Source organism: Eleginops maclovinus, chromosome 10 (genome assembly GCF_036324505.1).
Source record: "Eleginops maclovinus isolate JMC-PN-2008 ecotype Puerto Natales chromosome 10, JC_Emac_rtc_rv5, whole genome shotgun sequence".
NCBI lineage: Eukaryota > Metazoa > Chordata > Actinopteri > Perciformes > Eleginopidae > Eleginops > Eleginops maclovinus.
Window position 1 is genome coordinate 17,091,733 of NC_086358.1, and position 144,179 is coordinate 17,235,911.

The 144,179-nt window shown below is 40.8% G+C and overlaps 3 protein-coding genes and 1 non-coding gene across 5 annotated transcripts; 3 read left to right on the plus strand and 1 right to left on the minus strand.

Annotated features, from left to right (window-relative positions):
* Nucleotides 1-12,059: 12,059 nt before the first annotated feature.
* Nucleotides 12,060-64,548, plus strand: abcc3 (ATP-binding cassette, sub-family C (CFTR/MRP), member 3). The gene is given in 32 exon segments (XM_063892766.1): nt 12,060-12,325; nt 28,680-28,856; nt 29,415-29,540; nt 30,730-30,867; nt 34,399-34,524; nt 34,850-34,911; nt 36,771-36,902; nt 42,246-42,491; nt 44,301-44,478; nt 44,571-44,732; nt 45,946-46,038; nt 46,428-46,631; nt 48,446-48,592; nt 48,684-48,771; nt 50,321-50,387; nt 50,475-50,601; nt 51,975-52,151; nt 52,690-52,857; nt 53,226-53,409; nt 53,496-53,604; nt 53,771-53,927; nt 54,231-54,438; nt 54,843-55,153; nt 58,276-58,475; nt 59,222-59,348; nt 60,018-60,119; nt 60,702-60,848; nt 60,928-61,086; nt 61,871-62,037; nt 62,151-62,345; nt 63,721-63,770; nt 63,773-64,548. Coding segments are annotated over 32 exon segments (4,629 nt in total). The 5' UTR covers nt 12,060-12,289; the 3' UTR covers nt 63,832-64,548.
* A 10,222-nt stretch (nt 64,549-74,770) lies between these two features.
* wfikkn2b (WAP, follistatin/kazal, immunoglobulin, kunitz and netrin domain containing 2b) lies at nt 74,771-78,072 on the plus strand. The gene is made up of 2 exons (XM_063893563.1): nt 74,771-74,953; nt 75,150-78,072. The coding sequence occupies exons 1-2, from the start codon at nt 74,771-74,773 to the stop codon at nt 76,695-76,697; spliced, it is 1,731 nt and encodes a 576-aa protein (XP_063749633.1). The 3' UTR covers nt 76,698-78,072.
* A 6,926-nt stretch (nt 78,073-84,998) lies between these two features.
* On the plus strand, nt 84,999-85,071 carry trnar-ccu (transfer RNA arginine (anticodon CCU)). The gene has a single exon. It is a non-coding gene; the product is annotated as a tRNA-Arg (tRNA).
* Nucleotides 85,072-118,186: 33,115 nt separating this feature from the next.
* LOC134870473 (uncharacterized) lies at nt 118,187-128,460 on the minus strand. 2 transcript variants are annotated; one of them, XM_063892657.1, is made up of 5 exons: nt 124,015-124,212; nt 121,982-122,955; nt 121,540-121,692; nt 120,720-120,809; nt 118,187-119,944 (listed from the first exon to the last, which is right to left on the minus strand). In XM_063892657.1, exons 2-5 carry the CDS (start codon nt 122,948-122,950, stop codon nt 119,624-119,626), a joined length of 1,533 nt encoding a protein of 510 aa, XP_063748727.1. In that variant the 5' UTR covers nt 122,951-122,955; nt 124,015-124,212; the 3' UTR covers nt 118,187-119,623. The 2 variants fall into 2 exon arrangements, 1 of the variants encoding a protein (XP_063748727.1); XR_010166568.1 differs by lacking the exons at nt 120,720-120,809; nt 121,540-121,692; nt 121,982-122,955; nt 124,015-124,212 and adding an exon at nt 128,190-128,460.
* Between the last annotated feature and the right edge of the window lie 15,719 nt (nt 128,461-144,179).

Here is a 144,179-nt window from a genome sequence, read left to right on the forward strand (position 1 = left end):
TATGTCTGTGCAATCTAAAATATATAAAAAGGGAAAGAAGAAGGGCCTGGCAGGTCGTATTCACAGATACGGTGCAGGCACATATGAGTATAATACAGTTAAGAAATGTGTACAACTCGTGTAAGGTTGATGAGTCTGTGGATTGAAGCCCCATGACTATAAAGGGGGGTGTGCTAGTGGGCTGGTGCTCAGAGGTCCTGACTGGGGAGGAGGAGTTGGCTTGTTCTAAATTTGATAGTTGAACAAGGTTATGGTGTTGTGGAAAACCCTCCCTGAGGCTCCTATAGCGTCTTCCTGATGTGACAGGTATACATTTGGGGATATTACTTGCGAGAGAAGTTCATAATTTTCTTATTTAACCAGGCAGAGTAGCTCGATTTTTTAAGGACTTTGTCAAATTCCTCTGTTAAGGTGTGAGTGTGCTCAAAATAAACTCATTTTTATTTGGTGTCATCTCACTCAATCTAAAGAAAAAGTATTAAGAGCAACATTTACAGTAAAGACGGGGTAAACATTCTGCTGTCATTAAAAGAGGCAAAATGCATTACTTCTTCTATTAAAGGAATAACATCACAAACACTTCAATGATTCTTCCTGGAAGCCATTGATAGGGTTGCTCTTGGTTTTTCGCAGAGTTTAGTCTGTTTTGAAATTGTGTTTGGTCAGTATTTGAAACGATTAGGTTAGTGAGGTTAGCGTGCTAGCTTACAGCAGATCTGCAATAATATCAAAAGGAGTCGTGAACACATTGTTAAACAAGTGGATAAAACTTACATTTTAGGTACGTTTCCAGAGGAGACGGTTGGCCAACTTTAAAATACCTGAACGTTAACAAGCGCTCCGGGCCCAGCTGTGTGTGTGTGTGTCTCTTTTTAGTCTCCCCGTTTCCGCAGCGCTTTTTGACTTGCAGTGTTTCATTACACTTTTCTTATTGCTGCACATGTTGTAACGTTGGGGAAGCTGTTTCTTCATTTGCATGTGTTTTGACACATTTTGAGGAAGGTTTTTGTGCATCATTTTTGAAAGTGCCGCGCGTTTGCTACGTAAAGAATATGTAAACTGGTGGAATTCTTTTTTCGAAATGTAAACAAATCTTCAGATGCATGCCCCCTTATTTGTGTCATTGGAAAACTGTGTGTGTAAAGGGTTTGGGGGGTGGGGATTCGAGCATGAAACCTTTAACCTGAGCACACAGCTTCGTTAGCACTGGGCTATCATCTTTCTCACACTTGAACCCTCAAATTAACCCTGGACCTGTAAATGCCACAACAATGCTGGGTAATTCCTTCCTTCCTTTGTCTGTGAATTTGGAAAAAGGAAACGTTACTACTAAATCAACCTTGTCAGTTTTTATTTTTTGATCCCTGTGGAGACATAAATACCCTTGGCATCTGACCCATGCTAACTATTCAGAAGCAGCCGGTAGCAACAGGGCAGCAAATGTAGGCCAGCGCCTCCAGACAGAGACATGCATCTGTTTTAGGAAACAAGTCACATGCTGGGAGTATTTTGAAGAAGTATTGCCTATTTCTAAAGTGTTCCTGGGCCTGGAGCTTCCTGCAAGATTTTTAAATCTATAATTTTCTTCCAAAAAAGGTTAATGGGAAATAATGTTAAAGTGGCTCTTTCTGTAGCCACTAATACTTTCCTGGTTTGGCTGTGAGTGTTATTTTCTGGCGTTGCAAAATCATGACTATGGTAATTTGAATAAAAAGTAATATGTGTATTGTAAAGCTAATCTAAGGTAATGCTAATGCTAACTTTTTGAAATATGAAATTCCTTGAGGTCACATATGGCTGGAACAGCATACATATTGTAATGGCTGAAGTGTCTTTCTTCCCTCTGTATAATCTTTGGCTTATTATAAACCTCGCACATTTTAACTTGACGCTGGATGAAACGGGCAAATAATTACGCTCCCATTAATTTATTAATGCTCCCATGAGCTGAAATCAATCTAAGACTTTTTCTATGAACACAAAAGGTCTGTTAGTGAACACTACTCCTTTGCCGAGATAATCCATCCACCTCAGAGGTGTGGCATATCAAGATGGTGATTAGACAGCATGAATACTGCACAGGTGTGTCTTATGCTGGTCACAAAAAAGGCCACTCATAAAATCTGCAGTTTTATCTTGAAAAGAGACATTACTGTAGGGACAGGGGGGTCAGAACACCAGTCAGTATATGGTTTGACCACCATTTGGCTCACGCAGTGCCACATGGAGTTGATGAAGTTGTTGATTGTGGCCTGTGGATTGTTGGTCCACTCCTCATTAATGGCTGTGCGAAGTTGCTGGATATTGGCTCAATGTATCACATGTCCATTGGGTATGCAGGCCATGCAAGAACTGTGATGTTTTCAGCTTCCAGAATTGTGTACAGATCCTTGCAACAAGGGGTTTTTGCATTATCATGCTGCAACATGAGGTGGTGGTGGGGTCGGATTGGTGGCACAACAATGGGCCTAAAGATCTCGTCACAGTATCTCTGTACATTCAAAATGCCTTCAATAAAATGCACCTGTGTTCGTTGCCCATAACATACGCCAGCCCATATCATAACCCCACTGCCACCATGGGCCACTTGGTTCACAATGTTGAAATCAGCACACCGCTCACCTACATCACGCCATACACGGTGTCTGCCATCTGCCCTGTACAGTGAAAACCTCTCCAAAGTGGTTTCAAACCGATTTTTGCATCAGCTGTCCGGGTGGCTGGCCTAAGATGATTTTGCAGGTGGAATTACCAGATTGGGTGGTCCTAGGCTGGTGTGGTTCTTACACCTGGTCTGCGGTTGTGAGGCCGGTTGGATGTACTGCCAAATTATCAGATACGCCTTTGGAGACGGCTCATGGTAGAGAAATGAACAATTCACAAGCTCTGGTTGACATTCCTGCAGTCAGCATGCCGATTGCACGCTGCCTCAAAACTTGCGCCATCTGTGGCATTGTGCTGTTTGATATAACTGCAGAGTTTATTGGGACCAGCATAAGGCACACCTGTGCAATAATCATGCTGTCAAATCAGCTTCTTGATATGCCACACCTGTGAGGTGGGTGGATTATCTGAGTAAAGGAGAAGTGTGCACAAACACAGATTTGACAGAAATAGACCTTTTGTGTTCATGGAAAAAGTCTTAGATCTTTGATTCACCTCATGAAAAATGGGATAAACATATGTGTTGCGTTTATATTTTTGTTCAGTGTAAATGAATAATGAATTCCATTTAGCTGTTTCGTTTTTTTAGGGTCCAGATATTGTTCATTGTGGTTTACTGTCATTCTGTCATGGTCTTCTGGGACATTTACATGCACAACAGAGCCATTGTTTATGTGATGCAAAGTTTTCCTACTATGAATGTCAATATGTCTTCTGTGCAGACTTGTTGCCTGCAGTTTTTTTGAAAATAGTAACAGTTGGGGAAAAGGGATTAGTGTGTCCAAAACAGAGAAGAGTTTCCTACCTCAGATCCTGAACCAGTGACTTTCAGATCAGAATTAGAAACCATTTTTATGCCAAGTAGGTTTACTCATATACCTAGTAGACATTGAACACTCGATTCACATTAACACGCAGAAGGACTCCACAGTGTTGACTAGGGAGTCACACATGGTGATAGGGTCATGTGGGGCTGCAGTCTCCGGGTATTCTTCAACCTTCCTCACTGTCTTGGGAGCCTTAAGCTTCAAATGACTTTTACCAGTTCACCAACATCTCTCTTGTAGGTCGCCACAGCTGTTGGTACACAGGCAGAATAGCAGAGGTGAAAGGACACAGCCTTGAAGGGAACATGTGCTGAGGGTTTGGGAGTCTGAAACGTGTTTCCCAAGCTTCACACATTTTCCTGTCAGACAGGAAGTCTATGGGGGAGAACTTGCTCTGCAGCTGAGCCAGAATTATGGAGTCCACATCAGGTTCCTAAAGGGTTGTCATTGTGTTTATAACTAACTGCATAAATTATAATTGTTCCACTTGCTATACTTTGCATATTCTAAATGTTGGTTATGTTGTTTTAATTCCACTAAAAGCTGCTTATGGTTATAATAATGATTTTTTCCTGTGTTTAATTTTGAAAGAAAATTCCAATTGTATCGCTTTCATGCAAACATTTTGTACGTATTCCATTTAACTCTTAAGTATTTCTATTATATGTTTGCTGTTTGTTGGTTGCTTTATGGCACTAGGCACACTATAATTTCACTACTTGTGCTATGTGACAAATAAGCAGGATTTGATGTATGTATTTAGATAAAGCTGTGTATATGTAGTGTATATGAAGAATGTATGCACTTTTCACCGTATAATACGTAGTAGTAGTACTGTATTAAAACGCTTCATGTTGTTTTTGTTTATAAAGAAAACATGCCATGGACTGTTCTTCATAATAAATAAGAAAACTTCTGATTGCAAATATCCCATATATACATACATGTGAAAATAAACATGCTAGCCAGTTGCCCCATACCCTGGAACTAAAAGTCATACACCTCAGCCTCTGTTGTTTGCATTTAGTTTACTTTAAAAAAATCTTTTGTTACTTTCCCAAACTTTAGGGATGGGCAATACAGAAGGTATACAGAATGGTATGAGAACACCTTAAGAACTGCCAAATTGCAGTTCATTGCATCATAAACAAAATCTGTTGACCTTATTCATTCATCTCTCAAAGCATGTAACCAGATCTTTGAACTTTAAAACAAATGCTGAAAAGGTCCTGTACAACTGGTTTTGGGGGGAGGGAAGGAGGGGCTATACATCCCGTCTCTATCCACAGCGTATATGAATGTGTGTGTGTGTGTGTGTGTGTGTGTGTGTGTGTGTGTGTGTGTGTGTGTGTGTGTGTGTGTGTGTGTGTGTGTGTGTGTGTGTGTGTGTGTGTGTGTGTGTGTGTGTGTGTGTGTGTGTGTGTGAGGGCTATCAGTCAGCAAATCTACTACTGAAACCTTTACCTTTACCTTATTAAGCCTGGAGAACTAGCAACCACCCAGCTGTCCCTTACGTAGCCTACAGTAACTAGATTTACTTTGAGATACTTTACTGAGTATTTGAATGCTACTTTGTACTTTTACTCCACTATAATTCAAAGTTAAATTGTGTACATTTACTCCACTACATTTATATAGGACCATAAGTTACTTTGCAGATTTTGTTTAATTATGTGAAATACAACACTCAAATAAGACAATCTCCCCTGTATACAAAGTAATTCAACTTAGCTGCACATGATAACACTCTGATGCATCAATATTTATTATCACAACGTGTAATTTATATTATTCTGAAATGGGCCAAACTACAGAACGAGAACATTTGGTGCTAATTCTTATGTACTTTTACTTGAGTAACATTTTGATTGCAGGACTTTTACTTGTAACAGAGTATTACTACACTCTGGTGCTTTTACTTTTACTTATGTACAAGATAAGTTGCAACTTATTTTGTTAGATTTCTGGATATGGATCTGGATTAATACTGAGCAAAACCCAGAGGCAATGCTCTCAGTGGGGGATGAATATTCCCCCGTAAATGTCTGTTAACATTTGCCGGAAGCACACCACAAAATCTGTGATGACAGCTTCTTTTGGTAGCATGTTCCACTCTCTGATTGTTCTGGGAAAGAATGAGTATTTCAGAGTGTCACTAAAAGTTAAAGGAATTATATTTGTGGGTCATACTTCAAACAGGCTCTAGGTGCAACAAGGGCTGAGATGTTATGGACAAAGTTGAGGAAGAGGACTAACCAAGCCGATCGCCGCCTTTCACTGAATTCGACCCAGTTCAACCATCTGAGCATTTCTGTGGCACTGCTGTCCTACTTATAACATCCAAAGATGAGTCTTGCAGCTCTTCATTGTACTGTTTCCAGAGCATCCTTGTCTTTATCGGTGTAGGGATCCCAGACTGAACTTGCATTCTCTAGTTTAGAGCGTAAGGGGCCAAAAAGCTGTAACCTTTAGTTTCTGGGTACAGTGTCGTAGCATGCGGAGTAAAAAGCCGAGTGAACGATTTGCTTGTGTTGCAATTGGGCCAATATGTTGGCTGAACTTCATATTGTTGTGGATTTCTACCCCCAGATTGTTTGTGTTTGCAACACTAGAAACCAAAGCAAATTCCTTGCATGTGTAAACGTACCTGGCAATGAACTTGATTCTGATTCAGATCTGAGTACTTCTTCTGCCTTAACACAAATCTATATTGAGGCTGTAGTGACTCTAATATACATAATTCACCTCCTTCTTAAGTGTGGTTCTACACACTGTTGTTTCATGCCTGTAAGTATGACCGTTGGTTTATGCTTAAAAGTACGACTGTAAAAAGGGATCGTGGTCCCTTTAATTAATCTGTGTTTACGATGACGTGGAGCCCCATGCTTGTTGGTTTACAGGACAGCGCCATCTTGTTTTGTTATAACTTTGACTGTGTGATTAAACGAGACACGCATTCGTGTGCTCAACTTTAATGAACGTCTCCTGCGTTTCAATACGATCTCCACACTGGTGACCCTGACGTTTGTTTGCTGGACGTATCCAGAGACCCAACACGACACGACACGAAAATGACGGTGAACGCTGTTACCCTCAAACTCCCCGAATTCTGGGAATCATCTGCGTCAGCATGGTTTGCCCAGACTGAAGCGCAGTTCGCGTTGCGTGAAATCACCGTTGATACTACACGTTACTACTACGTTGTATCAGCTCTTGGAAATTCAACAGCATCCAGAGTGGTGAGCCTCCTTAAAAATCCTCCCGCAGCTGAAAAGTATGCAACACTTAAAGCCCACCTGTTGAAAACGTTTGAACTGTCAGATGCTGAGAGAGCCAGCAGGCTTTTCTCCCTTCAGGGACTGGGTGACAGCAAACCGTCTGAGCTCATGGACCGTATGCTGGATCTCCTAGGTGAGCACAGACCCGATTTTCTTTTCATGCAACTTTTTCTGCGTCAGCTGCCTTCCCAAGTCAGAGCTGCATTAGCAAACACCACAATCACTGATTGTCGGAGACTGGCTGAAGAGGCTGATAAATTTTTCCTGGCGAGTCAAGGGCACTGTGTCATGGCGGCGCTCCTTCCCGCGCACGTCGTTCCTGTGCCACAGGACGATTCTGCACTCATTGCTGCAACATCTTCTCGTCGGCAGCAGTTTTCAGGCCGGCAGCAGTCTACAGGTCGGCAGCAGTTTTCAGGCCCCCAGCAGTTTTCGGGTATGTGTTTTTACCATGAGAAGTTTGGACCGAAGGCTCTTAAATGCCGTCCTCCATGCAGTTTCGGCGGGTCGGGAAACGCCAGGGCCGGCGCTCAGTAGTGGCCATGAGCGTTGGCCGCGTAGGCAGGCTGCTTTTCATCCGTGACAGCATCTCCGGACGAAGTTTCCTGTGCGACACGGGTGCACAGAGGAGCGTCCTGCCTGCATCCCGTTTGGACATTGCGACAGACAGCCATGGCCCCCCTATGGAAGCTGCTAATGGGACCCCCATCCGCACATATGGAAAGAGATATGTTGAGTTGTGTTTCGGAGGGCATCGGTTTGGCTGGGATTTTGTTACAGCCAACATTGCTTTTCCCCTCCTTGGTGCCGATTTTTTGTGTGCACATGGACTGTTAGTGGATGTCAAGAACCGCCGTTTGATTGACGCTGTCACGTTTTGTTCATATAGGTGCACGCTCAGCGGGGCTGACTCCATACAACTGTCTAGTATGCTCTCATCCTCAGATGACTTCCAACGTCTACTGTCTGGTTTCCCGGCCCTCACTCAGCCCACTTTCTCGGCGTCTGCCGTGAAGCATGGTGTGGAGCACCATCTCGCCACTACTGGTCCTCCCGTTTACGCCCGTGCTCGGCGCCTCGACCCGACCAAGCTTGCCGTTGCAAAGGCTGAGTTTGCTAACATGGAGCGCCTGGGCATAGTCCGCCGATCCGACAGCCCGTGGGCGTCACCCCTCCACATCGTCCCCAAACCCGGTGGCGGCTGGCGCCCGTGTGGCGACTACCGGCGGCTTAATGAGGCAACAACACCTGACCGATACCCAGTCCCGAACATACAGGATTTTTCATCACACCTGGCTGGTATGGTGATTTTTTCCAAGGTTGACCTCGTCCGGGGTTATCATCAGGTGCCGGTACACTCACTGGACATTCCCAAAACAGCAGTTATCACGCCATTTGGCCTGTTTGAGTTTTTGAGAATGCCGTTCGGCCTTAAAAATGCTGCTCAATCTTTTCAACGCCTCATGGACTCTGTCCTACGAGACCTGCCTTTTCTTTTTGTGTACTTGGACGACATCCTGGTAGCAAGCACTTCCAAAGCTCAGCATCTGGCGCACCTCAGAACACTTTTTGAGCGCCTCAGCCAACATGGGCTAATTGTTAACCCCGCCAAGTGCCAATTCCGTCTCTCCACCATCGATTTCCTGGGACACAGAGTCACCAAGGATGGTGCAGTCCCTCTCCCATCTAAGGTGGAGGCGGTGACACAGTTTCCACGCCCGCTCACTGTCAAGGCCCTGCAGGAGTTCCTGGGCATGGTGAATTTTTACCACCGGTTCATTCCTCGAGCCGCCCAGTTCATGCGGCCCTTGCACGAGGCCTTGAAAGGTAAGCCCAAGCACGGTGTAGACTGGACTGAAAGCAGGGTCAAAGCTTTTGCTGACACAAAGACAGCCCTGGCGAACGCCGCCATGCTGGCACATCCTTCTCCCTCAGCCTCCATCGCCATCACCTCGGACGCCTCAGACTACGCTGTCGGTGCCGTCTACGAGCAGTGGGTAGGCGGGGCCTGGCAGCCGCTTGCTTTCTTCAGCCGTCAGTTGCGCCCCAGTGAACGGAAGTACAGCACCTTCGACCGGGAGCTGCTTGGCCTCTACCTCGCCATCAGACACTTTCGTTCCCTGCTGGAAGGGCGACACTTCACCGCTTTTGTCGACCACAAGCCGCTGACTTTCGCCATGGCCAAGGTGGCTGAGCCGTGGTCCGCCCGCCAGCAACGTCATCTGTGCTACATTTCCGAGTTCACCACGGATTTACAGCATGTTGCAGGTAAGGACAACCAGGTGGCTGACTGCCTGTCACGGGCTGTGGCAGGGGCAGTCCATCTTGGTTTGGATTACAGCCGAATGGCAGCGGACCAGACCACAGACCCAGACGTGCAACACCTTAAGAGCTCAACTACTGGGCTGATGATGGAGGATGTGGTTTTTTGGCTGTATACTGCATACTCTAAATGTGTATGTTGTGTTAATTCCCTACAAGGCTCTTATGGTTTAATATTGATTTTTCCTGTGGTATTTGAAAGATTCCATTTATCGCTTTCATGCAAACATTTGTACGTATGTCCATTCACTCCTAGTATTCTATATATGTCGTTGTTGGGCTTTATGGCACAGGCACACTAAATTTCACTGACTTGTGCATGTGACAAGAAGCAGGACTTGATGTTGTATTTAGATAAACTGGTAAATGTAGTTTAGAAATGTATGCCTTCACCGAAATCGTAGTAGTATACTGTATTAAAACGCTTCACTTGTTGTAAAAGAAAACATGCCTAGACTGTTCTTCATATAACCATAAGAGAACGGTCTGATTGCAAATCCATATTAACAACATTGAATTAAACATGCTACCTTGCCCCATACCCTGGAACTAAAAGTCATACACCTCAGCCTCTGTTGTTTGAATTTAGTTTACTTTTAAAAAATCTTTTGTTACTTTCCCAAACTTTAGGGATGGGCAATACAGAAGGTATACAGAATGGTATGAGAACACCTAAGAACTGCCAAATTGCAGTTCATTGCATCATAAACAAAATCTGTTGACCTTATTCATTCATCTCTCAAAGCATGTAACCAGATCTTTGAACTTTAAAACAAATGCTGAAAAGGTCCTGTACAACTGGTTTTGGGGGGAGGGAAGGAGGGGCTATACATCCCGTCTCTATCCACAGCGTATATGAATGTGTGTGTGTGTGTGTGTGTGTGTGTGTGAGGGCTATGAGTCAGCAAATCTACTACTGAAACCTTTACCTTTACCTTATTAAGCCTGGAGAACTAGCAACCACCCAGCTGTCCCTTCTCACACGTAGCCTACAGTAACTAGATTTACTTTGAGATACTTTACTGAGTATTTGAATCCTACTTTGTACTTTTACTCCACTATAATTCAAAGTTAAATTGTGTACTTTTACTCCACTACATTTATATAGGACCATAAGTTTACTTTGCAGATTTTGTTTAATTATGTGAAATACAACACTCAAATAAGACAATCTCCCCTGTATACAAAGTAATTCAACTTAGCTGCACATGATAACACTCTGATGCATCAATATTTATTATCACAACGTGTAATTTATATTATTCTGAAATGGGCCAAACTACAGAACGAGAACATTTGGTGCTAATTCTTATGTACTTTTACTTGAGTAACATTTTGATTGCAGGACTTTTACTTGTAACAGAGTATTACTACACTCTGGTGCTTTTACTTTTACTTATGTACAAGATAAGTTGCAACTTATTTTGTTAGATTTCTGGATATGATCTGGATTAATACTGAGCAAAACCCAGAGGCAATGCTCTCAGTGGGGGATGAATATTCCCCCGTAAATGTCTGTTAACATTTGCCGGAAGCACACCACAAAGTCTGTGATGACAGCTTCTTTTGGTAGCATGTCCACTCTCTGATTGTTTCTGGGAAAGAATGAGTATTTCAGAGTGTCACTAAAAGTTAAAGGAATTAGATTTGTGGGTCATACTTCAAACAGGCTCTAGGTGCAACAAGGGCTGAGATGTTATGGACAAAGTTGAGGAAGAGGACTAACCAAGCCGATCGCCGCCTTTCACTGAATTCGACCCAGTTCAACCATCTGAGCATTTCTGTGGCACTGCTGTCCTACTTATAACATCCAAAGATGAGTCTTGCAGCTCTTCATTGTACTGTTTCCAGAGCATCCTTGTCTTTATCGGTGTAGGGATCCCAGACTGAACTTGCATTCTCTAGTTTAGAGCGTAAGGGGCCAAAAAGCTGTAACCTTTAGTTTCTGGGTACAGTGTCGTAGCATGCGGAGTAAAAAGCCGAGTGAACGATTTGCTTGTGTTGCAATTGGGCCAATGTGTTGGCTGAACTTCATATTGTTGTGGATTTCTACCCCCAGATTGTTTGTGTTTGCAACACTAGACACCAAAGCAAATTCCTTGCATGTGTAAACGTACCTGGCAATGAACTTGATTCTGATTCAGATCTGAGTACTTCTTCTCCCTTAACACAAATCTATATGAGGCTATATTTAGCCAACTTAACGCCTTTTGCCTGGGATTGACCCTTATTTTGTTTGATTTAGCAAAAGAGGAACAGTTAAATCTGCCTGGTGTTAGCCTACGTGTAAATCAATTCCCTTAATCGTTTCAAATCTTAGCAAACATAAGTGATTTCATTATGTCGAGTCATGATGTGTACAGAGATGGAGAGAGCGAGTGAGCAACAGAGAGAACAAATGGGAAAAACCATACATTTATATATTCTTTTTTAAGGTGATGGATTTGAAACACATATATATATTTTTAACAACTCATTTTATTGTAGGGAACATTTCAGTCTCAAGAGGAAATAGACTGATTCGAAACCAAATGTTGATAATTTTTAGTAAGTATAGTATGTATGTGTTTATACACATGTATTGTTCTTTTATATTGTATTCTCTAGGATGATGAGAAGCTGAATTTTGATCCCCCTGTCTGTGTAACACAAATAGAGGAATTGACAATAAAGTTGACTTTGACTGTTGATCAAAACCAAATGTATGTAATAAATATGTTTCCTGAAATGTTATTTTTGATTATTATTTCCATTATATTTCATTCTTGAAGTAACAGTTTTACTCATGTATCTGGGTATCCCTGATGTTTGATTGACATTTAGCAGTTCTTGAATAAAAGGGGAAAAAACAAAAAACAGAGCGATGGGGGCGGGGCTTGGTAAGCTGACACCCTGCTTTGCCTTGCCTGCGCGACAGCCTCCCGGATAACTAATTCTCCCCTGGCACTGAAGGACTTTTTCTCTCCGTTTTTCAGCAGGGCGGAAGGAGCAGACGGTTTCCTGATTGCTCCACGTTGTTGCCGGGGGGGGGGGACACGGTAACCGAGGCGCCTCCACTACACATACCTGTGTTTGTGGCATGTGACAGTTAGCGAGCATCTCTTTTTTTTTTAACGCCGAGGAAAAAGGGAAGTTGTTCGGCGAAAGGGCTGTACGGGTAAAGGGTGAGCTCCCAGTTGGTCTCCCATCGAGACAGAGATGGAGCGGCTGTGCGGACCAGAGCTCCCTTTCTGGGTGAGTACCTGTCGGTCACTCGCTGCGGGTGTACGGTTTGTCACGACCGCCGTGTATGTCACAAGTTACGCTAACTCCATTGGTGTGTGCTTCACGTACTAACTGACAAGGCTGTGCAATGTTATGTCATTCTATTGTTTTATTTCCGGGCAGAAGAAGCCACTTATGGTCATAGCTTAATTTAAACAACTCACTTAATAGCATAACTGTGTTAACAAGGCTCCTAGTTAATGTCATGCTGTATTCCGCGGTGTAATAGGTCGGAAACAGCAGTTGTTTCCTATGGGACCAACACTCCGGTAGTAAACTGTCTAATAAACGTCAGCTAGCTTAATGTTGATGTTATTATAGTATTTATGATACACTTCAGACACGATATTGTCCGTAAACTTGTCTCAGGGTCAGTTCACAGTAGCTACATCCCTCAATCAATATCAAAGTGACAGCGCAGCAGAGATAACAACATCATAAAGAAGGAAGTATCTAACAGATAGCCTTTTAACACACACTCACTGGGAATATTTCTCTATGGTGATTAAGTCTCATGCAGCAGTCCCAATACACATCTTAATGGAAAATATTACAATAAATTGCTGCGTTAATATCTCAGTTTGGCGCCACAGACATCTGTGACAGTACCAAAATGAATGAGTACAACGATTAATATTCTAGGAGATGAGAAATACCATAAGCTATAGCTAATACGACAAGGTAACTCAGTATTACCACAGACAAATAAATCCCAATGTGGGTATTATGGAAGTTTTCTAATTTTTTACAACACTTTCCTTTGAAACCCGCACAGCATGCACACTGTGTGGATGGTAAAGGTAAACTGGGGTCAGGTCTATTGCCTTTTTGCCTCATAAGTAATAATGTGGGTCTTATCTTACAATCACACAAACCTTGCAAACGGCTGCGATTGTGTATTCCTACATGCTTAAATCTTACTACCTTATGTAGTGATGTCTGACATAGCTAAATTTGATCCTGAACAAACCAATTTTGAGATGTCGCCTTGTAATAGACCTCATTTATGTCTGTGTGGAAGTCTGTTTATACTTTTGATCCTTTTGTTGTGGTAAATCAGTGTTTACTGGGTTATATAGAGAAAGTATCTCAGACTCATCTGTGAATGTTATGATTCAGGTGTGAAATGTGGTCAAATATTCATTTTTTTTTTACCTTGTTACCTATTGCTTCCTTGATTTATACCATATTGCTTTGCCTTTTTTGGGGGGGGGGCGGGGGAGTTTAGATAGGCATATTCAGTAAATAAGCTACCTTTAATATCTATTGCTAATATGAAAACATGATAACACCAATATTTGTGTTGGTGCTCTACGCTGTGGTATACGATAACATCTTCGTGCCATTCAGACATACCCATGCTTGAGCTCACACTTCATTAAACTGTCATGCTATCTTAGTGAGGAAACCCCTCTATGCACAACACTCACAACTTTAGGGGCACTAGGGTTAAGACTGTGCACCTGATTTTCCTCTCGCTGGATATTATATCAAGGGCTGGCTTGTTTTTTCTGGTCATCTGAGGTGACCTGGACTAATTGATGCTGTTTACATCCACTTCAAACAAACTGGCGGTAGTTGTAATCCCCCAGGGCTCAAGAGTGCAACAATGTTCAGTGTTAGTCAGGCTAAACACGAACGCTTGGCCAAGGACATTATTTTCAATCTCATTGTTTGTAAAAGCTTGTAACCGGACCTTTATCTGTAGCTCAAACATGGTTTACGTTAGTTAAATCCATATTAATATTGTTCAACTCTTCTTTAATAGGATTTCCCAGCCATAGCCTATTCACAATCCAAATCAAAGGGGGGTTTGAACGTTCTGCTTCTCTTCTAATATGCTTATTTTCTGCCTGCTTTAGATGGAAGGTTTTCCATTTTGTACTTAACCTTCACAAGACCAAGATAAAAAACACAACTGATTCACATCCCTTTGGTTTTTTCCCTAAGCATACCCAACTTGAGACCAAAGAGGTTGCCTTGAAAATCATTAAACTATTTAATTGTGAGAAATTACACAGCATATTTAAGGTACTGTTGGTTTAAATAAATGCTGTGGTTAGTCAGTGTGACCCAGATAATGAAATAAATCAAAGTATACCAACTTCATTTTTCAGACTTAACACATCTCAGTGATGTAACCAATGATTGTGTCATTGGTTACATCATGTTCATTACCCAAACCAGCAAATACTGACATTTTTGACAATTCTACTTAGAAAATGAGTTCCACATTTAAGTTATTACACTTTTTGCAGAATAATCTCCTGTGGATCAATTATTTAACTGATCATTTCAGCTTAACACCAAGTTTTAGTTACACTAAATACAATATATACTCTTTAGATGTGCCGACAGTACGCACCATAGGTCAAGCCTCATTTCACTTAAGCTCACAGCACAGTATGTTGAATCGTTTCTTTGGTCACAACTGGAAAGAGTTTTGGTTACTACCATCAATACAATACCTGGCTTTTTAATACCTAAACAATACCACAGCAAAAACCTAAAACATCAGAAAAGTAACAATGACATAACATGGAATTTAAATTATTATTTGCCTTTCTATTCATTAATAAACACCACGGTCACCGTCATGCAGTGGAGGATGTGAAAGAAGTTGAACCAAGTGTGTTCAAACATTTAAATATCCATATGTCTTTGATAAAGATCATCTATTTACTCATACACATATTTTAACTTCCACACAGGGTTGCAAAGATAAGTGCAAGCAATACTCTATTTTGTTGAGGCGCTTCCTAAAGAGATGCTCTGAGGGAATTTAAGTTTCCCCTGGATGAGCATATAGTATTCATCGTGTATGTTGAGGGCTTTTATTGTGAAGGATACACATGGTGAGTTTGAAAGTGTTTGTGAAATATATTTCACCTTTCGATGCAATTTGGTACCGATGATGAAAATAAAGATTAGTGTGTTAGACTTTATGGTACAGGTGCCTGTTGCGGCCAAAAAGGTGTGTTGCCTTTTGAATGAGGTAAGGAAGTCGGCCATTCTGACTTTTTCCCAAGGGTTTATCACACCTTGGGCAAACACATTTAAACAGGCCATAAGGTTTGAATTGTAGCTTTATTGCTCATGATATGTAGACTGTAGAGGTGCAACCGTGAATATGTGCATAAACTCACTTCAAAGTTATTTTATTGGAGGACACACTGTCAATAGAGGGGTATGTAAGAATGCTTCGAAGAAACAGAATATAGCATCCAGTTCGCACATGCCGATCTAAAACTCATCAGCAGCCGTTCGTACAAACTATTCAATCTGTCACTAGCATCTTACTTTTTCACTCGTGTGTCGATGGATAGCGCAGCCCAACAGCTGGAGCTGACTGTTAACAGACTTTGTAAACTATATGGTATTGCATTATTCTGGAATAATTTATGTCCGTTAGGGTTAAGGTGATGTAGGATCAGGCTGCTGCTGAATGGAAAGTGAAAAAGAGGAAGCTTTTGAAGAAGTCATAACATTGAGAGACATTTGGTAGGAAAGTGTATTTCTAGTTCACAAACATTTGAGGTGTAACCAGTCACTGAAGTTGAGATGCAAAGTTATGTAAAAGCTCAACCTTTTCACATTGGGAACAAACAATGGCTGTAGGGAAACAATGGTTGATTCTTAATGAATGCAAAATTCAAATATTACGATATGATGAATGTTGTTTTCTTCTTTCCATTGATGACTCATTTGTCACTCCTTTGCCACCACATTATTTCTGTAAGTGATTCAAGATAAAAATGAAAGTCAATGGTCATTGTACAGTACAAAGCTCTTGGTAAGAAAGAAGGCTCTTACAGTAAATACACCCCGAAAATCGCCTTCCCTCTTGTTAATCCATCAAATGTTGTACCATTTAAATTCAAAGCACCCTCTAGAACTTTAGTCCGATTCCCTTTAGATTATTCTATGAAACACTTTCAGGGAATCGGAGCGACATAATGATTCCCTTAGCACTATTGTCCCCCCAGATGTATTTTCTAAGTTGTATTTGTAGCCTATATAGTGTTTAAAAATGCCGCTCTGTATCATAAATTGTATCGTATTCAGGGTTTTATCTAGAAAAATATAGTACGAATGCTGATGTTGTATATAAGATATAGATTCTCATGAGAACAAGACGCCGTATACAAAAATGGCCCCAGACATAAACAATAACACGACGAAGGAGCTCCGTAAAAACAAAGCTGTCTATGCCGTCTGACGGTCTATTTGACATAATCTTCATATTTTCTGGAGTAATTATACCTGCCAAACAGAAATTGTGTTTTTTAGCTTCACTTTAACATTTGACAAGGAACATTTTGGGATGAGGGCGCACGCCGAAAGTAAGAGGGCGCAGCGCCCCTGTTACCCGGGTTAAACAAAACCCTGATATTTAAAAAGCATGTCAGGAATGTGTTTGCTGTACTTTTAAAAATAGAACAATAGCTAACTTTCACCCTAAAACACATTTTTATTTTAGATATACTGCCCACATTCTGATACTATATAATTGGAAATATGCACTCCGGGTTTCTTTAGCTGTGCGTGGGTGGGGATACGTCAGGGAGTAGGATCAAGATCAATTGGAGATCTTCTGTGAAAGTAAAGCTGACTGACAAGCTTATGTTTGTGTAACTGGAGGACCTGCAATCCAAGCATCCAATGGCAAAGGGCCAATGAATCCATGGAGCGAATCAGTACCCAACATTTGAGAGGGAGGGTTACAGAAATACAAGGAACCAGTAACTTTTAGGATTCATTTTTGTGTAGAAATTCTATTTTATGCACAAAGAAATGTATAATGGATAACCGATTAATGTTAACCGATTACATTTTAGTTTCAAACTCTTTAAAATATCTGAAAACACACAATACACAAGGATGTTTGTTTAGTTTTTGAATTAAATCTGTAATTCTTTGATGTCACATTCTCATTATCAGGCTGATATTTAACTGCCTAGTATCTTAATTCCTCTAAATATTAGGTGACTATAGAAGGCCACTATTTCTTCAGTGCTGGCAACCACAAGCTGATGACTGTTTGGTAGCCTAGCAACCACTTTTAAAATGTATTTTTGAGCCCTGTGTACACAAAATCTGTCAGTCAATGAACCATGTATTGTTAGCTGACTTTGCATGTCCACCCAAGGCAAACGCCTCAATATGGCACGACTCACCTATCTGCCCCAGCATGCTTGTAAAAGGATCCATTTTCAAGGATAGATAGAAACAGAAACTGAACAGAAAGACTACTAACCCAGCAAAAAAATGAGGAAATGGTTGTGAAATTGGTTCATTTGAGGTCATTTATTTAGTTGCATCTCAGACCATGGAGAACTGTGAAACTAGTTCTCTCATTTTATCATGCTATAGATATCCTAGAGACTAGTGTGGGTTATTCCCCTCAGATCTGTATTGGTTTCACTAGCAAATTCCTTCTTTTTTTCAAGATATTTTTTGGGGGCTTTTTGCCTTTAATCGGATAGGACAGTGGAGAGTGACAGGAAAGTGGGAGAGAGAGTTGGGGTGGGATCCGGAAAGGACCACGGGTCGGGAATCGAACCTGGGTCGCCGGCATACGGTGCAGGTGCCCCAGCCAGTCCCGCCACGGTCGGGGCCGCAAATTCCTTCTTAATCCTAACTGTTTGTCCACTCTGAATTGGAATATCTATCCTGTAATCCACTTTCAAGGAAACCGGTGGTGTCCAGCAAACTGTGGAGAACACAGATCCATGAACAGCACTGTTAATGTTTTCCATGTCGTAAGCAAACATGGCCGGCAGCAGGTCCTATCCTCCTGCAGAGTTTACGGTCTTCTGTCTTCCTTTCATACCACTCGACAGCTTCTCAGTGTAACAGAGAACAGATGGACGGCCTGCTGCATTTTATTTCTAAATACACTCGAAAGCATAAGACAAGTCTGTCACCCCCACACCATATGCACTACTTTACACGTGTGTTGATGGTCTGTTGTCACTTTGAATTCTCTGCAAAAGCTACTGCAGATTAATATGATATAATTCCGCTCTGTAATGTCCAAGAACCTGTTTTTTTAGATCTATAATGTCTCTTCCAGCGCGCTCCTCAAAAAGAGTGATATTACAGTAGTGTTTCACTCGATGAGACTCTTACTTTTCCCTCAAATATTTTTATTAAGCAACAACAAACCTCAACACATTACACATGTACACATGTACCCTTTCCCCTTCCCCAGTCCCAAACAGACCTGACCAATATGTGCAAGGATATGACGTACAAAACAAAAAGTACGACGGTATCTCGAAGTCTAGAACAATAGACTAATATAGAATAATGGAAAAGGAAACTAAACTAAAATACATAAACACAAATGAAAGCTGCAATGTTATTAATAATAATAATAATGATAGATAGATAGATAGATAGATAGATAGATAGATAGATAGATAGGTAGGTAGGTAGGTAGGTAGGTAGGTAGGTAGGTAGGTAGGTAGGTAGGTAGGTAGGTAGGTAGGTAGATAGATAGATAGATAGATAGATAGATAGATAGATAGGTAGGTAGGTAGGTAGGTAGGTAGGTAGATAGATAGATAGATAGATAGATAGATAGATAGATAGGTAGGTAGACTTTATTGATCCCAATTTGGGAAATGTTTTCTTTGCAGCAGCATAAAACAAGGTACTGTAATTACAATAAAATAAAATAGCATTTAAAAGACAGTAAAAGATATACAATTTGGACAGAACAAGGTACAGAAAATATAGACAAAAACAGAATATAAAGCAGGATATAATATGTACAATAAGTGTCAAAGGTGTGGAATATTAAACTGAATAAATATAGAATCTACAGTATGGTTTAAGTCCAGTGATCACAGTGACGCTATGGAGCACAGAGTTATCTGTCAGCCAGAGGGGAATTGTTGTACAGAGTTATTGCAGTAGGTAATAATAAGTAAGGAGGTAATAATAAAAATGATAATAATAATAGTAAACAGTACAGTCAGAAATAGTACCCCATCATCATCATGACTCAAGCTTCTCAAATTGTTTTAGGAATGGTCACCATACCTAATTGAACTTTGGAACTATTCAAGTGTAAGACATGACATGAGGTCATTTAGCCACTGACTGTTCTTTATTTAGTTTATTGTACTAGTTTGAGTGGAAAGTACTTCTTTGCTACTGGAGTAATACATGTTACAGTGTAAAATAGTCATTTGTTTTTTTTTTTGTAATTTATTTTGTATTGACATTGGGCAGGGAACAATTACACAGTGTTTTTTCAAGACAGATAGATAAAGATAAAAATAAAAACAGTAAGAACGACGAACAATACGAACATAAGTTACTGATCAGGACTTTACAGTGAAGTCATACGTTCGTAAAAATTAAATCTGGCCTGAGAGGTTTTACGAAATCAGTCCACTTTCTCCATCATGACACAAATAGTTCCAGTTTGTGATTGACAGATGATGTTATCCTCTCCATTTTGTAAATGTCCATTGTAATATCCATCCATGCGGTTAAATTTGGGCTATCTGGTGATAACCACTTCCTTGTAAGAGCTTTTTTACTCGCCACCAGCAACAGATCTAATACATTTTTGTCTTTTTTAGTCCATTCTTGAGGTATGAGTCGAATAAACAGTCTTACTCTCCGTGGGCACATGTCATTTGAAAATATCTTGCAAGGCATTATGTGTCTCTGTCCAAAACCCCACAGGGCAGTCCCACAAAACAGGATAATGATTTGCATTTGAATTTCCACATTTTCTCCCTTCGCCTGGGGCAGGGACTCCCAAAGTGTGGTGCGCGCGAGATGAAACATGTAATGGTGGTCTGGTGTAAAAATATTACAGTGTTGTTTTTTAATTGGGATTTTTCCATAGGCTACAATAAAAAATAGGAACAATAAACATTTCCTTTGTAATCCCTTTTATTTTAAATCAAAAAACTATAATTTATTAGTTTTTAGTGAAACGTAGAAGAAGACAGCCGCTGTCTTCTTCTACGTTTCACTGTAGCCTAGGATATATGCGCACCATCTGGTTTCATTCATTCTTTCAAATATGATTAACTGGCTGAAATCAGGGAAACTGTCAAGTGGAACATCTCATGACAAAGTCTTAAGTCATGAAGGAGGAGAGGGACAAAGAGGGAGTGAGGATCTGGAGGCAACAGAGACGGAGAGAATAGGAACGAATCCGAGAGAAGAAAATGCGCGGGAGTCAGGAAATGATTGATCCTCGTTTTAATCCTCGTTATCCGTTTCTGAGCCCATGCTCTTTAATGTTGTGGATCGTTGCAATTTCTCTTTGTTGCATTATATAGAAACTTTGTTGATGTTGTTATCGTCATGCGTGTTCTGGTTATTTGCACAGGATTAAACATGAGTCTTTATATGGCGATAAAACAAAGCTTTATTGCGTTTTTTTGGGGGGTGCGTCAACCCGGTTGGGACGTAGAAGGGGGTGCGCCGCAAAAAAAGTTTGGGAACCGCTGTTCTGGGGAGTTACCACCACTTCTGAGAGGGTGTTGCCTCAGCATTTCTTAAACTTACGAAATCCAACATCAACAAGCTCACTAATTAATATGTGTTTATGTTGTTTGTTAGAATCTATATCTACCTGTCTGTATTTATGCTATTTATGTAGCTGTATGGTGTTTCCACGTTTGGGCCCCGCTGCTAAAGTGTCACAGTATCATAATGTCCTCTGAAAACAAATGCGGGTTTCCGACACACACACGCACGCGCGCGCGGACACAGAGCAGCGCCAAGCAGAGCAGAAACAGACACACATGATGCGCCCCGTGGACCGAACATCTCCTTCATAAACATAATAATTGAGCGTAATAATCTGGCAGTTTGCAGAAGTGTCTGTGGTTCAAACATAGCCGCCTGCAGTCTCTCTTTAGCTGATCTAATGAAGATAAACACAGTGAAGTGAAGGGTTAGGGTTGGGGTTAGGGGTGAGATTGTCATTGCCACTACTACACTGTAGCTGCTGTGCACATGATAATAGAAACCCTTGAAACTTGTTTTGTCGTCCCGTTGCTTAAACATATAGCTTTTCCTGGCCGAAATGTCCTTAAAATGAAGTCCGAGTGCGAAATACAAACATTACTACACATAAACATATCAGTCTGCAATGAAATGGCTGTCTCCTGTCCGAGCAAAAAACTCGTTATACCGACTTTCATTATATTTCATGTCCTGTAGGGTCTCCGTAGGTATTTTTTAAGCAAGGGTATTTATAGTTTAGGGGTTTGTTCTATATTTTAGTCTCACTGTTTTCTCCTGTGCTTCCCTGTATTCCTATTAGAGCTGTAATGTGGTACCAGTAATGCAAACTGATCACTTCCTGCTTCTTCTGCTTCACATTAATAGCTTTGCATCACTAAACCTTGGGAATGATTTTACTGTGAGGAACATTTACAGGAAATGGATTTTGTCACTCATTATTCCTATATTAGATCTAAGATCCCATTTACACTCAGTCACTCCATGCATCTCGGGGGGATGGGACAGCTTTCCTATCTCAAATTGCTAAATCAAATGCATCCAAGAAGCATTCAAGAGGGATTTAAATCCAATTATTCAAACTACCCCTGAAGGTTCTGGCTTTATCATGACTCCTTTCATTGTTTAACTATGCGATTAAGCAGTTTGGAAACACTTACGGTCTACTTTACTTATCACATCCATGGCCTCTCTCCTCTGTCCTGCCTAAATCTTATCAGGACTTTATTTGGAGACACATCACTCAAAATAACAAGATAAAATGGGGCCTAAAAGATTGCTGTTGTCGGCGGTTTGCTCTCATTTTTTGACTCTTAAAGCGACAGTAACCGTGCTGGAATCCTGACATAAGAACTGCTAAAGAGCTGACCGATACACACTGTGTAATACTTTAATGTGTTTTCTGGCAAGATGCTTTAAACATATTGCCCTCTTATGCATTCAGCAGACACAATTTCACATGATCATTAGAGCATTGTTTTCTGACCACAGACCAAAAATAGAGACAAAAAACAAAAAGGGCTGCTTCCGCTGGGCAGGTTGCTACAGGCATTGATGATAGGACAATACAGATGATTCTGGAAGTCCCTTTCGAGTAGAATTAAAGTAAACCAAAACCATAAACAAATAGAGCATTTTGAAATAATTAAAGCTAGGTAGATAGTATACAGTTTAATTTTCATTTTAATATTTGCTGGCCGTTCAGTATAGAATCAGCTGATGTTTCATGACTGAATCGAGTACACATGGTCCACATAGCCCTAATGTAAGAGATTCACTAAGCTCTTGAGTGTTTAATCCCAATAAACAACAACACAACAAGCAGCAAAGAGCGATATGAGAAATGTAGAATACAGTTTATATTGGTATACCAACACCTTTGCAATTCAACGTTTACAATACCTATTCCATACTACTGTAAAAACATTCAATCGATGTCATCATTAAATCTCCACACCCTGATTAAATGATGTAATTGCAGACAGACTAAATGCTATATCACTGTTTACATACATACATATGTGCATTCGGAAGTTAGAAGTCATGAAAAATAAACATTATTCTGTATTTTTTGTAATTTTCTCTCTAAAAACGAAGTTTCCGAAAATTCCAACTGAACACATCATTATGAAATCATAGATCATCTTTGCACAATAGTTTACAGAGTAGACACACCATAATTCATCTTTATGCACCAGGATCAACATATTTGATTGTTGACGATGTAGCTTTCAGGTAGAAAATAAGACGTGTCCCCTGGGTTTTCTCTTTCTTTTTTCAGAATGTTTCAGAATGTATTTGGAACCATTTTTGGTTTTTGTGACATCCCTAAAAGGGGTACTAGACTGATATTACATTGCATACAATTTAGTTTACTCAACATAAATAATGCTTTACCTGTAAAAATACTTTTTGAAGTCATATAATAAGTGTTTTTTTGGAATGGGTTTGAGACTTCGATTCTAAACTGGAGGAATGGGGTTTGAACTGGATGGAGGACGGACGCCTCTAAGATGCTGCATTATATGGGACTTGTAGAATCCTGTTTAAAAAATATAGCTGGAGTACCCCTTTCACTTTAACATGGTTTGTCGCCTATTCAAGCCATGTGATTAAGACCATGTGATTAAGTCCTTTGAAACTAATTTCAGGGCCTTAAATGATGGATTGATTCATGTGATTCATGCAATTGCTGCATCTCACTTGACCCCACATTGGGCAACTCTCAACATTGATTCATGCTCATTAAGCAATGATGTAACTTGTGTAAGCCATACTATAGATCCCTGTTGCTTTGAAGCCCTCCTTTGATAATAACCTGCTTCTATGCAACAATGCCACCCAGGGAGGCAACTCAGAAGGGTTGGAGATGACAGACCTGTAGGTTAACACGCTCTGCTTCATTTACTCTTAGTCCCAGACTCGCTGTTCTTTTATTGTGAGGTGTTAACAGACTGAAGTAACCTTCTTGTTTCAAGTCTCTGCTGGCACCCTGGTATCACAGTAGTGCCTAATCCTTTTCATTCACCTTTTGTTGGAGTTTCAGGTTACATTCATAGTTCCTGAAAGCCTGTGAAATGGAATAAAAGCCAACCCTTCCGCATTCAGTATGTAAAGAGCTCATAGTCATCAGTAAAAGTCAGTTTTACTTTTCAATAATGGTAATGCCTTCAACAGTTTACATATAAGGAGGAACATATTCATATCATTTAAATGTTGTGCCTCTACTACACGTTCAGAAATGGTTCTTTACTTTTCTCATACTGCCTGTACTGCAGCTGGCTAGTTCAGTTGTAATTGGTCCACGGCTTAGAAATGTCCCACCCCTTAGCCTATCACGTTCAATGTAATATAAGGCTTGGCAATTGTATTGCGTTTAAGTTCCATATATTTCATCATCGATTAGTGTGTGAATTAATATTGATTGTTAATGTGCAGTTACACAATCTTCAGAGTCAGATTGTATCGGTAAGCTTTTACACTGAAATGCCTCAGCGCTAATGTGATAACAGCCTCTCTATCAGATCAAATATATGAACAAGGGAACACATTTTGCAATAACCACATAAGCTTAGAAACCGTAGCCTTTATTTTGTCCCTTCACCCTTGGAAACAATCTCCTTTTTTATCACTTTCAGCACAAATGTTAATTTCCCCTGACAAATGTTTGAAACGTTTCTTCATTGTGTGAATATTCCTTTTAGAAGGTAAGCCGCTATAGCAGAGATTAATTAACCCATTTCTTCTGTACAGTGCCTTTGCAGCCAAGATAAGAAGAAATGTGTGAGCAAATACAACACAATGTCTGCTGTGGTTAGTTATTAAACTGGGTATTTACTCGCTGCCTTTCCCCCAGTTTGCAGTCGAGATAACTAAATGCTTTTAAATCTGACTTTTGCTTTCAGCCCTCTGTTCCATGCCGAGTGTGATAGGGATGTCTGTTACAAACGCAACACGAATGATGTGCTGTCGGCCGCTCCCCTGCCGCTCGGGTTGGCATGACGAGCAACAAAACGTTGGAATGGAGAATATATAAATGTTTGTGCTGTGGACACATTTGCAATGCAAACTCTGCAGAAGCCATTACTTCTAACACATATGGTGCAGAGGCAACAGCAGCGTGACAGTTGCCTGTTTGCAGCCAGTGCTGTGCTGATAGCTCTATCAGATATTCATCTCGATTAGTCTCTGAAACTTCAGAAAACAGGATACTCACATCAAATGTGTTGTTGTGAACAAAATACTCAAAAAGGGTTGGTCGATAAGACGGTATATAATATGCAACAGTAGAAATGTATCAACTGAGAGGATATGTGACAAACATGGAGGATGAGAGTGAAGTCCTAAATACAGGACTGGAGAAAGATAAACAAGAACGTTGTTTACATGATTAGCAGGCATTTGTTGTTTATTTGAAATGAATGAGGGACAACACCTGCAGTAAAAGTAAATGTTCCTTTTCTTTTTACTCTTAAATGCAACACTGTGTGACACTAAAGTCAGGCTGGTATTTATTTGCACCTGTTCACTGGAAAAACTGTTGCACTTGAATTTAGTTTTATCTGTCATTTGTAACTTTAGTGTTGTCCCTTTTGATGTTTTTTTAAACCGTTGTTTATTAATGTACACATCATTACCATAGTGTGATATACAATATTGGGATAAGACCAGGACAGCACATGTTTATAACTCAAAAACCTGAAGCAGTGAAACTTCTTTAGGTTTTCCTTGTAAAACAATCAGTTGAATATGAAATTGTAGACTTATGAGCGCGTCTAAGGCTAACTGCTTGACTAGCTTCATATTCTCTTTTCTATCTGTGTGTACATTGGGTTATTGCATGTATGACTTTTATTTCTATCCACACACACGGAGAAATATGTGGATTAGAAACAGTGATACCACACTTTAGGATGGGTTGGTTATATTTGATATTGGTGACTTAAACCTAGCAACATTCAGTCATTTAGTGAAAAGTTATTAGCAGAATATGTTTGTAATTTGAGAAATATGCTTAGCATATACTTCTTTAGTACACCTCACCCTAAACTGGTACACCATTTAGTCATCTTTAACCATCATTTGTTGCTTTCGATTGTACGTTTGTCCTGGTATCTAGAGGAGCTTATAGGTGATTTTTTGGCACAAAAGGTAAGGCAAGCTGTTTCTCTTTATGCTAAGCTTAATAGCTGCTGGCTGTTCTGCTCACATATTTCTAATGTTGGTCCTTGGCAAGTAAAAAAGTACATATCCCCAAAAGTTCCACTATTAACTGAAAAAAACACAACTTAAGGGACTTAGTTATTTGCAACCCTGGGTGTATGTAACGAAAAAGGCCTGATCAGGTCTGAGTGTGTATTCAAAAGTGTAAACGGCTCTGTAAGGTGTATGATAGACAAAAAACACAGAAAATATTTGCTTGTGGTCATTAAAAGAATAAGAAAAGAAACCATCAGTTTATCACGTTGTGTTTAGGGCCAGTGGGTACAGGATTCCTGAAGAAGAGACATTTAAAAGCTGCCACACACACCAACGCGAGCTATTACCGCAACACTTTCACACACCCTGAAGGGCGTGGTGGTGTCGGAGAGTTGGCCAGCAGCTGTGTTTATCTTGGTTCCGTCTATGGGTGGGCCCTGAGCTGTGTTTGTCCAGGGGAGCACGATAACCACGGCTGAGTCAGGGCTGCATCCCACTATGCTTCATGTTTACTTTACCCAACTCCTCCGGATGTCCTCTGGATCACTCAGTTATTGTTCCTCAGCAGCAATATAAATGACATCAGGGTGTGGAAAAAGTTACACATTAACACATGTTAACATTTCAGTGTCGGAATCAGACAGTTGCTCGATTTTAGAATAAAATAACATGAATAAATAATAAAATATAATATATATATATACTTTATTTATGCCAAATTAGGAAATTGTGTTGTCACAGCAGCAATGTTAGGCATTACACATGAGTTCAAAATATGTTTTAAATAATTTTTAAAAATAAATAATAATTATAATGTATGTTCATAATGTAATGAAATATATATATATATATATAATAAAATAAAATACATAAACGTAGGCATTTAAAGTGAAATGTCCAATACAAAATTTAAATACATTTAAAAAAAGTATATAAACATAATACGTTAAATTAAATATATGGTCATTGTATTGCGATACACAACATGTATATTACAATATACACAGGGTGTATTGGTATCAATAAGATGTAAATGCTGAATATAACAGTTTAGAAAATCAGATCATCACATTTAAAGTTCGTCTTACAGAAGTTCATTTCTGAATTACTTGATCAAATTCACATGGCAACTCACAAACACGTCTTCTTGATGCAGAACATCGCTTGCTGTTGCTTTAGTATTGTAGTTGAACTGAAAGAGCTAACAGTGAGCCAAGTTCAGCTTTCTGTGGTTTAGTGGTCACAACAACCCTTGGATGTGTTGCTTATCTTGATACATGTCAACAGCACTCAAAACACAGTCGTAACAATATTAGCTCATTGGATTAACACACGTCGGCTTATCTGCCTTAATTGCTTCTTCAGTTTGCATGCTGTGTCTCGTGTGTACTGAAGGCCATTGTCAAGTGCAGCCGAGAGTAGGAGAGAAATGTAGGGAGATGGGAAGAAAGAGGCACATTGAGTTTACGGGCCTGGAATTATATCATTTTGGCTTTCAGATGTGTCACTGGCATTTCTGCTGTCAACTCAATACAATGAAGGCGACTGGAGTTTAATTCTAGTGATTGTAGTGTTGAAAAATGTACAACATTTAATAGAACCTTAATCATTTTATAGTATTTATTTTTGCGCTTTACCAAGTGCTCAAAGCGCTCTACATTACATATTATATGTATTAGACATGCATACATTGAATACTCCCCACAGGAGTAGTGAATAAGTATCTTGCCCAAGGACACAGCTGCATGCTGACTGCAGTTGGGGTCAAGGTGGTTGCACCTGTGCCTCCCTGGTCCCCACATCTGATGGTCAGCACACTAAACCACTATCCCCATCTATTTCTACCCCATATTCTGCATTGTTTTTGTGGCAAAATGTGTCTCATAAGATGTTTTGAAGAGGCCGTACTATGCTTTTTGGGGGTTTTTCCTTTCCTGTAGTGTGTTATATAAGTTTTAGTGCATGTAAATGGTCTCAAACATCTTGGTTGTATCTCTTATAGCGGTTTCTGTCTTACCCCTAAACGATTGCTGATGCCTTTGCTTCTTTTAGAAGATTAAAACACATTCCTGGTTACTACATATTCCACGGTTAGAGGAATGTTGTCAAGTTGCTGTAGCTCTTACCTCTCACCGGCTTGTAAAGCTGTTAATCCTGGAATTTAAGGTTATTATGATATCGCACAGAGGTTGGCAGACCTTTCTTACATGCAAAGAAGTGGATTTCACGTCATGTTTCATTCTCCCATGACGGATGGATTAATATTCTCGCAGTATTGGAGGGAAACATGTGGTCTGATAAAGCAGTAGTAGTAGTGTTTTTGCCTGGGTGTTGGAAGTGTAGTGATACATTTTTGGAAGGTTATGTCTTATCAGAGTTTTTGCAAATCAGTGAGAAGGTCAGACATACCAGTTTGTCAGTCATACCGGTTTATAAAATTGGAAAAGTTCATCATTTAAATACTGTAGGGTAGAATAGGCACTGTAATAATATATCACCATTTGGGTATGAGGACTATAAACAGATATCCAGGATGAGCGTATTGTGGACAAACTGTGACTGAATGGTGACACTTCAGGAGACTTTAAACTAAAGTGTTGTTTCCCATATCCTGTGTCTGCAGGTAGCCAATCAGACGTTCCACACGGACCAGCCCGACCTCCCGGAATGTTTCCAGCTCTCCGTCCTTTCATGGCTGCCGTGCATCTGCCTTTGGGCCATCTGCCCCATCTACCTCTTCTATCTCAAGAAGAACAACAGAGGATACATCATGATGTCCATAATGAACAGGTTCAAAACGGTGAGAGGGGACTTCCTTGTTGTAGATTTTATCACAGTGCATGTGGCTGATCAGTCCCTCACAAGGCCCTCGACTCTAGTGCTATGAATACTATGGATCTGTGCTTCATTGAAAAGCTCTAAAACATTTGGATACTTTAAAGTTCAATGGAAATTACTATATTTCTCCTGCAACTGTGCATGATTTACAGACAAAAGAAAACTCTTGGACGCCTATCTCTCTTCAACACTCATTTCCTCATAGTTCTGTAATGTAATAATGTTGATGCAAGCAATTATTTCACTTTTATCAAACCTTTGTAATGTAGGTAATATGCCTTGAAACAATTGCAGGTGTCTACCGCTTTTTTTAACAATTAGGAGGACTTACCATGCTGTTAAATGTGTTTCTTACTCAGTAAGTGGTTGTGAATTAGCTAGGCTTACTAGCTAGTTTACCATTTTCCCCCTGTGCCATGTTGGGACAAACAAAATACAATCATTTGGCTGCTAGACTTGAGATTTCCTTGAGGGTCATTTTTGCTAACTAATAATAAATTCTCCCTTTTTGTTTTCTCAGGTGTTTGGCCTATTGTTATGGATTGTGTGTTGGACAGATCTCTTCTACACATTCCACGAGCTGCGGCAGGGACACACACAGCCACCCATCTACTTTATCACCCCGCTGGTTCTCGGCATGACCATGGTGAGGATATGTCCATCAAAAAAGAGAAGGAGGTTTTGTACGAGGATGTTTGGCTTATGATCTAATGCTTTTTTTTGTATTTCCAGAATTTTTTAATACAGAGCTCACAGTGAAATGATATAATCGAGTCAACTTGCATATTAATTGAACTGGAATATCTAACTTGAAGATGCTGATCAAGCATTTGATTGTTAGCGTTATGATTGAAGCTTCAAGCTTATCGGTTCAGCCCTATTGTTTAGTCTAAATAAAACAATTACAATTAAAAAGTACATTTTGAAAGTGAGCATGAGCCTAAAGCGGCTGTGGAGTCTAACCCTGTTTCCCAAATCCATAATACTTACTAATCCCGTACAGCATGTACTACATACCTAATGTCATAGTTTCAGCAGTTACTACACGAGAAATCCAAATATTTCACATGTTACATAACATTATGTGCAACATCAGTCATCAAAGTGTCTCTGCCAATAAAAATAAAGACCAAAAAGATGCTGCTTGATTTGCCTGGAGGTCACTACCATTTGCAATTTGTTTTATTTTTTTCTAGATTGAGCATCACCTCGATTTTCTGTGTAAACTTCAAATATAACAGCATCCTTTGATGCCACATTTAGAAATCTATAGCATTAATGTCTTTCTGGTTTGAGTACAGTTATTTATTTATCTCCCGAAGTGTGGAAATACTACTGCCACTGCAGCATTATCATTTTCTCTTGTTTTGATATTTATAGACATTTTATTGTATTCTATAAACGACTGACAATTGTTCTCTGTGTTGAAATTCAACAGACACTGGAATGGCTGCCATACATGTAGAGATAAAGATTTAAGAAACATTGGAGTGGTCTTAATTTTTTACGGAGCTGTATTAGCATGTAGTATTGTCTTGAGACGGACCATTTATCTTGTCATCGCTTCCGGTCCGTTTTAGTGTTTTTTGGTGACCCTATGTCCTAGCTGCCCAGCAGTAGCAGGGCTGAAAGCATTTATCCAGAGCCGTATACTTTAGTGAAGCCTGTCCGCAGTTCTCCTGAGAGCTATGAAGCGTGAAAGGCTGACCCAGTCAGACTGCGGTTCACCTTACATGCCCTCACTGATTACACCCTGGCTAATCTAACATTCTGCCTCTGCCCATCCATTCCTCCCCCCCCCCCCCCCCCCCCCCCCCCCCACCGTCCTCTCTCAGCTCTTGGCCACGTTTCTGATCCAGTTTGAGAGGTTACGCGGTGTCCAGTCCTCAGGGGTCCTCTTTATCTTCTGGTTCCTGTGTGTGCTATGTGCCATCGTGCCTTTCCGCTCCAAGATCCTCCAAGCCTCCAGCCAGGTGAGAGCGGCTCTCAAATGTCTTTTACACACTGAAAAAACTGAAGCGCTGACTATAATTACATGTGTTATGTCAACAAATTGAGGTAAGTTGAAAGCAATAATGTAAAGTTGAAATATTAGGAGGAACTCAATATTATTGCTTTCAAATAACCCAATACAGTTATGTGACATTTGTTTACATCATACATTTGATTAAAGCCAACGCTTCAGTTTTTAGAGTCAACGTCCATCATCCTCGTCCTCATCCCCAATTCTCTTGTCCTTACTCTGGTAGTTGTTTTCCATTTTCCTTCCTCCTCTGCCTCCTCAGTGCTCTTGACGTTTGAGACTGCCTCTTCTGTCAGCTCCGTCTCCCACCCCCCCCCCTCCACGTTGTCTCAGGAGCTTACAGTGAGTGGATGCTTTGAGAGGGGTCAGCCCAGGGCACCACTAAGCGCAGAGGGAATAGTAGGCCTGTTGTTCCTACCATACTTATCTCACCTCTAGGGCTGTTAGCTGCAGTGCACTGCAGACAAATCCCACAGGCGACAAGATAAGACAGTGTACAACAATAACAACAACAACAACAACAACAACATGCCAAATATAATTCGGCCCCAACACATTATTTTTGGTGCAAACCACTGATCCAGGTAATTACTTGGCTAGGTGTTGGGCATTTTGGCAGAACTGTAGAGCTCTGAGCTGCTGGAAATACAACACTCCTCTAATCAGTGACCTATTAAACATTTCAGTACCACTTTCTATAATGCTACATAATGAGTTATAATCTGCTTATAGCGCTGTAAATGGACTGCATTAATATAGCTCCTCTCTAGTTTTAGCATCCAGTCCACACTATACAACACTAACCAGCATTCACGTTGACTTTAATCGAATGTGTTGTCAACCAATGTCACGTAATTGTATTAAGTTAGTTGAAAACAATAATATGAAGTTTAGGTTCATCTTAATCAAATGTATTATGTCACAAATTACAAATAATTGAAAATATTAAGTTCAACTCAATATTATTGATTTCAAATAGTCTAATACATTAATGTGTAATTTGTGTGAATGTGTGTGTGTGAATGAATTCTCTGAAAAAACAGCGACGTGGACTTTAGGTGAATGTATTATGTCAACAAATTACACATAAATGTATTAGATTAGTTGAAATCAATACTATTAACTTGAACTTAATATTTTCAATTATTTGTAATTTGTTGACAATACATTTGATTAAGATGAACCTAAACTTCATTTTATTGCTTTCAGCTGTCATTTGTTGACATAAGACATTTACCTAAAGTCAAGAACCAAATAAGATGTGGACATATTCATGTTTCTTTCAGTGAGATTCTGATTTATGGGAAAAGCCACCTACAATTGTTTTGGTAGCCTCAAAATAACAGTAAAAAGTATTCAATAAATATCCATTAAACCAGAAAAGTCTCTGAGAAACGTCAGCCTGATGAACACTGTAAGTATTTGTTTCTGCAAGAATAATTCCCACCTGTGTGTGGGCGGAACATCTTTTATATCAGTTAAGAGTTGACTCCACCTATCCAGCCTGACTGTCTAAGTGCAAAAAAGGTGTGTTCAATTGCTGTCACTGAGTTCCTCACATGATGGATGTTTTTCGGTATTTCTTTTCCCTTCCTTAATGACACAAATTCTTCCAACCAAAAGAAACACATTTTATTCATATTTAAAAGTCTCTACTTAGAATGGCTGCTTTAAAAGTAACACAAACCCAGGACCGACATGTAGCGGTTGCCATGTGTTAGAGGCCAGCCCAGGCTACAGCAGACCTGTGCTGCTATAATCACGTTGATCCAGAAAATTTGCCCATGAACAAATATGAACGAGGGATTTTTCACTGTCTAACTGGGACATCTATTTATAATCATCTGATTTAGCTGTTTGGGAAACAAGTATGTGGCTTCCCTCTGTGTCTTTCTGTGTTGGGAATATTGTGTGAACCCAAATCAATGGATGCAAGTTGAACTCTAGTTTATTTGCAACACTTAGCGATTATTTGAAACGCATCAATAGAAAAATCCCTGTTCGTTGTTACAAATGCAAGCTTTGTTGTCTCAAGAATGTAATACATATATAGTCGATATTAGTGTTGCATACATACAATTATACAATACAATTTGGTACCAAAGTTCATGTTAGCCACAGGACAATCAGGGCAAAATGTTGTGTCTAACCCATGAGTTTATGACCAAATACCTGTAAAATGAATATCATAACCATCAGCTTCAATTGTACTTTGTTTATATAACCATGTGTTTGTGGCTTTTTAGATTTTTACCATATTGTCGTGCTAAACTAAGGTGCTTGAATTACATCTGCTAAACATCAGCACTAACATTGCCCTTGTGAGAAGGTTAGCATGCTAAGCATTTAGCTGAAAGAGGCCGGTTATGCCTTTCATTTTTTTTCATTCGAAATGCCTTTTTTTGTCTGTCTTGAAAAGGCTCTAGGATTGGCATTGTGGGCTTGTCCACCAGTTAGGTTCAGACTTAAATATGTCAACTCCTAGTAGATGGACTGCCATGACATTTTGTACAAGCTTTGATGGTTCCTAAAGAAAGAACTTGTCTTGAGAATTTGGTGCTCGTCTGTTGCCACAATGATGGTGCAGCTGTGGTTTTGAGTGAAATATTTTGAAGATTGTTGGGAATATCAAGGTTCAAGCTTCAAGGGTTTTTATTATCATGTGCACAGTTGCTACAGTGTAGTAATGGCAATGAAAATCTCGGCCCTGAGCTCCTCCAACAATGCAACATATTATATATAGGAGAAAAGACAAACTACTAATAATAAAAAACAATGGAACAGAGTAGTTTAAATCAGAGTAAATAGACTTATGTTATGTTGCTGGACCGGTCTATCAGTAGTGCAGATGAAGTGTATACATGTCAGAAAAATAAATAAACACAATAAGCTAAATTATGCATGGAATGTTGAAAATGATCAAGTAGATGCAGGATTCTATGTACATGTCAATACAATTAAATATTCAATCACAAAATGTAAGATAAAGATCAAATATTGTACAGTGAAATCCAATTAAATACCGTCTGATCTACTAAAACATATTAAGATAATAGTGAGATGCAACAAGTTCCTCACAGGATTTATAAAAACAACTTTCCTTATCTTCTAACTTGTAATTTAGTGCCATCATCAGATCAAAATTGTCCATCCAAAACTTAGAAAGTAGTCTCACTTTCGACCGAATACCCACAGAAAATGGCAACAGTCTCACCGTCATTAGCTGTACTTGCATTGCGTTCAACTGGTATGTGGGTGTGGTTTCTGTGAGAATATTGGCATACTGACATTTAGCTCAAAGCACTGATTTGTCCTAGCACATCATCACAACTCTTGGTTTTATTACAAGTATATTTGATGCTAATGTCATGGTCTTTCCTTTCATTTCATATAGTTGGGAAATCAACCATGTCAGCACATTATACCCATGCCCATTTTCCTACCATCTCATCTCTTGGTATGTCTTTTTTTTACATTTCAGAGCGAAGTCAACGACAAGCTGCGATTCACTACATTCTACTTCTACTTCGCCCTTGTGGTCTGTGAGCTGATCCTCTGCTGCTTCAATGAGAAACCTCCTCTCTTCTCCGATGTCGTCACGGACCCTGTGAGTTATGCATCCTTCTGAAGAGTCCACTCTGAGCCCATGAAGTGTGTGTGTGTGTGTGGTGCGTGCGTGCGTGCGTGCGTGCGTGCGTGCGTGCGTGCGTTACATGCAAGGACATCTTCAATTCCTGCTTGTATGTTCACGGTCCTGAGTTGCTGGAAGTCTGAGTGTGTGCCTCGGGGCCACTGTGTACTTTTTAAAGAAGGTCACACACTCATTCACACACACAAAACACCCTTGTTGATGGATGCCCATAGAAGTGTGTTAACTGTATCCTGGTTTTACTCCTGACTTGTTTTTCTGAACATTTTCCTTTTTTTTTCAGAATCCCTGCCCTGAAGCCACAGCAGGTTTTCTCTCCACCATGACGTTCTGGTGGTTCACAAGGTGGGTTCACTGGTGTCTGCCTTCCACTGCATCGCCCATAGACAAACACTCTGTTGTACATATTGGGATTAATAATACATTTTATTGTTCAATCTAAGTTTTAAATGTTACTTCCGATAAAGTCAAGTTGCTTGAAGTCACTATAAAACAACAAATTAAAGGCTGATGCTGTGCTTAACACACTATTCACACAAAGTAACCTACTTCTCCTTTTATTAAGCTTACTGTAACTATGCTACCAACCTAGTGGCTAAATCGCTAGGCTAGGTTGCTAATTTGGATTATTTCTCAAAGTAGAGTCAACGTTAGCAATGTTTGCTAGCTCCTTTTAGCGTAAGCAAAGAACATGTCAGTCAGTCAGTTTTTTTTTTTTTTGTCAGTTTGATGTTCTATCTTTCCCTGAGGAACATCTTTAAAATCAAAAGCAAACAAGCTAGCATAGTTAGCTGGCTAGGTAGCCTTGTTGAGCTAAATCGGTAAGGTGTTTCTTATTGTTTAAAACATCAATAGGAGGTAATTGGTTCCTTTGTTAGCACGTCTTTAGCTTGCTTGTCTGGGATCATGTGATTATTTGAAGGGCCGTAGTCAGGGGGGGTTTAAAGGGTAAAAACATTATCCAGCCCAAGGCCCAGACGAAGTCCATGCAGAGATCCGTGGTGATGATTCATTATTATGAACATCAATTCAAGGTTGAAATTGCAGGAGAAGAACTAGTGACATTAGCTGATAGTAGCTGGTTTTGCAGCACAGTTTGATTTAATAGAGGTTACATTGTGTCGCTTCAAGCGCTCTTCAGTCAAAATTGATTCAAACGTAATCTAGTAAATGTTATTTTGGTCAATTAACTCTGAATAAAAATGAAGGGGATCTTTTCAAATCAATATAAAACGGATATAAGGGAATTAAGAGCTGTTTCACTTATTTACGTGGTGACTTATGGCAACACCTCTGTCACGGAAAGGGATTTCATGTTTAAAAAATCAAATCATTTGGTAAGAGTTGATGATACTAAGTTGAGTTTGAAAGATTTCTTTAAATAAAATGGATTCATATATTTTTTACTCCATTTATTCATGTCTTTTTTTAACAATTTGGTACAATAGTTTTTTATAGATCACAGTATTGTTTTTTTCTCAATGTTAATTTCGGTATTATAAGTCTTGATCATTACTGTTAACAAGGGAGACCTGTTTTGAGATTGTCTCACACCAACTGATCTCTTATTATCTGCTTTCATTATTTTTAACAGCAAGATATTGCTTTTTTTCTTACTGAAGTAAAGCATCTTCTTTCTGTTTTTTCTGGAAGCCAGTCTCTCCTCTTACCGGAAAATGCATCAAGGCAATTTCCGGTGAAATCTGATCCCCCAGTACATAATAATGATTAGCAAATCTAGGAAACTCAATTAAGGGGTCTTTATGGGGACCATTCCTACTGAGTCAGTATCTTAGAGTTTAGTTTTAGAATGACATTTTGCTCATGTAATGAAACACACAACAAGGGACATGAGAAAACCCTCTGACAGAGATTCAAAAGCAGTGAGACAGGTGGAGACTAACAAACCTATACTGTCTCCTTCACATTTAATTGTGAGGGTTGAATTGTTGAATGTATCAGATTAAATTAAACTGCTCTCTCTCTCTCTCTCTCTCTCTCTCTCTCTCTCTCTCTCTCTCTCTCTCTCTCTCTCTCTCTCTCTCTCTCTCTCTCTCTCTCTCCAATTCGATTAAAAAGCCATAGCCATGATGACATACATCTTTGCCAAAGCGTTGTACTTCTTCCTGCCTGTTCCTATGCCATGCTGTGAGCACTCAGTCTGTACTTTGCTAACATGGCTCTCTCTGTCTCTCTCTCTCTAGTATGGCTATTAAGGGCTACAAAGTGCCTCTGGAGAGCAAAGACCTGTGGTCTCTGAACCAGCGCGACACCTCCAAGGTGACGGTGCCCAAACTCCTCAACAACTGGGAGGAGGAGCTGGCGAAAGCCAAGAGGTATGTTTTATAAAAGAAGAAGAAGTTAATGTATGAAAAACACAGCTTTACTTTACCGTCAGTGTGTTGAACATATGTTTGATGCCAAAGAGAAAGCAGGCTACAGAGAGAGATCAGGTTAAAGACGAAAGACCTGCCTATGACTTCAAAATGCAACGTGGCGCAGTAATCACATTTATCCACTACATTTTTTTAACCAAGCTGTCCAATTATAAGTGATGACCTTCGAGAGCTTTCCTTTGGTTTCGTTTAAAACAACTGAAGCATCTACATTAATTTATTTCAGTTTTAGCTTCATCTCTCTGCATTCCTGCCACAATATACTTCCAGCGTCAATGGTCATCATCCCGAAACTCATCGGTTTCTACTTGAAATATAGATCTTTAAAAACAAAAAACAATTTCATAGTTTGATTGAATTGGTAATTCCCTAAAACAGCTGCTCCTGTACCAGGAGATTTACCTAACAGGAGGAAATAGTGCATTTATTGAGTTGTTCTCATGGTAACAAGGTGGTTTATAGCTGCAAGTTTTAGACAAATTGGAGGTCTATAGCACAAAGGAATATGATGTATCAGGCTTTGATACACACACTTTTATTACACTGGGTTATTTGTTGGTTTTTGACAAAAAGAGAAATATAGAATCCTTTAAGACATAAATACACAAGAAATCCAGTTACTCAAGGGTTATTCTCGTGTGTCATGGTATTTGGTTTTAATGACGTTTCAAGCTAATGCAGTCCACTTGAAATTTAGAAAGTGTATATAAACTTCCTAAATGTAACTTCAGAAATGTGGTTTTATACTAACTGGAAGTGAATTCTAATTTACTGGGTGAAAAGTTGAAAGTGTGATGTTTGCACTTTTTGGGAGAAGTGAAACCATGAGCATGTTATAAAACCATGATCAAGAAAAGCGTTGAACAAAAGTTTTACCAAAAAAAAGGCATTCACAACAAACAGAAGTAGTACTTACACAAAAAAAAGGAAACAAAAAACACAAACATTAAAAAAGACACAAATGAAAGAAGAGAGAAGAAAGTCTTTTGTGGTATTTTATCATTTTAACTGGTTTGAATGTTTTAGGAAGTGTCCGGCCAAGCTGGTAAGAGGAAGAGGCGACTGGGTTTTATTAAAGGGGATTATTTTGTCTTTGAAAGTTGAAGAAAGCTGTTCCAGGTTTGCATGATCTGTTAAATGATTGAGCTAATGGTGGATGGATACTTTAGTTCTGTTTTTCCATCTGATTAAAGTAGTTTTCTATGCTGTATTAAATCTGTCTCCCATCTCTGTAAAACAAGCTGCAGAATATGATAACGGGACTTCAGCTCTATCGATTAGTGCATCAATAGGAAAATTGAGTTAAGGAAATTTTAATGCAGTTTAATATCGTATAAAAGCTAATATTTTCAACCAGGGTGGGAATTTCACGGCGGCCATGACAGTCATGGCCTTCATTGCCCCTCGGTCTGGCCGTGATGCCCCGAAGATAATTGTACGTCCTACGGCCACCATGGCCGTTGTGCCCTGTTACTGTTAAAATCTCAAAGTTGCTTTAAAAGGGTCAGAGCGGTGGTCTGGGCTCTGGACTGCATTAGTCCTTGTAGCTTGGAGTGGTTGCGCGCACCTCACATGTCATCATCGCATCATTCAATCATCACTGCAGCGTCTCGCTATAAGAATACAAGGAGGCCTCGTGTCTCTTTCTGTCCGTGAGTTTATTCACTTCTGAGACAGGTTAGTGTCGTCCGTAACCACGGCAAAACAACAAAGAAGAACGTTAATTATCACCCGCACACACATATATACCGTTAGCTCTCCCATAGCATTCCCCCGTCTCTCTCTCTCTCTCTCTATGAACCTCCCTTCTCCTCACCCAGTGGCGTTTTTATATGTACAAAACTGGTGGGGCACGAACAACTTCGATATATAAAGGCTTTTTGTACCTTAATACATGGAGTAGAGAGCGCTATCACAAAGCCAAACTTAACAACAACAACAACCGTGATGCCTCAGCATGAAAACACCAGACTGTAGGAAAACACAGACACTCGTCACCGTGGTTACAATAGCAATCGATCTATCAATACATAAACTATACTTCCGCTCACCAAAGCTCCAGTACACTGTCAACTTCTTTCATGTTCTGTTTGTATTATTTACCGCTGGTGATGTAGTCTAAGCCCTCTCGTCTCCTCTGCATAACTACACTTTTCACACACACACTTGCAGTCAATCAGCTCTGACTTATGAGATGATGTTTCCGTGGGGCTGCGAGCGCTTTGCTCCTCTTATGATTTGTTTTTTGCCGCACACATTGAATGAAAAACTACTCTATTTAATGCGCAGTGTAGTAAAAAAGTCATTTGTTTTCCATGTCATTCATGTGTTTTTATTTTCAGAAAGTGAAGTTGTTTATTTGTAAGCGCCAAATCCTAATTGTTCCCTAAATGGCCTTTGTGCCCTTGCATGTGGCCTTTGTGCCCTAAAAAAATGTGTGGCACAAAAGGCCAAATGGCTTTGCCCCTAAAATGACGAAATTCCAAGCCTGGTTTCAACTGACAAATAAGGAATTTAAAGATGTCACCTTAGACTTTGACATTTAAGCAAAACATGACTAGTCAAGAACACTGCAGCCCTACAACATGGTGCTGCTCCAGTGTTTAATTCTGTTCACACACACACTCTGCAAGTCTGATGAGCCCTGACCTCCTCCAGGCTGCTTCCCTTCTCGTGCTCTGGTTTTCCTGTCGCAGTTCCTTTGTGCTTTCTCACTGAGAACAACCTGTAAACCGATATGGAAAAGCTTGATTCAGCATTTTTTACACGTCGCCTGGAACCTGTTTTGAATGAACTGAATTCCTTCGCAGTTGTCCTGTTGAACTATTAGTTCACTGCTGGAATCCGACTCCGGCATTGAACTATTAGTTCACTGCTGGAATCCGACTCCGGCATTGAACTATTAGTTCACTGCTGGAATCCGACTCCGGCGCTCTGAGCTGGTATTAGAATAGATTTTTTTAGTAGCTTAGAAGAACATTCCTTTCATTGTAAACGTGGAGCATTGCTTGAAGAACATCTCCTGAGCGTTATGCACATTTCTAAGGATGAGAAATGCACCTTTATTTGTATCACAGCTCATCTTACTGCTCGCTATTGCAATAATCCAGTGTTTTACCCAAAAACACATCATACCAATAAAATATGGAATGTGTTATTGTGATTCTTAGGAGCTTAAACAGTTAAACATTAATCTATAATAATAGAATAGAATCGGAGGATGAAACCCTCTTTATTAGTCACATACATGCACACAGCAGAGCACACACAGTGAAATTGGTCCTCTGCATTTAACCCATCCTAGTACTAGGAGCAGTGGGCAGCTATTGTGCAGCGCCCGGGGAGCAATGGGGAGGGGGGATTGGAGGTGTCCGGCGCCTTGCTCAAGGGCACCACAGCAGGGCCTAGGAGGTGAACTGGGACCTCTCCACTTTCCATATTTCAAGTCTGTTCGGGGACTTGAACCGGCAACCCTAAGATTCCCAGTCCAAGCCCCTACTGTCTGAGCCACTGCTGGACATTATTATTAATAATAATAATAATAATAATAATAATAATAATAAGTCTTTTTTTTTTTTAAATGTATTGTATTATATAAACTACTGAACATTTTTCTCTGTGTTTGAATTCAACACACACTGAACTGGCTCTGCCATACATGTAGAGATAAAGATTTAAGAAACATTTTGAGTGGTCTCTTAATTTTCTCTGGAGCTGTATCAGAAACAGGTTTATTGATTTTATTTACATATATATATATATATATATATATATATATATATATATATATATATATATATATATGATAAAACAGATGTTATTGCAGTCATAGTGTAATTTATTCACAACTTAAATGGGTTTATTATTAAACCACCTCCTGACTGTGACGGGGTTCTCTCTTAACCCTCCACAAATATTGGTGTAGTCGAAAAATTGAGCTCAGATGCTTTATTTACAAAGTAAAAGAAAAACATATACCGGTTTGAAAAACAATGTTGACTAATAATTAAACCAAGTTGTCTAATAATGTCCATGTCCAGACTCCCCTTCAGTCCCAAGACAGGCCCTTATATACACACATAGCCCCTCCCAGTAGGCTTGTCACTCAATTAGTCAATCATTTCAACAGAATAGGGCATTATCTATTTGTTGACTTTCTTCTAGATCATAACATATATGCCATATTTTCATATTCTAACCTCCTAAATAAACAGGTTAATTATCACTGAGACTCAAATCAAACATCATTATTAAACTTAAAACAAAGAATAATTGCATGCATCGTTAAATCATATTTAGACAACGGAAGTGATGCGCCTCCGTCTTTTCAAAATACTCCCTCGTTGGGGAGACGGCGAAAACCGCCGCTCGCCACCTGTCCTTGTAAGTAGCGAATAGTGGGAATGTATGTTTATATAAGTGTAGACGAATAAGCATGCACTCATGGTCGCGCTACAGAAACTGGAGGAAAAAGGGATGTTGAGTGGAGTTGCAGCCATGATTTACTGTATAATGAAAGGGAGCAGGAATGTGTGTGTGTGTGTGTGTGTGTGTGTGTGTGTGTGTGTGTGTGTGTGTGTGTGTGTGTGTGTGTGTGTGTGTGTGTGTGTGTGTGTGTGTGTGTGTGTGTGTGTGTGTGTGTGTGTGTGTGTGTGTGTGTGTGTGTGTGTGTGTGTGTGTGTGTGTGTGTGTGTGTGTGTGTGTGTGTGTGTGTGTGTGTGCAGCTTCATCTTTTTACGCAGATTAAATGTATCTGTTCCTCTCCTTTATACCAAATCACTTATGCTCATTTTCAGGTTCATATTTGTAGTATGTTTGTCTATTACATGAATGTTCAGAAATGTCTTTATTTTTCTCAAACTGAGAACTTTGGGATTTTGGCCATTGATATGCACAAAGACCTACAGTGTATAACTCACTACAGGGAAAGGAAAACCCCCAAAGCACGATTGGGCCTCTTGAGTATACTCTATGTTGCATTTTTGAAGGACCCTGGGATATGCAAAACATGTCCTATATGGGTTAGGGTTTGCAAATCTAGCCATGAGTCAAATGTCTCAAACCCTAGTTTCACCTCACTATTGCAGTGAAATATATCATTGATTTCAATATTCTTCTTAAATCCTCTAAGAGTCTTTGAAAGGCCTTATTTGATGTTGTATGCTGTTGTAATATTATTGGTATTGTATACTACTGTTTCCTTTTACACATGAAACACCCTTTACTTGGCCAATCAAGCTGATTATCATTCTGAAACACTCAACCAAATTCCTTATCCTCCAGTGAACAGAACCTGTCCAGTCAGGCGGTGTACTCCAAGCCCCCACCGTCCACCACAAACCACACCGGAGCGGGAGGAGGAAGCAGCCCCGAGGAAATAGAGGTGCTGCTGTCCAGTAAGAAGGCGTCTCCCAGACAGCCCTCCTTCCTGCGGGCCCTCATCAAAGCCTTCGGGCCCTACTTCCTGATCGGGTCTGCCTTCAAGTTACTGCAGGATATCATCACCTTCGTCAACCCTCAGTTGCTCAGGTCTGTTAACACGCCATATTTGCAAACCTGGAACACCAACTGGCTACCTTTGCTCCGTTGTTCAGCGTAGATCTTTGAATAACATGTTTGTTTTTGCATCCTGGTTTGTTTTTCCCTAAGGTATGGTAGTCCTTATGTAAATAGTGTATCTTATTTCCTCTTATGATATACTAGGATGGACATGTTGTGAGAGCATCTGTCCTGTGAAAGCTATAACTTTACATAAAAAGGAGATATGGATCAGTTTTATAACCACATCATTTCCCTGTACGCAGTTTGTTACGTTCATGTTTTGACTACAGATGTGTGTGAGCTGCTTTTCTTTACATAAGTTATTTTGATATCATACCGGGGTAATTTTAGTAGGCTAGTACAGAAGACCACACTGTTGTTTAATGACATGGGACTGCTGTTCTTCTGAGGGCTCAGGATTTGCTGTGCTGCTTTATATTAGATTTATTCTGGCTATTTGAAATGTGTTTCATGTACATCATTGACACAGAAGAAACAAACACATGGAAAAAAACATAATAGTGAAAGAGAAGTTTAGCAACCTGCCATTACCAACTAATAGAATGAAAATAATACTGATTTGGCTCCATGGTCTGGTCAACATGTGAAGAATGACTAAATGTAGACATGTTAGGGAGTGTTTAAGGCTTAGGTTTTTGTTATCAATTAAATGCAATCAGAAGCAATGTGTTTTCCTTGGTGTCCTGCCAACAAAAGCCAAAATCTAATCTCTAACACTAATAGAATACAGATTATAGAAGACATTTTGCACTTCCTGACTGTCATTTCTGTGTTGTCAGCAGGAGTAACATTAGGCCGGAGCATAAGCCACAGTATTAGATATTAGCCTTGCAAGTCTTACACACACAAACAAAAACAATTGTTTGAAATGGGTGCTTTTTGCATAGAAAACGCTGCTGCATATTAAATCAAGGGATCCCTAAACTAACAGCCAGACACCAGATGTTTTTTAGAGATTTTTTGACTGTTGGGGAGCCATCATTTCTCTCTGTGACCCTCTAAAGTCAGTCAGCTTGGTAAGTGTGTCTCTGCTCCGCAGCACATAAATGTCTTACCTTGTTTTGTCATGTAAATATCAAATGATAGAAAGAAATGTTTAGTTAAATGTGTCAGGGCAATAAGAGGATTGTGTCACTTGGTGATCTTAATTTGATCAAAACAATCCATATTGTCATTACGGCCGTTATCAAGCAGGATAAATGTATTTATTTACTACACATGAAGTTTCTTTTCACATTTAGAAAGATTGCAAGGAATCCTTTATAAAAAATGGAATTGTTGGATATTTGAAAGGTTTGTGTTTGTTGCAATATAAGATGTAAATGAACCAGTAGCACCTCCCCCACTTTCGACACAGAGACCCCTCCCCACATAAGAAATCCCAATTTAACAACTGGTTGTCAGGACATTTATCATTTATCAACTGTTTCTTGCTAGCAGACGTGTCATACCAACAAAATACAAAGCATGTTTGTTGGAACAAGCCATGGGTTAATTTAAGGATTACTTCATAACACTGTCTCCTGCGGCCTGCTGCTTAAAGACTGAACTCAATATAATACCAGAGTTTACATAAACTCCAACCAATAGATGGTGTGTTTATGCTACCTCATGCTAACATGTTGCTGCTAAGAAGCTGTGTCTATTCAGAGACCATGAGGACAGAGGCATTGCATAAGAAGCAAACTATGTGCCATTATCAGCACAGCTCATTCCAGATATGTAACGTTTTTACTGTTTAATCTTAAAGAATGTCCCTCCTCTTCACTCTTATAGGATGCTGATCTCATTCACCAAACAGAAGGACGCTCCTGATTGGTGGGGCTACTCGCTGGCCTTCCTCATGTTCTTCACGGCCTTCTTGCAGACGCTCATCCTCCACCGGCACTTTCAGTACTGTTTCGTCACCGGCATGAATGTACGCACAGCTGTCATAGGAGCCATCTACAGGAAGGTATGCAGAGATGTTCACATTTTATTTTCTAGACGGGGCTTCACCAAAAACACATGAAACAACTTCACTTCTCTCCTATTATTGATCTGCAGTCGCTGGTGATCACTAACGCCGCCAAGCGCTCCTCCACGGTGGGAGAGGTGGTCAACCTGATGTCGGTGGACGCGCAGAGGTTCATGGACCTCACCACCTTCCTCAACATGTTGTGGTCTGCTCCTATTCAGATCATGCTGGCCCTTTATTTCCTCTGGCAGGTATGTGAACAAACGATGCATCAGATTGCTATGCTAGGCATTTCCCTCCATATGTTGTTTGCATGATCCTTTTTTTATGGGACACAGTGGACTTCAGCTTTGTCTCTAGGAGTGGATATTTCACCATGCTTCAGTTCCTAGGCCACTTAGTCGGATTAGACATGTATATAATTGAGATCAGAACCAGGATATCTTAATTCGTCCCACAGACGGGAAATGTACAGTGTTAGAGCAGGTAAAGAGCCAAAAGCTTAGTATGAATTAAGAACTGTGTAAGCAGTTATAATGATTATGACTCCAAACATCTCAGTTCTGACTCATGTTCCAATAAAGTTGAACCTTTTATAAAGACCCAATGTACTCAAATGATAAAATACGTAAACACACAGTGGAAAACATTGTACCTACCAGGACTGCACGATGTCTTCCAAACAACAAACCATGGATTACCCCTGAAATAAGAGCTCTACTCGGAGACAAAAGAGGGCCTTTAGATCAGGCAACAGAGAGGAGCTCAGGATAGTGCAGAGGGAGCTGAAGTGGAAGATCAGAGAGGGGAATAAGAGCTACAGGAAGAGGATGGAAGAACCTTATTGAAATACATTTGAAATATCTGAATACAAATGAGAAGTCAAAAAAACAAAGAAAAAGGTTCATTTGTACGTAAATTACATCCTCAAGGTGATTCTCATGCAGGATTCATCTCATTTCATTCCACTCCACATTAAATGCTATAATACTGCGTCCTTAGTGAATAAAAGAACACTGACATGGTGATCTTGCATTACCATGGACTGTTTACATTTTATTTCCCCTTAACTTCTGTTGGTGTTTACTTCCTGTCTCATTCTGTTGATTTCTCTGATGTCCAGCGCTCTGTCTTTTAACCTCTTTCCTCGTTTTTCTTTTATTTACTGGCAACAGTTCAGCTGTATTCCATTAGTATGGTGTTTTCTGAAGGATGGAAATCTAATGTTTGTTGTCCACAGCTGACTTTTAAGTAACGGGACATCTTTCTGCTGTGTGAGATGACTGCACATAGTCCCTTGATCCTCCTTATCAGTGGTCTGTTCTCCTTAGTAGTGGTCCGTTAGCAAAAATGAACAACCTCCCAAATGTGCAAATTGTATAAAGAAGTGTGAAAGAGCCTCTTACTGTTGTCTTGGTTCTGAATAATGTTTGCAGTAATGTATTGTCTCTACTTCATTAACAGAACCTCGGCCCCTCCGTGCTGGCGGGGGTTGCTGTGATGGTCATGCTGATCCCGTTAAACGCTGTCATCGCCATGAAGACACGAGCCTACCAGGTATGAGCAGAAATGGGATTTGGCAAAAATGTTATTGTTGACTTTAGACCTTGGAACCAATAAATCAGTGATATTAACACATTACGTGATTCATTATTCAAAGGATATTAGGTTGCTAGCATTTATTTATTTTTGCATTAGAAATAAATAAAAGCTCTAGTAAATACCAAGAGCTACTTAAACAAATATTTCATCTGTATTTATTTTAAGAAATGAAATGGTTAAATGACATACAAGACACAACAGGATACTGATAAAGCTAGAGTAAATAAATACACATAAAATATCCACAAATCAGAAAAAAAGAATAAGGAAAAAGAAAAATGTGTCATGTCCTTGAAAACCTTGAAACCTTGTCTTCATCTTCCCCTCCTCTCCCTCTCTCCCAGGTGGAGCAGATGCAGTACAAAGATGCTCGTATCAAGCTGATGAACGAGATCCTGAACGGCATCAAAGTGCTGAAGCTGTACGCCTGGGAGAACTCTTTCAAAGACAAGGTCCTGGAAATCCGTCAGAAGGAGCTCAACTTGCTGCGGAAGACAGCCTACCTGGGAGCGCTGTCCACCATGGCCTGGACCAGCGCCCCGTTCCTGGTAGGCTCTGCTCAGATCTCTGGAAGCTGGCTTTGTGAATCTTAATGATCATGAATTAAGCGTAGGGAGCGGAATTCAGTTGTTTCCTTTTTTATCAGATTCCTTGTTAAAGAGCGCCTCTGTGACTTCTGATTGTTGCACATGCATAGTGACGTTAAAGATAAACAAAAAATGGTGCTTATAAAGAAGGACCCTTCTTATTTTCTCCTGATAATGCTGCATAGCAAAATAACAAATCTTTGATAACAGCAAAAGGACGTGGCTAGATAACTTGGCTAAAAGAGTCAGCTAACATTTACTGAGGTAAAATGTATGTTTTAGAGAAACCCAAATAATTACAGTTGGTAGAGAAGACTGATACTGTGCTCGCTACATCGTTACACACCATTATGGCCTACTCCACTCAGCAACTTGATTCAGCTCAAGATTTTCGGGCGTTGGAAGGCCTTTTTTTATAATGTCCATCTTTTCACTGAGTGGTCGTCTTGAAAAGGGTACTAACAACAATTCCGCAACAACATCACCCTCACCTGTTGCCATTTCGACGTAAAACAAAAAACCACAGAAACTCACTACGTGAATTGCTACTTAGCTAGATCCTCTGTCTGGAGCCAGTGAACTAACAGGTCTTCTAGAATACCCTGGAACCGTGGCCCTTGGCTACAAATCAATATATGATTGGTTGATTTAATTGTCCATCCAAACATACGCTCTCATTCAGTTTGAGGGCCAGGGCATTCTGTCAAGGATATATCATATTCTGGGTGAAGGATATCTTCCCAGAGACCTAGAAAAATATCTGATTGGTTGCATTTTATTTCTAACACAAAACCACTCAAATGCGTAGTGCATGGACCGGGAAAGACAAACAAATCAACGTAACACTGAAATATTACAGATCAACAACACAGATACGATTCTCATTTATTTGTTTTATTTACATTTTGTTACATTTTATTTGTATAATTAATTCAATTTGTGTATTTGTTTTTATCTGAGGGTAATACCTTCAATGCCCTTAAGGTTCACCACTGGTATCTACAGTATATATTTGAACCAGATGAAGGATACTAATCACCGGATGTCTGAAAATTAGCAAACATTAGCCGTTAGCTTGTAACCCCTTCTTCTTGCATCTACCAGAAAATCTCGTAAAATGAAAAGGATTCATTCAGTGTTTCGATCACTTTGTCCATTTCTTTTGCAGAGGAGATCTCTGTGGGTGACTTTGAAAAACCTCTTAACAAATAACGATGAAGGACTCCTAAATGCGAGAAGCTGGTGTTTAAATCTATATTTAAATATCTGGCTACAGTTGCATGTGAGACTAAATGCAGAGTAATTGTGGTGAAACTGTTGTCATGTTCAGTTTGAACATCTTGGAACTTCTAGTAACATTTACACAACCTGAGCAGCGTGCAGCAAGGAAGGTAGAATCATCTTACAGCTGACCTCCTCTCAACCTGACACCAGAGGCGCCGTGAGAATCATTGACTGCAGAGAGGCTGCACGCGCTCGACTGCACACGCCATAGCAACATTACACACCACTTTTCACCAGCTGATGGCTTGCTCACCCAACCAGATCCTTATGATTATATGAAACACTTCACGTTCAGCTGAGAAATGTATTTACGTATTCCATAAATATACAGCCAGTGTGTATCCGTGTTTCTAAATGTTGTGAATACCCGCAGCTGTTGATAGTGAGGTCATTGCTGAGTCACCGGTTGGATGAGATTAACGTGTGAGTGTGTGTAGCATCACAGCACTGCTACAGTTAATGATGGGTCTGTTTACCCATGTGTTTTGCAGGTTGCTTTGACAACGTTTGCCGTGTACGTTTCTATTGACGAGAACAACATCCTGGATGCGGAGAAGGCCTTTGTGTCACTCTCGCTCTTCAACATCCTCAGGTTCCCTCTCAACATGCTTCCCCAGGTCATCAGCAGCATAGTGCAGGTGGGAACTTTTTCCTTTTTTTCAATTAATTGTGTTTACTTATCTTTTTTTTGGAGAGTGTGATTTCATTTCCTGTGTGTTTGTCATGCAGGCCAGTGTCTCACTGAAGCGAATACAAGCTTTCCTGAGTCATGATGAGCTGGACCCAAATTCAGTAGACAGGAAGAACACAGCCGCAGGTGATTAAACACTGCTCCTCCTCCTGTCCTTTCATTGACCTTAAATCAACATGTGGTTTCTGTTTTCCCTTCCTTGCCATACTTTGATTATATTTGTACATCCGATGTCATTGCTCATGCTTCTAACTGACAGAAGACCTTTAGAAAATGTGTCTTGTCATTACCCGTCATCTATTGTCTGAACTCAAAAGCCTCTTAAGATTCAAGGATTTTCTCAAAGACACTGCTTCCCACGCATACCTTTCACACAGTGAGCCTGAAGAGCTTTTGGATGTCTAACACTTAAAAAATGCCTTTCAGTCTCTTGTACTGCCCACGGGTGGAAAGTAATTACAATTAAAGATAGTACACGCTTCTAATTCTTTACATTTCAGAAGCAAATATCGTTTTTTACTCCTCTACATTTATTTTCACACAGTTACTTTTGTAAATCTAAACACATGCTATGCGTTATACAGGCAAGGCAAGTTTATTTATACAGCACCTTTCAACACAAGGCAAGTCAAAGTGCTTTACAAAAAGGAAAGACATTTAGAGCATTTAGAAATAGTGCAACACAAACATATTATACAATGGCATTTAAAAACCGTCATTTAAAAGCAAAGATAAGGAAATAAACACAACAGGTATAATATACATGAATACAAGTTAGGTATAGGTTTTTGTGCATGTAAATGGTCTGCAAAGGCTACAATACCAGAATTCCCTCCAGAGGGAGTTTCTCTCCAACACACTCCCAGTGACATCACTATGTAACACTTGCGCTTCTTTTGGCTAGTGCTCCGACACATTGTAGATGATAGGCCGAGGGGCGGGAAATCTCTCACAACAGAGCCGGCCAGCTAACCAATCACAGCAGACTGGGCTCTGGTTTCAGACAGAGGGTGAAAAGAGGTGCTGCAGCACAGGCAGTATGAGAAACATAAAGAGCTTTTTGAACATTAAAGCATGGAGACATGTCCCAGTATAGACACTCAATACTAATATGAACCTGAAAATGAACAGAATATGTCCTCTATAAAGTAGCAGATAAATATCCTCACCCTCATCATTGTTAATAAAAACATTTCAAATAGTGTGTGTGTTTGTGTCATACAGCATGACTGTAAATGCAACATGGCAGATGTAATCAGATTTTTAAAATATATCAGCTGCTGTTTACTCGGTGTAAATATTCACAACGTTAAGAACAAATATCGTACATTTCCCAGCAGACCATCTAGTGGTTACAAATTTCCAAATTAGCATTTCGAATATCTCCAAAAACTTTTGATACTGTGCCTATTTTTATTCTAAAACGTGTTATTGTGCCGACTGAGTACTTAAACTATATTCAAATGCTCACACTTTTTCTTCATTTACTAAACTATAATTTTGAATTCAGGACTTTTACTTGTTATGGAGTATTTTAAGATCATAGTATTTGTACTTTTACTTAAGTAAAGGATGCCAGTACTTCTTCATCACTGGTCCTGTCTGAATAAATCAAGCTGACATCAATTCCAAAAGATACTGACAAAATATGAACCATTTTCTTCTTCCTCCACAGACTTTGCAGTGACAGTAGTCAATGGGAAGTTCAGCTGGGCTAAAGAGGACCCTCCTGTCCTGCACAAGTATGTGTTGAATATCCTCTACATTTCTGCACGTGTCATGTTTCTGTGTCGACCTGTGGCTCACTCCTGTGAATGTGCTCTGTGTAGCATCAACGTGATGGTGCCTCAGGGTTCCCTGCTGGCGGTGGTGGGCCATGTCGGCTGTGGGAAGTCCTCCCTGATCTCTGCCCTGCTGGGGGAGGTGGAGAAACTGGAGGGAGAGGTCTCCATCCGGGTAAGACTTAGTTCATGTTCTAAATAAACAAAACAAGCTTAGTTTACTTTCTTTATTTCCTTCCTCCCTTAAAGCTGCTCTGATTAGTTTATATGTTAACAATAGATCATTCCATATTTTTTCAGATCATTTTATAGTGTGTATTCTTTAGTTCTTTACTCTAGATATACACAGCAGCGGATAAAAATAAGAGAGCAGTTTCTTTTGTTTTATTATTTCTTTTGTGTGAAATTATTATTTTTATTTTTTATTGTATTCTATAAACTACTCACTGGAACACTGGAATAGCTGCCATACATGTAGATAGAGATTTAAGAAATATTTGGAGTGTTCTCTTAATTTTTCCGGAGCTGTATATTACTGATACATACATTAAATATTTCCCATTATTTCATATTTTTCTTTTATTTTTAATACTTTTTACTCATGTGTAATTCCTGTTAAAATACTGCAAAAAAAATCTGAATTTGGGATGATCAAAGTATATCTCATTTTGTCTAATCTAAAGTGGTGAAACAATGTATGATTATTATTTGACTCAACTGAGCTCTATAGAGCATTTGAGCATTATTCACACCACCCTCAGATTCATTTCTCAATTTCTTATTAAAATGTCTTTTTTAATGATGTTTTATTCCGTACATGTCATGTGAGAGTGACCCGCTCTTTTATGCATTGGCACCATGTGTACACATTCACAACAGATTGAATAAAGAGGGGAATCTATCAGTCACTTTATTAATAAAGCACTGTTTGCACAACTAACCATACACATGGTTCAGAAGGTTCAGTAAAATGCAGATTGCTTCACAAGTCATTGCAAATGTTATGAACAAAACAAACTAAAGGAAAAATTAGGCAAAAAATGTCAAGACAAAATGTAAAAATCAGTAAAAGTGCAAAACCTTTACAGAAAAAGAACTGTACTACTACTACTACTACTGCTGCTACAAGTAGTACAAACTTATCATAGTTATTTTTATGTAATTTTTTTAGAACAGCTGTTTAACAATAAGTAAGTCTAAGTTTGTCAGTTCATCATATGAAACTCTAACCAGCAGCGATTAGCTTAGCATACATTCTGGAAGCCGGGGGGGGGGGGAGTCTTGCTTGTTTGTTTTAATTTATGGCTCAGATAAATCCCCAAAAGCTCATTATGTTATTTATTAAGCTTAAGGGCTCTTGGATACTTTTGAAAGTGAGGAATTGAAATAATACAACTTGTCTCTAGTCGTACAGTTTAACATTATCTCTAAAACAAATCATTATGCAGTACTTTAAAAGATTAGTACACTTTAGATATTGCTTATTCTTGGGACAAACCCATGCTAAAGGATGCTAACTACCAGTGTGTGGGCCTCTGCTCTCCTCAGGGCTCAGTAGCATACGTCCCGCAGCAGGCCTGGATCCAGAACGCCACGCTACGGGACAACATCCTGTTCGGGAAAGACTACAATGAGCCCAAGTACCGCTGCGTTCTGGAAGCCTGTGCCTTAACTCCTGACCTGGAAGTGCTTCCTGGAGGGGATATGACGGAGATAGGCGAGAAGGTACAAAGAGAAAGACACTCTCATTTTCCATCCTCTTACTAAAACACACAATCATTTTCCATTCTCTGAGTGAAAGACACTCATTTTCCATTCTCTGACTGAAAGACACTCATTTTCCATTCTCTGACTGAAAAACACTCTTTGCTCCTGTCATCTGGTGTCAGCTTTGGTCATGGTTTCCGATGTTTCAGACATTAAAGAGAAAAACCTTTGGAAATCGACAAGTCATGCACTGGTGAAGGAAAACGGAGACTGGTTACATCCTTAACAAGTCTCCGTCTGACTAGTGTAAAGTATCAAGATCACATTTAGATGTTTTATTTTTTTATTAACTGATTTATAGAATATTTTGTTATCAAAAACCTTTTTCAAAATTCTTCCTGAAACATTTTTGGCTCTAATATGTAATCTAACAATAACTTTGTATTAGTATCCATTTGTTAATGAGTCCAGTTTTGCTTCGGATAATGCTTTGCTTGCATTTTTAAACATAGCAATTTTTTAAAATCCTGTAATAAATCCTGTCTGTGTCCTGCAGGGCATCAACCTGTCGGGGGGGCAGAGGCAGAGGGTGAGTCTGGCCCGGGCTCTGTACAGCGACACTGACGTCTACCTGCTAGACGACCCGCTGTCTGCTGTGGACGCACACGTAGCCAAACACATCTTTGACAACCTCATCGGTCCAGAGGGGGTGCTGAAGGGCAAGGTGGGGGAGCCTTACCAGGTTTATCTTTCCATTAGTTAGTGATAAAAAATAAAGAATTGCCATCTTAAAGTGTCCTGAGGCTGAAATCACTCAACTGTGCATTACTAAATCTCTTATTAAACGTTACATTTGGAGCATTAATCATTAATATCTTCATTAATACTTACACAACACTGAATAGATTCTCATCAGTTTTATTGTCTGCAATTATTACGCTACTTTTAGGTTATTTTTTATTCTATTTTGTTTAATTCTATCTTTGAATTTGTTCTCCTATTAAAAAAAAAATGTGCCGATGCTTGTCTGTAGTTTTGTGATATATATATTTTATTAAATTACAATGTTCTTTCATTTCTTCTTGACTCCAGACACGTGTTCTAGTGACACACGGCATCAGCTTCCTGCCCCAGGTGGATAACATCGTGGTGATGGTGGAGGGCCAGGTGTCGGAGATGGGCTCCTATCAGGAGCTGCTCAAACAGAACGGGGCCTTCGCAGAGTTTCTCAGGAACTACTCCCTGGAGGACATCTTGGAGGAGGAAGAGGCCGCTGGTAGACCTTCACTTCCTCATGTGTTTTACCTCATTTTTCATATGTTCTGCTTGAGCTGTATAACATACTGATGCATTGCTTTACAGATGAAATCATTGAGGATGAGGAACTGTTCCCTGACGATGCCCTTAGCAACCACACAGACATGGTGGATAATGAGCCGGTGGTCAATGAAGCCAAGCGGAATTTCATAAGGTAGAGTAAAGATGTCTCAAGACTATTGTTTCCTTCCTTCTGCCTTTTCTCTCATAAAAACTTTAATGAATCATTTTATTATGGAATGCTCTAATAGTGCAGTTTTTAAATTTGGCTTCTTCCAATGAAATGCAATACATGGAAATAATCATTTGTCCCTTTACAGGCAGATCAGCATCATATCAACAGAGGGAGATAACCCAAGGTGCCGCTCAGTGAGGAGACACACCACAAGCCAGAGGAAACACGCGGACCATCAAGAGAAGAAGAAACCGAACGAGCTGCAGAAACTCATCCATGCAGAGAAGGCGGAAACAGGCAGAGTCAGTCTTTAATTGTCCATTTTTTTTATTCTCAGCTGTACAGTTTGCCGTCTGTGGATTTTCCGAGGCCTCTATTTTTTGTTTTTCACTTTCAAATTAGCTAACAGAATACAGTGCCTCAGTTTGCCCCAAAAAATGTGAATCAATACTATCATAAATGCTCACATGCGAGTTTAGCTGCAGAGACACACAACCGAAAAATACGACGTCTAATGTAATAAATGAACGTATAATTGTAATTTTGATACCCTTGTCCTGAGAGCTGTGAGTGCTGACCTTTCCTGATCTCTGTCCCTCTGACAGGTGAAAACAAAGGTGTTCCTGGAGTACGCCAAGGCGGTGGGCATCCTGCTGTCGGTATTCATCTGCTTCCTGTACGGCTGCCAAAACGCGGCAGCCATTGGAGCGAACATCTGGCTCAGCGACTGGACCAACGACGCCTTAACCAATCACACTCAAGATAATATTCACAAGAGGGTCGGGGTGTACGCAGCTCTGGGCATTGCACAAGGTAAGAATCTCTCAATCAGTTCAAGTCTAGCTCTTGTTTATGCATTTATTGGTTTATAATACCAATGTTTTATTTTGCAAAGTGGTGCACATTGTGTTTTCAGCTACATCATGGTGCTCAAATATTTTTTACCTGACAAAAAAAAGGTGCTCCACCCACACAGTCTCTTGTTGCAGACTTTGTTGAATAAAGTGTGTGTACTTTCTTTTCTCAAAGTTTTTCTTCAAGAAACCAACTGGAGAGACGTTCAGAAAGAGCACATTTGATTGGTGTATTGATTTAACGCTGTTTCTTTTACAGCAAACTGTTGATGGCCTGATAGTATATGCTAGTAACACACTAACACCTTCGTCTCCAACATATCTTTCTTCCACTCCTACTCCTCTGATCCACCCCCATCACAGGTCTCCTGGTCATGCTCTCTTCCTTCACACTAGCCATGGGGAACATCGGCGCAGCCAGGAAGCTGCACTTTAACCTGCTCGACAACAAATTTCACACACCCCAGTCTTTCTATGACACCACGCCTTTAGGACGCATCATCAACCGCTTCTCCAAGGACATCTTCGTCATAGACGAGGCTCTCCCATCCACCGTGCTCATGTTCCTGGGCACCTTCTTCGTTTCTGTCTCCACCATGATAGTTATCATTTCCAGCACACCCATCTTTGCCACCGTCATAGGGCCCCTGGCTATCATATATATCTTTGTCCAGGTACTTTGGGAAAATGTTGCTCATGTGCCGGATGATCGACCCTCTTTTCTCCTCTTTTCTTTGTTAATGTCCCTTCCTGGGATGGCATGCCGCATGCATGTTGGAGCAGCAGCTTTAATTAATTTTCAGTTTCAGCTTCTACATAGCCTGTGGTGTTGTCCGTGACGAACCTGCTTCCACACCCTTCCACACACTCAAACTGATATGCACACACAGGTTGAGCAATTCTGCCCAACCCCAATCTGCACACAATGTACTGAAGCACCTATATAATACAAAATGATTACTCTTTCATTATCTATACCCTCCCTCTAGTGGTGCACTAGTGTAAATACAACTGGATCAACTTTTGGCTTTATATTATAGGCCAGTGTGTCTGCATGTGTTTTAAGGTGTTAGTGGGTTAAAGAATTGATTGCTTTCATGGAATATTGGAGCATTTCTGAAGTTGTTTGAAATAGCAAAAGGGTAGATGACTGGTTAAATTAAAGGCAGTCTGAAGAGTATCTCTGGATAAATATGGAGGATTCCATTCATTTTACCCATTGTAACTGTATGTTAATATTATACATCTAGATATTTAGGGTCGAGGTTAAGATTCATTCTAAATCTAATTCATAAAACAGCAGAGATGGACAATAATACACAATAATAATACATTTAAACATTTGAACTTCCAGAACATTGGTGATCCTCATGTTACCTCACATAGTACATTTCATGCAGTTAAGTTATTAAGATTTAAGGAGCACTGGTATTAGGTAAGAGGATGTATGGAATCAGTATCAGGAGAGGAAAAGTTGGATTGATTCAGGACAAACATATGATAAGAACCAAGTGCAAATAATGAGAGATACTAAACTCGATGTTTGTGGCCACAGGAAGTCACAACTGATTAGGTGTGTACATATCGAATGAGATAGAAGGTAATTTACTGGTACCAATGTTTGTTCTACGACTTGATTTGTACTGACAGCCCTCCCGTACCGTGTACTTTTAGGGAACTGTGCTGGCACACCACCATTTTTTCAAGAAGTGTTTTCTGTTTGTCCGGAGCACACATTGTCATTAGACATCAGGTCCTACTCTATTTAACGCAGGTGTTGTTGTGTTGTCAAACTTGACCCCCCTCCCCCTCCCCTCCCCCTTCTCTCAGGTGTGTTGGTGTTGGTTAACTTCCTGTTGGGTCGGGGCTTCGGTATGCTGCGGGCAGCCAAGCTCACACACATCAACCTGCTTCAGGGGGTCCTGCGCGCTCCGCAGGGCTTCTTCGAGAGCACCCCCACTGGGCGGTTACTAAACCGCTTCAGCAAAGACGTGGATGCTATAGACACATACATTCCTGAAAATATTGACATATGGATGCGCACTTTCTGGTATACTTCGACTGTGCTGCTCATATGCTCTGCCCTCACCCCAATGTTCCTCCTAGTCATAGTCCCGTTAACGGTGTTCTATTGGTGGGTTCAGGTAAATAGGACGTCCGCTAACTCATTAATACAACATGCATGTCTGAGAGTGTGTGTGCATGGGGTTGAAGTGGTTGTAGTGCTGTAGGTGCAGTGTAGTTTGGTGTCTGTTAGTCCAGTAGGCACAGCAGGCTGGGGTCTTCATGGCTCAGGGGCCTGTCTGTAGTCAGAACCACCACCTGGTACAGATAAATACTGGGGGCATAATGCAACTCCAGTTTATTATACATGCATTCTCACAGTCAGGGCTGCTCTTGAGGCAGATATAATCTCACTAGTTGTGCTGTATGTGTAGATTTATCTCACTAACACAGTTGATACAATGTCCATTTAAACTCAGCTTGTCTACTGAACATTTTTGACCCTACAAAGGTATTGAGGTTTTGCCATATAGTTGTAGTAACTTCTGCCCACTAAGGATAATGAGGTTATTCTTGCCACAGGAGCAGCTGTGTCTGTCAGGTCTAGTGGTGCCTGTGTAGGCGGTGTGACTTGTGGTAGATAGAAAAAAGTGGCTGTTAATGGTGTTGTGTGTAGAGTTAAGGACTGCTGTATTGGTTTTAAATTTGTTTCAGTATTTCTAACAAATAATAAGGGCAATTTCAAGTCATCCATTACTCATTTTACTATTGATCTTGTTGATCGTCTTTGTGGGTCAGTCATATGTCTGCTACTACATCAGCTTAAAGGGGCACTTATTTTACACATTGTGTTAAGTTTACTTTTCTGAAGTGGCACTAATCAGCCTGGGAAAACAGATGTGTTATGTTTTCTGAAGGGCTCTGGGGAGACTTTTTTGTTTTGAAAGAGGTGGCTTTAGACCTTTGGAGCTTGACTCTTGCAAAAAAAAATATCTCAGCTTCTGCTGCTTTGGTCTTTAAACTTGTGAGCTAAAGCGTTGGAGTATCCTTTCAACCCCTCTCGATTCAGATCATATAATACTAACTGTTTTGCTAACCAGATTATCTTTAAATTAAGGAATAATGTATCACTCAATCAGTGGCACATAAAGTCAGTCCATCTTAAAAGCATGACACAAATCGATGAGAAAATGATACCGAAATTAAGAATTCATGGGGTGTTTTAGTGCACGTGTACACTAACTGAATTAACCTTCAAATAGCTCAAATCCGCTACACTATCACAATCTCATACATTTCTTTGTCTCTGTCATGACATCCTGCATGGTCTATGTCTTTGTGGAATCATGTGTCTCCAAACTTAGTTTCTGTTTGAATGATTCATTTCCAAATTCTACATATGATAGTCCAACTAATCATACCAATAGCGGCACGATAAATGGATCATTTAAAAATATGTGTGATGAACAAAACACCTGCAGTAGAACACATATTATTGACTATTATGCACTGAAGGATTTCTTCTTTCTATACTGACTATTTGCTAACATGATTGCTCTGTTTACATGCGGTTTAAAGTGATTGTAGGTAATATGCATGTAGACTGGATTAGTAAATAAACACTGCGGGTGTTTTGTTTGCACAGGCCTCTCAATTACTCTGCATGTGTGAGTGTGTGTGTGTGTGTGGACTTGTCTGTGTGCATCATATTTGTTTTTGAAAATCTGAGCATGTTGGACTTCCTGTTCAGTGGTAATGTTGTGTTTGTTTCTCTCCCCCTCCACCCCTGTAGAGATTTTACGTTGCCACGTCCCGACAGCTAAAGCGCCTGGAGTCAGTCAGCCGCTCACCCATATACTCCCATTTCTCTGAGACCGTCACCGGCACTAGTGTAATCCGAGCCTATGGCAGAAACTCTGCATTTGTTCTCATGAGTGATATGAAAGTGGATGAGAATCAAAGGAGTTACTACCCGGGTATAGTTTCCAACAGGTAAGTGGCTATTTCAGCTCAGCAGAACAGAAGCTGTGTCCGACTAAAGAAAAAATGAGGGTTAACTACATAGTATCTTTAAAAAAAGGGAGTTTACAAAGTGCTTTAACAGACAAATCAGGATAAAAAGCGATTAATAAAAGAAAGTCCAAAAAAAGAAGAGACATTTAATGTAAAATGAACACATTAAGAAGAAGAAGACAATAAATAGTGAGAGAAGAAAAATAAATATTACATAGATGAAAGTACAGTATTGTTTTATCCGAGGAAACCTGCTGTTTACAGCAACTATGTCGTAAAAAACGTCACTTTATGGGAGGCTCTGCTTCCCTTACCTGTTACCTGAGTGTAGCTCATACTAAATAAATACTACATCAATTAAAACAGAGGATGGGATTTTTATTTCATTTAGTGTTCTATTTTCTTTGAGTATGAGTATGAGCTGGATGATATACTCTACAATCAGTATTGAACAGAAGCAACCATTAGCTCATATGTGCTACCAGAGGAATACATGTGGCAATCCATTTTTCTTAAGTGGTCATATGTATCCACTTCATTAAAAAATAATTAGGTTACTTGTTTTAATGATAGTCAAGATGTCAGTATTCATTAAGGTTCACATTGTGCTTGTAAATTTCACTGAAGATTTCTGTTTTTCATCAAAACATAAACCTAGAAATCCTAATTTAATTTTCAACCAGATGTTCAAAATGCATTTTAAAAATACATATTGTGTCATACAGGTGGCTGGGGGTGCGTATAGAGTTCATTGGGAACTGCATCGTTCTGTTTGCTGCTCTGTTTGCCGTGATTGGAAAGAAGAATCTGAGCCCAGGCCTCGTGGGTCTGTCAGTGTCCTACGCTCTGCAGGTACAATTAACTGCTCTAACAAAATCCACAGCATTTAACTTTTTGTAATAAGTAATGTAAAACAGCAGCTGGGGTTGGTTTTGTGTAAAAGTCTTAACAAAGATAGCTAATGTTGCCCATCTATAAGTGGTGATTTATAGAACCATTTATCTACTATCATTATTTCTAGCCATTTTAACCGTTTATCCTCCTTTTATCTTTTTCACCATGTATCTTCTTTTTAGCTACTCATCTTTCATGGTGGCTAGCTATTTAAACCTTCATTCTTCGATTTCCTTTAGCTGTTTTGAAATGTAGCTTTTTCACCATTCATTTACTTTTAGCTAACTATTTGAGCTGAGGTTAATTAGTTAATTCCTGAATAATTTAACAATGTTTCTACAATTTATTATTTTAAGTTATTTTAACATTCCTCTTAATGATACACATCCTTAATGGTTAGCTAGCCATTTCAACCGTTAGCTATTCTGACCATTTATCCACCACATATAGCTTATATAATGTACTTTTAGCTAACTATTTTAGCTAACTGTTTCTGCTAAGGTTATCCACCTTTAATTTGTACTTAACCAAATAAACCATGTATCTACTATTATTATTTTTTCTAGATAGTTTAACTATTAATCCACCACTTTAACCATTTAACACTTTGGTCTAACTCTGTTGTAGGTGACCATGTCTTTGAACTGGATGGTGCGGATGACTTCAGATCTGGAGAACAACATAGTAGCAGTGGAGAGAGTAAAGGAATACTCTGAGACAAAGACAGAGGTGTGTGTGTGTGTGTGTGTGTGTGTGTGTGTGTGTGAGATCAGCTGTAGAAGCCGTGCGGTCGAGTATGACATTGTTGGAGGAGACCACCTCGGCTGTCCTCTTCTGTCGCTTTCTAGTATTCCACATGAGTTGACTTGTGCATGTGTTTGCTTGCAGCTGTAAAATTGTGTTGGCTTTGTGCTGCAGTTAAAAAGGAGGAATTTAACCACATTCCAAAAACCTGTCCTGCTGCCAAGTCATGTTCTCAAAGAACACAAAACCTATAAACTATAACCAGATCCAGAAATGTTAGATTACCTGCTGCCAACAATGGCCCCTCTGTTATACAAGACAAACAGGGCACGAGCACTGTACACAGTGTACTTTCTCAGCAGCCATCACAGTGTGTGCCCCATCTATATCTGCTATAGTTGTGATTGAAAGCTTTTGTTTGGAGCATCCAGTGTGTCTCAGAGGGGAAATAAATGTTTGGCAGCTCTGACTGACACACAGTGAAGAAGTGATTTTAAGTTCTGCTAAAAGGCTGATGAGTTGTTCAGAAAGTTTTCCTGGTCAGAAATGCTGCTCTTCTGTTCACAGGCCCCCTGGGAGATTGAGGACAAGAAGCCCCCAGCTGATTGGCCCATGAAGGGGAACGTGGAGTTCCACGACTACAGCGTCCGGTACAGAGAGGGACTGGACCTCGTCCTAAAGAACCTCACACTGAGCGTGAAAGGAGGAGAGAAGGTGGGGAGGGTTTGGTGTGGCCATCAATAAGCAATAATGGGTCAACAAGGTCCACTAATGTGTGAGTGTTTTTCCACAGATTGGTATCGTGGGTCGTACAGGAGCTGGAAAGTCCTCCATGACACTCTGCCTGTTCCGACTGCTGGAATCTGCAGGAGGAGAGATCACCATCGACGACGTGAAGATTTCAGAGATTGGCCTGCACGACCTGAGGTCCAAGCTCACTATCATTCCACAGGTACACACATTTGCACTCCTCACAATATGTCAGAGAAAATTGAAATATTAAGCATAGTAAAGACATGTTTTGACTTGGTGCCTCTGGTAGCTGAAGGGACATAGCGGATGAATAAAACAATTATGGGTGAATTAAAGGAATACTTTTGCTCTATCGGGCACTTACACTGGTTGGCATTCTCTCACAGAACCTTTGCGTTCCAAGACTTTAGCATTATATCACAACACTTTTTATTTAAGGATCCCTATGAAAGCTCCAGGTGAAAAATAGGACTACTGGCATTGGATTTGTTGAATTTATTTTTTTGAGACAAAAATGTGCAAGCTAGTGCATCCATCCTCCTCGCTAGGAGATAACTTTGCTGAGAGAAGTGCCATTGGAATCAAACCTGCTGTTAGGACCTGTAACGATTCAGTCAGAAACACAACATCTGCTAACCCGGCAAAGTAGTTGGAGCAGTCTGGGACCAGACCCACCGCGCCAGCTTTAGCTCTAGCTTAAGCGCTGGTTCTTGGGTACCTACTGTATATGAAAATGATATCTGTCTTCTCATCAGAAAAGCAAAACTATTCCTTGAAGTGTTGGTCAGACAAAACTATTCCTTTTTAAGACTTCATCTTGTACTCAGGGAGTTACGGATGAGCATAATTAACTTTTTCCTAAGTAATGTGTAAAATGTAGAAGGAAATTGTTTGTGCTGTTGGTTTGTACTGACTGCTGAATAGTAGGGACTCAAACTACTACTATCCCACCAAACCCAAAATCTATAATATCTCTCTTGTAGGAGCCTGTGCTGTTTGCAGGCACACTGAAGATGAACCTGGACCCCTTTGAGAAGTACAGTGATGAAGAGCTGTGGACGGCTTTGGAACATTCTCACCTACACAAGTTTGTGAGCAACCAGCCGGCCAAACTGGAGCTGGAGTGCTCCGAGGGAGGAGAGAACCTCAGGTCTGTTCAAAGGGAGGGAGATACTGCAGCTCTTAATGCATGGTTGTTATTAGACAAACTGAATATTCTCTGTAGCGCTGTGTTTCACATGCTGTCTGCTCTTGTGTGTTCAGTGTGGGCCAGAGGCAGCTGCTGTGTTTGGCTCGGGCTCTCCTGAGGAAGACGAGGATCCTCATCCTGGATGAAGCGACAGCTGCTATCGACCTGGAGACAGATGATCTCATCCAGTCCACCATCAGGACTCAGTTTGAGGACTGCACCGTCTTCACCATCGCTCATAGGCTCAACACAATCATGGATTACACAAGGTTCAACATCTATAAATACTTAACATTTTAAACATTGAAGTAAACCTTTAATCTAATGCATCCATCAAAAGCTAAACGTAGTAAACACAGAACAAAGAGATTCTTAGTGATCCTAAAAAAGTATTCTGGGTTATGAAGGGCACACAAACATTGAGTATCTCTCCGGTGCTCACTGTGTGTATTCTTCAGGTCAAACCAACACGCAAGTTGCATTTTCTAACATTTTAAATAGCAAGCATATTTTTTCAGTATCTTGTAACCTGCATATCTGACACACTGCAACATTTCTTGGCATGTTACGGCTAACCCGGATCAGTGGGATAATGTGAACCCACTGGCAGTAATGACATGTGTAACAAATATGATATAACCAAGCTAAACTAAAATCTTTATATTCCGTGTTGGTTTGCTTTTAGAAAATCTAGAAAAGTAAATGCTTACTAACCGTAGGAATCCTATATTATTGACTTCATCTTATCTTATCTCAGGGTGAGGAAATCTCATCCAAGACGTCGACAAGTAGTCAGTAGAAACAACAGTGCAAAACAATTTCCTCACTTGGCAAAGAAACAATGAATCACAACAAAGATGGAGAAAAATATCAGGCACTTAACATTAAGACAGATGAGTAAGTAATGCTGGTAACATCCGTAAACAAATAAAAAAAAATATTATTATTATTGTTTTACACTGAAGGACACTGCTGACTCCAGAGATTAACAAATAGTGTAAGCAGTCTTAGCCGCAGGCAGCGTCCAACGCCACATCGATATATCAAAAAGAAAATAACTTCATTGACAAATAATACTAATCATACTTCTTAGAAAAGTGATATGTTTTCACAGGAACCGTTCATCTGTATTGTTTTCCTATCTTACAATAGTTTTTTGTAATACAGCCCCAGGTGCCAAATATTGTGCAACCATCTGGGTTCTTTCCAGTCATGACAATTATTTATTTAATAGACAACCTTAATCTGCATAATAACAAGGCAGTACTTTCGCAATGTGTATATGAATGTATATTAGGGCCGTCAAATAATGCGTTATTGGTTCATTTCAAGTGCATTAAAAACCAATATGCAAATTAATGCATATATAATATTATATAATGATTATGTTAATGGTTTGCTGTACCAATGTTACTGTGTATAGCTACCTGAGACATAACAACACCTATTATTGATAAGTAACCCCTCTGCTGCATGTTTGCCCATTAATTTGCCACATTGTGTAAAAATGTGTATAATTCGCATTTTAAACTAAGTGAACCTTTTACCGGCCTGCTGGCAATATTGTGGTCATGCCCATAATCCAAACTCTGAAAAGTATCCAGGTTTTGTAAATGTCTCATGCTCTCCTCTTTCTTTTTGCAGAGTGCTGGTGTTGGACAAGGGACAGATAGCAGAGTTTGACACTCCAGCAAACCTCTGTCACGGAAAGGAATCTTCTACGGCATGGCTAAAGACGCAGGCCTGACGCAGTAGAACTGCTTTTTGTCCCCATTTTTACAAACCATGGTTGAGGATGAGCTCAGTCCAGTGTGACTTTGCATTTCAGACCTGGCAGTAGAGCTGAAGAGTACCTGTATCGTGCACTTGGTATTTGTTTTCAGGGCACTCACTGCTGGTTTTGAATGAAGCCTCCTCTGCAGACTTGGATCAATTAGCCATTGCAAACAGTTGTGGTGTTTTCTAAACCCGCATCAGAAGAATGTACATATTCTGTGATTGTCTTAAGTTTCTTGCACTGAATGTGGCAAAGAAATGTCCATTTGGAATCTCATAAGGAAAAAACAAGCCATATATGGAAATACTAGTTGATCCAAGCCTGCTTTTTAGTGCCTTCTGCTAGTGGGATAAAGAAAGCAAGTGAATGTGTACTTCTTTTAATCGGCTGTCCGCTGTAAAATAAACAACAACAAAGAAAGGAGGAACTTTTTTAATTTTTATTTTTTTCTACAAAGAAAAATATTGTGCCACTGTTACTTTCTTCAAAAACAACAACACACCTTTTGTGATAAACCCACTTATTTTTGTACTGTACCATTATTTAAGCTACTTTTTAAAGAATTGATTAATCTTAGAGAAGTTGGCTCAGTTTAATATGTGATTCTTTTGTGAACCAAATCTATTAAAACTTGAACTCTGTACCACCAAAATATGAAAGATGATAATGCCTTTATTAAAAAAGAGGAAGAACAAGTTGTGTGTGCTGTCTTGGTGTGGAACTCAGGGTCATCAAACATATTGCAGATTAATGGTGGAAAGCACATTACCACAGAGAAGTGGACACTCCAAAAACTGAAAATTATAATGCGATAAGGGATAGGAATGTGATTACATCGACAGAATGTCGACCATCTTTGGAGGATGATACCATCGACTGCAACCTATTCACTTAAAGAGAAATGGATACAGCATTGGAGATGGGTCCCCATTCATTCCAACAAAAGTATATCAGTGGCGCATGTAGCCAAAATGGCCGTATCTGGGTCCATAGATAGGGCTATAAAAGTGTTTGTACTGGGTAGTTGATTTAGTTATTTTTAAAGAAGTATCCGCTGATTTACAGACATCTCTTTCCAAATGTAAGGCAAATAAAAGGGGGTACTATTTTTTGGATCCTGAGTGACGTCACGGACTGACACAGAAGTTGTAGTACCACCGTTTGGCCACTACGAAAGTATGCTTAAACGTCCGGTACACTTTCCGGGGGCTTGAAATAGTAGTAGTCACCTGGATGTAACTCCAGTTCTATGAGTATGTGCGGAGCCCTCTAACAGGCTTCGCTATTGGTTTACCCTCTCAAGGCTCCGCCTCAGCACCTGAGAGAATTTGACTGTACTCTCCGCCCAATCAATGGGTAGCATCCACCCCTAAAAGACCCCAGTAACTGCATTGCTCGTCTCCATTTTTTACTCAGCAACTTGAGAACAGGACTTCTTTCCTGCGATTTTCGTTTCACCATCCGGTGTCGCAGTTTTTTCACAATTTTTCATCATGGATGCTCACAAGGTCTGTTCCACCTGTGCATCACCCATGTTGGCGCTCGAACCCCATGGAGTGTGCTTTCTCTGCCTGGGAGCGCGACATCTGGACGAGGCCAGGTCCTGCGCCTCCTGCCTTAGGTTCCCCCGGGAGGAGCGCAAGCGAAGGCTAAGCTACGGCGAGACGACCCGCGTTGGCGGACTTCGACGAGGACGACGACCTGTGCGTCTATGAGGAGGAAGACCCGGCCTTTTCAGGGACAACGAGCCACCCGCGGACCACTGCTACCCCCTCGACGACCTGCCGGCCCCCTTTGCCTCGGCCACTTCACGGTAGGCCGACGCGCCCAGATGCGGGGTAGGCTGCGCCCTCGTGTGGTCACCCCCATGATGGCGCCCATCTTTGATTATGCGCAGCGGGAGTGGACCTACCCGCTGAGCGCCAAACCCCCGGCGGTGGCGTACGGACCGTTACCCCACGGTCGAAGGCTGGGAGTGGGACAAGGGAGTCCCTCCCATCGGAGTTGAGGTTAGGGTCTGCCTTGTCCCCTCGGCCTCCCTCTGGCCGGGCCAAGGTCGGCCGTCGCTTCCGCCCGAGAGGGATAGGGTGACGGCCGGCTTCTTTGACAGTTGCTACGCCAGCACCGCCGCAAATTTCCGTCTCGTAAACGGTCGTCCCCTTTCAGAACGGTCGTTGCCATTTTGATTGGTCGATGCCATATCCGAGCGACCGATCTTGAATTCCGAATGCTTGTGGAATGTTCGTGAAGTTTTCGTAACTTCTCGGAATTCTTAGAATTATGGGTAATCACATTTCTCGAAGAAGACAATCAACATGCAGAATTAATCTGTATGTAAATCCCTGACACTTTAATCAGGCAGCATATCAAGGTGACATGTAGGTGACAAGTGTTAGATGCAGTTCCTATTGTCTGCTATGCTGGGCGAGCGTCTGCTGTCTTTCTAAGACGCAAAAGACATGAAAATAAAAGCCGGGTGTTGGTGGAGTAGGGAGTCAGTCAGTCAGAGTCTGACAGAGAGAACAGAACAAAACATTCTTAATATTCATCCAGTCAAGCACAACAACAGAACACCAGAAACCAAGGAGGTTTTATCTTAGCCTCCTTGCACAAACCCAAAAATCATGTTACACCCCGAGCTGAAGAAGAGCCCGGGTATAACGTACTACTACTAGTATTAGGACAGACACCTGTGGCTGGGCCTGTCCTCCCTGAAGGAGAGCGAGCGGTGTCTCCTCCTCAACGCCCCGCTCTCCACCAACTCGCTATTCGGGCCTAATATCCAGGAGATCAGTGGCGGTGCGTCAATAGTGGGCGCTTGGGCGCCGCCCACCCTGATTTTTTTAGTTAAAAAACGTTATATATACAACATAATTGAAATAAGAAATGTACCGTGTTTATGGGTTAAATGTGTATGGGAGACCACTGTCAAGAACCGCTAAAATGTGTCCGGACATAATATATTGCCATTCGCCTTTTCTGAGAATAGGCAGGTCGGCTACCGTCCGTGGGCGCCGATAACATGGGAGTCTATAGGAGAGCTTATACTTTTCTCAGTCATTTTAGCAAGGATAGCTTTTCATTGGGGGATGAAACTTAGATCTGTGGGCGCAAATCTTTGCGCCCACAGCCAATGGCATTGTTTCTTAGTTCAATGTGACATTCTTAGATACGCGATTGGACTATTTCGGCGAATCAGCATCGTTATCATTCCCTAACCACAAGCGTAAAGAGCAGCACCGTAGCTAGCTGAAACTTAGATTGAGTGAATATGGCGACATCGATGGCTGAGAACTCCGTGCAAGCTCTACTTAAAACACCGTTTCATCGACTATCAGATGTCGAAAAGAAGAAATTGAAAGACTTGGGACCCGAGCGTCCGGATTTAAACATTCAACAGACGACCACTGATCGCGGGAGAACCTACACTCGGACTTTCTCCTCAAACTTGTATGCTAAGCGGAATTGGTTAGCTGGTTGTACAGTGAGCAATGCCTTTTTTTGTTTCCCTTGTCTGTTATTTCAAAGTCCTGGGACTGAAACACTTTGGACTACAACCGGGATGAAGGATCTAAAGCACTTCACACAAAAATGTAAGAAGCACGAATGTGGCCGCAGCCACCTAACCAACTGTCTTAAGCTAAACCTCTAAAAAGTGCTATTTAAACCGTGCCGCCCAACTGCGCCCCCCCAAAAAAAATGTTCACCAGCCGCCACTGCAGGAGATGACTTCCAACCTGGAATCCACCCGGAAGGCTTCGGAGCAGCTGGCCTCTCATCTCCGTCCCCAGCAGCCTCCCCCTCGCCAGCGGCCCCCGCCGCAGCAGGTCACCCCTTTCCAGCACTATCTGGCGGTTCCGTCGCCCGGCCGCTCACTCACTGTTACGTGGAGTGGGTGCGGCTATGCGGCCCGCTCCCAGCTTGGTTAAATAGCACGTTACGGAGGGGCTATGCCCTGCAGTTCTGCCGCCAGCCCCCGCCTTTCAGCGGCGTAATTCAGACCTCTCACTCCATCCCCGCCGAGAGGGCGGCTTTGGAGTTGGTAGAGGAGCGATATCGAGAGTTCCCCACACGGAGGAGCGGTCGGGGTTTTTCTCCCTATACTTCCTGGTGCCCAATAAGTCGGGGGGCACGAGACCAATATTGGGCCTGCGCGTATTGAATGGCTACATCGCACGGAGACCTTTCTGCATGTTGACGGTCAGACAGCTATTGGAATGCATCCAGCAGGGCGATTGGATGACATCCATAGATTTGCCCGGCGCATATTTCCACGTTCCCATTCTACCCTGTCACAGGAAGTATCTGCGGTTTGTGGTGGGAGGTCAGAGCTATGAGTAGGCTACTGTCGGCTCCCCTTCGGTTACTCGCTAGTTCCATGGACGTTCTCCAAGTGTGTGGAGATAGCGATGGCACCTCTCAGAGAGAGAGGGGTGAGAATCCTGACCATCGACGACTGGTTGATTCTCGCCGCGTTCAGACGTGAGGCGGAAGCCCACAGTGCTGGTCATCCAGCACATCACACGGCTGGGCTTCGCCATCAATTCCAGGAAGAGTGCACTGCAGCCGACTCAGCAGATGTCTTACCTGGGACTTATTCTGGACTCCCACGCTATGTCTGCATGACCGTATGACCGTCAGAGCGGCGCGTGGAGGCAATATTACAGCTGACCCAACGCATAGGGTCCATGGCCTCAGTGTCAGCGGCAGGGGTGTAGTGGGCGTTGGACGCGGGGGTACGCCGTCCACCCACTTCTCCCGACGTGATATATAAAAAAATAATAAATATAAAATAGCTTAGGCTACAACTAAACATTTTTTTTTTAAAAATAGCTTACAACTCAAATGTAAATCCGGAGATATTGGCAATGGTGAGAACAACCTACATAGGCTACATAAGACATCCCCAGTATCTGTCCGTGACCTATATTGGCTACGACATGAACATAACATGAACATTCGATAATCGTCATCAACCTGACACTTAAAACAAGACAAAAAAAAAACAACGAGAACGTGGATGTGATGAAGCTGAATATATGTATGGCTTTTTGGGTGGGAGTGTGTGTGTGTGTGTGTGTGTGTGTGTGTGTGTGTGTGTGTGTGTGTGTGTGTGTGTGTGTGTGTGTGTGTGTGTGTTTGGGGGGTGACGTCACAAATAGCGTACCCTCACTTAAAAAATCCCCACTACACCACTGGTCAGCGGGATGTGTCATTTCACTTCTCGGGATGATGTCAGCAGCCCACCCGGTACGTCTGGGACTGCTGCATGAGAAACCTTCAGCGTTGGTTTGCAAGACTCCGGTTACACCCGAGCCGAGACGAACAACGCAGGCTTCACGTCCCCGCAATAGCGCGGAGGGACGTGCGGCTGGGCTGCGTCACACACAACGTCCATGTCTTCACGGCCGCGTCTTTAATCGGGTGGGGTACTACACAGAAGTTGTACCACCGTTTGGCCACTACGAAAATGTGCTTAAACGTCCGGTACACTTTCCGGTGGCTTGAACTGAACCTGTACGGCAAGCATTATATCTTATTTGTTTTCAATTAAGTTACGATGGAGATGTAGCATGGATTGCAAGTGCTGTAAAGGATACAAATATATGACATTTTGAACTTGTAGACATGTGCTTTTTCCGTGAACGCTGTCCTCCAAAGATGGCCGTGCCGCCACAGAATGCACCGCAGTTCACGTTTCCGAAGAAAAGAAAGATGCATTTATCAAAATACGTCATTTCCATTTTATAAGGTACACCTAGTAAACCCAGTGCTGTTTTATTTGAAAGCAACTCTAGTAAAAGTCTTTGCTTGGTGTGTACAGTATGTGCAAAGATATAACAATCAAAAAGAATTTGCAGCTGAGAGCGTCATAATTCCACTCATCCACTAGAGTGCGCTCACAGCCCATCAGGGGTCCACTAGAAGAACGTCAGTCTCCAGTCTGAACTATTACATTCTATGGTACACTTGTGGACCTCACTAATGAAGTTAGCAGAACGTTTTTACCCCTAAATTCGCATTTTGTCTTACACCACACAGAAAAAGCACCATGGTAGGACTAAGAAGAGTAGTTCACCTCAGATCTGGGGTAAGATGTCTCCTGCCCCAACCACACACACACACACACACACACACACACACACACACACACTGTGGCTTGCTGTAATACAGAGAAGCTGTGGTTAGCATTTCTCAATGTTCCTCCAATTACTGATGGCGTACTGTTTGTCTGTGAAACCTGCCAAAACTAACGGATGCTGATAACCCGGGATGAATGGGTGCTCGCTGCCAGGATTCTCAGTAATTTACCTACCCTTGGGCACAGCTACAGGAAATGGCATGGAGGTTCGTCTTTGGCCGTATGATGGCTTGCTCTTTCGGTTTCTGCTGCAGGCACTTTATCCAGAAGTGGAAGGTTGAAAACAACTTCAGCAAAGTTCAGACAAAGCATGAAGCTTTCTTGCCTGAATGCTGCTCAATGTTTGTCTGTCGATACCAACCTGACAGGTCTCCTGGATATTCTTTTGTTATATTTACACTAGCCATTAATGTTAAAAAAGGATAAAGGGAAAGGCTAGTTCAACTTCCTTGGAAATACACAAACTAGCTTTCTTGCTAAGAAGCCAAAATCACTCTTACGCCTGTACACTAAATAAAGCTAAAGCTATCAACTTGTGATTTTAGCTTGGCATAAAGACTGAAAACAGTGAAACGACTAGCCTGCTTCTAGCCTAAGGTAACAAGATAGATGGAGTGCGCAACTTTTGTCCCCCCACATCCACTTGCAGTTTGAGTAGCTACTATGTGAGACAGAGCACACTTAGAGGGCAACAGCTAGCAATATTGCACGGGAAATATTTCTAAGTGGACGTTCTAGATCAATTAAAAAGTAACTTGGCGTATTGGGTTTGGATTAAAAAACTAATGGTGGAACTTAAAGTTAAAAGCTCACCTGCAGGCATACATAAGCCAGGAAAGTCTGAACCGACTCTAAATAGCATACAAATAGGCCTTGCGACTTTGGGCTTGGTAAGGCATTTTGTGAAATGCTTAAATAACGGCCGTTCATTCATGTCTGCACTCAAGTTCAAACAGGTTTTTTGTTTTGTTTGTTAAATCCTTTTTGTGTTACATTTGGTAAGATCATGGTTACTTACATGTCTTCCTACTGCCGCTAGCTGTAATTTCAAATGGTAGCATTTCAATTCTTCTCGTCTAAACTCAATGAACTAGCATATTTGAAAGTTTGAAAATAAAAAGTTCCGTTCTTTAACCATCATTTGATCTTGCCATCATTTAAATGAGGTTTCTTATGCGTTAGGCCTAGATAAGAAAACGTACAAATGAAGTGATTGTCTCATTTGTTGTAAGGCGTACCACATCAGAAAAGATAATATTACATCTTATATTTTTTAACAATTGAGAACATTTGAGTACAAGACAAAATTATTAAAAGTTGAAGGACTTAATTGGATGTTGTAGGAAATATAGTACCTATTGTCTTTATTGCCAAGAAGTATATGAGAAGATTTATACAACTCTGATGTCTATCAAGCTACAGACAGCTAACACGGTACATCCCATTCGTTAAATCTGCTTTCAGTCTTAATGCTAAGCTAACTGGCTGTCTGCTGTAGTTTGGTATTTATCTGATGGTTTTGATCTTCTCATTTAACTTGTGACAAGAAAATATTCAAGTCTATACCACTACATTTCTAACAATTCGTTTTTCTTTTAGTGTTTTATCATCTGACATTCTGTAAAGATGTAAAACAGTCCTTGTAGGGATTTTCCACCTCTTTGTGTTTTGAGACTATTTGTAGTGATTATGCATCTTTTCTTTTTTGTATCTCTGTGATTGTATGTATGTATTATATATATAAAGTATGTCTTGTGTAGTGTCTCTTTGAGGTAATTTTGCATCTATTCCTGGTCTGAATGTGCTTCCCTGACACTTTGTGTGCATGGGTCTGTTGGCCTGATTAGTTATATATTTGGTATATAAGCTGGTACAGTAAGCTCATTATCCAGCAATAAAGATATACTTTTGGAGCTGTTTTGATTGTCCTACCAGAAACTTGCAATTCACACCTTATACTTTGTCTGAATGAACTGGTGTGGGCTTTTATTCTCCAAATTGCATAAGAATCTAGTCGAATCTAGTATGAAAGTTTCTCTAGGCTGTTATTTTTTTTGAAGCTCGAATCCTCAAATAACCTCACGTCTGAGTGCGTGCCTTTGGACAATTTTGTGCTTTTAAGGGTTCCTATTATTTTATTGACGCTTTCCTGAGGGAAGAAATAATTTCTTACATATTTGTAGCCACGAGATGTATCCATCTTCACTGCGTTTTACCAGTTTATTCATCTCTCTTCCTTACAAAGACTTTGTGCATGACAGCTGTGAGGTGAGCCAGTTTCTTCCTGTGTGGAGATTTGACCGTGTGACACATTTATATTTTAATTAAACCCTACAAATGAATCTTATGAAATGTTTATATATTAATAAGGACTTTTGTTAGCTGGATAGTTCAGGGAAAGACCAGAAGAATGTTGGGTTTTGTAAATCACAGGAAAGACCCGGCCACACTGTAAATAGCTGTTGAAATAAGCTGATATTGTTAATCATACATGTGTGCAGTTGTTTGTCATTGGCAGGGAAAAAGAGCAAACGCAATCCTTCTTACAGGATTGAGACTGGAAGCTCTGCAGGCTTCAGATAAACAGGTTTATTTATATGCTGGTCATGCACACAAACAGAAATCACCATCGAGAACAAACATTGTCCCGCACAAACACTGCATGAGCACAAATCCACAGCCCGCTGTTATTGCACTGGAAGGCAGACTAATAGCTCCTCTGTCCTCAACTGAACTGTGGAGGCAACCCAAGGAAGAGGTTTACACAGGAAAGGAATTATAATTACACCTTCATTCATTAAATGCTCTGCCTCCGCACACGCCCCCCTTTGGAGACCATCACCAGATCTTAACGTTTTTTTAACTGGTATTGTCCTCACCTCACCTCTGCTGGCCTACCAGACACATTTGAAAAGGGTTGTACTCAAAGTTGTGTTTGCTATTTTAAGTCCACAATGAAGCCAGTTGGTAAATTCAAACTTGAGAGTGTTTTATAATGCTTCAAGTAGGTTTTGTCAATGCAATGCTGTCTGCAGGTCTGTCCAGACTTACAGGAATTTGTGTTTCTTGAGATTACTGTAAATCCATGCAAAGTGGTTGTCTTGACATAAATAATCCTGTTTACAAAGACATGCTTTGTAGAAAGTGGAGCATGTGTATAGGCTACTGTATGGTTTACATACGCGGCTGAAAGTTGGTTAAGAATGGAAGTGCTTGTGCAGCAGCAGTCACGTACTGTAGCACTCGTCACATGTTTAGACAGGAAACACTCCATAACAATGTATTAAATGCAAGGTTATAAATATGTGTTTGCAATATATCAATTCACAAAAGTGTATTTATAATGAGGTGTTATTGATTTAAGACTTTAAGACTTGAAGAGTAGCAACATGGATGACCCACACACTACACCTACAGTTATTGGAGTGTTACAGGACTCATCAACATGTTATCTCTAAATGTGTCGGTATTTTCAACTGTTTTCTTCTAAATGCATGCAGTTAGATTGAATTAAATTCTATTTATGATTGCCACTAAACTATTTAAGGTAATGAACTGACTGAGGAGTATATTTTTTATTTATTTGAAATGATTTCACTTTATATTATTTTGTTAAACCTGTGCTTTTGTTGTTGTGGATCAGAGTTCAAAAAGCAATCCTCACTTAATTGTTTCTCAGAAATCCTCAGTTTGTGAGATGTATTATAGTTGTAAGATGAGTTTTACAAAACATAATAATGTGCAGGAAAAATTCACAAAAAAATATGTTCCACTGTTTGCTGAACATATCATCTTATGTTTGGTTTGGGATAGAAAGTACAACTATTGACAAAAAAGGTATTTCCTTTTGTGTCAAATAGAAGAGATCAAATTTAGACTGAATACTTGGCATATCTGGTTAAATGAACAAACCTCTAAAACGGATTTTGTTGTTCCAAAAAAAAAAAAGACTTAGAAATGTTTGCCTTGATATTAAAATGCAGTGTACTTATGATTCTTGTTTTTAAGTTCTTATTTTGATGGTTGAATGCAATTTGCTTTGGATAATGTGTTTAATAATTTATATTCTAATTCATCTTAATCGTTCTGATTGAAAACAGGATTTACTTTTTCAAGGCTTTTATAAAACGGGCAAATAATGACAAACAAATTAATATTAAAACTAAAGTACCCTGAATGTGTCCACCTACAGCGTCATTTACACAACTACTACTCAAATGATAAAACTCATGCTTGGTCCTTTCGTCTGCTTACTCCTAGAATCACGGTTTGATATTTCCTCCGTTTTAGTTCGTTCGATTAATCGTTTAATAATTGCCTGTGTATACTTTTTAAGCAATAGTTTGCCTGCGATTCTCTTCTCTCCGTGCGTGTTTACGCACCGTGCGCTCCGGCTCCGCTGGAGCACGCAAAGGGTTAAACGGGGTTACCAGCAATCCTTTTAACAGGCAGGTGCCCCGCCAGCCCCAGCCCAAAGCTCACCACTGAAAAGCTTCTTCCATCATCTCAGGAACATTTCATATCTGTCATGATGCGAGTCATGTTAGCAGGGATGGCTGCAGATCGTTAGCATAAAAAGAGCGTCTCCAAACCGGATCAGCTGACACACACCGTGCTGCCTCACAGACTCACACACGTGTGATGCGCTACTGACTTCTGCCGTCAGTAGCAACTTACTTTTATATTCAAAGACGTGGAGATTGCTTACTGCTGGATCACAGAAATCTCTAACTGAAAACACTTCATCGCTGACCGATCCTTGTTCCGCTCTGGAGATGTGGTGGATGCTGTTTCCACGCTGGATCTGGTTCCTGGTGTGTGTGTCAGTGTGGTGTGTCAATGTCGGTGTTCTGCCGCATATCACCTACTCACACCCGGGGATCTGCCCCAATGACATGAACCCCAACCTGTGGGTGGATGCCATGAGCACATGCACCCGAGAATGTGAATCTGATCAGGTAAAGACATTAAAGTTACATTTTAGAATGAACTATTCCGTTAGTATTTTACAAGTAATTTAAAAATTCTGTTAATTTCTGCTCTCAACTCTAATGAATATAAGTTTTTGTTTTTTTTAATGTTTTTTTAATGTATCATTGTTAAAATATTTTCCAAATACTTTCCTTCCTCTCCAACTCTCTTCTCCTCCTACAGGAGTGTGAATCCTTTGAAAAGTGTTGCCAGAATGTTTGTGGGAACAGGAGTTGTGTGGCAGCCCGTTATCTGGACGGGAAGAAAGGCCCCATGGGAATGCCCAAGGAGGCCACCTGCACCAGCTTCATGTGCACCCAGCAGGGCTCTGAGTGTGACATCTGGGACGGCCAGCCGGTGTGCAAGTGCCGGGACCGCTGCGAGAGGGAGCCGCACTTCACCTGCGCGTCTGACGGCATGACCTACTACAACAAGTGCTACATGGACGCAGAGGCGTGCTCCAAGGGCATCAGCCTAGCCGTCGTCACCTGCCGCTTCCACCTCACCTGGCCCAACACCAGCCCCTCGCTGCCACAGGCCACAACTCTGCGCCCCACCACTGCTCCTCTTCAAGCGACCATCCCCCCTCCCACCGTGCCTCAGACGCCCGTGGTGGTCAACAGCCCAGTTCACCAGACTGTCAGTCTGGGCGACACAGCCAGCTTCCTGTGCGACGTGACAGGCCGCCCCCGACCTGAGATCAGCTGGGAGAAGCAGCTGCCGGAGGGGCTGGAGAGAGTTACCATGAGGCCGAATCATGTGCGCAGGAACATGGTGGTCACCAACATCGGGCAGCTGGTCATCTACAACACGCAGCCGCAGGATTCAGGCGTCTACATCTGCACCGCCCAGAACCCCTCTGGATCTGTGAAGGTCAGCCATCCGCTCTCTGTCTTGCCCTTAGAGGCACCCAAGACCCCCCACCCCAGGAACGTGACCCGCTGCCTGCCTGAAGAGTGTCTGAAACCGCCTGATAACCCTGAGGATTGTGGGAGCGAGATGGAGAGAGTCAGCTGGTACTACGAGTCCAAGACCAACAACTGCTTCTCCTTCACCCACTGCCACAGCAGCAGCAGCCCGCAGCCCAGGAAGATGTTGGACACATACGAGGAGTGCATGCAGTGCTGCGGCCCCGAGCTGTCAGGTCCGTGCGGCCTCCCCAGTCTGCAGGGCCCCTGCAAGGCCTACGAGCCCCGCTGGGCATACAGCAGCACCCTGCTGCAGTGCCAGTCCTTCATCTACGGCGGCTGTGAAGGCAACAACAACAACTTTGAATCCAAAGAAGCCTGCGAGGAGATGTGCCCGTACCCGAAAAACCACCACTGCAAGGCCTGCAAGCCGCGAGGCAAGATGGTGACGAGCTTTTGCCGCAGTGACTTCGTCATCCTGGGACGCATGACAGAACTGACGGAGGAGAAGGACTCGGGCCATGCCCTTGTGACCGTGGAGGAAATCCTAAAAGACGACAAGATGGGTCTCCGATTCTTTGGCAAGGAGCCTCTGGAAGTGACCTTCCTCAACATGGACTGGAATTGCCCTTGCCCGAACATCACGGGTGCTGCCGCTGAAGGGCAGGTCATCATCATGGGCAACGCCAACGACGGCATGGCTGTGCTTCAGCCGGAGAGCTACGTGGGCGCTTCAAGCCCGCGACGTGTACGGAAGTTGAGGGAGGTCATCTCCAAGAACACGTGTGACATTCTCAAAGCGATCACCAACAGCCCGCAGTAGGGTCAGGATTAGGGACATGAAGGTTAGACTGCGACATCCTGATCCCTACGGGACATTCATGCAGTAATGTTGAAAAGGACCAGGGTAAGGCAAGGCAAGTTTATTTATACAGCACCTTTCAACACAAGGCAATTCAAAGTGCTTTACAAAAATGAAAGACATAAGGGGCATTAAGAAACAGTGCAGCAGAAAACACATTATAAAATGGCATTTAAAAAGAGCAAAGATAATAAAATAAACATAACAGGTATAAAATACATGAATAAAGGAACAATGCAGTGTGAGATATCTACTATAATTCTACTTCATCTTCTCAGTTTCCAGAGGTGTTGTCAGAGCTGACGTCTGTCCTCTCCAGATAAAATAACCTGTTCTGTTTTACTGCTAGTCTTTTTGCTCCAACCTGATCCCATGGTACTTTTAAGTTTCCCTGAAACTATTCCTCTTTCACTTTAGTTAAGTTTACCTTGTCTTTCTAGGACTTTTTAGGATTCCTCCGCAAACCAAGGTGATGAAACCAAAATGTATTGCCTGTACCTTTTAAGTTTCCCTGAAACTATAACATAAAACATGAGTAACACAGGTTTACATAACATGAATAAAAGTTATAATGCAGAATAAAAGTTATAGTGCCATGTTAGATAAGAACAGTTCAATTAAAGGCAGTGGCAAAAAGAAATGTTTTAGCCTGGATTTTAAAGCAGTAAGAGTAGCAGCAGACCTGCAGGGTTCTGGGAGTTTGTTCCAGATATTTGGAGCATAATAACTGAACGCTGCTTCTCCTAGGGTAGCAAGAGTTCCTCATTTCGGAGACCCTTGTCGCATGATTCTGTGAGTCTCATATGTGGTCAGTTTGCTGCCGAGCTTTTGTTATGTCCTTGGTATTGTTGATTGAATTACCATGTACAGTGTATAAACACAAGAAACATCCATCACGATCCTCTCGCCTCCTGAATCCCCCAGACTCAGATGTCCTCGATGCCCTCTCCTGCCTCCTGCAGAAATGGACGTTGCAGACTTGCATTGAAGCAAAAAACAGACCAGTTGAGTTTGATCTTATGTACATAATTTAGGTGCCACAACTCTTTTGATTCTTTCATTCGCTAACTCTTACTTCACACATGTACCCATTATTTCTTAGTGTTTAAATGTTGTTAAATGCATCCATAAACCTGTCCAGGGGTTAGCACATACAGTGCAACAAGGTAGATTTGGATCATCCAAAGTTGTAATATATTTTATTAACCATTTTACCGCCTTTCCTGAGTCATTTATTTTTTTATCTTGCTTTTACTTTTTGGCTATTTATTATCATGTAACCTTTTGTCTTGTTTTTGTATCACATTCTCTCTGAAACGGAAATGTGTATAATTTTGCAAAGAAAATAAAGTTTGTGATGTTCCATCAGTCTCCTTTTCCTAATCTTTGATAACATCAATACAAGACTAATTTATATTTTGAGAAGTTAAGGCTTGTCGGACAGGGAACACCAAATTAATTGAATTGTTAGTTTGCTTTCGGGGGCCGGGGAGCTGCTGTGTACCTGTGTGGTTCCTCTGACAGGCTGTGATAAAAGAGATTTGGGAATAGCAGATCCCCAGCCCACCCTCCCCCCACCCCATGCTCAAAAACAGAGCCCATCCATTCTACAGACCCCTGTGGCATTGTAAAAACTTCACCCTATTTTGCTTTGCCTCCATGAGCCGCTCTAATTGGGTAAGGAGCCCAGGCAGTAAACCTCAGGTCCAATCCCTTACGAGTTATGTGTTTCATGCCGTGCCAGCAGGCGTCTCTGGGTTACTGGGAACAGGCCTTGGTGGGCTTTCGACGAGGGTGTTCCACTTCCCAGATGAGATTCTGTTTCTCCCATCCAGAGCGGAGGGAGGCAGCAGCAACCCTGTACGGTGGTCCTTTACTGGCAAAAGCAGCAGGGAGCGGGGAGCTGCACTTCAGCAGCTGTTGAGGCTTTGCAGCAGAGAAACATCACATCCACAGCACCTTGGATCACATCGGAGAGCAAAACAAACACAGTTTACATCCACCACACAAACCTGTCAACGCTTATTTGATACACTGCTTATTCAAAATCACACACTTCTTGCAAAACAGTTAACAGGAAAACAATATTTCTAGAATTATGTTCCTGCGAAAATGCTGCATATAAAATAAAATAAATAAGATTATATAAGAATTACTTTATTGATCCCAGACTGGGAAATTGTTGTGTTGCAGCTGCATATTACAATAAACGTCATTGCACATAGTAGAAAATAAAATTAAAATAAACAATTCTTAAGTATCAACATCTCAAAGAAGAAATACAAATCAAAAATAATAATAAAATGCACACATAAAAGTAGTATATCTGTATATCTGTGTGCTGATTGGTCCAGCAGTGGCTCAGTCAGTAATGACTGGGAGTCCTAGGGTACCCGTTCAAGTCCCCATACAGATCTAAATATGGAGTATGGACTGCTACTTGGAGAGGACCTTGGGCCCTGCCGTGGTGCCCTTGAGCAAGTCACCGGACCCCCCCCCATAAAAAATCCAACTACTGGATAGAGAGAGTACCAGAAGTCCACAGTTATTACTCACATATTCCCTATTCTGAGGTAGTAAGTCAACTTCTAAACTGACTGCCCCATAATTTACTCAAAAATGTAATAAAATGTTTCATAAATTTGTCAAATAGAATGGTTGGGGGATGTGGTAGGAGTTTGAATTGTATATATTGAAATTGCAAACATACCAAAGATGAAACTCAAATACAGTAAAAATTGAAGAAAATAAATTAAAACTTATATAATGTAATGTCTATTTATTCTCTATTGTTTGGGTATTCAGAATGTACTTGATATTTGTACCTCTTCAGCCTCTTAATGAAATGATCTTGTCTTGTTGGTTAAACTGATCAACACAAAGACCCCTGTATTTGATTTGTGGTCTTACTTTTTAATTCCTTCAATTATCCTGTTCAAATTGTGCAACAAATGTCCCCAGCTGGATTCAAACCTGGGACGTTTAGGCTCCTGGTTTAAACCCATTTTGCAACACTAAGAGATCAGCCACTTAGGCTGGGAATCAATGATTGAGGGTCTCCAAAACCACAGGCTTGTACTTATTAAATATTATTTGATAATACATTTTTGGTACATCTGTGCCCTTTATTGTCCCTCTGATGTAGCTTGGATTGAATCCAACTGGAGAACATTACAGCATCACAGGAGCAGCATCCAGTTCAGCTGAGGGAACTAGTTCACCTATCAAACTAAAACCCCTGAAAACAACCACGAATGCCATCAATTATTTTTCTCCTCCTCTGATGTTATGTCCATTAATAAAACACCTCTAACCACTTCAATGCGTAGTCCGGGGTCTACAAAAACACAATTTACCATCAATTAAAATTCAGCATATTCGAAACATGTGTGATCCTTATTTTTCCAGCACTTTTATGCTTTTTTAATTTGAGTTGGGCTCAGTAAAAAGGTACATGAGTTATGCTTTGATATGCTGTGCAGCATTTCTGCTCACATTTTCTTTTCCTTTCTTTTCTGATGGGGTCAACGCGTTCACAAGCTCAGTTCACACAAGGCAGGAGCAGTGGTGGTCCATGCGAGGCTCGGATGTAGATCTGCGGCAGGTAGAGAGGACACAGCAGGCAGCAGAGTGGGATGCTCCTCTCTGTGTGTGTTTCTCTGTGCAGCCTCCGTGGTGTGTATGCAGGGATGGGACAGCACCTGTGGAACGCATCAGCTAACCGGGTGGTTTAAGACCTTTGATTCATGACCTGCATCTGTTATGGCCATATCATTCTGAATGTCTATTGAAAAGATACAGTAGCCACTCACACGCAGCAAGTGCAGGTGAGCAGGATCTCAGGGCAGTATATCATCCCGGGGCAGCAGCAGCAGCTGGAAGCTTTGATGCTTGGTGGTAGCTGCTCCACTCCGGACAGGGAGATGAACGAGAAAAGCCAACAATCAAATTGAGGGGCTTCACCACTAAATGCTGCTGTGGCAAAGTGTCAAAAGACCATAAGCAAGCTACACTCCTAAGCTCACAGAACACATACATATGTAAATATATTTATTCATGCATTTACTTGTTTATTTTATTACTTACCTATTAACTATGCATAGTGACACATCAACAAATGTCACATAACTGTATGATGCTAGTTTAAAAGCAGTAATATTAAGTTGAACCTAGTAAATTAATATTATTGCTTTCAACTATCCTAAAACAGTTTTGTGAAATCTGTTGACGGTTAATTGAACTCAGTGTAGTTTTTTTTTTCTCAACATATTTCAAATCACTTTATTTAGGTTCATTGAAAGCAATAATATTAAGTTTAAATAGGTTGAACTTAATATTATTGCTTTCCACTAACTTGATACAGTTAAGTGACATATGTTGACATAATGCATTTAATCAAAGTCATTGTTTCCGTGGTTTATCAATCTCAATTCTCATTTTTAGTCACATCTATAATGCTTTATGACTGATGATGTAATGGATCAAGTGTTGCATTAGCGAGCATGTGAGTTTACCAACATACTGATTTAGTATGAATTCCCACATATTGTACTATAGTTTTGATCTAAATAGAAAGTGTATTTTTATATTGAGTAACCTTAACTATTTCCCATTTAAACAATGTTTGCCCCTGTCCCTGAAAGCAACATCGCTCTGTATCAGACCAGCTTGTGTGAGCCACAGCTTCCTCTGCTGTCGGCTGAAGCTTGTCTGCATAAGTGTCAGCTAGACTCTAGACTGGTGTTATGGACTATCCAATACCCTTTAGGAGCGAAGATATTCTATCTTCTATGTTGGAAAATGTCAGAAATATCCTCAATAATGTTTAATTATTTATCATGTGCACTATATCAAGATAGTAATCTGTTTGTAAAAAGTTGCACACAGACAAAGTTAACAACTAAACGTAGTGAAGCATTAATCAGCTCAATAGCTCAGCTGCAGAAGAGATAAACAGGACTCCAGAGAAGTGCAGGAGTTGCTCCTGCTGGATGTGCAAGCTGACATGTTTCCCTTAGCACATCCCATTTCAGGTGCCTCAAAATGATCAAACACTAAACAAAAGCGAGAGCTTTAATGCAACTGAAGACTGAAGATGTGTCAGGAATCATTCAATGACTTTATCAATTTATCTTCCATGGTATGAGGAATTCTTGAAAAAATTATTAGAATCAAAAGCAGAGAAAAGTTCTAGCATCCAAACTGTTTATGCAGTAATATATAAAAAGTCAGATTTAAGCGAATATGAATGAGTTTAGGAAGTCATCAGCACACAACTAAATACATGGACCTGGATCATCCTGTACACGTTGTGAGAACTATAATGAAATATAACTATGATGTACCCTGATTACTCTCCCTTGCTTTTGGATTACCTCAGTTTCAAATGCAAATAAATAAAAGAGAAAAATAAGATGTGTTTTACTTAAGTGTATAATGTAACAGTTCAAATGCAAAAATGTCTTGCAAATACTGCAAATATACAGGTTTGGGGATTCCAGATTAAACCATATTGTGGGCCTACAGGTGATTAATACTTTTATCAATCCACGTAAAAAAAGAATAATGTAACAATAATGTGATTACGTCTTGTTTTATGTAAATGTAAGGGAATACAGTTACCTCTTTTGTACCCCGATGACATCCCATTACAAGTACTCTGTTACTCCCTTCAGCCTGTTTATAATGATGTGACCTTACCTTTACCCTCATTATAATGCGCAGGACTGTTTGTGCACAAATGGCCTTTTAACAAAACAGTTCCATTAATGGCTTGACCCCATCAACCCACATTAAAAAGGTTACTGCCTAACTGACTGGGATTTCACACTGCTTCCTATTGCATGCTGGGATGTGCTCATGCCTCTTGTGACCCCTTATAAACCCAAGCATGCAAAATCCCAACAAAATGACATCACTGAGGACCTGACATGGACTCATCACACAAACACCGTCACCAAAACAGCTCGGCAGCGGCTCTTCTTCCTCCGGAGTTTGCAGAGGTTCTACATGGACTCCAGGATACTCTGCAACTTCTACAGATGCACCTTATAGAGGGACCACTGGCCATACAACTATTAAACACCTGAGCACTATTCTAATTTCTATTGTTGTTTTTATATGATTTTTCAATGTATTGTAAATTGCACTGTTGAGGAACCTGCGATCTAACTTTTCCATACATAACATAATTACACCGTAGTTTGGTATATGTTATAAAAACCAAACCTTTGAATCTTGTACTGTGGCTCATATTCCTGGATCATGTGACCGGGTGCAGATGCAGTAAGCCTTACACTCCACTAGAGGGCAGCACAGTCATACATAATGAGTCACACATCCACACTGAACACAGCGTCCTTTCACTGTACTTCCTTTCTGTTACGGTTAACTATCTGTCCTGTCATGCTGCATTAAGACCACTTTTAAATCCAATTTGTCAGAACTTTATTACCCGCAATGCAGGAACAAGTTCAGGAAACGTAGTGCTGCTGCTGTTGATGAGTTTACCGTCCTCTGGTGGAAAAGGGCAGTTATGTAAGGCTCAGATAATTGAGCGTGCAATGAAGACTCTGAAGGGAGCAGTTCAGATGTTCTGCAGGCCTCAGTCTCCCAGCCTGAGGTGTAACAAGTACTCAGATCTTGTACTTGAGTAAAAGTAGAAGTACTAGAGTGTAGTACTAGAATACTCTGTGACAAGTTAAAGTCCCGCATTCAAAATGTTACTCAAGTACAAAAGTACAAAAGTATTGTCATTAAATATACTTAAAGTACCAAAATTAAAGTACTCGTTATGCAGATTGCCTATTTAAGCGCCATATATTTTAAATGATTGTATTAGAATAGATTAGATAAGGTTAAATGTACTGATTTTTGTTGAGAATGCATTGCATATGAATTAATATAATATCACATTTAAATTTATTAAAATAGAAATTAAACAATCAGTTAATTTCAGAATTATAATTTCTGTGTCTGATAATTATTTATGCATTATGTGTTCATCACATGGAAAAGTGAGGTTTATTTGAATTCATTTATTGGTATTATAGCCTATAATTATATATGGTAATGTATTTTTCGGTGATCTATATTTTGTGTTAATAATTTAAAACTGCAAAGTAAATAAATGTCATAAGAAGCACAACATTAGCCTACAAAATTAAGTAAAGTACAATTATAAAGCAACATAATGTAAAGTACCTACATTCTTTACTGAGAAAAGCTACCTAGTTACTTTCCATCACTAGGTTACTCTTTTTACAACCTTACACTGTGTACCAGTAACTGAGCCGTAGACATGTCGCTTGTACTGTACTCAAACGACTGGGACAACACACACACAAACCATTCACACTCAGCAAGTTTCAGCGCCCAGCGAAACAGTGACTAACTGCTGGAAAACGAGGGGAGAAGCTGCATCCTCCCTTCATTTATTTTTCCTGTCAGATGCCCGAGTGACACCTTCAGAAGCAGTTTACAGGGCCCTGATTGACTGCTCCTGAATATTTCATGGGTGCCAGTTTTTCATGCATAAAGTGATCCCCTGCTGACTGTGAGTTATGGTAATCCTCAGAACGGTAAATATCAGCAAAGATTACACAACAGCGGAGTGCGTTTCACATTAAACATTTAACTCGGAGCAGAATGTTTATGAGCTTGATTACTGCAGGTATCAGAGGGGGCGGTGTGTGTGTTACACAGGGGATGTAAACAGAGAAAGGGCATGTGGTTGTGTGTGTGCAGGAGGCTGAGGTCAAGGGTATCAGCACAGTAAGTTGTTGCTTTATCTGGGAATACACAGGCAACGCTATTAACTGAAGGTAGAGGAGAACACTTAGCTGGAATTAGCCTAAATTTAATATGATTCAACCCATTGAATCCAGGCTGAGGATGCATTGTCCTGTGTGTGCATGTGTGTGTCTGTCCACTGATATGTTTGCATACTACTGGATATATTGAAGCATTCTATATTAATTATAAAAGAGGCCCTATAATGCTTTTTGGGGGTTTCCGTCTCCTGTAGTGTGTAATATAGGTTTTGGTGCACATAAATGGTCTGCAAAGGCTAAAATCTCAAAGTTTGTCCCAGAAGGAGTTTCTCTCCCGAAAAAACATTGCGCTTATATAAAAAACAAACTGTATTATGTTGGTTTTTGGAAAATTTTGATATACTACACTATGTCGTTATTTAGCATTATTTCTGTTTTTTTATTTCAACATAAATGATATTTTTCCAGAGTATAAAACCAGATCTTCTATGCCCCAGTGGCCTAATGGATAAGGCACTGGCCTCCTAAGCCAGGGATTGTGGGTTCAAGTCCCATCTGGGGTGCATTCTCAGTGTATGGTAACTGTGTTTGCTGATCAGAGATTTAAAATAAAACCATGTTAAGGGTAATGAGGTGACAAACATAAGCATGTTTATGTGTCTCTCTGCATGGAGGGACATATTACAAATCAAATATTACACATGTTGTCATCCTAAAACTTGGCACATAATGCACCATGTTGATGTTTTCTGATATTGTCTATCATATGTTGTTTTTCAGAAGAAAAAAATGGTGGCATATTTTCGACATACTATACTTACTATGTCATACATACTACATCAGGCTGTGCAGCACAGACATTATGAAAAAAATAAAGACCTTTATGAACATAACACAGTAGAGACCCTAAATCCAAATATGAACCTGAAAATGAAGGACAAAAAGAAGTCACTTATAAATCCATACAGCTCCACATTTTTCTTGAATTTCAATCTCTACATGTATGGCAGCCAGTCCAGTGTCTGTTGAATTCCAACAGAGAGAAATGTTGTCAGTAGTTTATAGAATAAAATAAATAAATAATGCATTGAACTCAAAGACATACCTATAAATAGTAAAACCAGAGAAACTGATCATGCTGAAGTGGTCTCTTAGCTTTTCCAGAGCTGTGTATATGATTATATGATGGTATGTTTATCAACCGCTCCAGGTTGCAGTGATTCACAGTTTTAAAAAATAAAATGTTATTAACCATTTCTTACCGCCATACTACTGACTTATTTTACCCCAACTTTATTATTGGAAACTAAAACCTGCTTCCATACTGGGACAGTGTTACTGTTTATATTGTACCTTGGGAAAACACATGGGAATAGGAAATATAACTATCCAGGTCTCTTTTAACTGAACAATGTCATGTGCATCATGTTATTCACACTTCCCCAAACAATTCAGTCTTATACTGTATATGTTTTAGATATCTTTGAAAAATCTCATTTAAAATGTGGTCGCACTTTGCACATCTGTAATGACTGGCCTGATGTTGAATGACAATATAAAGTCATACATTCTAAAATGCTTAATAAAACTGAAGCAATATGAAATAAAATAACTCAAAGAGTGAGGAAGAGAAATCTTATTTTGTTATACCTTCAAAAACATTTTTTAATGAGCTCTTATCCTCTTTCTGACAAATGCTTTCCTCACATGTTTTCTTTTAATGCTGAGTTCTCCCTCTCCCCAACAGAAACTGTACCCGGGAGACATTAAAAGAAAACATTGTTTGCTTGTTCCCAATGTTAGCAGTGAGTGTGTGTTGAGGGGAGTCGGGAGAGCTGAGTGTGTGAGTGCCGGCCCACTCCTTCATAGTGTTTTATTTTTGGAGCAACACACAAGCTGCTCAGGAATAGAACAGCAGTGGAGTGGAATGGTCTCTGTCCGTCTCCCCTTCACTCCCCCCACCCCCCCAGACAGGGAGCGAACTGCAGTTGCCTGACTGTGTCTGCTCTAATCACTCACACTGGCTCCCACAGCCTCCATGACCTGAATCCATCCCATCCTCCCTTATGCAATGCCTTCATCACACACAGAAACAGGGAGGCTGCTGTTCTAAATCTCCACTGCTCTGTTTCTGTTGCATATATTATGCAATCTGCTTTAGTAATTTAATCAGTGTGCTGGCAGTGTGTGTGTGTGTGTGTGTGTGTGTGTGTGTGTGTGTGTGTGTGTGTGTGTGTGTGTGTGTTAGCCATCCATGCATGGTTCATCAGGGACCTTACACACTCTGTCTTCAGAAGTGTAAACATCCGCGTCATAAGGAGATTGCTTTAGATCTGAATGGAGGTTACGCTCCGCTAAACTCAAACAAACGTTCGGTTTTTGGAACATCAGAGCTGATCCACCTCGAACTAAATCTGTGTGACATAATATCTGATGCAAGTTGGTGGCAACTGCATAAAGAAAAGGTTACATCAGGTTGTTTCCACCTCTGATCTAGGATGCCAGAGGTGGAAAGCATTGTATTCTGTTCCAAATAACTATATGCGTTTTATACTGCCTTGTATTTCACTGTGTTCGACTACATTTCATTAACAAAACATTTACAGCTTCAAATAATACTTTTGAACTAGAGTGCATTTACTTTATTGCTGTACATGTTAGATACACTGCTGATTTAGATAACATGTGGTCAGGTAAAATTTGATCCGTTGTTAAAGATGAATCTTCACCTCCGTATATTACATGGATAAAATGACACGCCCTCCACTACAACTCAAAAGAATAGCACAATAATGTGACAACAAACCTAGAGCTGAAATGATTATTCAATTATTATGTTGACAGAAAATAAATGTTCAACACTTGTGATCATCAATTAAGTCAATGATTGGGATTAACTGACAAACATTCGTTGTTCTTTAAACTGGTCATATGCCAGAATAAATTGTGAATAAATAAAAAGTTTGGGTTAAGTACTGTTGATCAGCCAAAATATGCAAATTAAAGATATCACCTTGGGCTGTGGCATTAATCTATATTACCAAAAACATAGATGTGTTAAAAATAAAGTGAATTAGATACATACGTTGGCTATATTTCCCTATGGTTTCTTCTGTGTCCCCACCTAAATCTGAACATTATGTTTTTATTTAGACTTTAAACTGTTGCAAACAACTTTGGTATACCTCACATAGTTACTTGGTATAGGTATGAGCAAACAGTTGCTCAAACATACAACCAGCCGAAAAGGAGTTACATTAGTGTCCATGTCCACCTTACACATGTAAGATCAACCTAGCTTCTTACTGCAGCTGTAAATGGTTTCGGAAAAAACAAAACAACTAGCTAAAAGAAGCTAAAGCTCAGTAATGCTAAAGGAATCTCAAGAGTTGGATTATAATCATGGTCACACCTTCATCACTGTTTGTGATGACACATGTTGGCACAGTTTTTGTTTCAAATGAATTCCTTCACACTGTTTTGCTTACTGCTGTTATATTTGATGCAGCTCCAGAACAGAATAAAGTTATCTTAACAGACCTTTACATTTAAAACCAAATCTAGATTGGCCCGGTTGTAAATAGCATTGCTGACTATTGAGACCTGGGTGCATGTTGTTGCCCTTCTGGTTACACCCGGTGTATAGAGCTGCATCGACTTTGGCAAACTTGTCAAATAGCATTGTTAGCTATGGACACTGGGGTGCAAATAGCATCCATCTTATTTTATCACTTACATTTTTTAAATGGAATACAAATAGTTATACCTTACAATCTAGTGTAAATAGAGTCTTGCAAAACTACATTTTTTACTCAATTTTTATACAACAAATTGCTAAAAAGACAATCCTCCTGTGTAACAATTCATTTTCCTGTCTTACAATTGGAAAATGAAGTATGACACAGTGCTGTTTTATCCAAAACATAACTCGGATGGTGTCTCTAGCTGCAGGCTGTAAAATCTCTCCGCCGTGTTGGTGGAGAACTTCATTAATTCCTAAATGGTGTCGATCTCAGCTGAGTCCTCGTCCTCTCTTTGCCCCATTGTTTGCAGCCTCTGAATAATTTGCTCATGTTAAAGCAGAGCAAAGCTCTTAAACCCAGATTTCCCCCGCTCATCTGTCTATTCCCCCTTTCCCTTCTTCTCTATCCAACCGTTCCTCGTTCTGTATCAGTGTCTCTCTACCTGCCTGATCCAGGGGAGTTATCCAGAAGAAAACTAAGAAATCTATTTTAACAAGTAATTTAATCTTGTATTTACGCTTCAAATGTCATGCCAGTTCAACTGGAAACAACTGAACTAGTCTCACACAAACCCTCATTCTTGATGCAATATTCCTTTAAATCAACTTTCATTTTTGATAAACGATGGGCCTTAATCTGTCTGGCTGGTTCCAAAATACAGACACTTGCTTGTGCCTTCATACTGTATCTAAGTACTACCAAAGCTATTATAAGGATAACCTTCAGCAGGTAAGTCATAATGTATATTTATGGTTTTCGGTGAAACGGGAAAAATAAAAGGCATTTTTCTTGAAACTCGATCGAAAGATCAAGTTAGGGCAAATGAGAAACCCATTACATTTTGACCCAAATCCTAAATTCTTCCAAAACACAAATTATGTTTTACTGTTGTTCACATTGCGAAAGGACATTTTGCGTATTCTTGTTGTGTTGGAATATCTGAAAAATGAGTTCCATCTGGGAAAATTCAAATGACTACAACAACAACAAGTCAGACATATACTATAATTCAAAGGTGTTCATCACTCTGAACTTTAAAAAGAACACATTTTCTTTTTGCTGGCCATGTTTTATCCAAATTATGACTAACCAGCAAAATGACTTCCCAATTTGGGAAATGTTGACACCCAAAAAGCACATGAAGGCACCATATAACAAAGTCCTGCCTCTCTGAAGTCTTTACATTTTTAAATTTGCTCAGGTAATATTTGGATGTTTTTATTTCAAAACAGTGTTCAAAGGTACAATGGAAATAATTTCTAAGTTGTACATTGTAAACACATATTTTATTGGCCTCTGATCCCCGGCTCTAAGACTTTTGCGTTGCTTTCCAGCGGGAGAAGGCCAAACCTAGATCCCCTTTCATTTTGGAAATGGATTTGCATTTCTCGTTGATGTGTCCGGCAGTGGGTCGTACGTGATGATTCAGAGGGATTATTTGTGTATATGTTTTTTTTTATTCTAAGTTATTAAATCCAGTGTGGGGGAAATATTAGTAAAAATACAATATAACGTTCAGATATATGTTTTTATGTGTGTTAAATCACCTAAAGCTAAGAGTTGTTTTTGGTTGCAATCTGCAACCTCGCTACTGTATGCAACTAAATCCTATAACCTGGTTCTTAGACGAATGACAAGCAAATGTGTTGGCTGGAATTGTTGGTTGCATTACCGGATTTGACCAATAGGATATATTGAAAGCAAGGCCGACACAGACCTACCACACCCACCGGACCTCCCTGGGAACAATACTTACTTTGTTGATGATGAATGAAGAACAACTGTTGTTGAAAGCAGAAAGGTACTCAGGACAAAGAACCAAAATCCCTGTGATTAATGCTTAGCTCAACACGTGTTGCCTAAATAAAAAGATATCAAGGATTACCACTTCACAGTTGACGTGTGTGTGAGTGTGTGTACATGTGTGTCATGGTGTATTCTAGTGGTTTTGTTTTGTCTTTATGTCACCGGGGCCAGATTGCATGCCTGGCAGAAGATGCAGTGTTCACCTCACATGACAAAACCCTCTGCTCTACTACTGTAAGCTTCCAGAGGACACGTGAAACGGTAGGTAGGGATGAAAGGCGAGGAGAAAGGAGGAGAGTGTGGAGCCTGTTCTGGACGAGGGGAGGAGGGAGCTGTACAGAAACAACTGAGAGACCATGAAAGGACTCGGGTCAAGTGTTAGGCTGGAGGAGAGGGAAGAAGTGAGCAAGACAGGAAGTCTAGGGCACTGGAGGGGTATCAGTAGCGGCATGTCATGGGGGTTGGGGGTAAAGTAAGGTCACAGGGGTAGATCATGTTAGGGCTGGGGACAGATAATAGGTGGGGGGGGGGGGTGATGGGAGATGTCCACAGAGATCATAGCTGCAAGCAGACTCCGACATTTGGACACGTCCCAGGAAAACTGCCTGGGTACATCGTGTTCACTCTGCCACTTGGCTCCCTCCATCAAACAGACTCTCTCACACACACACACACACACACACACACACACACACACACACACACACACACACACACACACACACACACACACACACACACACACACACACACACACACACACACACACCAACCCTCCCACACACACACACACACACACACACACACACACACACACACACACACACACACACACACACACACACACACACACACACACACACACACACACACACACACACGCACACACACTCCCACATTCAAATTTGTTGCCAAGACATATTGACACAAATAACAGGCTATAAGCACAGAAAACAATCTGTTAAGACACACACACACACACACACACACACACACACACACACACACACACACACACACACACACACACACACACACACACACACACACACACACACACACACACACACACACACACACACACAAATCAGGAACAAAATCCATAGCAGATTCCAAATTGAGCAAATACTTCTTAAACTAATCCTGTAGTTAGTCATAAACATCACAAGTTAGGAAGGTAAAGCAACTGATTATAGTTTAGCACCGTGGGAAACACTCCATTGTTCCTTAAAGTAAAAGAAGCATACGGAACATTGCTATTTCATCAGGCCTACAGTCAGGGACATACGACATACATGCAAGTGGACAAATAAAAGAAGGGATAACAGTAGCTCAGAGTAAAACCAAGCCTGTGTCACATTTTAACCGCGCTGAGATTTGAATGTCAATGTCTTTCCAAATCATTCATAAGCAAATAAATACATCTTGGATGTTTTCATATCTCATATTACGAGCATTAATGATAGTTTGGAGAATTATTTTAACTGCTGGGCCGAGGACTCAATAAAAAAAACTTGAGTTTAGTCAAAACTAGCAGTTAGCCCGGCTTCCAATGAGATGCCTGCACATGTAAGAGGCGCCATGAACTACATCCTCCCAAATGAGGAAACTGTTGAATTAAATCCTTTCTAAGCCACATTCTACAAAAAGAACACTACGTCCTTCATGAAGGGAGGTTTTATTTCAGTACTGTTGTTGTAGACTGCACTGGTTTTAGCTAGGTGTCCCTCACAGTACTTGGGAACCTCATGGGGAAAGGAAATCTGGTCTGGCTGATTAGTGGCCCACTGGTCCCTTTCCCCAGGGCCAAACTAGGCAGTTAATCCGGCCCAAAAGTAAGGAAAAAACTCTATACTAGTGGTGATGTGATGAAGGGAAGTGCAGGAGTAAAGAGATGAAAAGGCTCCTCTCTGTCAGATTCAGTTGTCAGCCGTGGCCCGAGCTGATGCCCGCGGCAGCTCTTCTCCTCCCCAACGGCTGGAGTCATCGCCCCCCCGGAGCCTCAGGAGCCGCCTGATGAAACTTAAATGAGTTTGTCCAAAAAGACTCCATTAGAGATGTTTGCAGTGACACAGCACACTGGAATGGGAAAGCCTCTGGAGCAACAGCTCTGAGTGAACTCACCGAGGAGTGGGACTGCGGCTCCACAGACAGATTTATTCCAGCGCGGCCGCTCTGCATGAATACAGATGGAGACAATGTTAACACAAGGTGAGATGACTCACTGCCTTTTCATGTTTCTCATCTTGTCTTCTCAAGGTTTTGGGCTCGTCTCCAGAGAAGCTGTCAATATGAGTTTTTTTTTTTTCAATCAAGCTAACCTCTGCCCAAACTCACAAAGTCTCGACTCTCTGTATAATGTGCATTCATTCCTTCCAGCTGCTCTACAGCTGGTGCTAATGAATCAGTAGTCATTCAGGCTTTGGTACAATATCTTCTTGTCTGTGCATGTTGGGAGGTGACATGATGTTATTCCTGATGACTGTAACTATGATATATCAGTCATTAAAGGGGTCTCTTCCCTCCAAAAATATATTTGATTTCCCCCTCAACTGAAGCCATGCAGATGGTTTTGGTTATATATTTTTCAAACACTATGTTTATAAATTTTTCAACAACGAAATAGTATTATATGAAACTGTCCAAATTACCTTTTAAAATGGTCCGATCCACTAAGATAAGAAATATTTGGGACATTGTTTAGATGAAATACAGCGCCACTACCCCCACGTACACACAGCATGGGAACCCAGTATATACCAGTATTTCAGCTACACTACTTTGCTCAACCAAATCCAAACATGTTTCCTAACCTTTTTGGAAGTGTCTTGCTTAACCCTAACCTTAAGTATATGTTACCTTTTCCATATAGCGAGACAACATTTCATAATAAACTGACCAATATTAGGCCTGTTCATACTGTCATGCTGGCAACGAGCTAGTGTTCTCCTTGCAACAAGCATATACTGTATTTATGAGTACATTGTTCTTTATATGAGCATTGGTTGGGGGCAGCACACTGCTTGATACGTTATACGGGATAGCTCTTTCCAAAAAAATGTTCACACTCCCATAGACAATAAAACTCCAGGTCTGAATTGAAGGTTACATGAATTATATCTCAACAGCAAAATAACAGAATCAATGTCCTGGTTACTCTCAGAGTTCCTTCTGTACAGTCTTCCATGTGGTGCAGGGCTATGATAGCAACCTGCTTTTGAATCTCACCATCTGGAACGGGAATAAATGCTTTTGTTTTGAGCCTTTTCATCCAAACGTGGTGTTCAGGGACTAGGACAGATCGGCAACAAATTGTGAAACAGGGTGTTGTTCACCTGTTCTACTGTTGATTCACTGTGTTTCTGTGCACCCTTTATCCTGTTGGTAAAAGTGGTTCTACCCCTGCCAAACTCTCCAACGTTTCAGTTAGTTTATGTGTTATGATGGCTCCTCTGGGAACAAGCACTTTTAGAATGTCTCTCCTCAAAGGCATTTGTGTTGTTGCACACAAAAAGTCGAAGAAGTAGTTGTGTGAATACCAATGTAAGCTTGTTAGAGAAACACAAACACTGTCTTTAACTTCTTCTTTTAATCATTTAACACTTTGCTTTATGCTAATAGAGGCCTATCATCCACTGTTCATTATTGTGCGCACCACAAACACAATTACAGTTACTTTTTATTGTATTATGGTGGAGGCAGAATCTGAATTTGAATACCGTTTCTTAGTCCAACAGAAGGGACATTTCTTAAAGTTGTAAGGAGCCAAAGACAGCTTAATATCACTTACGAAAAAATACATCCGATGTTTGCTGCAATTTAGTTGTTAGCGTCAGTTTGAATGGTAGTGCATCTTGTTTCTCTCTTTACCTGTTATATACTGAACACACACACATACACACAGGCTTTTAGTTGACCACGATGACTCAGCCCCAGCCCTTTATCCTCTGCTATATTACGTCTGTGAGTGTGTGTGTAAGAGGGCATCTGGTCCATGATAACATTCACAACTGGGAACAGTTCCTGCTGTGCACAATGTGTAAACCGTGTGACGTCAAAGCATACCCGTCAGAGCGGGGGGGGGGCACTGGTTATTTTCACAGGGGATGCTCTCCACTGCTGTTTCTAATTATTCAAGTAACAGAGTATTTACATGATCCATTGTGAAGTTAAGTTTAAGAGGACATGTGTTAATTTTCATGTTTATGTTTGTGTTTTGTGCCATGTTTACGTGCTTTAATGTGGGTTAGGTGTTAGGGTTGGGGTTAGGGTTAGGTAGGGGCGTGGTGTTGGAGAGAAACTGCCACTGGAGGGAGCTTTGGGAGCCCTTGCATACCATTTACATGCACAAAGCAGTTTGGACTCTGCCAGATCCAGATTTGGGCCTGCTGTCTGACTTAGTTAGAAGCAATAAGAAAGGATTGCCATGATTGTAGTCAACAACAGTACCCAGTATGAATAGGAAACGGGGATCTGAAGCTGACGGCAGAAGCCCAGTAGCAGAAAATACATTCCACCATTTCTTGTTAAACACCTTTCCAGCTTATTAGACTGTTGTTTTACACAGACTCTGCACAGCTCTGAACAATAGAGGCCTCTGCATCTACTTCCCCCTCCTGCTGCGTTCCAGCGCCTACGCTCATTATTTCTCCGATGCTAGGCGGTAATTAGATGGCCGTTTCTCCAAATCAGCACGCTGGCTCCTTTTAAATGTGACCAAAATACATTGATGTTGCCACCCTTGATCCCTCTCGCAGCGTGATGATTGTGTGAGGGTTTAGTAGAACTGCAGGAGAGGACATTATGTTTTTTTTGTTAAAGACCTGTTAATCAGCTCTTTTTTCAGCTGTAAACCTGTTGACCAAGTAAGTGAGGTTCTTTTGAGAGACAGCTACTGTATCAACACATTGTGATCTGCACTGCCTTGTGACTCTTACTGCATTGTGATATCATTACTGCTGCACTCATCACTCTATCAAGTAAAATGCCAACACAGAGAGCTAAAGTTTCACTGCAGCACTCACTGTACTGTAGGTGGGTGTGTGGCAGAGATGTGTACCCGAGTTAAACCTGGACTTACTTCAACTCAAATCACTGTTCTGATTAGTGTGAATTGACCCAACAGAGTATAAATGGCTTGACACATGAGTATGAAGTCAAAGATGTGTGACTACAGACTAGATGATCTGTCTTTTCATTTTCTGTTATAGTTGTACAAATATTACATATCAAAAACATTCAGCGTTGTCATGTTGGTATATTAGTTTGGGTGTAGGTCCCTTGTTATACAAGGGCATGCTTGGAACACAACGTTATGATTGGATAACCTCCCTGTCAGTGAAACTCATTGTCATGCTAATGTCAGCTAATGTTAGCCTGATAACAAATTATATCACTAATCAACCCTAATCACCAGAACACAATGTTGGCTCATTTTTATTTTATTTATTACAAGGAGTACAAGGGTCCCACTCGCACTGAGAGAGTAGCAATATGATTGGCTGATGCACAGCAAAGTGCACATGCTGGACTGTTTGGTAAACCATGTCCTGGATGTAGGAAGAACATGGTCCCTTCACAGCATTTTAAGCCAGTACCAGTGTCTTACTGAAGGTTAGATCAATTGGCCACAAACATCAGTATTAGAAAATTACTAATACCCTAGAGTCTAAGGTATTAGTTCTGGGGCCTAGACTATGTCTTTAAAAAGATTGGATTCTCGTAGAGTGACTTATCCTGTGGCAGCTAAAGATTAGACTTGACATTAACTCTGACTTTCCCAAGAAAAAATGACTTGGGACACACAGTACTTGAGACTTGGACCTAATAACTTGAAACACTTTTCTGGTATGTGGATTCAAACCATTTAACATACTGTTATTAGGGTTTTAATTCAAGAGATCAATAACGTGCTTTGTAATGCCACACACTTTTCTCAAACACACAGAAGATATGAGCCTCTATTTGGACATATTATTGTTTGTGATTAATTTTCAATTTACTTCCAAGCATCAGACCAAACTATATTTTTCTCCAACTTAACTTCCTCCTACTGCTACTCTCAAGGCACAGCCACCTTGTTACATTATAATGTATAAGATAACTCACCACAGACACACTCTATACTCACTATGTTTCTCTTTCAAGTGGATTATGCAATAAGAAATGAATACGTTAAAATGAGCAGAACCGAAGGAATAATAAGCTTCCTGAAGCTTCAGAAAATTGGACAAATCCTTATAGGATTTATCATCAACAGACCGGATGTTATTGTTCTTTCTGTCAAGATGATTTTGGCAATATTTCTCACTGTCTGTCAATGGAACAAAGCCATGTTTTTGCATGCGTCAACTGTGGGCTGTACAGTCATGATGGACATCTTATATAATGTTTAAACAGCAAGTGTTACATCAATCGGAGGTGGAAAGATTGGACAAACGCTGCTATACAATCCAGTGTAATGCATAAAATGTATGTATTTTCCATACATTTGTGAAAATGTATTCACTGTTAATGTTTTTAGTTTGCACATTCATGTGTCATTCTTCTGCCTCAGTGTATGGATTGTCTATATAAATAATTTTGACCAGCTGTCACAAATCCAACTGGGTCTTTTTTCTCAAACTAATCACATATGTTTCATTATTTGTTAATATTTGTTTATATATGTTATTATTATAATTCGGTTCACTGCACATTTGTCTAGACAAATGTAAACTGCGTCTAAAAGTGTTTAATGGATATTTTGTTGCGGTTTACTGAAGCTGATACATGTTAATTACAACAACTGCCTACACTGTAAAATATCTCACTCCAGAACCACATTCCCCATAGCTTTAGGAAACGATGTTAGCGTCTTTTAGCTCGTTGTTTTGGAACGTCCCGATCTGCATTTATCAACCACCTTTCCAGCCAAAGTAGGCAGTGGCTTCCAGCTGAAAAATATCTAATAACCCTACTCCACAGTATCCACTTAGCTTTAGGAAACATTTTTAGCATCTTTTAGCACAGTGGTTTGCAACTGGGGGTACAGGGACCCCTACTTATTTGAGGGGATTGCAGGGGGTACGTAGAATGGTTATGGATTGCAATATATTTCCACACAAAAAAAACATTTTAAATCACTTTTCTAAACCTGGTGTCCCGCCCCCAGAACTATCAAAGCTTATGAAAGACAATCAATCTCAAGTGTCTCATTAGAAGCTTGAATCTTAAGATGTTCCAACTGCTAGAAGTGAGTGTTAATATCATTATTTTTTCACTCACAATGTGTAAATGTCAAGTTTAAATGCGTTTGTATTAAGGGGGAGTTATACAAGTGATTTTCACTTAAGGAGCAGTTGGGTTAAATATGATTACAAACGGTTTAACACAAGAAGAACTGTAAGGGAATCTTCACAGCTGAGTAATTAGAATTGCAACCAGCTCAAGGGGTACAGGAGACAAAAAATGTTAGGATCCACTGCAGATTGTTTTGGTTTGTGCCATTGTGCATTTATTACCCATCTTTCAAACATCCTGCTGAAAATATCCAATAAAAAAAACGTTCTGCCTACCCTTAAACAGCAGGATAAGTTAATGAAAAGCTGGTGAACAGCTTGTAGCAAAATAAAATATAACTTGAATCATTGATCGCGTGACAGCTAGTAGCAGCGTCCCTTCAGCCAAGAAATCCAAAAGTGCCTTGATACTTTCATCGATGGGAGAAGCTCTTTTCTCATGCTCTCCTCAACCGAGTCAGATCTTCAGGAGGAACAGTGTGTGCTTGGAATACCTTAGTACATTCAGTATGCATGAGGAAGAGTGGCAATGCCCCTGGTCACTGCCAGTCAAGCACTCCTTTTAACAATATTGTAGCATGTGTTTGCTTCTGTTACAAGCAGAGGAATGCAGACAGAGAAGTGTTGATGAGAAACAGGCCAAGGGGACATGTGTTTATGACCGAGCAAGAGAGCGCCCATTAGAGATTAATGAGTGGAGATGAGCTAGGTTAACAGCAGAAAGTGAAGCACCATGACTGCAAATAAATCTGGCAAAGCACAAAATCAACACTATCATTCAGCTGTGAAAGTGAAACAGCCCCCGTCATAAAAAACCTCCACCGTCTTGATTCAAAGCTGAACTAGGTGACTTTTTTTATGCACGAGGATTCAAATGACAGCAAACCTTAAGTCCTGCATCATGACATCAGCGATTCACTGCCTGAGTAGTTTTGCTGTTTACTCTGCGGATTCAGATCTTTCCTGTGATGAGTTTATAAAATGAGGCTGCATTGTTAAAGATCGAACCAGTAGGAAGGTGATGGCTACTGCTAAGCATATTTGGTCATTTGAAAAGGATTTTTTCATTTTCTTTGAAGTCAGAGCTGCACCACCAATTGAAAATCTGCTAAAAGATAGTAGGGCAACCCTTTGATCAGCCAACTACATTGTGTCTAACCCCAGTCATGTCCTGAACATTGAATCAGGGATACAGACTCCCAGGGTTTAACAAGGTAAGACTGAAAGCTGAAAGCTCAATCCTCAAATGAATGCAGAGTTAAATCTCAGATGAAATTGTCTTGCACATATTGTCTTCAGTGATTGTAATGTTAAGTTAAAGAGGACATATGATGCTAATTTTCAGGTTCATATTTGAATCAATTGGGACATGTCTCCAAGCTTTAATGTTCAAAACGCTCTTTATTTTTCTCATACTGTGCTGCAGCACCTCTTTTCACCCTCTGTCTGAAACCAGAGCCCAGTCGGCTGGCTGGCTCTGTTATGATTGGTAAATCACTTAGAAATGTCCCGCCCCTTAGCATAGTTATGTCACTATGTTACAGAAGTTAACAAAGGAGTCCGATGGAGGCGTTTCAGGCTGGGGTGTTGGTGTGGGAGAGAAACTCCCTCTGGAAGGAACACAGGAATTTTAGCATTTGCAGACCATTTACATGCACAAAAACCTATAGAACACACTACAGGAAAGAGAAACCCCCAAAAGCATAAAAGCCCCCCTCTAAAAGTCTGTTTACTTGTATCTGGTCTTCATATATCTACTTTTTAATGTTGCAAAAGGAGCTGATGCAAGAAAGTTGTCCGACTTCATCTGACAACAAAGTATTATGGTATTGTATGTGTGAGAAGTGTCCGTACTCAGCCGCAGAATGGCATTTCGGTGAATAAAAAGTACATTATCCCAGTCAGGGCTGAAGGTATGCTCTTCTCTGTTGCAGTGTCACTTTGTAATTTAAGGTGTTGTGACATTAAAATCTCACTCACTGCCGCTTTGACTTCCTCTCCTTTGTGTTCGTGCCACTCTCCGTTTCCTTTGCCTCTCGTCTACCGCTCGCTCAATCACCTCGTCACTCCATTCTTCCGCTGCCCGTCAGCGTCACTTGCTACCGTGGGAAGAACAATGCTGACATCACACTCATAATGCAATTCCATCACCACGCAGCAGGGAGAGCTGCTTTTTCAGCAACCACTCAGAAGCAACGGGTCATTCAAGCCTGCACATCTGTCCTAAGAGTGTGTGACTGCAGTGGCGCGTGTATATGCTCGTAAGCACGTATGCATGTTTATGTCTGATACAATTACCCCGGAAGATATTGAGAGAGGGAGAGGGAGAGTAATAAAGGGTCACAGAGAGGGAGAGAGAAAAACTGCAGTAACCCAAGGGCAGTTTGCTGCTCAAGTGGAGGGATCACACACACACACACACACACACACACACACACACACACACACACACACACACACACACACACACACACACACACACACACACACACACACACACACACACACACACACACACACACACACACACACACACACACACACACACACACACACACACACACACACACACACACACACACACACACACACACACACACACACACACACACACACACACACACACACACACACACACACACACACACACACACACACACACACACACACACACACACACACACACACACACACACACACACACACACACACACACAAAGCCCAAAGCCCAAAGCCCAAAGCCAACAGCTCCACTGACTATCCAAGGTTAGCAGTGGCGCATTAAAACATATGTTTCTCATAAGGGACTTTCTCGCTGTGCAGTAATGCTACAGGCTCTCAGATGCTGTGTCACTTTGAAATATTGCACCAGCATGCACTTTCACTAAAAGCACACTGAAGCTAATTTCAATTCCCAAATACAGGGCTGTTTTGAATGTCCACATGCACAAGAGATGAAATGGAAAAACTGTAGGCAACTTTTGCCTGCCTGCCATGCAGCCCCTGAGACGCTGAAACAGAAAACAGTCTATCTGTCCTGCTCTCCCTGCTTCACCCAAACAGAATAGGAAACAGAGGGAGAGGACTGGAGCTGAATCCCAATATTCCTCCTGAGCCCTCTCCTTCTGTGCTGAGGTGCAGGCCCTCAATGCTTCAGACTAATCCGACATGTTCCTTAGTTGTCCCAGACTGAAATATCTACAATAACAAATCGAATAAATGGCCATGAAATTTGGATCAGAGACTCATGTCCTCCGCATCAAAGTCACAAAGATGAATGACTTTTCTTCTAATTCAAGATCATCAAGTCAAATGTCAATTCATCCAATACCTAAGTCATGACCAAAGAGCAACAAAAATAAAAACATTCAGTTCACCCTCAGCAGTACTTGCTAATTAGCAAACATTAGCATGCCTGCTAACAAGCAGATCTGAGATGGGAAAATGTATGACAATACTACTTATGTGCAATATATACAGAGTATTGTAAATAGCTGTGCAATTCATTCTACCACCTTCTTTACCTTCACCTGGCTGCTAAACTGTTACTGGATGTGTGTTTTGTATATTGTGTAATTTCTAGTTTTTTGTATCTTTCATATCAATACTTTATTTTATGCATTCTTCTTGAGCTGAATTAAGCTGTCTTTGGCTCTTTGCTGTAACTTTTGTAAATGTCCCCTCTATGGGACTAATACAGTTATTCTGAATCTGATAACACTATGCCTGCTTAAAATGAACAGTGTTATGGTGTGCATGTTAGCATCACTCTAGCTTGTAGCCTAAAGCACCTTCTTGCTAACGGACACAGTGCATGGCTGTGGCATGTATTTTGGTTTTTAATTCCGCTTTTTTCTTATACAAGAACATACTGAATCCATAAACCAATCCAAGAGTCACACATCACTTCTGTAGGTTCAGGTCACTACACTTTGCCCTGACATCACCAGCAGGATTCTGGGCTCTCTGATCAGGGATTGTTATTTTTGCACATTTTAAGGAAAGATGCAGGCACAGTCCAGGTTGTTTCAGCAAAAGTTTACTTGGTAATTGATATCTTTTGCTCACAACTCTAAATACGTTTATTAGACATCAAATAGATTCACTATATCATGTTTTAGGGAAAACTGCACACACACATACTAATGCCCTTGGGGTGAAATGACTTTTGGAGGAGACGGCTCTGTTTTGCAATCTCCTTAAATGAGCGCTATAATTATTACAAATCAATACTCTCAGCTGCTTTTAGGGCAAGTGGTGGGGGGTGGTCTTTTTTGTGGTAAGACTGAAATGAGCTGTGGGACTCTGCCCAGCACAGCCTGAAAATAAGATTTATGGAAAGGCTGTGTTCACAGCTGATTTGAGGTAATTGTCTCCCAGCTAAGCAAGAATCCCATTCTGCTAAATGAGCCAATGATCAAATTAGAATTAATTTATTGGCTGGCAAGCTCACAAAATATCTTCACTGCAGAGACTGTTTCTACATCTTTTCTGGGTTTTTAAGGGAAATGATAAAAAGGATTAAAACAGCTGTTAAAATGATCACCAGTTCTACAATTATTCTTTCAAGCAGGAACTAAATACCAAATAATGCCTACCAATATTACTGCCATAATGGGTGTGGTGGTTGTGGTATGGGTGTGTTATGAATATTACACTGTTGAGGCGCTTGTGACACCCAAATGGCAAACAACTCTGTTCCCTTTTTTTATTTGGTCTAGACACACACTGAGCTGTCAGTTAAAAATAAATGGCAATAAAAGCAAGCAGGATATCTCACACCGTATAGAAGGACACTGTATTATAATTCTGTAATATTGTACATTTCATGGAGTCCTACTGTATACCAAAACCCCTCTAACGATCTTAAATGACATGTTTAATTCTAACTTGGTGTACTTACTTAAGTACTTAAATGTGCTACTTAAGTTATCGAATATTTTAAATGAAATGAAATTAAAGAAGAAAGTTTAATGTTTGTTTAGGAATTATAAGGGTTCATTTTATCAGCCCTCTGGATGAATGCTATACTGACCACTCACACAGATCATTATTTTTAATACGCTTGCATAGTTATGGCCTTGTAAATAGGCTACAGTTAAGGCACTTTTTTATACACCTGTATAATGAAATAAACTACACATCTAGACTGACAATATTTAATCCCCTTTAGTTCAGTTTACAACGATAAATGTTGATAAATGCAGATTTGACTCATAATCCTTTGTAAATCTTGAAATAATGGGTCTTTGATTTTTGACAGTGGAAGATAAAAACAGCTGCTGATTTTTAGCCATTGATAACGGATTTTTTATGGGCTGCAATGGCATACTTTATTGGCTTTTGCAAGCTAACTAATTCAGCTATCACTAACTCTATGCATCTCTCAGGCTTAAGACATCTTAAATATGAACTAGATGACCACACAGCCATATCTTCATCAGTTGATGATCCACCAAGAACTTAAAGAAACAACTGTTTCTTCTATGGCGGGGGAAGAACAATCTGTCCCATTCAGATTCATTATTAATAATAGTATGAATATACCCATTTTCAATGTTTTTGTCAGATGTAATGCTATCTGGGTCAGATAAGCTGTTGTCACTATACTGTTCATTCAAATTCAACAGAGCTGCTTATGTTTCCATTAGCACTGTTACTGTCTTCCACACAGTGCTGAAAAAAGCTTCATTAACAGGGTTTAAATGTAAACCTGTTACCATACCAACCAACAAAGTTATGTAATGATGTATTCATGGGGAATGGAGACCGCACAGTTAGTACTCTGTTCTAATGATTGCTCCGATATGGCTGATAAACACACGGTTTAATCCATAGGTCTTCAACAGGGGGGAGATGATGCCTAAGGGGCCATCTGAGATAGTTTTACAATGTTTTTGATTTGTATTTAAATATGTTTAATACAAATGAGAAGATAAATGGGCTCAACCTATTCCTTTGCAAACACTGATGATAGCATAACTGTTATACATGAATCCTCGTGCAATCAGAAGAGCTAGCTAACCTATGCTAAATCTTTATTTGGCAACTATCAATAATGCAAAATACTGTAGTTATTTATGGCTTTGTATTATAATTTTGATAGCACATTACTGTTTGCACCATACAAAGGTATATTGATACAACTCAATTATATACATAAATGTATTAATCCAATTGATCTGTCAACCTCTTTGAATGAAGAATACACTAACTCTCTAGCCCCATCCACACCACTCCAACCATTCCATTTGGAAAATCCAAAGCCTAACGGCCTGTGCCTTACCAAGTTTCAATCACGTAGACATTAAGGGTTAAGCTAATGGTAAATTGCCCTTTAATTTTTGCAAACTGATGTGTGAAGGAATTTACAGGTGTTTTCAGAGACATGCTTAAGTGACCAGTACATGTAGCTCACCATTAATACTGTGTGTGTCTGTTTCACTGAGAAATAGAGTCCAATAAATATGTAATTTGTGACAGAAAGGTGTGTGACATTACTAGAGATTAATAAGGGATGATGTTATGTACAGGCTTATGGGCATTTCACAGACGTCAGTTTTCAATGGCTCATTACAGCAGCTCCTGTTTATGCTAGGTTAAATGTTATGTTGTAAAAACAAACTGAAAAGAGACATTTCCTCTTCCTTCCTTTTGATTTCTCAGACTTATGAGAGGTTTCCTGCACTCCAACAGCACAAAAAACGTTGGCCGTTATTATTTCTCAAGTACAGGTGTGGTGCAGGCATACGATGACATGGCAGTCTCAGGTCTGTGTGTGTGTTTGTTTGTTGGGAGTGTACTGTACTCTATGTCTGAGTGTCCTCTGTCTTTGTGCGAGTACACTCAAGATGAATGACCTTTACAGTTGCTGTGTGTGGAGATAAAGACAACAAAAGGGTAGAGTGAAGAGGTCAGGCAAGGCCAGCATATTGGATATTAGAGTACGGAGGGGGGTGCAGGAGGTGGACAATTCTCCGCTTTGTTGTCTAGTCTGGTGTGAGGCCACACACACAACACAAAGTGAAAATATACTCCTTTTCCTTTTAGTGCGAAAAGCTAAATTGCTGTGCAGGGGAATTGACTTTTATTTATAAAAGATCCACATCTGAGATTAGAGGGTTTCCTTATAAACACAGCTTAATTAAAACTGGACTGAATGTGTTTTTATAGGACATTCGAGCATTGGAAACTCTTCTTAACTGCTTAAATTTGCTGATCCAACCATCCGCCCGTATAGAAAGAGTCTTATGTATTAGGCGTAGGCACCAATGTAAATGTAGCATAAGGGTGAATATGAGCTTGAGAGGACGCTTACATTTAGAAAAGTGTTCACACATTCACGTGTCCGTCCTGGTGGTGTGCAGACTGACTGGAGTTGTCATCAACACCCACTGGAGGACAAAATTAGCTTTCAAGTCCTTGACATGCATCAGTGGCTTCACACTCTCACATGCAACACACATGCCCGCATGCCTTTACCTCTGCCCGTTTGTTTCTTTGTGTGCATGGTTGTGTTTGTGGAGAATAGCTATCAACAAAGCATCAATAAAATATTAAAGATGTAGTCTTCCTTCAAAAAGGTTCCAATTTAGCCGTATGCTCAATTTGGTCCAACAACATTATCAAAGTCTAGAAGAGCCACACCACTCGTTTTTAAAAATGTTTATCCTTATTCAAGTTAGCGTATAAATCCAAACCAGTGTGCACTCATGCCTTATCCAGACTTAATATTTGAGTTCACACTTGTGAAGCTTAGCATTAGCTTAGCATAAAGACAGAAAACGAAGGAACACATAGCTTAGCCCATTTCACTTTCATTGTCAAACCAACGTTTCTGCCTCAGCCGAACATAAACATATTTTGGGATCTTTTGAGTTTTTTTGTTTAATTACAAATGTTTATGCTCACAGTATCCTTGTGATTTGCATGTGACAGTTCGGGGACTCTTGAACAGTGCCACATCGTTGTTTTTAAAAAGGGATCGTCTTAGTTAATTGGTCTGCTGTAAAAAAGCCTTACTAGAAAACCTACTTGATAATTTTTGTGTTTATCAACCACTACTTGCACAGTAATCTTGAGGCTTGATGACTGATATTGTCTGTGTTGAATAAAACCTTTTTAAAGGATACATTTATCTAGCAATCCAGAAACCTCATTTCCAGCAGTACCCAAAAGTAAGGGTTTTACTTATAAAACGCTAACAATTTGATTTCAAAGAACCTACTACTGTCTTAATTTTCTTTTGAAAGACTATAAATGAAAATCATGTGTCCAAAAATACTAAAACAAATTTCAAATCAACAAATCTCAGCAAAAAATACCTTGACTTTTACTTTGATGAAGACAATTACGGTCAGGATTCTTTTAAAAAGTCTGTTCATTTTAAGTGACTTCAAAGACAACGCCAGTAATTAGCACAAATCATTGGACAATCTCATGACAATTTCTTCAATGTAAATATGGCCTCAGAGACACTTAGCTTGTTTTCATTAAAAACACTTATGTTCCCCCGCTGTGCCAGAACGTCTCCTTCCAGTCGTATTGCGTCTTTGCCCTTCCAGCCCGGGTTATTTTCTGCACTGGGTCAGCTGATGGGGCAGCTGGATTGCTGGCTATTTCCCCTCATCATGTGATGGGTAAGAGGTGTCATGGGTGCTGTTCCAAGGCCCAGACTGACTGACAAGCAGAGTGACGTTAGAGAGGCAGGGGACCTCGCCAGATCTATTAATAGGTCAGTGCTCAAAGTGAATGTTTGTGGGGTCATGACTGTAGGAAGGTGTTTGTCCAGTGTTTGTAATGTGGTTGCAGTGAAAATGCCTGCCTTTTAAAAGCTAGAATGAAACATAAAACTGAAGAAAATAATAGAAATGTTTTTCCGAACAAAAAAAGTTCCAGGGAACAGCACATTCACACACCAACGGAAAAAACACACATTTACCTGCACACCGCGTAACAATATATTAATATCATTTCGTGCTAAAAGGTCATTTCAGAAAACTTCAGTAGCCACTATATGCTACTCTGTTTTCCTCTAGTTACACGTGTATGAATGCAGAACTCACTTCAGTAATGTACGAGGATCCTCCAGAAGGGGAGCTGCTGTCTGTTGTGTCTCCGAGAGCAGATCAGAGGAGGTGAAGGAGAGGCAACACATCTGAAGCTCACTCAAGTAACTTTAATTGAGCCGCCAATTGTCCATAAACCCAACTCTAGTTTCCTTTCTGCTGATACCATGCTGAAATTCAAAAAATATATATAGTTAATTTTCAGAAACAGGATAATAGCAACCAACAATTGTTAATGCTGACAGTATTCAGAGACGTCTCATTTACCTCAAAAGTAAACTCTATCTGCTTTGCTAAGGATAAGGATGTGTCACTGAATACACTGCATATGGTGTAACATTAAAATGAAGCTATCACTTGTTTGCCAAAAGTTATGTTTCCCACAGGCCTTGTAGGCTGGAGTGGGTTGCCCTCCGACCCCTCTGTTCGGGCAAAGGTGCCCTGAAAGAAGATGTTGTGCATTTTGATGTTAAAGCATCGATCTGGATTGCTGAGTCAGGAGAATTAGGGGGCTGGATCTATAAATGACTTTGAGCTATTGTTACATTTTCTTTGATCGAGAAAAGAATATAATCATACAATGGGCAGTCACACAATCATTGTGATGAGGGTCTCTCAAAAGGCACTGTTGTTCTTTTGGGGAAACCTGGCTGAACACTGACGGGCAGTAGAACTACATCTGCTGTGGGTTGCGTTGTTGTGACCTACCCTGTTTGGAAATTGGATAATGGAATTGTCATGACTATTCAGCACTATGACTCATGAGCAACATCTTCTGGTTACTGCATACGCGCTAACATTATGGCACAGGCAGGAATACATTCATGTCCATTGCTCACATGTCTGTGTATTCATCTTGCAGTCACATGTCTCCAATGGACGCACACAAGAGGAAACACAGACGGCTTAATTTGTGTGTTTTTCGAGTGAACCCTGGGCTTTCTAGCACCTGCTGTGTTTCATATTCAGTGAGTACTCTTATCAGCTGCGTGGTCGCCTAACCAGCGAAAACAAACATGAGAATAGAACATCTATTTACAACCCAAGCCCCGCCGTCCAATTAATCACCAGGCGGCTAACAGGCCTACTAAATTTAAAAAGAGCAACAGCTGCCACAGCAAGTACAGAGCGAGAGCGAGAGAAGGAAGCAGAGACGTGTTAAGAAGTGTATTAAAGATGGACTGAATAATAAAAGCAGAGGAGCACAAGCAGACAGACACAACGCTGACACTTTGGCGACCTTTAACCTCACATGAATTCATCAACAACATGACCATTTATTTTTGGACCCTGGCAGATACGCAGGGGCGTGTGATGTGTGATGTACTACACCTCCAGGAGAATTGGACACAGTGTCTTTTAAAGGCATTGCTCTGCACTGGGCAAACACACACAGAGCCCCTGGGGCTGGCATCGACTAAGCCCTCAGGGTACAAACTAATTTGCTCACAATCTAACACAGTAACTCCCTCTGCACTCCTCTAAACAACTATTTAAATACTCACCTTGCTGCAGGGCACCACTGAGATATAATGAGATCTCTCTGTGGATGGGTGCGTGTGTGTGTGTGTGTGTGTGTGTGTGTGCATGCACCTTCAAGCATGGTTGCAAAAATGCACATGTGTATTTGCTTATCGCTATTGGTGCAATCTGCCTGTGAGCTCAGGACTTTTAGAAATGAATCCTTAATCTCCTCTAATGCATTTCCTATGCAGATGTTTATGTTATGTCATTATGCCACTTCCGGCCCGCCTACACAATTAGAGTGGCCCACTTCACGATCCCAAACATTTTTTTAAAATTGTGTTTTCCCGATTATAAAATTTTAATTTACTATTTATAGTAGTAGCTAATTTTCACCCCCTCACACAATGGTATATTCCGACGTGACTTTGCTCGTGATCAAACGTCAAGTGCGCAGCGCGCGTGGCCGAGACGAGCTAACGGAACAAAGCTAGACAGCAAAATGTCGAAACTGTTGGGGAAACGGAAAATAGATTCAGAGTGCAGAGTTTTTAAACAGCGGTGGACAGATGACCATTTTTTTGTCCAGTGCAAGGAAAAGGCAGTTTGTCTAATCTGCAAAGAAACAGTGGCGGTGTTCAAAGAATTGAATATTCGCCGACACTATGAAACCCGCCACGGAGAGCAGTATGCTAGCTTGCTGGGCCAAGTGAGGAGAGACAAGGTGAAGACGCTAAAAAGTGGATTAGCTGCCCAGCAGAGTACAATGTTACGCCAAACACAGATGAACCTGTCATCCGTTCGGGCCAGCTTCAAGGTAGCTAAATTGATTGCAAGCGGTGGAAAGTCGTTCAGTGATGGGGAGTTTGTCAAGAAGTGTTTGAACGCTGTCGTGGAGGAGGTGTGTCCGGACAAAAAAGATGCCCTGAACGCGGTGAGTCTGTCCGCATCTACAGTCACCAGGCGAATTGAGGAAATGGGGCATAATGTACATGTCCAGCTCAAAGAGAAAGCTAAATATTTTGAGTGTTTTGCATTGGCAATGGACGAGAGCAATGACGTGCAGGACACAGCACAACTGCTGATTTTTATTCGGGGAGTTAATTCATTTTTCAAGTGTCCGAGGAGCTGGCAGCTCTACAAAGTCTCACGAGTACTACGACAGGAGAGGATATTTTTTGTAAAGTACGCCAAACGATGGAAGAGTTGGATTTAGACTGGTCCAAGCTGGCTAGCATCACAACGGTGCTCCGAGTATGGTTGGTGCGTCGAGGGGGGTAGTGGGGCGCATAAAAAGCGAAATGGAGGGACGAGGTCTCACCCCCCCACTACAAGTCCACTGCCTGATTCACCAGCAAGCACTGTGCTGCAAAATTTTGAAGTGGGAATCTGTGATGAAGGTGGTTGTGTCCTGCATAAACTTCATCAGAGCAAACGGACTTAAACACAGGCAGTTCCAAGCTTTTCTATCCGAGCTGGAGTCTGCCCATGGAGACGTGCTTTACCACACTGAAGTCCGATGGTTAAGCCGGGGCAGAGTTTTGAAGCGTTTTTACGAGCTGCTACAAAAAATCAACGCCTTTCTCCTGACAAAGGGAAAAACTGTCCCAGAGCTGATTGACACAGAATGGAAATGGGACCTCGCCTTCTTAACAGATGTGACAGAAATTTTAAACGGCCTCAATGTACAGCTCCAAGGCAAGGGGACATTAATCTTTGACATGTATTCCCATGTCAAAGCATTTGAGGTTAAACTGGCGCTGCTTGTTGGACAAAACAAGATTTCACCCATCTACCTGCTACTCGAAGCCTCTCAGCTGAGAAACCAGTGGTCCCATTCCCAACCAAGAAGTGCAAGGATGCACTGGAAACGCTGAGGGCGGAGTTCAGTGTGCGGTTCCGTGAGCTACATTTCCACGCTAAAGAAATTCGCATATTCCAGAAATCTTTTGCTGCCGACATAACTGACACCCTGCCTTCTCTTCAGTTTGAACTGGCTGAGTTGCAGACCTGTGATGTGCTGAAAGACACATTCAACTCCAACTGTCTCATAGACTTCTATGCTTCCCTCCCAAACGAGACCTACCCCAACATAAGAAAGCACGCACTGAAGATGTCCACAGTTTTTGGGAGCACATATATCTGTGAGCAAGCTTTTTCACGCATGAAGCTGATAAAAAATCCGATGAGATCAAGACTCTCAGATCAACACCTGCATCAGTCTCTGAGACTGGCTGTAACTGGGATAGAACCTGACATCAATCTCCTCACCAGTCAGAAGCAAGCCCACAGCTCACACTGATATGTAAGCCTGCTGATTACAATAACTATGCATTTATATTATGAATTTATACATACTATACTATGTCAGTATAGTAATGCTCTTTTTATAGGCAACATGTTTCTTGAACAGTGATTTCACAGACAAAATGAACAGGTGGTGCCAAGGCCAAGCAAAGGGCAGCTGCAACAAATGATCATTATATTTCCACAATAATACTGGTTGTCACTTTGGTCCATATTATTTCCTGTTATAGACTGACCCCGGCCCCCCATCACAGAAAGGAAAGTTGATGTGGCCCCCACCGATAAAAGTTTGGGGACCCCTATGTTATGTGATTGTGAGTAAAGTGAGGGCATGGGGATTTAGTTCCTTGTGATTGAGGGACCTAGGCTTCATATAGAACTAATAATAATGAGAATACATTTACTTATGATTACAACACATTTTTAATGAAGGAACTGTGTTACCCACCTCGAAAGAAATCAACAACTTCACAAAATGTATTATTATTTTTAGAAACATGTTATTTTTTATTTATTCATTACTTTTTTTCCTTCCTGATTAGTTACCATTATTCAATTATTTATTCATCTTTTATTTTTTCCGGTTTTAATTTCTTTGTTAATCCTGTTAAGCTTTATTTATTTCTGTTTATATCTTTTGTTTTTCATACACTGATGGTTAAATGAATGAAGTTTAAACCGCATCTCATACTCTTTGTTTATGATGTAATACTGCAAAACGCTGGTGCCATGTTGTTGGAATTGAATCCATTTGTCATCACAAGAAGCCTGATATGGATCGTCTATGTTGGAATTGATATTATGTTGTTTATTCTCTCCTACCCGGGAGAGGTGTCCTTCCTCAGTTTCTCTCCCTGAGCTTTCATCCATTTCTTCCCCGTTAGTTGCTGGCTATATTTTGAAGAGTTTTTCCTAGCCGAATGCAAAGGTTTTAGAACAGATGGCGTTCGTAAAGCCCCATGAGACACATTAGTAAGTTATGATATTGAGCTATATAAATGAAATGTGATGGATTTGATTAAGTCATTTTAACTCCTCCATATTTTTCCACAAACTAAGTTTGTACATGTATTGGTGACAGATTATTGAAATGACCCTTACGCACGTTTGCTAAAGCAAATAAGGACATAATCTGTGTCTTATTTTATTGTGGCTTTGCATAAACAGACTTTTGATTGCCAATTTCAAGCAATGGGATGATAAAAAGATGTGAGTATTTCAACAGAATCGGATTTATGCGTCACTCTATAAAACATGGTGGGACCACTCGATAAAAATGATTCCCTTTAGTCGTCATTGTATTCCTTTTGCTTTATGCTGTGACAAGTTTGTGCTATATACACAACTGTATTTTTATAATTGTGTGCTTTTTACTTAAATGTTGCTTTGGCAACACAGACCTATTTGTTGGTCATCCCAAAGAAGCAAATTAAATTGAGTTTCCCATGGATCATTAGTGGGGACACACATGAGTGCAAGTCTGTGTATATGCATACAGTATGGCTGTGTGAAGAAGTACTATAAACATTACAACATTACTGCCTTCAAACTGGTATCTCCAATGGTTGTTAAATCCATTGCACTAACTTTGCTTTACAAGACACCAAGGCAACACTTACAGAAGCAAACTCCTGTGACTTCATGGATTCGAAAATCAACGTCATTAGCGTAAGGACCTTTTACGACCTAAATGCAGCACACTGGATAGCAGGAAACAGTTAATAATGAAGTGTAATACCAAAATCCACAGGTACAGAGCGATGTAATCTATGCAGGAAAGATTATTGTCAAATGTGAGTGTCAGATAGAGAGCAAGCAGGAGACAGGTGGAGGCCATGTGGTGTATCAGGGAGCCGGTAAATAGAAGACACAGGCAAACATGAACCAGGCTGCAAAAACAAATGGTAGGTTTACCGGGACACAGGCGAGTTAGACAGGTCAGGTACAGGCAGGATGGGCAACAGAGAATCAGTCTGGGAAAGAGTGCTGGAAGTCTTTCATGAAGTATAGAACAAGCTGGCAGTGAGTGACTGCGCCAGAGAGTGTTATATACTGGCTTGATTAACAATGAGAAGCAGCTGGGAGCCCAGGTGGGCTGATGAGGTGGGATGCCAGGTCAGGGAAAGAAGCAGACTGTGACATATATTTTACACAGTCATTTTGAGTGTCTTTTGAGCTGAGGGCACAGGGTCTCCAAGAATACAAACAAAGCAGTAAGGGTATATGGAAAAAGGAAAAATAAATATTAATAAAAGAGAAAAGAAGAGAAAAGAAGAGAAAAGAAGAGAAAAGAAGAGAGAAGAAGAGAAAGAGGAAAAACAGGAGTAGAGCGGTGATGGATATGACCTGTGGCTGTCTCTCAGTGTGTTTACTGCTGCTGCCCTGGGCTTACTGTCCTGGTAAAAGCAAATTCCTCCCCAGGACACTGTGTCCTCATCCTTGAGTGAGAAATAATTTGCATAATCCTTGTTAATGCACTCCCTGTAAAGATCCCTGGTAATCATCACTGTAGGTATCAGTTTTTTATTGGATTTCCCTCAGTAAGTCATGGATCAATGGCACAGAGAGGTAAACAAACCTTATGTCATTTTACATACATGTAATGATAATGTAAACGGAAGCCATTGTTGGAACAAGCTGATAAGTAGCTCTGCAGGCTGTCGAGGGATGGTGAGGTGTGAGTGGAAACACTGACCCTATCAACCTGAGCCAGCAAGCCCAGTGTCTGTTGACCTCCTCATCTCTGGTTACCCTGTGTTCACTTGAAACCGGCTGTCAGTCAATGCACAACGAGAACACACACATGCATGATCCCCATACGTCCCACTGGTGAGGAGGCGGCTCTCATTCATTCCCCTCGGACTGTAACCTCAACCTCTGTCACATCCGCCTTCCTCCAAAAACAAGAGATCGGCTTACATTTTGTTTTTCTTGCCCATATCATTCTTAACACAGCTCTATATGACCTTCACAGGCTGGATAAGCAGGAAGAGATATTGTGATATGAGCTCATGGACGTGCTCAAATAATGTGCAATATTTACATTTTAGGATTGAGGCTGGCAATGTTCCTGAGAGCAACTGCAATATATGAACAGATAGAGCGCCAGGGCTTTAGGTCAACACCACTTTTACAAGCTTACTCAGCGGTTGGTAGACTCATACATTATAGTGTAGTTTATAAAGTAGCTTTCATTGAGTTTTATCTCACTTCATATGTATACATATCCTTAATAAAGAGTTAACTGATACAAATGCTGATGATAATGTAAGGCTAAGCAATAAAAGATGATTTTTACTTTTCTTAAAAGTACTTTAGTACCGGATGTTAAGGGTTGCTGTTAGGAAGCTTAAATATGTAGGTTTTACTGGGCTCTGACTCTGGATTAGATTAGATATACTTTATTGATCGCAATTGGGAAACACTTTTGTTGCAGTTGCATGTAAAAAAGGCATTACACAAGAATAGAAAATTAACATTAAACAGTAAATAGGTGCATATTAACTATATGAAATAGAGTAAAAGTACACTGTACAAACATCTACAGAAGTGAGAGGAGTTTTTTCTACGATAGAAAAACATACTGAAGAAACTATAAACATATAATATATACATGACAAAGCGTGCAATAGAGGTGAAGTTTAGATTAAAATGTGAACGCAGCAAGGTACATTGTGAGTACAATATGTACAGTTTCACTACATATTATAGTGTTACATGTTTGTGGGTTTTCAAAACATTAATCGTAGAAAAGCTAAAAATGTATCATTTTAAATGCCAAATGATATTACATTAGAACTGAGTTCACAGCCGTTATGGATTGGTGCCAAAAGCTGTGGCACGGTTCGCATTACATTCAGGCATTCACTGACTGGCTCTGACTGAAAGACAACGTTTTCCATGCACTAAAACACACAATACTAGTATTACTATAATGTTAATGCAACTAGTACACGTTAACTGGTATCTAACAGGATACAGGTAAATACTTGTGTATAGTGTATAGGAACGATGTTAGTCATGTCATGTGATTGGATCAGATCAAAGGTCAGAGTTTTTCCTTACTGAGGATAAATAATTAGGCTGCTTCCCAATCAGCTTTTAAGTCTTTTATTGAAGAATCGATGTACATATGGATTATTTTTACAAATCCTGATAATTATCGGGGTAGTATTAGTGTCCAATTTAGTTATTGATGCATTAAGTTTAATTAAACTGGAAATGTGATGGATGAGCAACTAATGCTTTTATAACACGGTTACATATGCCAGGCATGCTTTACTTGTGTTGTTGTTTTCCTTCCTGCTCTTTTCTCTTCTCCCCCTCTCTTCACTGCAGCTAATCAGCAGCTGATCAGTACCTGCTGGTGCACCTGAGACTGATGGCTGATTAGATCCCCTCACCCTCAGCTGGCCTATCAGCAGGCAGGGCTGGTCATAAAGGAAGCAGCCAGGAAGCTTTCAGTCTCTCTGACCTGGGCCTGCTGCTGACACCATAGCCTGCATGATCCGTTTGTTAGTCACTGATTCTAGAGAGAATCTTGTTTCTGTTTACTGTGAATGTGTGTGTAGTGGGAGGTGGAGGTGTTAGGTAAGTTTGGGGTACCCTCTACATTTCATCACGTAGTTAAAACCTGTTAGACACACTAGGTTAGTGGATTGTTGCCACCCCTGTATTTTGCGTTGTTCCATCCTTAGTAGTGCAGAGAGTGAGTGTTTTTGTTTGAGTTTTTGTTTCTAAGGATAGATTTAGAGATAGGCCTTGTTTTTTTTTTTTTGTTTGGCACAATCTCCCTCGTCTCCTCCTCCTCACTTAAAGAACGTTTGTGGCAATATTCTGTTTTAAAAGGAATACACCTTTTTGTTAACTTTCACTTTTATAAAGGGGCAACAGGCTAAAGACAAACCACAAGCAGGTTCATGTTGCTACATTACATTATAAGACTGGAATTGGATGAAAACAAAACATTCACTTCAAATGATTGTAATTAAAAATCTGAATGAGTCCAATTTAAAAGCTCCATCAGTACATCAACTTTCAACATCATTATTTAGTGGTGTACAATCCAAATATAAATCTTACATAATGCAGCTTGAACATAAAGATAATAAATCACACAGTGTGAGGAGTGAGCAATGGCATTTGAGAAGAAACTGTTAGCTTGTAACACTTGACAAAGCGTTGGCAGAGTGAACACACCTCTTGATAGTGCGTTAGCCGTAAGTATTGAAGTGTGTGAGTAGTTTACCCCAGGCTGAGCTCAGCAGAAGGATTGAATTAGGAGCAGGGAGAGGCTGAGTGGGGCTAATTGGGAGCGACGGGGCCTGGTCAGTGTATTAGGACACAACTGACCGGAGCAGCTCAGGTCAGCCTCACAACCAATCTACCTTACTCACAGTATAGAACATTTCACTGTAGCAGGGTAGCTGATGTTGTAGTTATACCCCTTCTCAACGAGGGACTTTCAGGAACGGGTCGGAGCATGAGACAAACTGTTTTTTAGTGTTTTCTCTGCTGCAAAAATTGGTTCAACTGGGACACCAAGTGTTTGCCTGGCCAGGAACCAAGATCCAAGAGCCATATCAGAGGATAACATCAGAAGCTGAGGCAGGATTTACGTGGGCAACAACAGTTCACAGTGAATACGACAGAGATACAAAGTTATTGAAGGAGTGGTACTTGCAATTTAACTTGGCTTTGTAAGTGGGCAAACTTTGACCGGCATTTTTGTTGTTGTAATGTACATGTCATGCCCCTAGGAAGAGCGACAGACGTTGAAGCAAATGTTTGTAGTGGCCAAACAGTGGTACTACAACCTCTGTGTCCGTCCATGACTTCATTGTGCCCAAAAATACTTTTTCGTATTGACTTACATCAGCCGATATATATTTTGGGGATAAATCAAATACCCTGTACGAACACACAACCCTTACTTAAATTATGAGGTCCTTATAGTTGTAAAATGCGCTGAAAGTTAAATTCAGAGTTATTTAACTGTGAATTGGTGGCTGTAGCTGTCGCTGAAAAGGTGTGCCAATTTATTTGTTGCATTAATATTTTTGTATATTATTGTCATGCAATATTTTTGGTTTAAGGTAGTTTTATGTTCTTATTCTTTCTCTATTTCATATATAATTAGGTTAAATGTGAATTAATAATTTGATGCGTAATAATGACGTAATGACGTGCACAGGAAGTCTTGTGATAAACGTAATAAGTTGTTGGGAAGACGTGCTTTCAGTCTTTTGGACCTGCGCTGCTCATGGAGCAAGATGTGTGCAACAGTGTGTCCGTAAAGCCTTAGCAGCTCCTGATTTTCCGGTCAGAAGGCGCACACGGTATGAAAACTGTTTTTTCTGTACATTTTATGTTTAAATAGTCTGTAAGATTTCATATTTAAGTTTCATGAAGGCCACATGGATATTCACGGACTGTAAAAGATATTGGCCTAAGATATTCATTTGTTTGGAAGATGACGATGTTAAGACTGTTATATTTATTTCATTTCAGTTTTTCACGGTGTTTGGTGTTGGTGTTTGGTGTACTTTGTGTCTGAAGACATTAAATATCCTTGGAAAAAATAAACATCACTCTCATTAAGCATCAGTCGATGCGTGGTTTAATTCTGACCAGAAGAAGAGCGTCAGGGGCAGCTACAGTGAAAAACGTCTTCTCCGAGGGGAGTGAAAAACATATCCTTCGAGGGAAGTGAAACTGTCTGCATAAAGTGAAGAATACGTCGAGGAGAGGTGTCTCGACCGAGTGAAACGCAGCATACACCCGACAAGAGCGTGCTCCTGCAGAAACTTCGAGGTGCAGCGTCCGATGGATGGAGGAAGATTTTGCATGGTGACTGCGAGACCGTCGATGGAAGGAGGACAGCGTAAACACCCGCGAGAGGGAACAACAGCCGTCGGAACAACAGCCGAGGTGCATCAGCTTTCCTGTGAAACTCCGAGGGCCTGCGTCTCCAGAGCGTTGGCTTGACGTGGTAGGCCAGCGCGTGGACCTGCCTACTCACACTGGCATCTGTTCAGCGAGGCTGCGCGAGCTGCAAACCAGCGCGGGAAAAGGGCACAGCGCAAGAAGACGGTGCACAGGGACAATTCAGCTGACGAGTAGGGGAGACCGCGTATGATTGTAACACTTTTTTTCTTCAGCACCTAAAACTACCTTTTTTTTAAGCTACATGTCTGAAACGTTTAGGTAAAGTACCCACAGTTGTCTACTACAACTGGCAACAATTTCAATTTCTATAACTATATCACAGACTTTGTGAGATGATGAAAAATACAAGGTGGTCCTTTGTTACAACCTACCCACTACTGGGGTAGGTTGTAACACATACTGGGGTAAGTTGTAACAGGTAGACAAAATGCACAAAAACTAAGGGTACTCCAAGTGATATGCCACAACAACAGTTTTATTTCAAATGAATGGCAGGCAACAATACAATGTGTGTGAATATTGGCAGTGTATGTGCATATTGTGTGTGTTTGTGCATGCATTCTTCAGAGCCATATGGCATTCTTAATCAGTCACAATTGTGACACGAACAAACAAATTAAATGTTTTATCTTAAGTCACAAGGGTGACAACAACAAAGAAATGAAAGACATTCTAAAGTCAAAATAGTGACCACAACAAAGAAATGAAAGACATTCTTAAGTCACACACTGTAAAAAAAAATTTGTTGACTCAACTTAAAAATAGGTGTAACCTGGTTGCCTTCAAATTTGAAGTTGTATGGAATTGAAGCATGAAGTTGGTACAAAAAGGCAACCAGTTCGCTCAGCTAAAGGTTGCAAGTTCGGTGAACTAATGACAGGTCAGGTGAACTGATGTTTGTTTTCCAGACAACTACCATGCGTTGTATGAACAAATGGTCTTGTGGACTGGACTCCAATCTCAATCAATCCAACTTCTAATTGTGTGTTGTATGGACAAATTCTCTTGTGGACCCGACTGTAATCTCAATCAATCCAACTTCTAATTGTGTGTTGTATGGACAAATTCTCTTGTGGACCCGACTGTAATCTCGATCAGTCCAACTTCTAATCGTGTGTTGTATTAACAAATGGTTATGTGGACTCCACTGTAATCTACATCAGTCCAACTTCTAATTAGGCATTGTCTTAACAAGTGGTTATGTGGACTCCACTGTAGTCTACATCAGTCCAACATGTTTATACAGTCAGCTTGACTCAAGTTTTGCATTTATCCAGACTTCAATCTGTTAGCTCTATGAGCATATCAAGTAAGTTACCTTGGTTGCCTTCAAAATTGAAGTTCTTCCAACTTCTTTTTAGGTGTACAGTGTAAAATTACATAAGACTCACTCATATGAGATGAATAACAACCAACATTTATTTCACACTTTTACTGTAAACTTTCACTGTACAAGACACTTGGTTGTGTAGGACAAACAGTGGCAAAAATAAAACATATTTTCTGAAAACAATATACCATAAAGGTGCTGAAGATACACTAGCAATTCTTAAATATAGCGCATGTACAGTACTATACATGTCTACAAGAGGCAATAAAACAGTAATTTCTTAAGCCACGTCTGCATCAGCGTTTGCCGACCAATCAAAAGATTAAGTGCATGTACAGTATATCTACAAAAGGTGATCAAAACAACATGGCAACCTCCAAAGCCATTTGAACCAGTTGCGACCCTCATCTCTCAAACACAAAAGTATCTTTGGCATTAGTGGGTAAAGGTGATGACTTTTTGAGCAATGCTTTTGAGAAACAATACTGCAAAATGTTATTTGGGCGGTTTATCAATACAGGACCTTGATAAGGAGAACTTGAATCAGCAGTGGACAATCATGTTGCCAGGCAACATTGCTCAAAAAGTTGACCAGTGCATCATCACTTGGGGTATGACAAAACATTTAACACAAGTCACTGTTACTGTTTGTGCATGACTGATCAGAGTTCGCCTGTCTCTCTACATCTATCTGAGTGTCTGGCCGTCAGTCCATCTGTGAGTGTGTCTGAGTGTCTCTAGTCTAGTGTAGTGTGTGTGTGTGTGTGTGTGTGTGTGTGTGTGTGTGTGTGTGTAAGCCAACATGTTTAAGTCAGTCGCAATTAAGCATAAGTTGGTAGTCACATCTATCTGAGACATTAAAAGAAAACAAAAACGTAAGCCTCACTATTACTGCTGCTGTGTTCACGTCTGTCAACGTCTGCCAACCAGTGTGAGTGATGTCAGTATATCTTTTGGTTCACTTACCCAAACTACCATACACATCCAGTTTATGTACAAAATACACATCTACAAGGGCCAGAAAAACCAACATAGAAAATTCCAGTCATTTGAACAGAGTTGCTACCCTCACCTTTCAAACTTAAAAGTATAAGCAACTAAACCACTTAAAGGAGAGAAAACGGCATACAACTGAGAACATACAACTCCACTCAAAGATGCGTGTGCAATCACAAGTGTGTGGACATGAGCCTGTTCCGGACACCATTAACTCTTGAGGAGCAAGACTCTGCGCCAATCTTCATTACCACCTTTTGTATGATCTCGAACATGTATCTGAGTCCTTTTGGGTAGTGGATGTTGAGACCATAAAGCAAACCCATCAGCAACGAAAACGCGTGAGGCACATCTTTCAGGTTTCGGAGAATGACATCCTCCTCCAGTGCAAGTGCAACATTGATCACCTCCTTGGGGACAGGGCGCTGTGCATTCTCTGTAAGGATGAGGATTCCCACGTGCATTCCCTTGACAGCTTCACTCTCCTCATTTGGCTGGTGACAGAGCAAAGCAATTGGAATAACATAGCCAATCAGCATTAATTCCTCAAGCAATGGAAATTCAAGATGCATAAGGATATACAAGATGCATTTCAATATATAAATATCTGATGAAAAACAATTGTTAAAGGTGCACTGTGTAGAATGTGACCAGAATGGATACTGCAACTATGCTGCTCTTTGAAACTGTGCTGCATGTTGCCAAATTTAACCTTTTCATGAATATATACTAAATAATAAACCAATATTTACTAGTTTAACCAAAGTACAGTAAGGTTTGCAGCTGAAAATGCCTATTTTTGGAAATTCAAAATGGCGGACCACGGAGAAGATCCCCTTTTTCATGTATGAAAAGTGCAATTTCCCCAGTCATAATGAATACTTAGAATTTGGTGGTGGTGGTAAGTATTCATGAAAAAGGTAACATTTGTGAATGGGCAGCGTAAATTCTGGAAATAAACTACTAAAAATCTTACGCGGTGCACCTTTAAGGAAGAAGGGAATACTAAGTGTGCGAATGTTTTTCCTTGTAAATCTTGTAGGCCTACCTTTGCACCAACCTGCATCAACAAAAGAGTGGTAAGCCTTCGCTACTTTACGTAGCATTTTGAAGTTATACCTAAAACCTTGTCAAAATCAAATGCTTGCCATTTTTCAACTGGTTTTAAGATTTCACTCAGGAGTGTACAATTAATACATTCTATAACTACGGGTCATTGCTTTGGATGAAAAAAAGACTTAAATCAGCAAGTGATAATTCCTCACTTACTTTACAGATTTTGAAGAACTGGGAAGGGTCCTCCTTCAGAAAATGGGGCAGGGCAAGGAGAACAACTGCTCTCTTCTGTTGATTCGAGTTCTGTACAAAAGAGAAATACAAACCAGAAAGGAAATCAGTACTACACAAGCAACTACCTTTTGAAAGTGTGGAGTCAACTTGAATTTTGATAGTTTCTATTGAAATACACAAGTCAAATAGCAAATATATTGCAAAAGGAGGGTAGTTTAGGCAACATGTCGGATTAAAAGAGACAATGTCATGTGTTTTAATTTTAGACAGGTGACCACGATTTGTAATACAATGTCTACCTAGTAGGACTTTCTGGATAAACTGTAGAAGAGAAATCAAAACCCAAATAAAAGCCAAAAGGTGCTGCTACAAAGTAATAAATGTAGATCTACTAGGAAAAGAGCTGCTTAACTTACTGTACTTTGGTCAGACCAGTAAATTAGTTTATTTAGCTAATACTCATGGAAAGATCACATTTGGGAATGGGCAGCTACAATGAGCAGCATAGTTGTAATACATACTCTGAATTCAATCCAACATACTTTAAGTTTATTACATACATTTTTCCCTTTTAAAGGCTTCAGTTGCTTTTCATTAATATTTACTAGGTAAAATAAATATGTACTGGTCTGATTAAATTATAGTAGGCTTTGCAGCCAATATGTTTTTACTTATATTTCAAAAAGGCAGGTATGGAGAATAATCCACCTTAAATGACAACACAAGTCTGTTGAATGAACAGACTTGGTCTAGAAAGACGGACAGTCAACAGGCCTTCTTCCAGGAACTGATTACTTACGTCCTCATCCAGAGAGTTGAGGAAAGCCGGAAGTTCCTTCACAGACTGCCTCTGTCTGTAAAGACGCAGGAATTTCGGGACCATCTCATCCAGGCCGCCAAAAAATGATTGCTGCAGGTTCTTTGAGACAATCCGTCTGAATTCTGCTTCAATCTGCAGTAATGCCAAGAACAGACAAAGACAAGAGAGCCCAAGTTATGACTTTTCTAGCAGTTTCCACGACCACGACAGACCTAAGCACTGATCTCTTGTAAGTACAGGGCGAAGATGTTTAATCTATTCGTAGTCAGTATATTTGAGAATAGATAAGTGCTTCAGTGCCATGGGCCCTACAAGAAGGGACTTTACGTTGGTGCTCAATATTAACATACCTTATTAACAAAGGATGAATGTACTACAATATCACTTTAATAATAATACATTAAGAAAATATGGCACCTACCTGGCGCTCTGTGAAAAACGCTGGCCATCTGGTTTTGACATCTTTGACCAAAGGCTCCTCCTTGATGACTTCCACCCTCCTCAGTGAAAAGGTGTTGTCCATCAGGGCGTCGACTTTCTTCCAGTCGACGTTCTTTTTCTTCATTTCACTCTGTAAATCGTTTCTGTCTTGTTCAAGCAGTCCCATGGTTCTATTCTGAGGGTGACCTGGCAGAAAATTCACCTCGGACCTCATGGCTTTCTTTGGTCTCCTGGAATCCCCCGACGCTGACCTTTTGTGCACAGAAAGCTCCACTGAACCAGCAATGCGCAACTGCTGCCTGAAATTCCCCATTTTGTAAAATATGCTGTATTTCCAGGCAAACCACCCACATGGTGAGCCAGGTTCTTTTAAGCAAGGAAATTTTCCCACCAAAGCTTTTGCAACAACGACACACTCTTCAACGGAAGGGTGGGTCTTAATTTCAAACAGCGCCTCTGCCAATGTATCAAGTATGTCACTAGACATAGATCTAGACACTTCCAAAAGAGAGCCATCTCTGAAATATGCCTCATTGCCACGCTGGAGTCTCAACTCTGTGTCTGTTGGGAACTTTGGAATGATGAAAGGGTCTGGTAGATATCCACTGCGTTTGGGAGTTGATTCTCCAGAGGAGGTTGATGGCAAGCTAGCTGTGTCGAGTGTGGAATCAGACAGCAGATCATCATTCGAGGTGTCCAGATCATTTGAGGACTCTGGGACTTGCTTCTGGAAAACCTTCAAGGTAGTCAGCTCTTCTGTCAAATCAGACATGGATGTCAAATTGCAAAATTCATTGCCAAAGCTTGGGTCTTCAAACTGCACAATCAGCGTTCCATCAAAACGAAGTTCTCTCTTCAGTATGTCGATGAATGCATCAAGCGTGTCTGGAAGGCTTTCAATGTGGAGTCTTCTAATGTCATCTGGTGCAATGATCACACGAAACCGCATAGTTCCTAGTCATGACAGAGAGAATACATAAAAAGACCAAATTAAGCATGCATGCAGGATGTGCACCAACCGGCACAAAATATTTAGATCAGTTAAAGAAAACTGCAAGAATTTGCACGTTACACATTTCCATTTTAACAAAGTTATAGGCATAGTTTTAAAAAAGCAAAAAGTAGTAACAGGGACAAGAGACCAAATTTGAGAAAACAATTAACTGAAATAGGCCGTTAACCATCTGAACAAAAGTGCCTAGTGTTTTGGCATTCCCTTTATTTTTGAGATGCCCATTTAACCATGGGTTCTTCCGGGTGTAATGCTGACCAACTTTGAAATACTTCGCTCTTAGGACTGAAAGTAACAGTCCACTGTGTTTCCAAAATAGTGCTATTCTCTGACTTAATGAGTTCATCCCTGCAAAGTATTATACAAAAATAAATAAAGGAATGCCAAAACACAACAACGTAACCTCAAGTCAATCACACTTCTGTGATATCAGCCCATACAATTAGGAACCCATGCCTACTGTTGTGCAAATTTAACAATGCGTAGAAAGTAGAGGAAATGGCCAAAGGATGACCCAAAAATCACTCCCAAAATTGACACGTCTCCTGGCATGGCCTCCATGTTCTGGACACCATGATGGACACAGCAAACCTTTTTGCCACAGCACACATTGATGTTTAAGCCTGGGTGAACAGCACTACCTAAGAAACTGCAGTTAGGTGATTGACACCCCCTCATAGTACCTGTAGGGGTACACTGAGAAGTCACACGTAGCCCATCGACATCCCCAGCAGAATAACTATTTTAGGGTGGGCCTTAATTACCTCCAAATTCTACCCATTGCTCATTAAATTTGCACAACAGTAGGCAATTTGATTCACAATCAATGTTGCTTTCTAACTGGACAAGTTCATATGACAGATTGACTTGGGGAGGCGTTGCGTTGTTTTGGCATTAGCAATGTAATGTTAACAGAAGGCAGACAACACATTGTGTGTGAATATCAAAAGATCAATAGTTTGGAATATCTGTATATTAAAGGAAACTCACTGAATACTTACCTCACTGAAGTAGAAAAGCCTTTGGAGAAACGTAATTCCGTCCTCTGATGGTATATAATGACAATGGAGTGTAATCATTCAGGTCCTGAGGGTCTACAATGGAGACGTTTAAGGGCTCATTCTTGCACAGTTCATAACATCTGAGGTGATCAATATACCAGGCTGTGAAATGTTCAACAATGAATGACACTTTCTGTGACACCACCAATATTTTGACAATTTTGGCAAAGTTAGGAAGTCCACATGTATGTCCAAAAGATACAACCATGCCCTCAGAATATTTAGTGCCATGCACAATCACACTTGAAGTTAAACCAACAGACTTCACACCAGAGTGTTTCTGTTGAATGGCAGTCCTGACAGAAAATTCCAAAAGTTCTGGAGAAATATTTGTGACATTCACCACTTCCAATTCAGGCTTGAAAACACTTGGCATTCGAAGATTGTAAGCAAGGAGAAGCTGGTGGTGTGTGGATAAAGTGAGCAAAATGTTCTTGAAATTGTTCACATCTCGCACAACTTTCTTGAAATAACCATGCTTGGCTTCAAACCTAATTGTCCAAAAGTCAACTAAAGGGCCAAAGCACCTCACAAGGTGAACATAATGTTCTATAAAATGGTGTTTTGGTTTGATTCTATAGTCAGGAAAAACCTCCCGGAGGAGGCTCCTATGGTGAGATATTTTAGACTCCAAAAAGCACAAAGATTCTTCTGAGAATTTGGGGCTACATACTATCTCAACAATGTCTTTCAACTCCAAGACAATGCCCCATACCTTGTTATGATCAGGGATTAAATGGCCGATTATGAGTGGTAGCAACCGCAGCAGAGTCCAGTTCTCGTGGCCGTTTCCCCCTATGGTCCCTTTGACAAGAGAAGCCTTTGTTATTTTGTGAGGTTTGTTTAGTTTGTCCACAAATCTGTAAGGGTATGTCCTAATGGCATTGTTCAAATCTTCCAAAGTGAAAAACTTGCATGAAATGAAATATTTGAAACAAAGTGCTAGCTCCTCTCTGACTATCCCTTCAAATAAATCATGAAGGATATCTGGAGGAAATCCTTTTGCAGTTTGAAAATATTGTAATCGGTCTAATGGACAGGCTCTCTTTACACCATCAACAATTTTCAAATGCTCACTTTGTTTCAATGTAGACAGACAGTCATCAATTGACTCCTGGGTTCTGAGAGCAAACTTTCCACTTTTCACTGGATGAACTAGTACATCCTTACGATCAGCTAAACAAAACCTGCAGATCTTGCCTTCACTGAAAGACTCCTTAAAGCCAGCAAGCGAATGTGCCCCAAGATTGTCTGCGGAAACATAAACAATTGTGCCAGTGACACTTGCCCCTAGTCTCTGAACAAAAAGCCCATCGCGCTCAAGAATCTCAATATCTTTGATCAGAGGCTCTAGAATTCTCTCATATCCAAAAGATATTATGTCTTTCCTATGACACAAAGTCGCAAGATAGATGGATGACAGAGAGGACCTGTACTGAAAAGGTAAATTAACAATCACCCAATAGATGCCACAAATCTTGTATTCGTTTTTGGCAGTAGCTAAAGGGTCACAGGGCTCAAAATCGTCTATGAACAACCCAATAGCAATGTGAAATTCTTCACCAGAGAGCAATTCATTCTGTTTTCTGTTCAAACTGTCATAAAATGACCTATACTGGTTTGCATGTGACCTTGAGCTATGGTGCTGTAGAACTTTATCAAGTACATCATCTCGATTCAGTAATTCAGAGAGAACACGCAAAACTGGAATATACACAAAAGATCTCCGTCTAGCAGCATCTAGTACATACTCAACTGGTTCAATTAACGTGAAATGTTCTTTGTAGAATGTAGCCCTCTTGTAAGTTGTGCCAAGTTCATGTCCTCTAGAGAGGCATCTGAAAGGGTTTTCTTTCCTAACAATATCAGACACCTGAGCAAGCAAAGAGGCATCACAATTACAGTTATGGAGTTCTAAAATTGGTCTGATTGATCTCAGCGTCAAGTTTTGCGATGAAAGGCTTATTTGATAAAGTTCATCAACTATTTCTTGTATTGCAGATTTAGAAACATGCAAAACTGTCTGCATTCGAATGAATAAAGAAGCGAGACTGTACTTAATACTTTCCTCAATATTCTCTCCATCATACTCATATTCACCATCAGAGCTTGGGCCTGCCTCAACATCATCCCCTAAAGGTGCATGGTCAGCAACAGCATGGCTCTCAATTCCAAAAACAATAATATGGGGTCTTACATCATCTACACTAGGAGCATGATGATACCTGCTCTTGTGAGCTTTGAACGTGCTGAAGACATTTGACTTGAAAGTGCACTGCTTGAAAGGACAATTCACAGTTTCCTTGTTTTTAACATGCTTCCCTAAATGAACAAAGTAGTTTTTTACGTTGAAAGGTTCACAGAAATCACAGAGTTCACATTTCAGTTTCGCATTTACAGGCTCAGAGTCAATTTGTCGAGCATGCTGGGCAACCAAATGTCTCTTTAGGGCAACTTGGGTCTTGAGGGTGCAGGGACAGTCTTTGTATATGCAGGGAAAGGGACAGGTGGTTCCATTGAATCCATGCGTTACCTTATAATGCCGAATTACTGTTCGTTGATTTCCTGAGGAAAAACTACAAAACTTGCAGGTCCACCGCATCAATCAGGGGATTGAATGAATCTTCCACGAACAGTTTCTGAAAAACAAGACAAAACAATGTTTGGCTTCTGGTACAAACTAGGCTGCATTCCTGCAGAAAAAAAGCTTGCCTTTTCTTCCAGAGGTTAGGATAGTAAGCCTATAGAGAATCCGGGTCATCACTTTACTTATACAATTTGGAAAGTATATTGGTATTATGTGAAATAAGAGGTAGCCTAAATGTGATATTTATATACACAGTCCAAAATTTTATGATTTATGATTTTGCAAAGTTATATATCCAATTCCCTTCAATGAAAAGATTAGCTCAACAAACCCATTGAAAAGTTTTGGGCTGAAAGTTCAGTTGACGTCAAAAATGAAATGGAGTCAACAAAAGGGGAAAATAATTTTTTACAGTGTATACGCGCCTAAAAAAAACGCTAAATACGCGACCCCCGGCGCTTAAAAGGGGGTCAGATGCGCCATCCCATAGGAAACAATGCTTTTGCACGCGTCACGTTTTTAGAGACGGATTCTGTGTGAATTTACCCTAAGGTAAATCCACGCTAGACGCATGCATAAGGTAAATGCACGTTGCACGCATGCATAAGGTAAATGCAAGTTGCACGCATGCATAAGGTAAACGCACGATGCATGCATGGGGAGCTGTGTTTTCTAACGGCACACTACAGGCGCGCCAAGCACGATGCACGCATGCATGGGGAAATTGTGTTTTCTAACGGCACACCATCCCATAGGAAACAATGCTTTTGCTCGCGTCACGTTTTAAGAGACGGATCCTGCGTGATTTTACCCTTTGCATGCATACTTAACCATGTCAGAAATTCTAAAGAAAACACAATTTGCCCATGCATACGTGCATCGAACAAACTTCATCAGAGGTAGTTACACTCTCGAGAAAAATCATGCTGGCCGTCAAAGCTAGCACACGACCTAACCTCAACTTCTCAGAACATGTTAACGTTGCTTGCTACACTTCCTAAACCTATGTCACTCAGCGAACATTGAGAACAGTGCAATCCCTAATAAGGTGTACTCTTTGTTCATACTTTTACCGTTCACATTTCACGATATAGCCATTACATATAGGCCTATGGGTAGTTTTTAAAGTGAGTCTGTCTCATCCTGACCTAGCCGGTCGCTTGCTAGGCTAGTCAACCAACTGGCTATTCGCATAACTTAATTGGCGGCAAGTTCAGAATTTCTCCACATAATTATTATATAGCTAGTAATAGTCTTGTTCATGTAAAACGTGCAATGTTCGTTCTTTTCACTGCTTAGGCCTACTTGTTTTTTTACAAATTACGTCTATGACAAATAAACTCTTGAAATTTTGAATCTTTTCCCGCGATTCATATAGCCAATTCTACTACTAGCTATCACTTAAGATTTTGAAACTAAGAGCTAAGTACCGTATGTTTGAATGGTCAGTTCACAGTATTTCGCTTAGTTAAGACAAAAGTCAATCTTTACTAAAATATCTGACGGTAAAAAAGTTAGGTTTACTTACAGTCGGCTCTCTTCTCATCCGCTTGGTCCTTCAATGAAGAGACGGTTGACGGTTGACGTTGACTAAGTTAGCGTGGTCTGCGCGTGTGCAAGATGACGTAACGTGTTGAACCAGAGGGTGAACTTCAACTTAAATTTGAGATGACAAGAATAACTCAGTTGTGCCAACTGTGGATTAGAATTTCAGAGCAAAAACACAGATATTTGTGTTATCTCAACAAAAGTAATGAAAACTTTTGAGTTGAAAGTTCACTTGACTCAAAAACAGAAGTTGAGACAACAAAAAGGGAAAATATTTTTTTACAGTGCAATGGTAACAAGGGCAAACAAATTAAATGCACTGTTAATCAGAATCGCAATGCTGGCAAATGAAATTGGGCATGCCTGGAGTGCATGCCTGATGGGCCCAAACGGTACATAAAATACACTTGACCCACACCTCTTTGGATTTTGAGTTTGTAAATGGCTCCATACAGATGACACAAAAATCCTCTTCTTCAGAAGAGGAGTCATCAGCCTTCACCCTTTTCTTGGCAGGTTTTTTTGCCTTCTTGTTTTTGCTTTTCTCACTCCCCAAGATATTTTTCCTGATGTTTTTTCCTTTTCGATGCTCCTCCTCTTCCAATGCCAGCTTCACTGGTGTGTCAGTGAGGATTTCCGAGCGCCTCTTCTTCCTACCCCTACCTGTCTCTTTCCTTGGGCCTGCTTTTGGAAATGGCCTAATGAGTAATGGACTGAACGACTGACCTGCGATGGACCCTGAGGTGCTTGGCATCTCATCGGAATGCAGGTGGATAGTATGAGTAGCTGGAGAGGACCCTGGAGGCAGGTGAGCTGGAGAGGACCCTGGAGGCAGGTGAGCTGGAGAGGACCCTGGAGGCAGGTGAGCTGGAGAGGAGCCGGGCGGCAGGTGAGCTGGAGAGGAGTTCTGTTGAAGAGCCCCAGATGGATCAGGGCGATCTGTGACTTGAGAAGGTGCAAAGTCACAGTCTTGAAAAATGTTACAATTGTAAGGCCATATGCCTGTGCACTGGAAGCCCGCCTGTATGTTCTTCTGTGTTGCGGCAATTGGAAGAGCGATCCTCACGATGCCTGGGATGTCATAAATGCTCATACTTTTCCCTGGATTCCCCCTCATCCAGTCATCGCTCGCCGAATTCACCATCCTTTTAAACGGACCAAACACACTGCGATCGAGTGGTTGTAGTTTATGGCTGTAATGAGGTGGGAATGTAAGTAGTACAATTCCCTGGCCTTTGCAGAAATCCACAGCTCTCACAGAGATGTGAGAGGAGTGGTTATCAAACAGGAGCAACACCTTTCTTTCTGGACAAACCTTTGTGTGCTTCACAAAGTGAGCGAGGAACAATAAAAAATCCTCTTCCTGCATCCAGCCTGATGAATTAGCACTTCCTGCACTCCCCAATGGCCCGCCCTGAACAAAGTGATCTTTGAAATTCTTACGAGGGAACACAAAGAATGGGGGAATGGTATTCCCCAGAGCTTGCACAGCATATGCCACTGTCACAAGTGTGCCCCTCTCCCCTGACGTCATGGCACCAACCTGCTTCATACCCCGGCGTGCTACTACTCGGGATGGTGCCTGGACCGTTGTCACACCGGTTTCATCGACATTCCAAATATCACTTCCATCAAACCCATTTTTAGCAATCACCTCCCCCAGTCGATCGAAGAAGAGTGCAACATTAGTGCGATTGAAACTGGTGGCCCTTGAAAGGCTAGTTGCCTGTGGACTCCTCAGTGAAAGTGCTTCATGAACGAGCTGAACCAATCAGGCCCTGCCATATTCTTCTCATCCCAGGTTTGTGGATGCTTTAAGTTAAATTCCACCGCAAGTTGATAGGCAAACTTTCTGACCTAAAAGAAATCATAACACAATGTCATTTTTTTGGAAATTGTCTAAATATATGTGTTGGTATTTATTCGACTTTTACCTGATTTTAAATATTGCATTCATCATTCACAAACATGAAGTTGGGCTTGCATGAAAGGTCCAATACAAATTAAGAAGTGTTGAATCTTGCCTTTTCTACCCTAGTCTCAAAACACTTATCCATCATGCTCACCTCACGTGGAGTTAGCCCAAAATATATATCAGCTGCCTGGGTAATATATGCGGACAAAGTCTCCTCCTGCTCCCTGTTGAAGACCTGGTTAGGACTGACGTATCCTACACGAGGAAGGTCCATCGATCCCTGGTCTTTCAAAGCTTTATATTTCCGCCAATATCTGCCTAAGGTGACATGGCAGATCCCATGGGATTTTGCCACTGCCCTGACTGACTTTCCTCTCTGAACTTCCTCTGCTGCTCTTTTTAAAAGACTGGCATCGACTCCACGCTTTGTTTTCCTGACCCAAGTTCTAGGCATTCTGTAGAATTATTAAAATCACAAAAATGTTCTTAGTTGTATGTAAGGGGATGGTTGTAACACTTTTGAAACACACGTTTCAACCTACCCCGCCACTGTCACCCATTGTTTAGCTAGCTGTATCAGCATGGTGCTACGAAATTAGCAGGAGGTTGATACACCATTCTTTACTAGAGAAACTATAGTTTAACTTGATATGACTCATACAACATTACCTACAACGGTAGAAGTACTAAACACAAAATTATCTTGTTATTTTTTTTTACTTTCTTACCTCAGAAGGAGCTTCCGCCCATCACACCGGCCTCAGTGATTAAAGCACTGGAGACTGACTTTCTTGACACAAACCCAAAAGAAAAGACAATATCACAGGAAGACATTCAATTTCTACACATGTTGAATGACAAGGTCAGGCACAACGACGCTGGACATCTGGAGATGCCACTACCATTTAGGGCGCGTCCTCAGTTGCCAAACAATAGGCAGCTTGCTACAGGGCGCCTGAAACATTTAAAAAGAAAAATGGAGAAGAATCCTAAATACAAAGAGGATTACATCAAGTTCATGGACTGTGTGTTTAAAGATGGGGATGCAGAAGAAGCAAGTGTGGACCCCAAAGAAGGCAGCACATGGTACATTCCGCACCATGGGGTGTATCATCCCAGGAAGCCTGAAAAGATTAGGGTCGTATTTGACTGCTCCGCCAAATTTGAAGGCACTTCCTTGAACGACCATCTGCTCACAGGCCCAGACTTAACGAACACTCTGACTGGAGTCCTGTGCAGATTTCGCCAATACAAGATTGCAATCAACTGCGATGTGGAAAAAATGTTTCATCGTTTCCACGTCAGCCCAGAGGATCGTGAATACCTGCGATTCCTTTGGTGGGACAATGGAAATACAGAAAGCGACCCTAAGGAGTACCACATGCGTGTTCACATATTCGGCGCTGCATCATCGCCGGGATGTGCTAACTATGGCATGAAACACCTTGCCACTGAATATGAGGAAGACTTACCACTGGCAGCGACCTTCCTTCGCAAGAATTTTTATGTGGACGATGGGCTGGTCAGCGTCACGTCTGTTGAAATGGCCATCCAGCTTGTCAGTGAAGCGCGACAGATCTGCAGCAGGGTACAGCTGCGTTTACACAAATTCGTCTCCAACAACAGAGAAGTTTTGGATGCAATACCAGAGAGTGAACGTGCCAGTGCTGTCCAAGATGTAGACCTGAATTACAGTGAGCTTCCGACACAGAGTGTACTTGGCATAAGATGGAACATTGAGCTGGATACATTTGCATTCAATGTCGTCCTCACAGAAAAGGCAGCCACACGGAGGGGAACAGTAGCCAGTGTTTACGACCCACTGGGATTTCTAGCTCCCTACCTCTTGAACGGTAAAAGAGTGCTGCAAGAGATGTGCAGACAGGGCGTGGGATGGGATGAACCCATTCCCCCTGAACTGAAGCCAAAATGGGAAGCATGGCTCCAAGACTTACAGAGTCTTCAAAAAATTGAAATTCCAAGATGCTTCATCCCTGAAACCCTCGGCACAGTCAGAAAAATTTAGCTGCATCATTTCTCAGATGCCAGCACTAATGGCTATGGCCAATGCTCATACATTAGAGTTGTTGCAGATGAGAAAGTGCACTGTGCATTAGTCATGGGTAAGGCCAGAGTGGCACCCATAAGGGTTACCAGCATTCCCCGCCTTGAGCTCACAGCAGCAACAGTCTCTGCTGCTGTTAGTAACACCCTCAGAGAAGAGCTGGAGCTGGAAATAGATCGAGAGTTTTTCTGGACCGATTCACAGGTAGTGCTCGGTTACATAAAAAACGAAGCCAGACGCTTCCATGTATTTGTAGCCAACCGCGTTCAGAAGATAAGAGACACAACTGATCCTAGTCAATGGTTCTATGTTGAGACGGGTAAGAATCCAGCAGACCATGCGTCACGGGGCCTCAAGGTGGCAGAGCTGCTAGACTCAAGTTGGCTGAGAGGACCAGATTTCTTGTGGCAACAAGAACTTGTCACAGACCAAAGAACACCAGAACTTCTTGTGGGCGACCCTGAGGTGAAGGTCTTGAGAACTGACGTGGTTGAACAAGAAAACTTCCTGAAAAGAATCTCAAGGTTCTCAGATTGGAACACAGCTCTCAACGTGACTGTGCGAATCCAAAGACTGGCACATAAAGACAGAACCGGTCCCATCAGTGTTGAGGAACGAAGAAAAGCTGGTCTTGTGCTAGTCAGAGCAGCACAGAGAGAGGCCTTTGAAGAAGAACTCAAATGGTTCAGCCAAGGGTCATCAATATTGCCAAAGACTCACAAGATGCATCAACTTGATCCAATATTTCAAGATGGATTGCTCAGGGTAGGAGGCAGACTAAGAATGTCTTCTGCATCCCTGGAGTTGAAGCATCCAGTGATCTTACCTAGGGAAGGCATTGTCACCCAGCTCATTCTTGACCACTGTCACAAGAAGACGCAGCACCAAGGCCGAGGTCAGACGTTGAATGAGCTCAGAGCCAATGGTTATTGGATATTAGGTGCTAGCAAGATAGTGGCCAAGCATATCAAATACTGTGTCACTTGCAGAAAGGTGCGTGGTTCGGCAGAGCAACAACGTATGGCGGACCTACCCAGTGACCGAGTCGATCCCTCGCCTCCGTTTTCATACACAGGGATTGATTGCTTCGGCCCTTTTTATACCAAACAGGGTCGTAAAGAATTCAAGGGATACGGTCTATTGATTACCTGCTTGAGCTCCAGAGCCATCCACATAGAAATGTTGGAGGATCTCTCAACAGACGCGTTCTTGAATGCTTTGAGGTGCTTCATAGCTCTTAGAGGAGCAGTAAGACAGATCCGCTCTGATCAGGGGACCAATTTCCTTGGAGCTAAGAACGAATTGAAGAAGGGTCTGAAGGATCTAGACAAAGAGAGGAGGATGATGGTCTGGTGCGCAAGGTTAAAATCCAGATAGCACAAAGTAAATTAGGAAAGCGAGGTGAACGCTTAACTCAACCAACCTTTCTAGAAAGACCAGTTCAAAAACTAGTAGTACTAGTTGAACATTATTAGACAAGTATCAAAAAGCACTTTAAGCATGCTGATCTTTAGTGTTTAAGATCTTACACAAGAATAAGTGGGAAAGTGGTTTTCTTATCTTAGGGAAAATTCCAAGATTTAATTCCAAGTTTCAAAAATGAGTAACATAAATCTCTGGATTTTGGTGGCAGTGTAGCTGTCGCTGAAAAGGTGTGCCAATTTATTTGTTGCATTAATATTTTTGTATATTATTGTCATGCAATATTTTTGGTTTAAGGTAGTTTTATGTTCTTATTCTTTCTCTATTTCATATATAATTAGGTTAAATGTGAATTAATAATTTGATGCGTAATAATGACGTAATGACGTGCACAGGAAGTCTTGTGATAAACGTAATAAGTAGTTGGGAAGACGTGCTTTCAGTCTTTTGGACCTGCGCTGCTCATGGAGCAAGATGTGTGCAACAGTGTGTCCGTAAAGCCTTAGCAGCTCCTGATTTTCCGGTCAGAAGGCGCACACGGTATGAAAACTGTTTTTTCTGTACATTTTATGTTTAAATAGTCTGTAAGATTTCATATTTAAGTTAGATATTCATTTGTTTGGAAGATGACGATGTTAAGACTGTTATATTTATTTCATTTCAGTTTTTCACGGTGTTTGGTGTTGGTGTTTGGTGTACTTTGTGTCTGAAGACATTAAATATCCTTGGAAAAAATAAACATCACTCTCATTAAGCATCAGTCGATGCGTGGTTTAATTCTGACCAGAAGAAGAGCGTCAGGGGCAGCTACAGTGGCCGTGGTGATTTAAATTGCAAAAGCGCATGCAGGAAGATGGAGGAGGTAAAACCATCACAAACACAGCACAGACTTTGGACAGAACTTGTATTAATAAAAAAGCGGTAGCCATTGTCACTGTTTTGTCCTCCAGCTACTTCTGCATACTTTCACATTGACACATAATTTAAACTTAAAAGCTCCTCCAGGACTGTGCATTCATTCACTGATTGTTGATATCTTTCATTACTCCATTTTTTGTACCTTTTCAGGCATATTAATGGAAGTAGTATTCAAACTTTATCGTTCTCCAACCAATACACATTTTATCTTACTGCTTTGTTAACTACTTCTACTAATTGAACAGGACTGCTAGTTCAACCACAATACTTCATTGGTTTCAGAGCTTTAAAGGGGACCTTCCACTAAAAAAAGTTTTTCCCTGTTGTTTTTGACGTAAGATAGGTCAATATGAGTTTGTGAGCTATGCTAGGTTTGAAAACTATGGAACTTGTCTGCTGTATGCAACAGCCAATGAAAGAAAATAGGCGGAAGATATGGCCAATCTGAAGTCTCCGTCAGTGTTACGTGCCTAAGCCTAATTATTATTCATGGCTCCACCCACTTGGTTTGTAACCGCCCATAGAATTTTTTACAGAACCAGGCAGAACGAAATCCGGTGACTAGCAGACCCGCTTTCCAGACGCAGATGATTTGTGGAGCTGTTGTGGGAGTTGAGCCGCAAGCACACTGATTGCCTCGGCAAAGCAGCAAGCTAACGCTATCAACGCTACGCTACCAAGCTTTCAGGCTGTATGCACACTAACTTTACCTGAACTGTGCAGAAATACGGAGATGGTTTTTCATCACAACACGTTAACCTCTTAAGCCCAGACGCAGCAACTTGTAAGAAACAGCGTCTCAAGCAGGGGCGTCTCTGCATTAGGGGCCGGGCCCCTGCATTAGGGGCCGGGCCCCACCACTAGTGGCCGCTGTGGCGCAGTTCACGACATGATCAATAATTCGATTTCCACTAACAAGTAATATTATGTATTTTATTTCGTAACTAACATTATTGCGTGTTTATTACATGATATGACATAATATGACAATGGTAGCGCCAGTGGTGGGCCGTCAGGGCCAGCAAGGCCTTCTCTGCTGGCCTAAACATCATCAGAATTTAAAATAAATTTTGATATATTTTTTCCACAAATACGTATTCAATTATTCCCCATAGTCTATTCTCTTCATTTTATAGCGTTCGTCTTGGCTGCGCTGCTTCCAGCCTCAGAACGAGATTTGGAGGGCTGGCCTTTATGTTAGAGCTTTTATCCAATCATATTTCAGCCATAATGTGTTGCTAGGGTCAAAGAAATCTGCCCTTAGGCCTTCAGAATCAACAGTGCGGGCGGCTGTAGCTTAAAGTGAACGCAAACAAAACGGTGGCGTTAACCAATCAGATTTCGAGGTGGCGACAACGGGCCAGCTAGCAGGCGTACGCTAACGTTAGCACGTGCACATCTTCTGATTGGATACGCACTATTGAGAGGCAGAGCTAGGCAGTAGGCAGAGCCATACAGTCTATGGGCAAAGCTAGCAAACAGAACTAGAACTTGAGCGAGCTAATTTGTGTAGATTTCTACAAGCTATTTTTTTCAACCCACAATGGCTGAAGGAGAAGAGATCAATTTGGTCGAAGATATAATTACAACGCCATTTTCAAAACGAACTTTTCAAGTAAAGCTACACATCTTGAAAAGGGAACGACCAACTCCAACGCTAGCGAGCCTAGCACAGCAGGGAAACTACGAGTGGTACCCCTGGCTCACAGCCTCGGAGAGGCACTGCAAATTGTACTGCCGGGAATGCCTGGTATTTGCAACTGATCGATTTGGTGTTTGGAGCCACACTAAATTTGCAAACTTGAGTTGTCTAACCAAGGCGGCAACGAGACACCAAAGCACAGCTGGGCACTTGGAAGCACTGGTGCTTTTGAAAACCTTTGGGGACACCCGAGTGGATCTACAGCTCAACGAACAAGTGCGCAGGGAAACGGAGCTCCACAACGAAAAGGTGAACAAAAATAGGGAAATATTGAAAGACTAATTGATTGTGTCCTGTTTTTGGGTAAACAGGAACTTTCATTTAGGGGACACGATGAAAGCGCCGAGTCCAGAAACAGAGGAAACTACGTGGAGCTTCTTTCTTTTCTTGCTGAGAACAACACAGATTTGCATTACCACCTGTACACAAACAACATGTTTACTGGGACGTCAGGCAAAATACAAAACGACCTGATTTATGCTATTGCTGAAGTGATGGGAGAAGAGATCAAAATGAAGATTAAAAAAGCACCCTTTGTCGCTGTTATGGTGGACGAGACGTCAGATGTGGGTAATGTAGCACAGCTGGCACTTGTTCTGCGTTATGTGACAGACACAGGTGTCAAGGAGCGGTTTGTCAGATAATCTGATTAATTAAGTTAACTGTAAATGCTGATGTATTGATTATAAATGCTTCGGAAATATTAATATAACTCTGTTGTACTTGACTATGTTAAGGTGATGCAATGCCCAGTTATACTGCGTTTCTGTCTAAATGTATAGTTTCTAGAGCCATGGCGTCATAATGATGGTATTAAGAGGTGGAATAATTCAGGTAGGACTGTGTAGGACATCACTGAAGGCCTAGGTGTGAAATGCACGGCCCGCCACTGGGTAGCGCTAACTGTCTGGTACATTCCAAGTCGCTTCCTGTATGTGTTGAGTAATGGTCGCGCTTCTCCTAGCAGTCTTCCTCAACGGGCAAGGGGCTGGCCCCTCAGCCCGTTTAACCAGGTTAGCAGTCAAAAACACAGTGCGCTGGCTCAACGCGATTTCAATGATGAGCGGTGGGGCACAACGGTTTTGGCCCCATAGCCAATGAAAAATAATAGAAGGACATACGTCACATTAACATCCACCGTTGATGCAGAGTTCTGTACAGTTAGACCAATCAGAGTTATTTGTTTGATGCATTTTTATTTGAATTTTGAACGAACCAATAGTAATTTGTTAATTCCCTTTGCCCGTGACAGTCAGACATTTTGTCAGTGCAAGTTTCTGTTCTGAAGCAGCAGGTGCCATTTTGTTCTTTGCTATTGAGTCAGACCTTTATAGTTGTATATTACTTACATTTCTTTTTTTGTGAGTTAGTTGAGTAATGTTAGTGAGTAGCTGAATGACCTAATCTTAGCAAACACTGCTCAACTTTACGGCTTGTTCGTCTATCTAGGCGGCGCACGTTCTTCTCCCCAATTGTCTTTCTCTCTCCTTCTTCGCTCTCCTCAAACTCCGCAGCTCCACACTTTTCTTCTACTCTCTTAATTCCCACCCTGTCTTTCTACCCATCCTGTCCAGCTAACTAGGGCAACATTTTTACTTCATGCTATCTGCACTAACCACATATCATATGAAGTCTGAGATTCCACGGATTCCATTGGTATAAGTCTCATCACTGTATGAACAAAACTCACTGAACTAGCAGCCAAGAAAGAGCAAGAAAACTGCTTCCCTTCACAGATCCATAGCTCTGAACAGTCTTTGCTGTTTGAGATCAAAAGTTGTGTTCAAGGTCATACAAACGCTGCTGAAGGTCATACAAACGCTGCTGAAGGTCATACAAACACTGCTGGAGGTCAATCGATGTCTCTGTGTCACTTTGAAATGATTACTGATAATCTGTGATTATTTGTAATAAATACGGCGCAACATAGACTGTATATAGATGGGCGCAACAAGCGAAAACATTTTTTCAGTTTTTTTAGGGGCGGGACATTTGACAAATCTCTAAGCGGTTGACCAATCACAACAGAGTCGCCAGCTAACCAATCAGATCAGAGTGCGCTTCTGCAAAGGTGGGGGCATGGGCTCTTCAGAGCGTTTTCAGACGGAGTGAAAAGTGGTCATTTATGTCCAGGCAGTGTGAGGAAAATAAAGCACTTTTTCAACATTGAAGCATGAAAACATGTCATAGTGGAGCAACAAAATACATATATGGACCTGAAAAGTAGCATGATAGGGGACCTTTTAACTATTTTAAAATCCAGCAGTAAACGCACTTTTCTTCAGAAAGTCTTTCCTTATTTCGAGATTTGCCTGTTACCAAGTATTTGACACAAGATAGAATAGAATCGGAGGATGAAACCCTCTTTATTATTCACATACAGTGGGGCAAAAAAGTATTTAGTCAGCCACCAATTGTGCAAGTTCTCCCATTTAAAAAGATGAGAGAGGCCTGTAATTTTTATCATAGGTATACCTCAACTATGAGAGACAGAATGAGAAAAAAAAAATCCAGAAAATCACATTGTAGGATTTTTAAAGAATTAATTTCAAATTATTGTGGAAAATAAGTATTTGGTCAATAACAAAAGTTCATCTCAATACTTTGTTATATACCCTTTGTTGGCAATGACAGAGGTCAAACGTTTTCTGTAAGTCTTCACAAGGTTTTCACACACTGTTGCTGGTATTTTGGCCCATTCCTCCATGCAGATCTCCTCTAAAGCAGTGATGTTTTGGGGCTGTCGCTGGGCAACACGGACTTTCAACTCCCTCCAAAGATTTTCTATGGGGTTGAGATCTGGAGACTGGCTAGGCCACTCCAGGACCTTGAAATGCTTCTTACGAAGCCACTCCTTCGTTGCCCTGGCGGTGTGTTTGGGATCATTGTCATGCTGAAAGACCCAGCCACGCTTCATCTTCAGTGCCCTTGCTGATGGAAGGAGGTTTTCACTCAAAATCTCACGATACATGGCCCCATTCATTCTTTCATTTACACGGATCAGTCGTCCTGGTCCCTTTGCAGAAAAACAGCCCCAAAGCATGATGTTTCCACCCCCATGCTTCACAGTAGGTATGGTGTTCTTTGGATGCAACTCTGCATTCTTTCTCCTCCAAACACAACGAGTTGAGTTTTTACCAAAAAGTTCTATTTTGGTTTCATCTGACCATATGACATTCTCCCAATCCTCTTCTGGATCATCCAAATGCCCTCTAGCAAACTTCAGACGGGCCTGGACATGTACTGGCTTAAGCAGGGGGACACGTCTGGAACTGCAGGATTTAAGTCCCTGGCGGCGTAGTGTGTTACTGATGGTAGCCTCTGTTTCTTTGGTCCCAGCTCTCTGCAGGTCATTCACTAGGTCCCCCCGTGTGGTTCTGGGATTTTTGCTCACCGTTCTTGTGATCATTTTGACCCCACGGGGTGAGATCTTGCGTGGAGCCCCAGATCGAGGGAGATTAGCAGTGGTCTTGTATGTCTTCCATTTTCTAATAATTGCTCCCACAGTTGATTTCTTCACACCAAGCTGCTTACCTATTGCAGATTCAGTTTTCCCAGCCTGGTGCAGGTCTACAATTTTGTCTCTGGTCTCCTTTGACAGCTCTTTGGTCTTGGCCATAGTGGAGTTTGGAGTATGACTGTTTGAGGTTGTGGACAGGTGTCTTTTATACTGATAACGAGTTCAAAAAGGTGCCATTAATACAGGTAACGAGTGGAGGACAGAGGAGCCTCTTAAAGAAGAAGTTACAGGTCTGTGAGAGCCAGAAATCTTGCTTGTTTGTAGGTGACCAAATACTTATTTTACAGAGGAATTTACAAATTAATTCATTAAAAATCCTACAATGTGATTTCCTGGATTTTTTTTCTCATTTTGTCTCTCATAGTTGAAGTGTACCTCAACTCTCACAGGCCTCTCTCATCTTTTTAAATGGGAGAACTTGCACAATTGGTGGCTGACTAAATACTTTTTTGCCCCACTGTACATGCACAAAGCAGAGCACACACAGTGAAATTGGTCCTCTGCATTTAACCCATCCTAGTACTAGGAGCAGTGGGCAGCTATTGTGCAGCGCCCGGGGAGCAATGGGGAGGGGGGATTGGAGGTGTCCGGTGCCTTGCTCAAGGGCACCACAGCAGGGTCTAGGAGGTGAACTGGGAGGTGAACAAGAGGGTAAAGCCGGATATTCATTGTTTTCACACATGACATTTTGTCCATTAAGTAAGTCATTTATCCATTTAAGGTCAGGCTGCTGAACTGGCCCCACAGGACCTGCAGACCCTGTTAGCTCACTCCATAAAACTGTGAATTGAGCCAAGAATAACCCCAAACACAGACAGACAGATTATAATCAGATTATTCACTACATAAAGATACCGTTTCTAGGGGAAATGTTTATCTCAAAGTACAAGACGGCTAAAACTACCATCTTGATTTGTATTTTTACATTATCATAGCACCAGATGCAGTAGAGGGGACTTGTTGTTGAAGTCTGTCTGTATTTAGTTTTACAGTATCTTTATGTGCTGAATAATCTGACAACATAATGGTTTGTTCACATCTCTTATATTTAGCATCTATTTCCTACATTTGACCATGCTCACTACCTGTTAACTCCTTTGCTCCGATGGCTACACTTAGAATGCAAATGTGCTGCTGTTCAGTGTGAGAAAGCGGAAGCTGAATGTGATCATTAATTGCAAGCCACAATGCTTCCATAAGGAGAGGGCATGGCTGTGCATAAAGAACCTCAGTACACAATGGGCTAAACATCTCTCACAATGAAAGCCTGTCAAGGGAGGGGAGTAGCCTCTACTGTAATGTGCAACATGAAAAATTTGGCAACAAGTAACATTGTGAGGAAAAAGAAGGAGAGGAAGAAGGGGAGACTTTGACCTGGAGAAGGGAAAGTGGGTACTCTAGTGTATAAATCATCCAGGTAGAAGGGCAGCTATTTACTCACTGAAATAGAATGTTGCAGAGATGAAATATGTTTGTAGGCCGACGAAGAAGTTAGCATCACAAGAACTCCCCTTTACTGAGAGCAATTGGGTTTTTTTAATTAGATTTTGGAGAAAATATAATCTGTAGCAAACACACATTAACGTTACTTTCTTTCTTTATTCAGCATTTTATTCTCCACATATTAAACACTCTTTTCTAATATTCCAAACATAAATGCAGCTGCCAGAAGTAAATAGCTAACGTTAGTCATCAAGGTCATGATGACATTTAGTAGTCTCATGCATAGACTGTATATATAATGTAGCTACTACGAATGAGCTAGCTGTTAAAGACATGTAAAAGATTCATACATTCAGCAATAAGTATTTTATATTGTGGGAAAAAAATGACAAGTATTGTTTTCAGAAACGAACCAAAAACTCATTAAAAAAAACATTGAGGAGGGAGCATGGCGGTGCTAAAAATGTTAGCTCATTTCCTGGTTTAGGATTCACTCCTGCACCACTCTAGACAAGGCCAGAGACAGACAGCAGAAGGAGCTTCAATTCCTGAAGCAAGAAGGGAAGGTGATGCAAACAGTCCTCTCTCTTACCACAAATGGGATTGAAACACTGACCCAAGAGAGAGGAGCTCTCCTCCATGAGTCGCAGCCCTCAGAGCATGAGAGTTTGGAGTCAGCATGTAAACAAATCATTCCCTGGCTAACGGGTTGAGGTTCAATTAGATGCACTGCCTAGCCAACGGACTAGAATTCAATTATGTAAAGAACGAGTTACGGTTGAAGGATGGAAATAAACAAGGTGCTCTGATGTTTTATTCATCCCACACCCCAAAATACCTCCGCATTTAAAAGCAGCAGCAGCAGTCCGCTTTAGCTTCAGTCTGGAGTCTTTTTTGCAGTGTGCATGTTGCATGTTAAAGACTTTTAATGAGAGGGGTTGCAATTTTCATATTTGTAAGATTGGTGTCATTTTAATTACCCTACCGGAAGAAGCTAATAGAGATAACAGTTAGACAAAAGTGAATGCATTATCACGTACGCATTTATTGTCCTATATGGAAAACATACTGATGTCAGTAGAGTGTTGATGCAATGTGGGGATTCTTAACAGTAACTAAACAAATAAATACATGGTTTAGAAAACACTACAAAAACTCTAAGATTTCAGTTTTGTTTGTGACAAAATTACTACATTTTCTGTGACTGCTTCACTTTAAAAGCCACGCCATGTTTTGCTAGTTTAATCATTTCAATGTGAAGGAGCAATACCAGAATAATGAGGCAGATGCATTTGAGTCCATTCCAAACAACAACAAACAATTTGCATTTTGCACTGTTTCAATAATTTAATTGTATCCGTGGCATCACGGCGACTGATGTAAGAACAAATAATACAGTATGAAACTATTACATAAAATGTGTCACATTAAACCAGGAAAGTACTCTCAATAGGGTGCACATCTCCTCCAGAGGAATTATATCTCACTCAATTCCCCTCCCTGCTCCCCAACAGTTATAATGGGGATGAGGATAACAGGAACTTATTGGTTCCGTATCGTGCCTAACTTTAGTGGATCAAAACATACCAAGGATTGAATTAATCTGCAGATCCTCTGGTTCAAACAAGAAAAAACCTTTCAAAGAATGTCAGTTTTTAAATCATTACAAAAGGTAAAAATGTGGCCTGCAACCAACTAGGTAAGGCTTGTCTTAGGCTTTTGCTACTGAAGCAGTTGATCACTTGAGACCCATATCGACCATAAAGAGGCAGAGAAGTGGACAGTCAATAGCTGTACAAAACACTCAATAATCAGCTTTTCAAGAATTGTAATCACCGCAACTATGGCTAAGGTCCTTCAACACGCTGTCATACGGTACATGTTTACCAAATTGTCAATAAGATTAGAGTAGACAATTACAAACACACACATGTATGCACACACACACACTTTAGCAAAAAACATTTTGGTTACGCCTTGTGGAAAACATTACACCGCTCAGCCATAAAGTTATGCCCACTGACAGGTGAAGGGAAGAACAGTGACTATGTTTTTACAATGGCCCCTGTCAGTGGGGGGGATATGTTAGGCATCAAGTGAACACTTTGTCTTCAAAGTTGATGTGTTGGAGCAGGAAAAATCAGCAAGCGTAAGGATGTGAGCGACTTTGACAAGGGCCAAATTGTGATGGACGCCTGGGTCAGAGCATCTCCAAAACTGCGGCTCTTGTTGGTTGTTCCCAGTCTGCAGTGGTCAGTACCTACCAAAAGTGGTCTAAGGAAGGAAAACCAGTGAACCGACGACAGGGTCATGGGCGGTCAAGGCTCACTGATGCGCATAGGGAGCGAAGGCTGGCCCGTGTGGTCCGATCCAACAGAAGAGCTACTGAAGCTGAAAGTTCTGAAACTGTTAATTATGGTTCTGTTAGAAAGGTGTCAGAACACACAGAGCTTTACAGTTTGTTGCGTATGGGGCTGCATAGCAGCAGACCGGTAAGGGTGCCCATGCTGACCCCTATCATGGAAACAGTATTCCCTAATGGCAGTGGTCTCTTTCAACAGGTTAGGAGCACAACAATGAGGTGTTGACTTGCCTTCTAAATTCTCTATATCTCAATCCATCGAGCATCAGTGGGATGTGCTTGATAAACAAGTCAGATCCATGGGGCCCCACCTTGCAACTTACAGGGCTTAAAGGATCTGCTGCTAATGTCTTGGTGGTCATAATGCTATGGCTGATCAGTGCATACATTCCTTACAAAATAGGAAGTATCTGTGTTTGTTGTATTTATTATTATTTTATTTTTTTGACTAAATGTACTTATTAATTGATATACTTCACCCTCAGGAGGCAAAACTACATCACTAGGCATTGAGTTACAGTAAAACTTCTACATCAACTTTGTGTGGAATCATATTATAAAATTTGACTCAATATCTAACAGTTAGATATGAAGGTATAGTGTTGACAAAAGAACACTTTACA

Coding starts and splice junctions, on each gene's coding strand:
- wfikkn2b (XM_063893563.1), top strand. CDS start 74,771: ATGTGGTGGATGCTGTTTCCACGCTGGATCTGGTTCCTGGTGTGTGTG. Junction 74,954..75,149: donor GAGAATGTGAATCTGATCAG/GTAAAGACATTA, acceptor CTCCTCCTACAG/GAGTGTGAATCCTTTGAAAA.
- LOC134870473 (XM_063892657.1), bottom strand. CDS start 122,950: ATGCGGTTTCGTGTGATCATTGCACCAGATGACATTAGAAGACTCCAC. Junction 121,693..121,981: donor CGTTTTTCACAGAGCGCCAG/GTAGGTGCCATA, acceptor GCATTACTGCAG/ATTGAAGCAGAATTCAGACG. Junction 120,810..121,539: donor TCAACTCTCTGGATGAGGAC/GTAAGTAATCAG, acceptor TCTTTTGTACAG/AACTCGAATCAACAGAAGAG.